The 121,896-nt window shown below is 30.5% G+C and overlaps 2 protein-coding genes and 3 long non-coding RNA genes across 21 annotated transcripts; 4 read left to right on the top strand and 1 right to left on the bottom strand.

Moving 5' to 3' along the window:
* The first annotated feature begins 993 nt into the window (after positions 1–993).
* LOC121127100 (uncharacterized) lies at positions 994–10,661 on the top strand. Of its 2 annotated transcripts, XR_011782728.1 has the most exons (4): positions 994–7,637; positions 7,702–9,102; positions 9,162–10,070; positions 10,134–10,661. It is a non-coding gene; the product is annotated as an uncharacterized lncRNA (long non-coding RNA). The 2 variants fall into 2 exon arrangements; XR_005867526.2 differs by having other exon boundaries at positions 994–9,102.
* A 1,170-nt stretch (positions 10,662–11,831) lies between these two features.
* Positions 11,832–113,766, bottom strand: LOC121127193 (uncharacterized). 14 transcript variants are annotated; one of them, XR_011782719.1, is made up of 8 exons: positions 113,504–113,766; positions 85,479–85,696; positions 56,229–56,563; positions 49,259–49,469; positions 48,918–49,190; positions 38,326–38,570; positions 12,900–13,021; positions 11,832–12,843 (listed from the first exon to the last, which is right to left on the bottom strand). XR_011782719.1 is itself a non-coding variant. In XM_040722534.2 (7 exons), the coding sequence occupies exons 3-7, from the start codon at positions 56,514–56,516 to the stop codon at positions 18,393–18,395; spliced, it is 1,038 nt and encodes a 345-aa protein (XP_040578468.1). In that variant the 5' UTR covers positions 56,517–56,563; positions 85,479–85,696; positions 113,504–113,766; the 3' UTR covers positions 17,593–18,392. The 14 variants fall into 14 exon arrangements, 6 of the variants coding, with proteins under 6 accessions (XP_040578468.1, XP_071748252.1, XP_071748251.1 ...); XR_011782720.1 differs by having other exon boundaries at positions 12,903–13,021; XR_011782723.1 differs by lacking the exon at positions 11,832–12,843 and adding an exon at positions 37,888–37,964 and having other exon boundaries at positions 12,904–13,021.
* On the top strand, positions 38,462–45,624 carry LOC121127195 (uncharacterized). 3 transcript variants are annotated; one of them, XM_071892152.1, is made up of 5 exons: positions 38,463–38,595; positions 40,759–42,864; positions 42,966–44,687; positions 44,755–44,880; positions 44,943–45,624. In XM_071892152.1, the coding sequence occupies exons 2-3, from the start codon at positions 42,075–42,077 to the stop codon at positions 43,145–43,147; spliced, it is 972 nt and encodes a 323-aa protein (XP_071748253.1). In that variant the 5' UTR covers positions 38,463–38,595; positions 40,759–42,074; the 3' UTR covers positions 43,148–44,687; positions 44,755–44,880; positions 44,943–45,624. The 3 variants fall into 3 exon arrangements, 2 of the variants coding, with proteins under 2 accessions (XP_071748253.1, XP_040578471.2); XM_040722537.2 differs by having other exon boundaries at positions 44,741–44,880; XR_005867632.2 differs by lacking the exon at positions 40,759–42,864 and having other exon boundaries at positions 38,462–38,595; positions 44,741–44,880.
* LOC121127196 (uncharacterized) lies at positions 69,658–72,257 on the top strand. The gene is made up of 3 exons (XR_011782727.1): positions 69,658–69,748; positions 69,799–71,208; positions 71,271–72,257. It is a non-coding gene; the product is annotated as an uncharacterized lncRNA (long non-coding RNA).
* LOC139906784 (uncharacterized) lies at positions 85,933–106,769 on the top strand. Its single transcript, XR_011782729.1, has 3 exons — positions 85,933–101,863; positions 101,929–102,054; positions 102,118–106,769. It is a non-coding gene; the product is annotated as an uncharacterized lncRNA (long non-coding RNA).
* Positions 113,767–121,896: the final 8,130 nt, after the last annotated feature.

Genomic DNA, 121,896 nt, shown 5'->3' with positions numbered 1-121,896 from the left:
AAAAATAACCCTTTGGGGACGTAAAAAATGTTTAAAGAGAGAAATACACTTGTTGCTTTTTTCAAGGAATTGATAGAAAAAGAGCGTAAAATGAAAATATTAAAAAAAAAACAACAACTTAGTTTTTACTTGGAAACTCGTTTTTATGTTTTAATCTTTAAATATACCACTTTGAGGACGTATGAAGGCGCATGAGCAAAGAATTACCACATTTGAGGATTTTTTTCAAGAAATTGTACCAACAAAAGGCTTAAAATGTCCATATTTGTTCCTAAAAGTTTAGAAACCGTGTTTTTAATTGGAAATTCTAAATGTAATAATAAAATATGGAACTTTTTGACATAGAAAGGTATTTCAGCATAAGAATGCACTTGAAGTTTTTCTCGAGGAATTAGATCTAAAAAGGACTGAAAATGAGCTGTTTTGCAATTTAGTGTTTTAAACATTTAATATAGCACATTGAATACTTATGAAGTTGTTTCAGGAAAGGAATACCGTTGAAGTTTTTTCGAAGAAAAAAAGGACTAAAAATAAGCATATCTTAATAAAGTGCAAACACCTGTTATTAGTTATAAATTCGCGTTTCATCATTAAAAATAGTACATTGGGGACATAAAAGATGTTTAAACAGAGAAATACAGCATTTGTTTTTTTTTATCGTGGAATTTCCAGAAAAAGAGCTTAAAAATATTTTCTTTTTAAATCCAAAAACTTTTTTTAGTTGTAAACTCGAGTTTATATAAATGAATTTTGCATTTTGAGGATGTACAAATGTGTTTCAGAAAAGAAATATTGCATTAAAAGCTTTTTTCGGGAAATTAGAACGAAAAAAAGGTTCAAACGACCAAATGTTAACAAAACATCTAGAAACTGTGTTTTTAATTGGAAATTTTAAATGTAATCATAAAAGATGCAACTTTCAGGACGTAGCAAGGTGTTTCAGCACTTTTCTCAAAGAATAGATCTAAAAGGACTAAAAATGAGTTATTTTTTTTGTTTTGTTTTTTAATGTTCCTTTAATTGGTTAGATGGAGTTGCACTGATAATATAAGTAAACATTATAATATTACATTTATTCCATCTTCCCTAGGAATCTTTTCGTTATTTTCGTTTCAATCATTAAAAATAGCATTTTGGGGACGTAAAACGATGTTTAAACTGAGAAATATAGTTGTGCCTTCTTCGATGAATTTGACAAAAAAAAGAGAGAGCTTAAAATGAGCATATTTTAATAATATATATATAAACTTTGTTTTTACTTCGAAACTCGTGTTTCCATAATTAAATTTCACACTTTGAGGATGTTTCAAGGTGTATGAGAAAAGAAATATTGCATTTATACTTTTCTTTGAGGAATTAGAATGAAATAAGGCTTATAATGCTCTAAAAATCTACAAATTGTGTTTTCAATGGTAAATTCGTTTTTGTATCATAAAATATTGTAATTTTAGGACACATAAAGGTGCTTGAACTAAAAAACATATTTGCAACTTTTTTTTGAGGAATTAAACCGAAACAGGTGTAAAAATGAGGATATTTTTTTCATAAAATCCAAAATACCTTGTTTTTATTTGTATTTTACGTTAGAAATTCGCATTTTAATCATAAATCCCAATTATTATTTTTATATTCCATGATGACTTAGATGGCTATAGGTTTCTTTAAAAAATTATGAACTTTCTTCATTTGGACCATAAATGTTTACTACAATATTTTTTCCTTCATGGAGTAAAGCCTCTATGATGTCAAATGGATCATATGCAATACATTTACAATAAAGTATTCTCGTTTGTATGCCAGATAATTAACTAATCATAGTCCATGCCCCTATGTCATTAGTCTATGGTGAATAAATTCTTTTAGGTCGCATTTGGTACAGCCTTCAAAACATATAAAATTTACAAAATCTATTTTTTGATCCTGAAGACAAAAAATATCTTCGTTTCTCCATGTTCAGGGTCCAGGAGGAATTACAGAATCTAAAAAAAAGAGACTGTCAACTAGACCGGCTCGCTTTTTTTTAGGTCAAGTCGAGGGGCGTTATTTACGACAAAGGGGATTATATTGAATAATAAGAATAAAAATTTATTCAGATTTCATTTGGCATTGTTTTTTTAAATCGATAATTAGTTTAGGAAAATATCTATCCAAAAAAAACGTATTGGTTATTAAATATAGGTCCCAACCTGTATATATATATATATTTATAAATATATCCAATGTGTGTCAGCAAATCGATGAAATAAAAATTAGCCAAATCCAATGCCTCACGGAGCTGTTATAAAATTTTTTTAATAATGTAATTAATGATTTACATCTTCAACTTTCATTACTCAAAATGTATATCTTCTGCCTCAACCGTGGCCTCAATTCTGCCCAGAATACACTGCAGACTCTCACTATATAGTAGTCCTCATAGCAACCCTTGCTTCTCAACAACAGCTTTAAAGGTGTTGACAGACGAGTTGGGGGTTGGCTCAAGCAATGTTATAAGAGACTCAAAATTAATAAGGAAATCGAAGGGGAGCCTTAAAGTTTCCAGAATTACAGTTAGAGTTCAATCTTATGAAAAGTTTCAGTGTGGTAGAAATGAGTTATTTGTTTCTTATGTACATGAAAGGCACTGAAGGAATCAAATCAATGAAAGATTTATTATAGAGTAGTAGACGAAATGTAGTATACTTTGGAAGAAACAGTCTCTAGAGTTTTAATTAAATACTTGTTAATTGTTGTTGATAACTCTGTTTCTGCTCCTCAATAGATATTTTTTTTTATCATTGTTTCTCTATATATTAACTGTTAAGTTCTTGTGGGAGTGTGCAATGATTCCATAAAAGACCTGGAGCGAATAATTTATTTTTGAGTAAATTCACAAAGTTAAAAGTCACCAATCTTCATGTTTAAAGGTACAATGAATTGTAGATCCTTAAAAGAGATCCTTCGAGTGAAGGACACAAAAACTCTTCCAAAAGATGATATTTCTGAACGCAAAGCTTAAGACAAGTGTTGGGTTATAATATCAAAATGTCATGAAAATATATGAATTTTCAGGAAGGATAGGAGGATGACATCCATATCTCCAGATAGTTTGTTAAACTTATCCTAACAAATCATCCTTATGTTTATTAAACATTCTTTGCTTTATCATTCATTTATTCCTCTTGTACCTCTTCCTGTAATTTAAATATCACAGGTTTAAAAACGTTTTATTTTATCCTGGCTAAAATATTATTCACTTAACATAATACAAAATAAATTTTTACTTCACTAAGTGTGAGGGAGGTGATTGATTATGAAATAGTTCTAAAATATTTTTTAATTATAATATAAGACTTGTGAGAGAAAAGAAAATACAATTCTTTAAGAGTTTGATAGCATCAAGGTAGTGGAAAATATAGCTGTGTCGGTTAGTGTCAGCATTCTGATTGGCTGAGCTGAGTGACGTCCCATATTCACTCAAAAATTAAAACAATAATATTAATATAACAACGTGAATTGAGAATTTTGTGAGTGAAAAATAATTCCATAAAGCTTAACCTAAGTAGCTCTGCGTTGGGGCTTGAATATGTGGAGATAGATATTCTCCTGGAGACCTATGTTCAACATCCAAACCGACAACTTACTCAAAGGCCGCCGTATAATAGTTAATATTCCGGATTTTAAAATTGGCTCCCTTCTATAATATTATTACGTATTTAGTGACGTAAAAACTAACTTAATAAGATATATAAACAGGAATCAGGTAAAATTTTGATTTCTTTGGAAGAGAATGATTGCAGTCCCTCCAGACAAGCCACTTGATAGCCAAAATGAATATAAAAGAGAGGGATACTGAAAGATTGAAGAAAGAATAGATAATGGGATAGGTAAAGTTGATAATAATGTAAAAAAAAAACGCGTCAAGGAGAAGGGGGGAAAATACATATGGTATCATTGTTTAAAATACTGATGTGATTATCCTCTAATGAAAGTATTTATTACCAAAATGTTTAATGAAGATATACCACGTATAATTGACTTATACGATTCTTATCCGTTACAGTAGATTTGAAAACGTCACACTACATGAAATTGTAATTCATTATTAACCTTATTCTCAAAATAATAGCTAATGAAACGACAAAGTAGAGTATTTCGAAATATATTTGAAGCTCCAAGTTTAAAAAGAAGGCTTTAATTAAATATATTCTACATAATAAAAAATATACCATCATACATTTATATTAAATATACAAAATTAAACAATTGGAATCATAAAACTCATAACAATAATTTATATATACAAAATATTGAAATAATAGATTGATCCAAATAATATTTTCTTGTTCTGACACCGGAATCCAGTTAAATATATCATAACTTTAGGGTACAAAACACAAACGAGACGGGGAGTTTAATCAAAATTCATGTGGAAGTTGCTATATACAATTGTGCACAGGATAGATATATCTCTACCGATGAGATCTAACTAATTATTAATAATAAAGTAAATGTCAAAATCATAAAATTAGACAATAAATATATTAATAAAAAAATGTTAGAAATAAATCCATCTTAAAGATTTAGAGCAAAAGCTAATTATGTAGTAATGTCTGGCGATATTACTCCGTATTAAAAGCATCAAAAAAAGATATTTCCCCCGTTATTTATGATTATACAACAACATACTATTATCATAAAGGTTATACACAATTGCTAATTATAATGCTACACCCAATGTAACTACCCCCTTTGTTGTGACCATTTAAGCAGTTGTTTTTGCCTTTTAAGAGTCTTCTAAAAACCATTTCTTGGAGCCTATCAACCATAGCTAAGCCTTAAGTGATAAAAAAAAGTAATATTCATTGACAATGTAATATTGGAAAACCTAATTATCATATCCAAGTCTTTAAGTGAAGAAACTAATCTCAGACAAACTAGTTGCGAACCATCCAAAGCTACTACCTCCGTTATTGTGACTATTTAGCAGTTGTTTTTTCTATTTAATGAGTTGTGTATCATAATTCTTGATATGTTTAGCTAAAATAGAATCATATTTTAGGGTTAGATTTAAAAAAAATTGAATACTTACTGTTAGATAGTACAAAATTCAGAGTTCCATTTCGAAATTAGTAAATATTTTATACTTTTTACTGAAAACTTGATCGTCATTTGGTGTGGATGACTCAAAACATTTTTATATGTATTTCTATAAATGACATCAGTACCAACATCCTCCATTAATTTAATGATGGTTCATTGGGAAGGGATAGGTTTACCTGTGTATTTCTCCATAATTTTTTTTTAACGTAGATGATTAGCAATGGATAAGGTTAAATTACATACAATAAGCATCTTTGTGAGATCAGAGTTAAAGTTTGACTTGATGTATTCATCATTAACTTGATTTTTTAGATGAATATCCATGCTCTTCATATAAGATGAGGATAATGAGTGGCGTGTAATTCTAGACAGGGGACTAAAGGGACATTTGTATCTACAAATTCAACAAACCATCTGTTTCTCATCCGGTAAGTATTTTCCAAATTCCTGGGCCTCCATTTTCCGAAATCCAAACAGAAGGCGACGTTATTTTAGGTATTTTTTTCAGTTTTCTATCGACTATCAGCATCTAATATTATATTAATATTGAATTATAAAGGCGGGAATGATAACGTTCTTGATTGATAGAAGAAGATGTATATTATTTAATCAATGATGCCATAAGTATTTCTTCTCTTCTCCTCGCACGCTTTTCTATTCTTATCAAAATGATCACGCTTAGAGAAAGGAAACTCATATCCAACGGTAACTTCTTACTCAAACAAAATCAAATTAAATAATAAAAAAATGAAATCCAAATTGACCCCATTTAGGAAAAAATTTACCTAGAATAGAAAAACAAAGAAAATAAAAATCTCAAGGGATTTATCCCAAAAAGTCAGGCATTACAAAAAAAATATGTTATGAATTACCTATAGGCGAGGACGAAGTTTTTAGAGCTAATTATTGTAAGAGTGGAGCTGGTTTTATTGTAATTACCTTCAGAAACCGTTAAAAAATATTATCACCAAATTTAATAGTGTTGTAGTGAAGTTTGATTTTGAAGATGGAGTTATGTGTAACGTGAGAGGTTTATAAAATCTAAGAGCTGTACAAAAACCTATTGAAGTGGTTATTAAAAAGGGCACAGAAACTTATTTACCTTATTTGAAAGAGATAATGTCAGAATATGGAGAAATCGTTACCCAAATAGAAGATATTCCTCTCTCACTGGAACCTGAGCGTGAAGAGGAAGCTAAATATTTGGAGAAATTAAGGAAAATGGTGTTAGGCAACCTTAAATTTAAAATAAAGCCAAAGAATAGGCTTCCAGCAATAATTCCGGTTATGGGCAAGAAAGTAGACCTACATTCTGAAATACACAATGTTTTAAGTGCTTGAAATGTGATCATACAAAGTCAAAGTGCCCACCTCTTAACAAAACAAAATATGCTGAATTTGAAACCTATTTTCGCACGGAACGGGGTCTACAATTGCGCATAAAAGAAAAGAAAGAAAACAGAAGAGGGTGTTCTTCATGAAGAATGAGAAAACGATGAGGCCAAAATATTTGCGATGCCTATACCTGGAAAGATTATAGGAGAAAATGAGGTCGAAATAATCATCGTAGATTAGTAAACTACTAATGGAACAGATAATAATACAATGCCAAGGAAATTGAAAAACTAAAGGACGGTCATGAAATAGAGGGTTGGAAAATGGTACTTAGGAAAATAACAAATTCCACCCTAAAAGCTAAGAAAATTACAAGTCCAGAAGAAGAAATTAAAAAAAGGTGAAGGGAGAATAGTCTTCATACGTTGGAGGAAACGAATGCTTAACTTTGAAAACAAAAAAATTAACCTAGTGATCTCAATTTTCAGTTCAAATTTTATCATAATCCATTATTTATATCAATAGCAATTTGTAAATATTTTTTTTTATTTATGTGTAATTTTCATATAGTTTTTTTATATTGCCATGTCCCTATATTTACTTCTCAGCCCTCTAGTTTTTAGAGCTTTTATTGATATCATATGTCAACGATCAAAGGTTCATAGTATTTAAAAGTTATAATGGGTATTCAATTGAAAATTATTACTGCTAACGTAAATTCATTTTTTGACATTAAAAAACGTATGAGTGTGATGGACCATTTCATGACATATGATCTGGATTTTCTATTGTTTTTGTGACACTAGGCTAGCTAAAATGTATTTGAACTATTTTTTTTCAAAACGACTATGATATAATCAGGCTCCAGCAAAAAGAAATACGGGAAATTATCCTTCAAGAGGAGTTTTGATTGCAATTAAAAATAAATTTAATTCCAAAATAATAGGAACGGATAGAGAAGGGAAATACGTTATCATGACCTTAAATCTTGGTGTAAAAATAAAAAGAATTATATCAATGTATGTACCTAACAATGAAGATCCGCAATTTTTGAATCACTCGATTCAAAACACATGTCAGATGGAAATAGGGAAAATGAGGGATTTATTGGTCGGGAGATATGAATTTTGTCATGGATCAGAGGAGAGATACAGCGAGTTATGTGAAGGAAAATAATAGAAAATCTGCAAATAAAATCAAGGAAATAATATAAAAAAGAGGTGTGATAGATTCTGCAGCAAGACTTACGAAGGTTCTTAACATACATTTTTTAATTAACAATAGGAATGGAGTAGTCAAAAGCTCTAGAATAGACTACATATTTTTATCACCACATTTTGGCTTCGAATATTAATCTGTGTAAGATAATACCACCGAAACAATCGTACCATAAACTCGATTTGGTTACCATTAATTATCCACCAAAGCACGTGAAGAAGACATGGAAGCTCCCTATTAGAAAATGAACAAACAGATGCAAAGTCTCGGGAAATCATTATGGATATATCATCAAAACTACAATTTAAAATAGTCAAAACGGCTTCTCATGCCCTTAAATTAATTTTAGACTACACTAGGAGAGAATACATTAAACTAAGAGTTAGTAAAAGTGAAGAAAGGAAGAGGAAGAAACTAGAACTAGAGGAGCTGAATAGAGGTGTACATAATACTACTCTTAGCGAAAACCTGAGCAATTTACTTTATACGTCCAGTAGATGCTGTTTGTTCCGAACTGACCTTAATAATATTACAAAAGAGCATGTAATATTTGAGCTTATAATGAAACTGGGGAAAAAATCAGATGTCAAAGACGGGTATTAACTTGTTGATCGATGAAAATGGTAAAAACATTGAAAATCAGGTATATATTAACCAAGTAATAACTAATTACTAACGAGAATTATTTGAATGTAAAGCGTTAAATGATATTTGTGATCAATGTAGAAATGTAAGAGTAGATTATCCTTGTGAAAATAATACCTTCAAATGCAATATCCAAAGCCTTCCTCAATTATTTTCACCAATGACGAAAGCTTTAGAAGTAGAGACAACTGAAAGGAAGTTGGAAGATTATATAAAGCTTTACAACAAGAAGAACTTGACCTGCAGGACCAGATGGTTTCTCATTTGAATTTTATAAAAATATTGTTTTTTATGAAGTCCGTTGTTAAAACAAGTTTATAGTGAAGCACTCTCACTATATTTTTTCAATAAGCATATCACATTAGGAACGCTTACATTAATTCCAAATAACGGAAAAGACCCCCAATATGTCCAAAACCTAAGGACAATTTTAAACACCTACCATATAATATATAGTAGTGTACTTAATAAGAGAATTAGAAATGTCATTCCTCAAATAATTCACTATGCTCAAAAAGGATTTGTTGGAGGGAGATTCATGGAGGATGTAAATAGGGGAATAATATATTCAATAAAAGTGGGAAAAGAAATAATGTGACTTTTTTTTTATTTACGTGGTACAGAAGATTGATGAATGAAGAATGCACATTGTCTAAACAATTAAGAAAAATATTGAGGTTGAGAGTCACCTTCATTTGGACACATTTCGAGGTACGGGACCAAAAGAAATAATCTGGTTTTTAAAATCAGAAGGGGCTTTTTGGAACGAAGTTGCAAAAATAAGCAATTACATTTGTGCAAAAATCCTTCCCTTAATGACATGTAAGAAACTCATATTAAATAATCAACGTTTTAATCTTTTATCTGGTATGTCCACCAAGAAAAATCTTGACTTCGCTGGAGAAATTTTTAATAACGAACACAAAATGTCCTTTGTTGAGGAAATGGAACGGAAAATAATTTTAAAGACAAATTGGCCCAAGGGATTTCTTGTTCAACTTTATAAGAGGAATGCCCAACAAATTGATTCGACTTATACAAATTGATGATAACGTCAAAATTCAATACGTAAACAAATAAATAGAAAGAGGGATTCATTCAAAGAGAAGGCTCACATTTACGAGATTTTTGGGGCTATGTCTAATAATTTCTTCGAGTTTTCAGCATATTGGTTCTGATATAGGGTAATAAAAAACACAGTATCTATGGGGAATATTCATGGAAGTACTCCGGAAGATAAGGTTTGGTTCTTATGTAAACCGGTAAGGGAAACTGCAAATAATTTCTTGTCTGAATACTGTGCCACAGAAAAACACAGAGATAAAATAGTGCAAATAGTAAGCGAAAAATATATAATAATTTTAAGAAGTAGCCATTTTGCTTCTCTTTATATTGGCCCATACCCAAACAAAATCAACTATTTTATTTCAAACGTTTTTATGGTTTTTTATAAATTTAAATGAGCGAAAACCCCCTTACCGCTTGACATGCTAAAATATATAGAAAACATCGGTTTGATTTGTTAACTTTGGAGGTGTTTTAACATGTTTTTTTTTTTTGTATCAATGTTTATGTTGTATTTACAGAAATTTAGTTAATTAGAATAAAGTTGTACTTCTGTACAATAAAAGAAAAAAAGTGGTGGATGATATAACTCTCTTCAATGTAATGGTTTCGTCAAGGGATCTCAATTATTAAGGCGAGATCCAATGAACAAGTATTTTACTCGGTGGATCTCATCTCCATTAATGGAAAGATCGTTCATTGAGTAGGTACCTCTTCATATCAATGTGAGTTGTGACTAGTGACTTCTGATCTCGTTAATAATTGTCCTTTTACATAAATTCTTTCAGATCTTCCACATAATTAAGATATACTTCTACATATAAGAATTAAGAAGTTCCATAAAGCGGCAGAATAATCGACTGAGATATCTAGTGAGGAGTAGAGAGAGTTCTCATCCTCCACCAAAAGCTCCTTCTTTGAAATTATTGAAAGTCAACTCTACTTCGTCTTCTACTCTGAGAAAGATATTCCATTAATAAGAGTCTTTCAGTTTCCTAGATGTATTAACGCAGAAATCACTCATCCCTATCACATTTATATATTTTAAGTACAAAATATGTGTACTACAAAATATATAACAAACAATTAAACTTCTGTAGACTTATGTCGAAATATCTGAATGTCATTAAAATTTCCCAATTTATTGAGTCGGGAATCCTTCTCTAAACAGCCAAATTGCTTGTCACTATATTGGAATATTACTCAGATTGCAAAGATCTAGGATTTCATCAGGAATAAATAAAATACTAAATGTTTTCTATGCTACATAATTATAAGTTGTTTTACTAAAAATAATTGTTAAAATGTAACAATATAATAATACGATTGCTTTATTATTGATAGAAAAAATAATAAAGTGTCAATGATATTCTTCAAAATTTACATTCCATATTTTTGAGTTCTCTGTTATTTTATTTTTTTTATCTTAGTAATTAATTCTGTTTTATTTTGGATATGCAAATGCTATTTTGTTATTATGATTGTTGTCAGGCGAGTAGAAATTTCAAAATCTTTCCTATTATTAGTCTGTATTAGCAATAAAATAATATAAATATAATATAAAAGTGGAAAAACTATAGAAAATTTGATTTCCCCGAGTATTATTCAAATTTTTACTATAATTAAATATATATTTCTTTCTGGAGCGAGAAGTAAAAATCACAAGGCAACAGAAACTTATTCAATGCATCATCTTAAGTACTGTTAGTAAGATAAACTGTATAACACATAATTAACAAATTGAGATCTAATTGTAATTTTTTTTTTCCCATGAGCGTTTTATGTTAAGAAAAAATAATATCAACTATTTTTAATTTATAATTGATTTCTTCGATATAATGACTGTTTTTTTATTATTATAAAACTATAAGTAATATTAAGATAATGGTATATATCCCCTATCCCAAGAAAATTGAAAAAATATTTACAAATGATTAGATGCAATTTTTCACCCTTACAACTGCAAGGTTACTATTAGTAATAGTGGTCTACCATATTATTTTCATAAAAGGAAATAAATATTTACCTTTTTTTTTTTTTTTAATACCCACAAGGCTATATTATGAAAATAAAATGCAATTTCCCCTTTATATAGTGCCAGGCCCTGTTTGCAAGTAGAAAATCATAGATTTTTATAATTTTAGAGCAAAATACAAGTACGTGCTGGCGTTTTCCACACATAAGTGACGTCATTAAAATGGGATACTTACTTTTGTCAAATTATAAAAGTCATGAACTACACACCTATTTAATACAATACCTTGGATAGAATGAAGTCCATAAAAATACAAACAACAAAACGGAGAAAAAAATCGCAAATTGCAGTGGGAAGGAACGTATCTACCTTTTAAAACTTTTTTTTATGATTCATAATGAATTTATTCTCAAACCAATGAGCTTTAAATTAATAATCCCACAAAAAAAACTGAATAAATTAATTTAAGTTAGTAATACATAATAAAACGCAAGTTAATATTCATTAATTATTTAATTGAAATTTGAATATATATTCTAATTTTATTTCAAAACAATTATTAGTTTTAAAAAATGTATCAAACTCTGATATTTATTTATATATATTAACATTTTGTTTATATCTTGATTAACTTGAAAAAATCAATAATTATTTAAAAACTTTTGTATATTGAATGGCAGTAAGAATAACATTAGTAAATAAATCTTTGATTATAACGTTAAATTTATTATAAATATGACAATGTAGTATGGAAAACTAAATCTAAATTGAGTTATATTCTATAAATAGCCACGAATTATATCTAAAATGTTGAAAAAAAAAAAAAAAAAATTAAGTCAGACCAGCAAACTTTAATAATAAACATATTTAGATTTTGAACTTTTGAAAACAATTATGCAGCCTTGAAAATAAAAAATATATACAAAAATCCTTTGATATAATAATATTACGAGAAAAACTTAACTTAATAAAAATATAGCCATCAATTTCATTTCTATCCAGTCTTAATATTTAGTTGATATTTTTATATAATTTTAAAATAGTTAGAAAAATAATAATGCGTATGAATTTTTCTACAAAATTAACAACCTATTCTAACGACTAGTAATATAGGTAAAATATATATGAGCTTTCTCATAATTAAATAAATCTGAGAGGGTTTAATTGCATTAAAATATAGTTATTTTTACTAAATATGATAGTACCCTCCCCATGATTGTTAGCTATAATTACAATATAATCAGTAACTTTCGCTTAAAAAATAGTGAACAGTTAATAAAAAAAGTAAAATCTTTCACTATAATCAATAAATAGCAAACAAATATAATTTAATGAACACGTTAAAATTGAATTGTGAAAACTTATGACTGTTAATAGAACATGGATTATAATATATATTGGCAGTATCATTGCGGTAAAAATAAATCAGAAGATAGAAGGTGTTAGACTGGTTCATATTTGCTAAGTCTTTTTTTTAAATCTTCATTTTGTCGCAAACATTTTTCAAGTTTTTGTTGTAAATTCTGTAAAATTTAAAGATAAAAATATGTTAACTGTATTTATGTACGCATGAGCTTACTGCATTTTCACTTTCTAAAAATTTGGTCTGAAATGATATTTGGGCTTCCCTTTCTCTTCGAGAATCTCTTGATCGTTTTGCAGCTAGATTGTTTTTTCTCTTTTTTTCCAATAGTTAGCATCCTGAGGGAAAAAAATTGTAATAAAAGAGAATATGATTTATTACTATAAAAAGTTACTATCAAATATAGGTTTATAATAGAAACTGTACTAAACAAGCAAAACTAGGACACTTATGATTTTATTAGCTTATTATCAATAAAATAAAACATATAGTCATCAAAGAGTAATTATTATTTAGCTTATAAATATCTTTTAATTTAGCTAACAAAGAATAGCTACTTAACCATGTCTCCACTTTTTTTTTTCTACGGAAAAGTGAGAGAAGTGAGAAGTATGATATTCGGTGGTTCGTATATCGATGGTATTGGAACTACCGATTGTCAACGATCAGATCGTAACAAAGACAATGAAACGGTCAAGGGCATTGAGCATCTACCCATGATCATTTTATGAAAATCATCTTATTACAAATTATTTATTACATTAATTGGGTATTAAGCAAGAAAAATTATTTGTTTATTTTAAAATTAAATACATTTTCTTTATAAGCTTATCATTTTTTTAAATTTCTGATGTGTCATTTAAGTTCATTATTTTTATATTATTATGTTATGTAAACATGATCTTTTTTTAATATATGGTAGTGGAGTGTATATATTTATTATAATATGAATACTTATGATACATTTTAGATCTAGTATACATAGTATTGGATCGGTCTAAAAAAACTAAAAACTTAAAATACTGCGGTCCTATCATTCCGGTATTAATAACACTTTTCAGTCCTAAAACCGGTCCTTATCAGTATTTTATGGCTTAAAATGACGTAACTACTAGCTGCATCATTTCAGTAGGGATATTTTATCATAACCTTTTTCAAGGTGACATGATAGGTGAAGTTTGAAGTATGTTAGACTTGAACTTATTATTAATTATTTACTTTGTTTTTATGTTCTTCAATCCTAACTAAGAGTGAAGAAAAAAAAACCACAGCTAGGACCGTAGGACCGTCTAATTGGTCTTTAGAACCGTTGAATGGTAAAATAAATCAGACCCATAGTAGAAAATAAATGAAAGGGAGGGGGAGTCTGATTAGTAAATCAGTCCTAAGACCGATCCAACACTAAGTATATATAATTCAATACAATAAATTTGTTGTCAAATAAATAAACGGGTGAGGACATATACTGAGTTTAAAATACTTAGAATAAGTAATCTAATTTTTTATATTCATAATAAGTATTAGTTATATTTTTATAAGATGTGTTAAATAATGTGTTTATAAAATTTTAAATCTTCCAAAATTTATCTACATTTAGATAAAGAAACGCCAAAGATCAACTTCCAAAGCAAAACAGTATTCTACAATATCAAGTGAAAATGAAGCTATCATTCAAGTAGAGCAAGGAGAATTAAATTCTTTCTTCAGTTTTACTATATGTTAGAACTGTCTTTAGTATCCATTGAAATCGAGATCACTATTACTATTAAGAAAGATATGTTGTTCTGTGTGATAAGAAATTCAAGGAAGCTCTAACCTTATCCAATACATTATAAAAGAAAAAAAAATATTCGACACTACTAATAAATTTTATCCATCAAAAAGGGGAGGAAGAGTTGCAATTAAACACTGAACTGCAACTTGTGATATGCCCAGCTTGTATATTTGAAAGATTTTTCCTCTTCTAGTCAAAAGAAAAAAAATTAAAGACTAAAATACTCGACCAAATTGATATATTTCAATTTACGGTACTTTTTCTATGGGTGTGTAAATATAACTTTGTAATAACCTCATCATGAATAACAGAGTCAATGCATTGTGGAGGAATAATCATCACACTTTTGTTTATTATTACATATATTATTTTGTTCAATTGAAAATATTATGAGTATAACTTAATGGGATTTATTAAAATTTATTTAAAAGTGGTCCAATAAAAAAATCCTGTTTTAAGTACATTTCTATAAATTAAGTTTTATTTATATAAGCTTGAGCCTCTTAAGATCAAATATGAAATAGACAAATTTTGAAATTCAAGCCTTGAATTTGAATGAAAATGAAGTAATAAGAGTTTCAGTACAATTAAATACCTTATTTACTTCAACACAGATATGAATATAACTTTTTGATTCCTATATCGTGATTATCTCTTCATTATTTTTACCATAATTAAATATTCGTATTTTCATCTTTAATCTCAGTGATAAGGTTCTTATACTAGATACTTTTTGACACAATTTATGTATTTATGTACATATGGTTCATAGCATTAATGTTACTTTGAGTGTATCTTGAATAATAATAAATACAATTTGCTTCATCCATGTGAAGACTCTATCAGAAATAAAATAATAATGAAAATGTGATTTTCATTTTTTTAATAAGAAAAAGAGTCCTACTTTTCATCCATTTGCTTAGGAATAATCGCAAGAGTCTAATATTGTCGTTCTTTTTTTCAACAATAGAAGAGACTCACAAATCGAAGTCATAATTATTAGTGACTTAGAAGTAAGGATTGAAGTGACTATGTGTAACTGTCCGTAAGGATTGTATATCACTAATTCAGCCTTATATAACGAATAGCAGCACTACCCCCCTCTTCACTACCAAATTCTGACTATTGTTTTGTCATAAGGGTAAAAAGATAAAAAAAAAAAAATGTTTCTGCATTCTAAGCTAAGTTATGTTGTTAATTGTTGATGCCCGTTGGCTAACCGTTGGACAGTAATGTTTTTTGTTGACCTTTTTTTTTTACAGTCTCTTGAAGCATTACGACTGTTGACACCTAATATATAATTGAATAAGCACTTAAATAGTACTATGTAAAAAATTGAAACTTTTTTGTGTCTGCGCTTTAATGGTTATTAAATATTTGCATTATGTCAACAAAAAAAACAAAAAAAAACCCGGAAATATTACTTTTAAGGTGATTCGAATTTTTGTTTTTGAGAAATATTTAAAAACATATAATAAATATCTTATATCTTAAGTTTATTCTAAAAAAAACCAGGGTAAATACCTTTATTAAAAAAAAATAATGATGAAGTAACGAGATGTTTTGAAATTATTTATTGAAATATATTTTGATAGTTACCCATAATTATAATTACTTTTTTGATTTTTAATTATCCGAAGTAACATGTAAATCTTTGAATAAAGAATGGGTGTCTATGAATTTAACGGAGAAAAAAAGTGAAATACTACTGGAGCGAAGGACTTGAAAAAAAGTTATTTATTCTACACATACGATTATATTAATTTAATTTTACTTAAATAAGCCCAACATGACCCAATGTTAGAAAAATTGATATTTTGGGATACCTAATTAAGGTAGGAAAAAAATTACTATATATCCTGAAACTGTATTATTTACAGTATTGAATGAGCCTAAATAAAAAAAAAAAAATTACCTCATATTTTTTTTTTCTTTGAGTTTAAGAAAGTTAAATTTGGGTGATTTTTTCACTTTATTATTTTTACAGCTGTTATTGTCCCACAAAACTTACTATCAATTATATAACTTTAATGATACTTATACAGTTTCATAGTCAATAGTATGGGCTTCATTTGAGTATTTAGTTAAAAGTTGTATCATTTTTGCAAGTAAAGAGTTATGAACAGAAAACTAAAATACACTCATTTGACCCCACTCTACCAACATATAAGTAGGACATCAAATTTTGTTAAGGTGAGTGAACAGTTCTAAAATTGAAGAGTATAGTTTAATTTTATTTGTAAGAACTCTACATATTACAATCGTAAAAATAATCAGTTATATTTTTTCTAATGACGATGTTCAGGGAATTTAAGCTGTTTTTTTTTGTAGGAGAGAAAATACCACGTAAAGACAAATATAGCACAGAACATTTTCCTTTTAAAAAAAGGTTTATTGTTGATGTTAAAAGATAATAATATGAAGATTTCTTAGAAAGAAATTGTGTTTCAGTCAGTTCGAAAGTTATACACGTCGTAACGTGTACATGTCTGATATATGTGGAAACTTACCTAAAATGTTGATCATGATAATTTGCGTAAAACATGATATTAAAACATTTTTACACCAAACGTTAAAATTCCAATTAGTTAATTTTAAAAACTATCTTTCAAATGCATTTGATACTCGAAACAAACTTCCCACGCAGTGTAGTTTCTAGCAGTGAACTTCCCTTACGATGAAAGCTCCTCACGTTGAAGATAGAACTGAGAACTTTACAAAGATAAAAGTACGCGTTGACGTGAGAATGTGAACTCTCCACATATAAAAGAACTTGTTGAATTTTCAGCATACAAAAACGCATTGAGTGGGGAAAAAAAGAACACCTTCAAAGAGATCTAACTTTTTGATAGAGATGTGAAAAAAAATGCCGTAATAAGAGAGCGTTGATCCCATTAGTTCTACTAATATCTGAAGTAAACTAAGGGTCAATCATTTAACCTCATGTTGGGGGATTGTATATTTTATGGTGAAAAATTAAAAGGCAAAACCTAATTGACTTAGTACAATATTACTCAATTTATATTTCAACAGCATTAGAAAATCTATGGGAAGTCACTTGCTACAATTAATATAGCTTTCACCAAGACAACTTTTTGAACTGAAATAAAAATGTTTTTGATTAAAAAACTTGCATAGAGTACATTTTTCAGCCTGGAATTGCAACTGATATTACCTTTATTATTCTTCTACAAGAAAATAAAAAATACCAAAAGTAAAGTTTAGATGGAACATTTTACCCGTTAAAGTTAGGGGTTATCTTTTTGTCTAATTATGTACAATATATATAACATAAATCTTTAGTGGAGAATTAAGAAAGAAAGAGAGGATAGAAGAATTGAATGATTATTACTTGATTAATAATATTAATATTAAATTAGACAGTATTGTATCCGTGCCGTTGTCATTTTTTCACAGAATATTATGAATTAATTTTGCCTTATAGCATCTTTACCAAGTATTCTTGAAGGTCTTATTTATAATATTTTATTTTAAATTATGAATTGTACACATCAAAGTATATTTTATATTTTTAGAATATATGACAAATCAAAAATACAATTAAACCACTAAATAATAACTCTGCAACTATTTATTGCATACACATCCTCAAAAATGTATGGTTTTGTATAGGCCTAACTATATTTTACCTATGATTTAATATATGAAATTATTTTATAAGTATTATTACATAAACTATAATTTAAAAAGTTTCGAAACATAAACAAGTAAATCTGTCATTATGTGTGTGTAATGTGTACACTTGTCGAGTCATGGTGTTGTATTCCATCGGTTGTAAATAGTTAATGTTATTACACATTTATTATTAGCAAATAGATTTTAGTCATTATTAGTAGCCAACCCTATTCTTTCATCCGTCATCATATTCATCATTAAAATTTGGTAGCAGAGGTACGTAGTTCCAAAATCCAAGATCAAGAATCACGACGTGTTATCTGGAAAGGAGACAAAAATGTTTGATAAAACGATTCTTATATTGAATATCGATGGGCGGGGATATAAGATATGGAAGAAGGACATAAGATTATGACGTTAATTCACCGACATAGATGGAAGAACCCGTCAATTGAAATGCATTTGTCGCTAAATGAGAAGGCAAGAGAGGCTCCTACGGAATTAAAAGATTAAGAAATATACTGTGACACTGGTGTTGAAAATATATTCGTCAAACTGGACAAGTTATTGTTGCTTGAGGAAGGCAATTGTCAGTACTTGGCATTCCAAGAACTGTATGACATAAGAAGAAGCCATCTTACTAATATCAATGATTTTATCGGTCAATTTGAAACTGTCAATTATAAATTAATTGAAGAGAAAATCAAGCTTCCAGATATTGGACTTGCGTTTATGCTTCTTATAGCATGCAATTTAGATTTCAATCAAAAGTATCTAGTAATTTCTGGAGTGAAGGAAGTGAAGTTTGAGGGAATGATATCGATGCGAAGAATAATTTCAATGAAAATCTTGCAAAGAAGAATGATCTTTGAGATTCTAGTAACACTGATCTAGATGAGAACCCAATAATATTTACGACGATGTGGAAGAATCCAGTCAATGAACAAGGCGATGCCACAAGATGTAACATTTGCAAGAACGAGTTTCACAGGGGAAAGAAGTTGCAAGAAAAGAACGCCATAGAAACGTGGCGGCAATAGAAGAAGACGGAAGAATGATTTTACCTCATTTTTAACCACATACGCTGAAGAAGATACTGATAATAAGTTAGAAGAATTGGTACAAAATTCGAAGAACAAAGCTTTATTAGATTCTGGTTGTAAATCTACTGTTTGTGGCCAAAAATGGTGGGACGGCTACATTAAAAATATGAGCAAATCTGATCGTATGAAGATAGAAGAGTTCTTGACAAAATCAATTTATACTTTTGGTAATCATCAGAAGACAAATTCAAAAATGAAGATCAAGCTGTGTGTCAAATTGGGGCAATGCATACCTATATAACCACTGATCTTATAGATAAGGATATACTGTTACTGTGGAGCAAAGAATCAATGCTAAAGGCGGAAGTGGTACTCAATTTTTGAAATGATACTTTATTTTTTCGTGGCAAGAATAGAAAACTTGGTAATTCACAATCGGGCACTATACTATCATCATAAGCAACAGCACCACATGACTAGATCAAGATAGATGGGTATATTAGGATCTAAAATTGGCAATGTTTAGGGAACTGAAAAACAGAAAAATGGACAATCATTTTTAGAAAAATGGCTATAAAGCTAAACAGACAATTTAGTCACCCACCGGCTAGGAGAATATTCAAATTTATCAAAAAGTATAAATTCTAAAGTAAAAAGTTGGGACAAGAAATAATTCAAATAACCAATAAATGTGAGATATGCATGAAAACGAAGAAATAAGAACCAACCCCAGTTGTTGCTTTACCGATGGCCAAAAGCTTTAATGATGCTGTATCTATGGATCTTAAGTAATTGGAGAAAAATTGTTATTTTATGGTTATGGTCGATGCAGGTACAAGATTTTGTGCTGCATGTACTATCAGTAACAAAATACAATCCACCATAACTCAAGGCACTTTCAGAACATGGATATCAAAATTTGGGCCAACTAAGAAGTTCGTTATGGACAATGGCCGGGAATTTTGCTATAATGAGATGATTGAACTGTGAGAAAAATGTAACATTAGAATAATGAAAACAGCTGCATATTCTCCATTTTCGAATGGTCTATGTGAGGGGACAAATGACATTTTGAGTATTATAGTCTGAAGGTTGGTTGAAGATGATATCACAGATGCATGGCATTTGATTGAGCTGTTACAGCATGGTATTCTTTGCAGAATTTTGAAGGATTTTCTCCTAACCAGTTAGTTTTTGGTTTACACTCGAATGATCCATCATTGGATGTTAATATGCTGCCTGCAATGGAAACAACAACTCAATCAGAAAGAAAACAAAGTTTTTGTAGAAGTGAAAGATCATGGTCAAAGAACTATTTCAATGAGATGGGTTGTGACAGAAAAGATTTTAAAAGAGATATCAATCATAAAATCAAGACTGGTAGCAAGAGGATTTGAAGAATAGGACAATGAAATCTGAAAAAGATTCACATACCTATAGCAAAGAAGCATTAGGAATGGCAATGCTGTTGATGAACTCAAATAGTTGAATTTAGAACTCTATGGATATAAAAACTGTTTTTTTGATGTCTTTAGGAAACTCCCTGAGGATGATTATATTGGAAAATTATGAAAACTCAATCAAGTAGTATATGGTCTGATGGATGTAGCAAGAGCTTGGTATAATCGTTTTAAATGTTTCTTTTTGGATAAACTGTGTTAAAGTTAGCCAATGGTATTTTTTATTGGAAAGAAGATGGAAAATGCAATGGAATTATCTATATTCATGTTGATGATTTGTTTTGGGCTTGATTTAGTGTATATAAAGAAAAAATTGGACAGATTCGAAAATAATTTCAAACAAAAGTGAAAAAGATTGGAAATTTCAAATATCTTGGAGTCAATGTCTGAAGCCAAAAGGATGGAAATATTCAAATGGATCAATTTCAGTATAATTCGTCTCTAAATGCCATCAGTTTGAGTGACAACAGAAGGATTAAAAATGGCAACTTTAGAGAAAAGATGAAATCAAAGAATACAGCTCTATAATTGCCCAGCTTAACTGGGCTGCGACACAAACTCGACCGGATATTTCTTTTGGAGTCAGTATGGGAGTATCAAGAATGATGGAACCAGCGGTACAAGATATTATTGAATCAAATAAAATGGTCCAGGATGTCAAAACAAGCAATGTCTAATTAACTTTAACAAGGTTTGAAGATTTGAAAACGTGCAGCATTACATGTTATAGCGATGCATCCTTTGCAAACGTCGAAAATAGTGGATCACACATGGAAATTTTCGTCATGATAGAAGACAAAAATGCAAATACATGTCCAACTGCATGGGTGTCTAAAATAATTAAAGGAATGGTGAAGTCATCCTTGGCAGCTGAAACTCTGGCACTGTTGAAAGGAGCTGTACTGTGTTTCTACATCAATAGTCAAGTGTATGAAATTTGTGGATTTAAATTATAGTGAGTTTAAAAACAGATTACAAATCCTTAAGAGAATGCCTTCAAACAATTAAGCAAGTAGATGAAAAAAAATTTAAGATTGAGATTCCAATGCTGAAGAAGATAGTGGAAAGATCGGAAATAAAGAAAGTTGTTTTGGTCGAAACGAAAGATCTATTGGCGAATTGTTTTACCAAACATGGGAGTTCAAAACTCGATCTCATGGAGATGCTCCAAACTGGACGAATTCCGACAAACAGAAAAGATGGGGAGAATGTGGAAACATAAACAAGTAAATTGGTCAATATGTGTGTGTACTGTGTACAATTCTCGAATCATGGTGTTTTGTTCAGTCGGTTGTAAATAGTCAATTTATTATTGGCAAATATATCTTCGTAATTATTAGTAGTCAAACCTATTCTTTCATCTGTCATCATATTCATTATTAACAAAAAGATTTTATCAAGTGTTTCATAAATTGTTTGTTGTTTTTACATGTACAATTCAATTACTACTTACAAAATGATGGCGAATATCTTATAACAAAAATAATTTCCAGGATTTACTTCTTAAAATTTAATTTTCAATTAAAACATTTCGATGTTTATAACATAAAATAATTATAAGTGTATTCATAAATTTCTAAATAGTTGAGAAATTCATCCTATATTATAAGAAAATATTGAATTAATAATGTAAGAACCAAGGTTCATAATTTATATTAACCTCAGCAAGATAAACGGTTGTGAAGCCATTGAACTAGCTACCTGTTAGTGTGAAGGCGAAGAGGTAATTGATATATTACCTTTTCACTTTTATCACTGATAGCATGTATTTTTATAACTAAACTACTAATGACGGTGATATTTAAGGGTGATAATTTTGGTAAGAATAGAAAAGCGTGCAAGGAGAAGAGAAGAAATACTTATGGCATCATTGATTAAATAATATACATCTTTTTCTATAAATCAAGAACGTTATCATTCCCGCCTTTATTATTCGATATTAATATTATATTAGGTGCTAATAGTCGATAGAGAACTGAATAAAATGCCTAAAATAACATTGCCTTCTGTCTGGATTTCTAACAATGGAGGCCCAGGAATTGGTTTGTTGGATTTGTTGATATAAATGTGCCTTTAGTACCCTGTCTAGAATTAAACGCCACTCATTATCCTCATCTCATATCATGAGTATCGATATTCATCTAAAAAAATCAAGTTAATAATGAATACATAAAGTGAGACTTTAAATCTGATCTCACAAAGACGCTTATTGCATGTATATACCCTCATCCATTGCTAATCATCTACATTGGAAAAATTTATGGAGAAATACACGGGTAAAATAATTCCTTCCCGAGGAATCCTCATTAAATTAATGGAGGATGTGGGTACTGATGTCATTTATATAAATACATATAAAAATGTTTTGAGTAATCCACACCAAATGACGATCAAGTTATCAGTAAAAAGTATAAAGTATTTACTAATTTCGAAATGGAACTCTGAATTTTGTATTATCTAACAGTAAGTATTCAATTTTTTTTAAATCTAACCCTAAAATATGATTCAATTTTAGCCAAAATTATCAAGAATTATGATACACAACACATTCAATGGCAAAAAAAAGTGCATAAATGGTAAAAACAACAGGAGAGTAGCTTTGGATGGTTCGCAACTAGTTTGTCTGAGACTACTTTCTTCATTTAAAGACTTGGATATGATAATTAGGTTTTCCAATATTACATAGTCAATAAATAATACTTTTTTTTATCACTTAAGACTTCGATATGGTTGATAGGCTCCAAGAAATGGTATTTAGAAAACTCATAAAAGACAAAAACAACTGTTTAAATGGTCACAACAAAGGGGGTAGTTGCATTTGTAGCATTATAATTAGCAATTGTGTATATCCTTCATGATATTAGTATGTTGTTATATAAGCATAAATAACGGGGGGAATCTCTTTTGATGCTCTAAATAAGGAGTAATATCGCCAGACATTACTACATAATTAGCTTTTGCTCTAAATCTTTAAGATGGTTTTATTTCTAACATTTTTTTTTATTAGTATATTTATTGTCTAATTTTATTATTTTGACATTTACTTTATTATTAATAATTAGTTAGATCTCATCGGTAGAGATATATCTATCCTGTGCACAATTGTATATAGCAACTTCCACATGAAGAAGAGGGGTGATTATCTTTTTGATTAAACTCCACGTCTCGCTTGTGTTTTGCAACCTGAAGTTATGAGATATTTAACTGGATTCCGGTGTCAGAACAAGAAAATATTATTTAAATATTCTGTATATATAATTTATTGTTATTAGTTATATGATTCCAATTGTTTAATTTTGTATATTTAACATAAATGTATGATGGTATATTTTATATTATGTAGATTATATTTAATTAAAGCCTTCTTTTTTAAACTTGGAACTTCAAATATATTTCGAAATACTCTACTTTGTCGTTTCATTCGCTATCATTCTGAGAATAAGGTTCATAATCACATCAGTATTTTAAACAATGATACCATATGTATCCCCCCCCCCTTCTCCTTGCACGCGTTTTTCTCTACAATATTATCAACTTTAGTAATATTATACAAAACAAAATTAGTAATAATTTTCAGTGATGAAATGAAAATGTCACGAACACAATACTGTCTAATATGATATTAATATTATTAATCAATTCATCCTCTTTGATCCTCTCTCCTCTTTCTTAATACTCTACTAAAGATTTACGATATATATTTTGTACATACTTAGCCAAAAAGATAAATCCTAACTTGAATGGATAAATTGTTCGATCTAAGCTTTACTTTTGGTAATTTTTTTATAATTGCCATGTAAAAAAAAATGTTACAGGTAATATATGTAACTTCAAGCTGAAAATATACTCTAAGCAAGTTTTATTTAAAAAAAAAACTTTTTTTTTTCATTTCAAAAATGTTGTCTTAGTGGTAGGTATATTAATTTTAGCACCTGACTTCCTATAAATTTTCTGTTGTAAATTGTACTAAGTCAATTAGGTTTTGCCTTTTGATTTTTAAACATAAAAAATACACATCCACATACATGAGGTTAAGTGATTGACCCTTGGTTCACTCCAGATATTAGTAGAACTCATTGGTCGATAACTTCAAAACATTTTTATTGGTTAGTGATATAATTATACTTGCGAGAAATGTTGATGTAGAGTCGAGTTTTAAGAAAGAAAGAAAACTAGATAAGTTCTTTTAGTATTGTTTATTATTTATTGTCAATAACAAGTTACTCAAAGAATAAAAACAGAGTCTCCATATAAGAATGGAAGAATGTAGTAAAAGAAGTTACTATATGACATGATACTAGTTTTTAGATAGATGGTTTTGAAGTTTTTGAAAATGTCCACAAATTGTATATGATCTACTTTGAAGTTCAGTTTTTGAATGTTCACTCCATGCCCACAATAGAAATATATAATCATAAATTTTTGAATAAATTACTAATTGATTTTATCTACCGAATTTAGCCTTTCAATTCCTTTGTTTTAGTAATTTCAAGAAGCGAATGACGATACTTTGGATCTCGTAGGGCAATATTTTTTCTCTAATTATCCCTATGATGTGATGCGTTCTTTACAATAAACATCTCTCATTTACAGGGTGCGTGGGGGTATTCGTAGCACCACTTAAAACTTTTTTTATTAGGTTCCTCCTCTTTAATACATCAAGTGTATATATATAGGTTGAAAAGAAAAGTAAAATCAGTTCACTCAGAATGAATGGGCTGGTTGTAGAGGCACAAAGGGGAGTCATAGTCTCCGGAATCCGTGCGGAAAGGTCCAATGTTGAAGTAGCAAAATTTCACAATATTCCAAGCTCCCCCCGTAAGAAAGGTGGCAAGGCTTTACCACGACTTTCAGGCCAGTGGGGGAAAGATGAGGACTTTGATGTCAAGAGGAAATCCGACAAGCGCCACAGTGACTCCAAGACGGAAAACATTGTGGAGGTCATCCAAGACATTCTTGATGCATTGAAGAACTTAAATCTTTCTATGTCGATGAAGCAACATCCTATAGTATTATGAAAAACTGGTTTAAGGGATTCAATCGTGGCGGACGCTCACTCAAAGACAAATGCCGTGAAGGTCATCCAAAAACGGCCGTTGTACCAGAGTATATTGATGCCGTGCGTGAATTTATAATGCACGATCATCATGTGACATAACGTTAGATAGAGACATCCTTGGGCATTTCTTCCACTAGCATACGTTCGATATTGCAAGTACACCTGGTCATAAAAAAGGTTTGTATTGTTGGATCTCACACAATTTGACAATCGCTCAAAAAAAAGCTCGTGCCTATTGATGGAAAGCAATGTTCAAAATATACGCTAACCACAAAAGTTGTTCGTGGAAGAATCACTTCAAAGTAAATGGTCCCCTCTTTCTTCAGCAAAACTGCTCATGTGGCGAATGTTCCACTTGAGCATCGTAGGACGGTCAATTCTGAGTGATACATCACAATCTGTTGGCCTGAAGTCATCAGAGAAATTCGAAAAAGAACAAGAGAACATGAATCATTGTTCACCATGACAATGCGAGCTCTCACACATTAGCTCAAACCAGCACCTTTTTGACAGACAGACGTCGAATAGATGGATCATCCATTGTACCGGCCTGACTTGGCCCACAATAACTTATTTTTATTCATGCACATTAAGAAAAAAATGCGTGGTCAACGATTTTTGTTGCTAGAAGATGCTGTTGAAGCGTTTAAAAACCATGTTTTGGAAGTGTCTCAATGGGAGTGGAAAAAGAGCTTCGACAATTGGTTTGAGCGATTGCAAAAGTGTAAAAATCATGCCGGAGAATACTTTGAAAAACAATAAAACCATTTTTGATGATGAATATTTGCATAGAACAGAAATATATATAGCAGCCTACGTATAATTAAATAGAGATTATAGAGTGATAGAATATAGAATATACGTGAGGACTTCCAGCAAAACCCAATAAAGTCACCAATAAATTCAATGTTAGTAATATTCATTTTTCAGGAGATTTATCCTTCGACTACTAAATATGCCCCCAAAAAGAGAATGTTAATTTACTGGTGCTCTTCAATTACCCAGGGAAGAAAGAGGTCAGGAGACAGAAGAACCAAGTGATACAAAGCATAAAATAAATCATGCTTCCACATCCGCTTCAAGAGTTCTTGAGGACACCCTCACAAAGGAGATAAGAAGAGAGAAGAACTATACTTCTATCTTGGTAGCCCGTGCTCCAGAAGACGCCCCCGGCCAGGGGAGGAAGAAGAACAAACTGCACTTCCACCTCAGTAGCCCAAGCCCTGCATGACACCCCCCGACAGAAGAAGCAAGAAGGGCAAGTAATCGCTAGAACGCCTCTTCCTGTGGCAAGGTGGCCACCTTTATGGATGGCCAGGAGTTTGACAAGCGGGACATCGTGCTTCAGTAAAATAACATGACCCTCACACGCATCTGAAATATTCACAGGTGGTATGACACCCTCCGATAACGGCTCATTTTTTGGGCCGAGCAAGACAGCTACAACCTGGACGTTAAGTACACAAACGGCAAAACCATCTCAGCAAAATACTTTTACGCATTCTGCACGATGTTGAGGATTGGTTATACCAATCACCTACTCATGTTCAAGCAGCTCTTCAACCAATTCTTGGTGGGCATGTACTCAAACTTCGAGACAGAGCCCCTCAACTACATAAAGTTCCACGATAAGGAGCTGAGGGTCTACACTTACTCCCACCTAAAGGACGACCTAAACAGTGATACTCCGGCAACCTCTTGGACTTTGGTCGGCTCACCATCTTGCCGTCGTCCTTCATTGGCGGTCCCCGATACATGCACAAGTACACCCAGGACCCCCTGAGCTACGTACGCAGCTAGGGTCAGCCTGACTTCTTCACCACAATGACTTGCAACCTTTCCTGGCAGGAGATCCAGAGAGAGCTGATACCAGGGTAACAAGCCTACAAACCCTACGACATCATCAGTAGGATCTTTAGGTTGAAGGTGATCAAGCTGATGTCCCTGATCAAGAAGGGGGTGCTCTTTGGAAAGCTGTAATGCTTCATGTATTCCATTGAATGACATACGCGCAGTATGCCCCACATCCACCTCCTCATCTGGATGAAAAAACAGATTAGGCCAGAGCAGGTTGACGACGTCTTTTCAGCAGAGTTCCCTGACCTAGATGAAGAGCCGGTGCTGTACAAGATGGTACAGAATCACATGCTCCATGGATCCTGCTGCGCTGAACTGGGAGTTCATGTGCATAAAGAATGGGACTTGCTCTAAGCGATACCCTGACAGCTGGTTAGCGAGACTCAAACAGAAATGACGATTACCCCATCTATAAAAGAAGAGCCCCAGGTGTCGGCGGCCAAACTGCGACCCTAAAGTAAGGGATTATGCAATAGGAGATCGACAACAAGTGAGTAGTTCCCTACAACAAGCTCCTATTACGAATTTTCAAAAGCCACACTAACATCGAATGGTGTAAGTTGGTTAATTCTTTTAAGTAAGTCTTAAAGTACAACAACAAGGGCAACGCCAAGGGTGTCTTCACTCTGGAGAAACAGGGACAGTATCAGGAGCCGGATCTGCAATTTGATTAAGTTACCACCTACTTGACGGGTCAGTGCATCAGCACAAGTGAAGCAGTCTGGATGATTCTTAGCTTTCCAATACACGAACGATTCTCGTCTGTCATGCACTTTCACGTCCACATGGAGAACTGTGAGCATGTATACTTCAGTCCAGGGACGGCCAAGCAGAGAGGCCAGCTGGGGAGATCAGGAACAACTCTCACAGCGTTCTTTTACTCTGCCTCCAAGACAAATTTGCCAATACGTTCTTCTACTACGATGTGGAAAGGTACTACATCTGGAACACGAGCCAAAAAGCCTTCCAGAGGTGAAAACAGAAAATAACAGTTGAAGGATATCCTGGATTATTGCCTGGCGAGACGCTAGGCAGAGTTTATGGGGTGCACCCGAACCAGGACAAATGCTTCTATCTATTCTATCTTACATCAGCCCTGGAGGACAGTGCTGCCACTTGTAGGGAATTTAATCTGTCGTAGAGATAAGTTATTTTATTGAAGGAAAATAATTCCCTATGCTTAGAGTTCTTCGAATTGTTGAAAAAGAACCAATTTTATTGGTTGGAAGAGATTATATAAAAAAAAGGAATAAAATACATTGGTACCCTAGCCTCTTCCAAACAAATTATCCTCAGTATTGTACTCATCATCAGCAAAGCAACTTCCCCTTACTGCTCTCTCACGTGCATCATCATCATCATGTCGAAGAAAACCTGCCTTTTTCATGGATTTCTAACAACAGAGGTACTAATTTGTTCAAATATGATTTTGGAAATAAATGTATATCTTACCGTTTTTGCGGTTTCTCATGCCCATGTCGTTCTTTATGGCAAGTAATCCGCCATTCCAAAACCTCCCATCACATCAACAACTTAAAAGTCTTCAAGAAACACAAGATTCAAGGAGACAAAGGAGAATTAAACGGTTCATCAATCAATTTGGACGTAGCAAAGTTATTGTGTCGTGCAACATCCCTTTAAATGTTCTGGATCATCCTAAATTTCTCCAAGGTTATTGAAAATATACTACAAAAACTTCTCCAAATCGATGGGTCGTTAGCAACTGTGTTGGGAAGTATGTCAAGGAGTTTTGAATAGAATAAAAGAAAAAGTGGAAGAAAATGATGTTTTCGTTGCACTAGATGAGACAAGAGATCATCAAGGGAGGTCAATGATGTCAATTTTGATTGGACCTTAGGACGGACATTTCTGTTGGAGACCTTACCTCATTGAGTTGATTAATTTTGAGATTGCAAACGCACCCAATGTGAAGAACATCGTCATAAGCTCAGTTTATAAGTTATTGGGAGAACTGATGCCGCCTCGTATTGTCTCAAAGCAGGAGAAGATCTTCGAGAAAAAAAAATTCCTGGAATTGATTGACATTACATAGAGTTGCAGATATGGTTCAACAAAGGTTTTCTCTAACGAACGAACTTACTTCCAATGTGAAGAAGATGTTTTTGAATTCTGGAAGAAGAAAGAGAGTATTTACTTCTTCGTACGAAATTTCCCTCCCTCCATCACCAATTATAACAAGATAGGGAACTTGGTTAAAAGCAGTGGAGTACTACTAACATCACTTTGACGTCTGTAGATAACATTTAAACAGCCTTGATGAAGTTTTGGCAGCAACCAGAAGAGCAAAAGAAGTAATTAATAATGATTCCTTAAAAGAAGAAGTCGTATTTATACAGGAAATTTTTTTGTCAAATACCTTTGGCAATAACTGCGCTTAAGGAAAAATTGCCTCTTCTTAGCAGCCTAACCATAGTAGAAAATCTGACTTAAGATTGGAAGGAAGGGTCATTCAAGACCAAGTTAAAAGAAGTGCTTCAAAGAATCCATTCTACACAAAACTAAAGGAACTCTCAACAATTGAAAAACCTTATATACAAAAATACTTCAATTGTCAATTGTGATACCGAGAGAGTCTTTAGCATACAATATCATCAATACGAAAAGGAGGTCCAAACTAAGTACTAAGAAATTGAGAGAATTGTTGACCACCAAATGGAATGAATGGTTTGTGATATTTTAATTGTCAATACGTAATTATTAACAATATTTTTCTAATAATTTGTAACTTTATTGCCTCATTTCTATTCTTTAGATTTCGTTCCAAAGTTATCTATTCATCCTTTATGGTCAGTAGTAACTAAGAAGTTACCAGTACACTTCCTGTAATGATGGGGTTGATGTTTTCTAACTAAAAATATATTTTGTCTTGCATAAATTTACAGAATATGATATACATTTATAAAGTTGTTTATAGGCAAGTTATATATGAATAATATACAACAATCCCTATTCCTTTATGTGTAAATAAATAAATAATTTAAGTTAAAGATATATTGTAAACGATACTCTTTTAATTGGGTTGGAATCGATATTCACTTTGAACTCTTGATCCAGCGACAGATACCATTTCACCACCGTCATATGTAGGTATTATATTTTGAAGTAATTTCCATGCACATTCAAAGCATTGATGGATAATTTATTCAGTTCAAATTTCTAAATAGAGTTGATGATCAAAATAGAGTTTTCGTTTAGACACCTGCATACTCTTGCATAGTGACCTCTCTTATCACATTTTGTGAATATGACCCTTTTTGCAAGGCAAACTTTCCTATTCTTATGAGGAAATTGGAAACCACACTGTCTACACAATCTTTCTTGCCATTTGTCCACGATCTCCTACAGCTTTCACTTCTTCGATATATATTGAATCCACATGACTTTCTATTTGCGTACTATTTTGATTATTCTTTGCCGTTTCTACTATTCTCCATCAATATATACTTAACAAATTGTATTTGCATCATCAAAAAAAATTAATTGTACTTCTCTATAATTCCGAACTCCGGTCAATTTGTTAGAAGTCATGCTTTAATGTTTTTTCAAATAGAAGGTATATACTTGTATCTCAGTCCAACGATGATTAAAGATACTTTTTAAGCACTAACAAATGCGTGGTGAAATGATGGGTCTGATGTTCTTTATTTATATTTGGTCTTACGAGTAATAAGAAATTAGGAGTGAGGCTTGAAGTATTTAAGATGTATCATTGTCCATATTTGCAGTACAACACAAAATCAAACTTGGAATGGAATTGATATTTGTGATAGAAACTATAGATTATAGTGATTTTTGCGTTATAGGCATTAAGGACACTAAAGGTCTCCAATCAAGGAAAGGGTTTTTGGGTGGATAATATATTTTTCAAACAATATATTTTGTCTGACATAATTTTACAGAATATAATATGAATTTATATATAGTTATTTATACGGAAATTATACATTGATAATATACAAGACGTCCTTAGGATTATTTCTTTTCTACGGGCTTACACATTAGCATTGCGTCACTGCATAATAGGATCCTCAACTTCTTCCTCGCGAAGTACAAGTATTTGGACCAAATTTAAGAATATTTCTCCCTTAGACTTAGATTGTCGTGACAGACTTTTCTTTTTCTAAATGGTTTTACGTCCCCATGTAAGGAATTAACATCTACAGCCTCATGCAAAAATTATTATAGTTTGCAATGAATTTGCACACATGCTATTTACGATTTGTTATATTCACCTTGTATATTGATATTCGTAATCAAAGTTTTACATTATGACAATTAATATTTAATACTATTTGTATCATAAAATAAATTATAACTAACATTAAGACATTTTCTTGATAATATTATTTTGATTAAATAGTATCATGTAAAGCTATATTTTGGTGAAGGAAAGTTTGTATATTTAGTAAATGTTCAGATACGTTGTAATGTTAAACAAATCATAATTGGATATATTATAAGTATGTTCGAAATTACCCATCGGCCATCAAGTATGATTTATGAATGAAGGTTTGTTTATGTCCGAAGGAAAACAGTGGAACGAGATGATAAAAGTTGTATTTTCGGGTGCCCTAGCGCAAAACAGGATTTCCACAGCCCTGGGTATACTGTATAGCAAGGAATACTATAAACAACTGGAAGTGCATCTTAAAATCTAACTCAATTTTTTTACACGAGGAGGCTGACACATTCTTCCTTTGTTTTGTAAATGTTAATAAAAGAAAACGTGGTTCCCAAAGTTAATTAATTTTTTTTTGTTATTACCTATAACTTAATTAATAATGGTGTAAAAGTGTTCTGCTCCTGGATGCAAGCAGGGCTATGACGGCATTACTGAGGATCCAGATGTTAGCTTTCACAAATTCCCCATGAAGGACTCAAAAATTTTAATCAAATGGCTTAGGGCCCTCCCAAGAGATGCGATTTACTTGACATCAACAGTGAATTCAAGACTATACAGTCTGCATTTTCAAGTGACTGATTTTGTTACTGAATCTTTAGATCAATTTCGTGATAAAGGAGAACCACTAGAGGTAAGCAATACTCCCCAATATTACGAATATTGCATGTGAATATCTGATACGGCACTTTTTTTTTTCTCGCTAAATTTCCTTTCAAATATTTTTAGAAGCATTGTACAATACTTTTCAAATGTCTGGACAACGAAATTATAGCATAATTCAGAAGCATTCCCTTCAAATTCTAAATAGTGCACGTTATTATATTGAGCTCCTTATTAGTAACAATATAAGAATAGTCTAGTAAAATATTAAATATGTGCATAAAATTTATGTATGTTTTAATGTTACTCATTATTCATGCATACACGTCATAATTCAATTTTTCGTTAGTAATATTGTAATGCTTCATTTAATAATAGTTAACACAAAAACCCAAATAGTATAAGATGTGTCATTGGCAGTATATATTTTTTCGAACTCTTCTTATGTTAATCATTCGTCACTACGTATTAAGGAGTAATTCATGAATGAACTTTATACTCATTTACTGGAAACATCATCCAATACGAAAAAATCTCTTTTTTAGTCACTAAAGAAACCTATTCTGAGGTTTACACTTCTTTTATATTAGCATGTAAGTGAAGGTGATGAGAGTCACTTAAAAAAACACCTTGGAACTCTTTCCGAAGACATAGGAAAACTGATACTAGGAGATGAGTAGAGAGATTCTTCTTGGCAAACAAACGTTTCTCTTGAATACATGAGAAAAATTCCCAAATATGATGTCATTTAGTCAAATAATTAATCAAACCACTGCCCATGGGCATAATTCTTTTAAAATAAAAGAGTTTTTTTAGCCACGTAGAAATATCAAAGAGGATTGTTAATGTCAACCTACGTGTTTCCAGAAAATGCGTGAACTCTCCATGTATATAGTGCTCGCTGGATGGATGTAAGGAGGAGCGACGAAAAGCTTCCTTTAAGTCCCGTCCAAGAATCATAATTAACCTTCCATTGATAGGAGTAATCAGTTATGAATTTTTTTTTCTATGAGGTAACATTGTTAATAGCCTTATAACGATATGGTTCGAATTTGTGAGTAAATATTGAACATTAAACCGATGAAACCGTTCCAATTTCATCCGTATCTTCCCTTTTATATAAAATCCTTACGTTTTACTTTTTTTTTCTTGAAGAAGAAGAAAATACTTATAATTATTTAAAAAAAAGGAGAAGTTTTGTCAAAAGGTCCTCAAAACATAGAATGAGCTCTTCAACTACCGTTAGTTATCATAATTCATTCAACTACAAATGCACGTCTTAGAAGCTTATGTAGAAGTGAGATACGCTCAATTCTTTAAGTAATGATCAGAGATTCCTATTATTTCTACAATTTTGTTTCACTACATATGTGTAGTCATATTTTAGAATCACTTTACTTTTAGTTGAGGGTATTATTATAGTTGTTAATAGGTAATAGTAATTGAGTATTTACCATGTATTTTACCTAATATCCTATGAAATACCATCAACAAATTGCAAATCTGGTCACTGTTTTTCTACCTGTATTCCTAAAATATCGATAAACTTTTCAACGTTGTGGTGAAGAATTTTTCGTTGCTTACTGAAGATAAAATATTTGCCATCATCAATACAACAACAAAAACATTGCCAAACTGCATTCGAACTAATAGGTGATTGTACTTCACATATTATATTTTTATTATTATATACAAAATAAAAACTATTTTTATACTTATGTAGAAAAATATATGCTAAATTAATGTCGAAAGTATTAAAAATTAAATTTTAATTTGTCTGGCCATAAAATGAAATGATTAAGTTAAAGGATATATATAATTTAGGATAAATTAAGAAATTGATTAATTTAAGATTATGATAAATTGTTACGAGTCGGATAAATTTATCAATATTCATAAATCATACTATTCATTTCTCCTTTTTTTAGATACAGGAGAAAAGAGAGTCAGGCTTCTTGTGTGAGCGTGATATTTTTGTTTCCTTTCAAATAGTTATAGTATTCCTTGTGTATAGCCATTAATTACTAGATATATGGATGAGCGTAATTTTAAAAGGAAACATAACCTTATAAACTCACCTTTTTTATTAATAATAACGTAGGACAACTATGTAACACGGCGTTACCTCGCTAACACAAAAATACCTAAACATTTTGCTGTAAGCTGCCAATTCCCTCTTCTCCCTTGATGTATCATGACTATTTCATAATTTATTCTTTTTCATGAATATACAAAATAATAAGTAATTATATACTTAAGCTCCGTTTCCAAAAAAAAACAGTAATACAATTTCTTTTTGATCCGCCGTCGTTTATATAATCTATATATATATTAACAATTTTATTATTTTTATCAAGAAATTTTGTCTATTTCTTCATATAAATAATATAATAACTTATCATAACTACACTTTTAATCAAATATTACGAAGCAAAATTATAATACAGTATCAAATAAAATACTATGTAGATTTTAATCATATGTAATTTATTTGATAAATGGTGAAGAAATAATAAGACTGATAGTCTATGAGCATATAAGATATAATATTAGCGGTTGGTATGATTTATTTATTTGGCAAACTATCAGATGATTTTGGGCCTTTTTTCTGTTTTTTTTAAAGCAAAGGTTGCTTGATACAATAAAGATAAAGACGTGGGAAACTTTTTAGTAGTCCTTCATAAAAACATTGATGAATTATATAAAAATATAGTTGTATTTGAATTTTTAGAGAGGGAGTGAGCTCCAATTCTAACATTGACATATTTTGGATTGAAAAAAAAATGTAAATATTATTACATTAATATAAATATAACCAAGCCCATCGCAATTATGGGTAGGACAAATAAAATAAATCCCCCCTAAGGCTAAGCTCTGGCATAAGAGTCTCACTTTAATTATCAGTATAGATATTCTAAATATATTATTATAATTTTTTATAATAAATAATAAGGAAACAGCTTATTTGATTTAAAAAACTATATTTTACAAATATTTTTTTTAAATAAATTTTAAAAAAACTCGCCCATCAATTTGTTGTAACATTTTTTAAATGGAAAATTATTTCATTCGCAAAAAAGAAACTTATATGATCCCTTCATTTCAAAGACAAAGATTTTTGGACAGAATATATACTCTCAAACAAACCTATAAAACACATTTTGTTGAAGAAAAATATATTTCGCTCATTCAAAATACTATTATAATGAAGCTCAACACCGGAAGACATTAAAAGTTGTTATTTATATCTGAACTAAAAGAAAAACTGGATTTCAACAGTGTTCCAAAAGATATTTGGCTTTGTTATGAAGTTTCATTTTTGTTCATAACTAAATACTATGTAGGTATAATAAAATTTCAATAACATTTGGAAAGCATTAATTATGTTGTTTTAACTATACAACACAACCAACAAGAAGTTTCAAATATATATTTTAGCTTTTAAAAATTGTATTATCAAAGTGAAAGTATAAAAAGAATCAGAAGCTATCAAGTTCATTTATGAATTCCATAGAATTAAATAAAGTTACACTATCATTTTAAATAGTATCTAGCTTATTATGAACTGTTGATAAATTTTTACAGGATCTGCAATCATTGGACTAATTTGATTATATCAGTACAAAGAAAATTTGTTGTTCTAATTGGAAGGTTCTTATAAAAGATGTTATCTTTTTGTAATAAGTTCATGTGCTTCAGGCAAAAAATTTCTTGCTTTTTCGTAGTGAATATATGACAACAAAATAAATCTAAATATGTTATTAAGTAATCAATGTTATTATACATGGGTTGGCGCAAAAAATACATGATTTTTTATAATGGAATAATTTAACTATCCAAATCATCTTCGATTTCTATTATGATATCAGAGTATTTTCTTTAACAAACAATTTCAACTTCTATATGACATCAGTAAGTAATGATAACTCTCCCTCAAAAACTTCATTGTGGTTGATGTATAAGATATAGTAGATATATGTTGTAGTGACTAGTGTACTCTATGGCCCATTCCTCATATTATGTTAATTTAATAAATCTAAAAATTAATCTTGGAGTCAAAAAGGCCTATTCCAAATAATGAAGAATCAGTTTGGTGTTTTTCATCTTCCTCTCATTAAAGTCCTTCCAAAAGACAGGGATGTTCTCCACCACACTAAAGGAAATACATATGCTATTTCATACCAAATTTTTATATCTCGAATCACATATGATGACAATGAATGAGATACTTATCCGCCTCGTGATTTGGGGAAGAAACAAGGACTCTTGAAGACTTGTTACTATTCAAAAACATTCTTCTTTAATTTTACAAATGTTATGTATTTCATATTTCCTTTCATGTTCTTATCTTCTTGTATATTCGTTTATGTATTATAAGTACTGTATTTTACGTAGTATAAATAGTCTCGTATTTTTTAAATAAATAGAGTATGGTTTTGTATTATATATAATACACATGATCTTATAAATAAGTGTAGTCTTATTCTTCCACGCCATTTCTTCTTCTCATTTGTCTCTCGGTCATCCTGGATCTCTCCACCTTATAAATAAGTTTGTGTCCCTCTCTCGTCAAGACACAACAACAAATCACAAACATGTAATTAATAACATTATTAGAATTCCAAAGCATCACAACAGTAGTAAACGATAACCCTTGAGTAATCAAATAATAAAAGGCGAGCATTAGAGGTTTCGTAGGTTGTGATCATCCATATACTTTAGTAATTTATGGCATAGTATATAATAGTAGAATAAATTCTTCTATACAACTTTTACTTAGTACATAAAATTCTATCTTCACACGCTTAAAAATTCTCGCATTTACACTTCTTTACTGATAATATCTCTTAGATGGAAAATTTATAATATGTTAATGAAAGGGACATATACTTCTGATGATTTACTAGAGAGTGCTACGTTATTTTTTCTTCTAAAATTTTTAAAATATTGTATTTAATACTTAATTTTGAGAGATAATCATCGTGTTAAGTGAAAATCCCTTTAAAAGTAGTAAAATGACCTTTTGGAAGTAAACAGTAATTTTCATTGAAGTTTTTATTACTATAAATGTTTATATTTTTTGATTCATCAAAGCTTGTCTGAACAAACTAATGATGATTTTTGGTCCATGTAAGATCATAACTTTTAAGGAATAATTAAAACTCTTAATGTCAGATAAATAGATGAAATATGTAAATAAACATTTCAAATATCTATTTATATATAATTAAAAATTGCATCTGATTTAAGTACATAAAATCCAATAAATAAAGCACACATCGCTTATATTCATTTATGGTATTTATATACTATATATATGAGTGTGTGTCTGCGAATGATAAAGTTTATTACCAAAACTTCCATCGACATTCAGTTTTTTTGCATATTTGTGTTGGCCAACCATTCTTCTAGATACTTCAGCTCGACATCTTGAAAAATGAGATTGTAAAAGCCAAATTTTTTATATTAGTCTATATCGACTATACATTCGTGATACGTTTTTTGTATTAGATACAGGGGCAATTATTTGGAAAAAGGAAGGACTATATGATTACAAATCGAAATATATAGGAAATAAGTGAAAAACAATGTTGTCAAAAATGTTAGCTAAAAAAAAACTATTGGAAGTAACTAGTAATTACACCGCATGTATGTAATTCACACGCATCTCAAAGATATACCCTTTTAAACTTGCAAGATTTTAACTTTTTTTTTTCTCTCAATAATTTAAAAATGATGGTAATATCACTTATTTTTAATAAAAATTCATTTATATACTAAAATATTAACCTTTTTAACATCGGGAACCATTTCTTTCTTGCTTCTCTTAACAACTCGTGGCTCAATGCAGTTATTGGAATTTACTGAATCAGATGCATTGATATTAGTATTGGTTGTTGGAGACATACTCCGATTTGAATCAATTGATTTAGTTGAGGAGCGACGTCGGCCACGTACACATATCCCGATGTTTTGATCTAATGAACATGCTGATGAAGGACTAGCAAGAGAGTTGGACGAACCAGGAGAACACTCTAAAGATAGGAAATAACATTATATGTAAGTATTTTAGTAGATGCATTTAAATATATTTAGATTTTGATTGAAATCAATTCACCGATAAGAATCTCATCAAAATAAGAACTTAAGCATTCCATAATAAATTTTAAATAGCTAAAAAAAATATATGAGCTTGCCTACTTTAAATGTGTCATTAAAAAAACTTAATGTTATCCATTAATATTTTATGAAAAGTGAAAATGAAACCACACAAAACATCTCATACTCAAAATTATGAGATATTGAAATCATAAACATTAAGATAAATGCATACGATGTCGACTGTGCTATGAATATACCACTCATATCTCATAATTTAATAATTTTTAGAATGGATCTTAAATTGAAAATAAGAAAAGTAAAGTTTCAGGTCTGTATGATGGCTTAGACACGTTTTATTGACACGGAAATTTGTCAGAACTTGCCATATTATTTTATTATACTTGTACAATAAATGAGAGAGAGAAAATAGAATTGGACTACAATGGGGATAGTTACATATCCAACCCCGGTTTCACTGTCAAAAGTGTAAAAAAATATATAGGGTAGAAAATAAACATTCATAATTTTTTAATAAGTCTTTTATGGTTAAAAATGTCTGTAGATTATGATTTTTTAAGTTTCAATCCTGAATTTTGTGTTGTTTAGCCAAGAAATTTGAATTTGTGACCAATTTTTCCCAAAAAATGATAGTTTTTGTGTAACAAAAATTTTGAAATCCTAATTTTGTAGGCTTATAGAATCTACTATGTACATTAAAATAACCAGTATTTATGTTCAAATGATAGATAATGGCCAGGAGACTTTATAATAAAACTGTTTTTTTAGTTGTTTCGTCCATAACTTTTGTACAATGGCCGTTTAAAAAATGTATATCAAATGACAAACGAAATCGAAAATTCACACTTTTGGATAAATTCCTGACTTTAGGATTGAATAAAAATACACTTATAGTCAACGATCTCTCAGATATTAATTATTAGTACATAAAATACTTCGCATAGAAGAAGCATGAAGTAAAAATCCGAATAAAGTAAAAAAAAAATTCGTTTCTTTTTTTGGTATCAACTTTATAGTAATTCATAACTCTGATTAGATAAATTAGAACGAAGAATTCACATGTTGATTTTTCCTTTAATATTGGTATATATCCGAAGCTGACGCATTTGGCGTCTATGTTTATTTCTAAATTCATTTCCCATTGTTTTTCAATCAATACAGAGACATGTCACGAGCGGCCCTCAAAAAACATTTTCACGGAAAGGTAAGCAAAAAATCCTTGATAATGCGCGAAAATTAATTTTTTAATAAGTCTTTTATGGTTAAAAATGTCTGTAGATTATGATTTTTTAAGTTTCAATCCTGAATTTTGTGTTGTTTAGCCAAGAAATTGGAATTTGTGCCCATTTTTTCCCAAAAAATGATAGTTTTTGTGTAACAAAAATTTTGAAATCCTAATTTTGTAGGCCTATAGAATCTACTATGTACATTAAAATAACCAGTATTTATGTTCAAATGATAGATAATGGCCAGGAGACTTTATAATAAAACTGTTTTTTTAGTTGTTTCGTCCATAACTTTTGTACAATGGCCGTTTAAAAAATGTATATCAAATGACAAACGAAATCGAAAATTCACACTTTTGGATAAATTCCTGACTTTAGGATTGAATAAAAATACACTTATAGTCAACGATCTCTCAGATATTAATTATTAGTACATAAAATACTTCGCATAGAAGAAGCATGAAGTAAAAATCCGAATAAAGTAAAAAAAAAAAATTCGTTTCTTTTTTTTGGTATCAACTTTATAGTAATTCATAACTCTGATTAGATAAATTAGAACGAAGAATTCACATGTTGATTTTTCCTTTAATATTGGTATATATCCGAAGCTGACGCATTTGGCGTCTATGTTTATTTCTAAATTCATTTCCCATTGTTTTTCAATCAATACAGAGACATGTCACGAGCGGCCCTCAAAAAACATTTTCACGGAAAGGTAAGCAAAAAATCCTTGATAATGCGCGAAAAATAGGATTTATTGTTGCCTTGAAAGAAAATATATTTTTTTAATAGGTCTTTTTTTAAATAAAACATAGAATATCATAAAAGCTATGACATTCCTTATCACTATGAATGATGAATCTATTTTTATTGCCAGCAAGTGATGATCGCTCAGGATATTGTTCAAAATTGCCTTCTTTTCCTCTTCCACCTACCAGCAGTACTTCCACAATTAATAAAATCGGGGACTTCTTCATCAGTTTTTCCACTCATATATAATTTATTTCTCAAATATCAAATGTTTACGTCCTTCAATTCAGATGAGGAGAGTAAATTTTTCGAACCGAATAAGAGTAGTTTAAATTTAAGTGTGTTTCTTAAATAAGTCCATGGAACTTTTTCTTTTAAAATTCTTACAATAATTTTTCCAAAAAGTTTGGCAATAAAGTTCTCCGACAAGGTCAACCTAAAGCATTAAACCAAGTAGCGCATGGATCACTGTTAGCCTGAGAAAATAGTATGGTCAATATTTGTCATACTATTTTCGCAAGATGTCGCTTTTCTATGACGTCACTCATTTATTTATTGTACGCTGGGATATAACAGGGACTTCTGTAAGCAGGACCGGGCACCTGCAAGCATGAATTCAAATACGCGTGCAATATGGGTCTATTAAAAAAAAACAATGCAACGTTTTTGGTAAGATAATGACTAATAGCTATTAGTTACTTTGTGGACACCATCTTTATTGTGTTTTGTAATTCCAATCATGCCCACTAAGTGTTGTGCTCCAGGGTGTAGAACGGGCTATGGCAACAATCCACAACAGTCTAGTGTTAAGATCCATCTGTGGCCAAACAAAGAGATAACCGCGGACTTGATACCACTTGGCTGAGAGCCATTCCAAGAGAAACAGATCTGAAGAAGATAGATTAGGCATTAGAAATGACCCTCTTCGTCACCAAGCCAACAGCCAGAAAATATTTACCTTGTCTTCTTTCAACTGCACTCATGTGGCAGAATGTGAGCTCAGGACTTTATCTGTAGATCTGCTAATCTAATTTGGTGTCCTTGCCATCCCAAAGACACCTGAAAAGAGTTGCTGCTCCAGTCAGTGTTGAGTCTGGTCTACCACTCATCCAAAAGACAGAATCAAAGGCCTCAGCATAAGAATATTACCCTGATGATAGATTAAGTGTACTCAGCTCAGAAAGTGGAATTCGTCAAGGGAAAGTTCATGGGTTGTGAGAACAATCCAGCCACCATAACAGTTTTTACCATCAGGATGAAGTCAGCTGGAGGCAAGTACATGGATGTTGTTGTGCTTGTGCCTGAGTTCAATTTGACAGCTGAGTTTATCTATGCCCCTTATGAAGTTGTCATGAAAACACTCGGAAGTGGGCTTCCCGGTAGTGGCACTCTCAGTAGACAACCATACCGCCAACTGCAAGTTCTACGAAAAACAGCTTTGCAATGCGCAAACTGATGACTTCCATCCCTTATCCTCAGGAAGAAACAAAGAAAATTCACCTGCTGTTTGACCCAGTGCACAACTTCAAAAACATCTACAACTGCCTCCAACAGGTGAAGGTGCTCGAGTGCCCATCAACACTTGGAAGATCTGAGACTTTCAGACCAAATTTTGCCCACCTCAGGGAGATTCCCTTCAAGGAGTCTCACTTCAAAGTCAAACAGGCCCACAAATTGACACTCAAAGCATTGAATCCTACAAACCTGGAGAAGACCATTGTGAAATTGGTTGATGCTGTGTTTCACGAATCATCCATTGGAGCACCTAAGTACTACTCCAAAGAAGACAACACACAGGAATTTAAAGACACAGCCGAATTTTCAGAGTTTGTCAGAACTATGTGGAATATCCTCAACGTCAAGACACCTGAAGTTGGCTACGAAAAGAGAAATGAGCTTCGGGAACCAATCTCTGAGAAAAACAAACTTAGCCTCTCTTTCTTTAGAGATTTTGTCAACTTTCTCATCGAGTGGCAAGACAGTAAAGCACCTGGCCTCACAGCAGAAACCTTCCTAACAAAGCAGACGTTCCTTGCCGCAGCATATCTGGCAGAGTATCTTCTCCTGGATGAAGACTTCTCCTCTGTACTCCTTGGCATGTTCCAGTCAGATCCAATCAAAAAAAGGTTCGGCTGGGTCAGACAACTTAGAGGAGGTATCTACTACATCAGCGTGAGACAGATCCTGGAAGCAGAGAACAAGATTCGTATTCTGAGTCTTGTCAAATTCTCGGGTAAATAAGATATATGTTAATATAAAGCTTCTTTATTTAGGTATTACTTATTTTACAATATAATAAAATCATTACAATATTTTACTTTTTTAAATTTTCAGGTATGACTACTTCAGAAATTAAAGTTCTGCTGGATGAAGACCTGGCAAAAGCTGAGCTCACTTTGATTAACTGGCAACCATATGACCTTCAGGAACTAGTTTCCAAGGGAAAGCGTAATGCTTTCTACTTTGTTGCCGGGTATATTGGGTTTTCTTTGAAGAAGATCAGCTGTACAGCATGACAAGAGTTAATGGTTATCAAAGACACACCTCCGGACTCAATAACCCTCGTTAGCCCAACCAATCAGTATATAGACCTGAAAAAGTTCATCGACTTAATGAGCAGAGGGGGTTGTTGACTAAATTCGACCATCCTTACCTCTCCTGTCTTTATGCTCAATCCATGTTCTCTTACATCACAGCAACTCCTGAAGAGAAAGACTGTTTACTTAGCACACCGAATCCTAGAGCTTCATTTGTTGCCACATTCATTCACAGGATGCAGGATAGTTTTAACTCTTACATTATCTCCGTTGTGGTAGTAAAGTGCGAGGAAGGACAGTCCTGGTCAGCTTTTCTTCAAAGAATTTCATTGGCTTTGTTTTATGTCACGGGTAAAAATTTAAGTGCTAAACTGAATGATGACATCTGATTATTAACAAAAAGAAAATGACAGCAAAGAATTCTGAAGCTAATAGAAAAAAAGCTAAATTTAAATCACAATCTTCTGACTTGTAGACTTGGACCAACTTTGTAATTTTAGATAGTGCCTTTTCTTTTTATATGTTTTTAATGTTTATTTTGATTAAAGTACTAATAAAATACCACTTTTTTAAGAAATATATAGCCTCATTTTTGTTATTTTGATGATTTTTTAAAAAAATTTATTTTGAAGCAAAACATTTTAAGAGAGACATTCTATATAGAATAAACTAAGACCCATATTGGAAATGTGTGAGCGCAGTGTCCTATCCTGCTTACAGGAGTCCTTGGAGAGGGATGAAACATGCCTCACACCCTTTTGCTGTGGGTAAAAAGAAGAAATTATTTTGTTCTTTTTTTTTTTAATAACCAAAGGAGAAGAAGTGTTATCAATAATTAAGGGTGATAATTCTGGTAAGAATAGAAAAGCGTGCGAGGAGAAAAGAAGAATTACTTATGGCATCATTGATTAAATAATATACATCTTCTTCTATCAATCATGAACGTTATCATTCCCGCCTTTATTTTTCAATATTAATATAATATGAGATGTTGATAGTCGATAGAGAACTGAATAAAATCCCCAAAATGACGTCGCCTTCTGTCTGGATTTATGAAAATGGAGGCCCAGGAATTTGGAAAATGCTTACCGGATGAGAAACAGATGGTTTGTCGGATTTGTCGATATAAATGTGCCTTTAGTCCCCTGTCTAGAATTACACGCCACTCATTATCCTCATCTCATAATAAGAGTATCGATATTCATCTATAAAATCAATTTAACGATGAATACATCAAGTCAGACTTTAACTCTGATCTCACAACGATACTTATTGCATGTAATATAACCTTATCCATTGCTAATCCTCTACGTTCAAAAATTTATGGAGAAATACAAGGGTAAACATATCCCTTCCCGAGGAACCATCATTAAATTAATGGAGGATGTTGGTACTGATGTCATATATAGAAATACATATAAAAATGTTTTGAGTCATCCAAACCAAATGACGATATAGTTATCAGTAAAAAGTATTTACGAATATCGAAATGGAACTCTGAATTTTGTACTATCTCACAGTAAGTATTCAATTTTTTTTTAAATTTAACCATAAAATATGATTCTATTTTAGCTAAACATATCAAGAATTATGATACACAACTCAGTAAAGGGCAAAAACAACTGCTTAAATGGTCACAACAACGGGGGTAGTAGCTTTGGATGGTTTGCAACTAGTTTGTCAGAGACTACTTACTTCGCTTTAAGACTTGGGTATGCTAATTAGGTTTTCCAATATTACATAGTCAATAAATATTACTTTTTTATCACTAAAGGCTTAGCTATGGTTGATGGGCTCCAAGAAATGGTGTTCAGAAAACTCATAAAAGGCAAAAACAACTGTTTAAATGGTCACAACAACGAGGGTAGTTACATTGGGTGTTGCATTATAATTAACAATTGTGTATATCCATCATGATAATAGTATGTTGTTATATAAGCATACCTAAATAACGGGGGAAAATCTTTTTTGATGCTATTAATAGGGAGTAATATCGCCGGACATTACTACATAATTAGCTTTTGCTCTAAATCTTTACGATGAATTTATTTATAACATTTTTTTATTAGTATATTTATTGTCTAATTTTATGATTTTGACATTTACTTTATTATTAATAATTAGTTAGATCTCATCGGTAGAGATATATCTATCCTGTGCACAATTGTATATAGCAACTTCCACATGAAGAAGAGGGGTGATTATCTTTTTGATTAAACTCCACGTCTTGCTTGTGTATTGCAACCTAAAGTTATGACATATTTAACTGAATTCCGATGTTAGAACAAGAAAAAATTATCTGGATCAATCTATTATTTCAATATTCTGTATTTATAATTTTTTATTATTAATAGTTATATGATTTTAATTGTTTAATTTTGAATATTTAACTTAAATGTTTTATGGTTTATTTTTTAGTATGTAGATTATATTTAATTAAAGCCTTCTTTTTTAAACTTTGAGCTTCAAATATATTTCAAATACTCTACTTTGTCGTTTCATTAGCTATTATTCTGAGAATAAGGTTCATAATGAATTACAATTTCATGGAGTGTGACATTTTCAAATCTACTGTAACGGATAAAAAACGTCGAAGTCAATTATACGTAGTATATCTTCATTAAACATTTTGCTAATAAATACATTCGTTATACCCTCAAAAATCATAATAATGCAGGCAGATGATAATCACATCAGTATTTTAAACAATGATACCATATGTCTTTTTTCCCCCCCCCCTTTCTCCTTGCACGCGTTTTTCTCTACAATATTATAAACTATATCAATAATACATTATTATACAACCCGAATGAACAAGTTTTATTATTGGTATTCTAGGTTCTTTTGATATAGGAAATATATTCAGCCTCCAATCAGAAATCATCTTGTGTAGCCCTTTTGTACATATTGATATATGATTTATAATTTTTATTATTTATTATAATAATAAATGTATAATTTAAGATACAATGGTGAATTATTGCCAGAGGGGGGAACTTGGACTCGAGACTCGAGTTGGACTGGAGTCCATATTTTGAAGACAATCTCACAATCAAGACTTGACTTGAACTCCATAGCTATGTCTTGTTACCCCACTTGGACTCCAAAGCTATTATATTATAAAAGAAAAGCTTTAACAATATGGACACTATATTACTCGTATAGTTATGGACTTGAAATGAGCATGAATGACATCTGAGGACTCCATGGAAATATTCAAGGACTTTGGAGTTACTTGAGATTCGACGAAGATATAATATGAATAGCAATTAGGAATAACATGATTTAACTCAACCTAATAAAGTAATTACTTAGTCATTTTATTTTATTAACAGCAACAATGGCCCATTAGATTTGAAGTAATTTGTTTCAAATTTGCTTTATAGGAATATGTAAATATAAAATATTAAAGACTATATTAAAATAGACCTGCATTATTACGTATTCAAACTTATTAATACTATGTAATAAGTAGAATAAATAAATCTGTGACGTCATGGAAAAGCAACATTTTATTGACCATACTATTTCCTCAGACTAAAGCAAAGAATAGTGCTCGATGCATTACTTGGTTTAATGCTTTAGAACCCAAAGCCAACCATACTCCTAGGAACTTCCAAACGTTTAATATTTTCTTATGTACTGAAATCTTTTCCGGATACTTCAAACTCCCTTCTAGTTACTCGTCCCGGTAATAAATGAACTTTGAGTACACATAGAAATTTCACCAACATACCCTTTTGGTGTAGTTCATATATGAAGCTTTGATTATTCTTCCATGTTTCTCAATTTTGTTCATCTTTTCTTGAAAAAGTGTCGTGCCCGTGCGTGATTTTGTAAATATTATTCCCAGCTGATTTACAGAGTCCACGACTGCACAGCCTGCCATTGATTTAAAACTAAACCGTCCCTCTTATATTGAAATTGGCTAATCTTCGTTAAAGAAAATATTCATTATTTCGATCCTGGAATCTTTCATTATGTCTGCAAGTTTTCCTTGGAGGAATTTTCATCCTATAGTCCCTCGTAGAATACAAGATTCTAATTTAGTAAATCGATTGAGATGGAGGATCAAGTTAAAAGTATCTTCCTTCAATTTCTCCTATCTTCCGTTGGTCCTAACTTCTACAGATGATAGAAGTTTACTTTTAAAGTCTTAATGAATGAATAATTATCTACATTCTTATAAATTGATAAATTAAAAGAACATCTGAATACTAAATTTGTCTCAGTTAGAATGATTAAATTATTCATATATATTTTAGTTTTATTGTGATAATTTCATGTTGTTGTAGTAACACTACAAACATATCTTCATTCTATATTTCACATCCAGACCCTTTTATCTGAATTGGAAAGTGAATTGATCCCTTCGTAGTATCAACGATTGAATATATTCATTGTTATATATGGATACATGAAGATATCCAACTCAAGGAAGGAGTGAACACTACTCCTTTATGAAACTTTGTTTGTTTTTTCTTCTTCGTATGAGTTTCCATCTTATTATCATCCCGTAATAGAATGAGTGAGGCATATAAACATAGTTGATAATTTATTTATTTGAATTTATACGAATCACAGTATTATGAGATTAATTATTATTATTTATTACGGGTTATGCCGTTATGATAAGACATGGAAATCCTAAAGAAATTAAGATAATATTGTTTTTTTTTTCTAGTACACCCCATAAAAAATAGAATGACTCAACCAATAAAAGAATCGAACAAAAATCAATAGATACGTATATTATTAAATAGATTATTTTTGAATTAAACATTAATATTTTTCTACAATATAAGCTGATAATATTCCTTGCCACGTTGAATTATGAATAAATTGTAAGGTTCTAAAGAAGAGTGTCGTTTTTCATCAGTTTTTGGACTAAAAATGGAAATATCTTGAGTTCAGAACAAGATATAAAATCAATAATAACACTTTTACGTTAGTTTTATTAATCCTATTCATAATTTGGTGATTGTCTTAATGGTGAAAAATGACTCAGAATAATAATTGGTCCGAATTACTATACTCTCAAAAATTTCTGAGACCTGATGCGTAAAAAAAACAAAACTGAGATCAGTTTTGGATAATGCGCTCAAAGATAAATGCCGCCCTTAGCTTCAATTCATTGGAAGAATTTATTTTCCTCATTGTAATCAACAATACCAATATAACTGATCAAATCAATAGAACCAAAGTTTATTTTCCTTTCTTTCTGTCTTTCCTTAAATTCAACATTTATCAAACCCCTATATGTTAGTAAGAAAATTACTTTTATAAATATTTTTTTGAATACGTAGTAAAGAAAAACAATTGTCTCTAGACTTATTTTTATTCTATATAAGATCATTATGGCGGAAGCATCTCCAACTAAAAAAAGAATTAAATATTTCCCATCTACTGTTACTTAAGAAAACATATGCATAAGTGCTTATTGATTCCAAGAATGTTTTTCCAACTTCTGTATCTTATTCAGAACTCAAGATATTTTCTTTTTCAATGCTGACTTTTTGTTAGTGTAATGTCCTCACTTACACTTGCATGATTAAAAAATGCATTACAACTTAATTTTCAAATTTTCTGGAAGCAATGTTAATTTTTTTAATAATGAACGCTCTCTTTAATGTCTTATAGGTTCGAGGGTGATTGATTTTATGTACAATACAAATATTATAAATTTCTTTTAAAAAAAACTTTGAAATTTTTCGATTGACTTAAAAATAAGTAATATCTAATTACTTACGTTTATTATTTTCTTGGTATATGTCCAGTCCACAAACGCGGTTATGATGTGATAATAAATTACTAGAGGAACCACATATCGAAGGTATAATACATGTTAAGGATGACGTTTGGTGAGAAACAGAGTTATTCTCATTATTTACCCTTTCATTTATCAAAAGTTCTTGAGAAACAGTGAGAGACGATGTCATTTGATCATTTGATTCAGGAACACCAATTCCTCGATGTTGTAGATTGATAGGATAATGTCTCTCTACATGGGTATGTTGTGGGTCTATCTCATTCATACATTATAAAATTGCATATATTTTTGTAAAAACCACCAAAGATATATAACCTTACCTTCACCCTTGCAAACATTGGAAAGACCATTTTCATGAAGAAACTCATCCAAGTCCATGTATTCAAGAGTAACGTCGTTCTGACCTTCAGATACAATTATATCATTATTCAAAATTTCTCTTTCTTGCTTTAGCTTTGTAATTGTTTTGATATTATTTACATCGTTGGCAGATAAGTTTGTATTGTATCCAAACTTCTCATCAAAATCATCCTTAATCAATAAAACAATGAAGAAAATAATAATCGATTTAATCATTGAAGATATTTAATGAATACTTTTAAATTTTTCCCTTAAGATTTTACGATGTTATTTTTTATACTAAAGTGTTTGAACAGCAAAAATTATATTATTATGACGATGCAGCTACATACACAGTTAAATTATAGGTTTTAAAAGGATTTTATGCAATAATTTATTTGTCAAGAGAAAAAAAGTTTTATATTATAACTTTCTACACTTGTCCCTGACAAGGGATGTTATTTTAAAGCTGGTAAGCTAAATATGAAAAAGAAACTATGTGATAAAGAATATTTAGTATATGATATAAAAAGATAATAAATCATAATAGCAAAATATATCTTGTGCAAAATGAGTCACTTTGCCATAAAATGTAAGAATATATCGGTAAAAAAAGATATGCTAATGTTGAGATTATTATAAATAAAAGCATCAATTAAGTTTAATTCAGAAGACAACGTCAATCAAAATAGTAAATACTCAAGAGAAAGATAGGAACAATAAAGGTATTTTTATGCGTCCTATACATTAGTAGTGATAACATTTTCACGTTTTTTTTTCTATAACTTAATGTATATACTTACTTCCTTGAATTTACTATGAATGGACAAGATATTATATTAATTTAAAGTGTTTTTTCACTCTTAAAACTGATCAATCTTTATTTTTTAAGAAAATATCTCTCATATATGTCGTTAACTTGACCGCAATGCCCTTGTTATTCATCTTGCTGGAATCAACCTTTTTCCGTATTTGTCTTTTAGACCCTGTATTCATTAATTATTATCTGAATAATAATTAAAAAATTAAAAGATGGCAAAAATTAAAATACAAAAGGTTAGATACCTCATGTGTTTTGACCCAATGAGTGATGGATGATAACTTGGTCGTTCAACTCAATGATAACATTAGACAAGAGAGCCGAAAGATAAGGTCAACTTTAAGCAATGCCAATCAAGAAAGATTGTTAAGCTTAAATTAAATTCAATATAAACTTGTAGGCATGTGTTTCCATTCTAATAATTATTGTACAGCATCATGCTATTTTTAGTCTTGAATCCTCACTTATTGTAATACTACCATTCTTGAACTCTTTTTGATTTTATATGGCGAGAAAGAATAAATTAAGTTTATGTATATCAATATGCTCTATCAGCCATACTTTCGAGCGCTTGTCCCGCTGCCCATGTATAGAAACCTTTGAAAACTAGGTTCTTTTAGACATAACTCTCTGTCAAATCTCTTTATGTGATTTGTAACGTGCTACATTCCTGAAGTAATAATCTTCTTCTTTAATTTTTTTTTAATTATAGCGACACAATTATTTTCATTTTTGTATGGAAATGAGTTTTTAACAAAGTCATTCACTGCATTGAAATAACTCATTATGATTAAATAGTACCAATTACCATGTGCAGTTTCGCTCCTGCCTTTGGGCTCTAAAATATGACTAAAGTAGGTTTGGAACTTTTGTTTTAAAAAAATTGCTTAATAAAAATTGTTAATTTATGAAAACTGTGATTATCAAAGAAAATAGAAAGTAATAAAGTAAATTAAAGAAATTACTATTAAAGTAATTATTCCCATTGTTTATAATAATTAATCGTGTATTTTACCTCAATAAAATTATTTTTTTGATATTAATTTATTGTATTCATGTTCTTTTTGGTCCATTTGATATCTGTCACAAAGGAATCTAAAATCTCGTGACGTAACTCTTCTTATAGGGCTCTGCTCATAATAATCTCCTTTTAAAAAACGTTTGCAAAGATGCAGCGAGGAAAATTCTTACAATTTTACAGTCCTTATTTTTTTTTCATATGAAGTAATCATTTGTTAATCAAAAAAATGGCTAATAGAAAAATGCTATTTTATGATCGCCATGGCCTTGAAGGCCTAAAAAAAATGTAATTAAAGGAATCTCTCGAGTATTAAGAAGCTAAATCAAAAATTTCAGAAAATCAATTCATGGATTTGGCCCTGATTTCCGGACACACACACCCATTTTTGATTTATAGATTGTACTATGAAGAAAAAAAAAGGATAGCTAGTATACGGTCAAAATTTACTTATTTAAAAGTTTTTTTGTTTTTTTTTCAGAAGAGATTTATGTTTGAGTCAATACAAACTACTTCAACGAAGAAGTATACTTTGGGTTTCATCCATTCCTTACAATTATATATTTTGATAGTCGCTGAATAATTATTTGGACTGAGATAATATTTTCTAAATGATTTTTTTCACTTTCATGAGAGGTCTTTAATTTATTCTTTTTTGGACCTGAAAATAGTTTACCAATTAACCCTAGGACATGAAGCTGGTTGATAACTTCTGGACTACAGAATTCATTTGCAATAAATTTCTTTAAGCCTAAACAAGATGTTCTCGTTTTAAATGTACTTACATTTTTTTAAAATAATTTGCAAATTAATTCTTCAGCTATTTTAAATTTTATATGTAGGTATTTGTTCAAATCGATTAATGTAATTTTCTTCTGTCTTCTATGACTTAATATATTTACGAGGAGTTAGAATTTGTATAACAAACAATATTATTAATATAAAATGTTAACACGAATTAGAATAAACAATGCTTTATTAAATCGTATTAATAAGTATTCTATTTGACAATAAAGTTAATTTTTCGCATCTCAAAAATGATATAATGTTTCCTCGTTATCATTGATTCAAAATTAGAGATATATTCTTTAAGTTTAGAAATTGAATATTTCTTAATTTTATATCCTTCAACTCTATTCTATTAATTACAAAGTTCATAAAAATGATAAAAACTTCTCAAGATAGGTAAATTTTTTGAATACCTGGTAAGTAAGATTTATTTGTTAAATTGATTCCTTATTTACTAATGTTATACCTAGATATTTAAATCATTCACTGTGTTATATTCCTATATTTTGGGTCCCAATGACGTCATCTGTTATGCTATAAAAATTTTCGGTGAGAACTAAAACCTGACTAACCTAGTTATAATAACATAGAGTATCTTAAAATTTAAATGTTATCGATGAATTAAAGGATGAACAAAAGGAGACATAATCAGGAGATATGATAACTTCTTATACAGAATAGATCCCTTATTGGGAAATCCGACTAGACCGAACTTTAAATAAGTCTTAACACCTATCCCATTGTATTTTTGAAGAATTTAGAGATTTTCTACGAGATTATTGATTAAAAAAATAAATAATATAGGACCTGTTTATATATATACAAAACTGGAGCTTAAGTATATTTGTATTTCTCTAAATAATAAACAATAGTTTCGAAAAACCCCAACCTTCAATAATTAGAATCCATTGCGGAATATCCTCCCCGGTTTTATTTTACAACTCCGCTACTGATTTAGATTCCTCAGAATCTTTAGCATCTCTCGGATTCAATCTTCTTTGAAGTACTGCGTGACAAATGAATAATAAAATTATTGGATCGAAGATGTTTATATCAACTACTAAATAATTTTCCGGAGGGTCCGTGACACTCAGTTTGATTTAAGGACTTTTCTATGACAAGTTACTATGATTAGACTTTTTCAATTACCTTATTTAACTAGATTGATATAGTGTGAAGACTTCAAGATAATTAGAATTATCAGAATCTTATTAGACAACAGCAACAAATTGATATTATAATATAATTATTAGTATATAGAAGTAGTTTCTGAATATTTTCCGAATTAATTTGAACATTTTCAATGTGATTTCCCTCTACCTCCTTATCCCGAGCAACGCCGGATAATTCTTAGCTAGTTTATTTATAAAGAACGTAGAAAGAAAAACAAATATTATTTCTAGGCGAGTAAAACTATGTCATATCAGTTCGTTTTATTCTTATTTCAACTCCAATTTAATAAATTTCTTAGCTTATGAATAGAATAAATTATATTTAAAAGGTATTTGTTGGGCCAATTAAAGTTACATTAATCAATTGATGATAGATGAAGTATAGCTAATAGTCTGACGTGCATGGTAGGGCAGCAAAATGTGGCCCCGAGAGATGGATTTAGAAATACTGATTTTCTGTCCATCCTTGAAAAAGGTCGGAGGCATCTTCTTCCCAAAGGAGGCCACAACGCCGAGGACCAGTGTTTGGTCCAGATATTTGGTGTGGTAAATCCCTTGGACAGTTTCTTTTGTTTTCGCAATACAGCGGTCGTTCCTGCGGCTGTGTAATTAATCAACTGTGAAAATCTTCTTCTCCAAGAAATGTTTCACAATTAAATCATTTGGTTTGATCCATGTGATCTTCTCTAGCCTCCTGGCTTTCATGCCCTCTGTCAGAAGGTGGCGTGGGTCTTTGTGAAAGAAACTAATCACAAGTTGTGCTTTATAACCTCCTGTTGTTCCTAGGAGCCACAGAAAAGCCGTTGGCGTGGCGATTCATCAACTTAGTAGGATCCTCCTTTATATTCTTCTCCAAACTTTAAAAGAATTTCGTATCCCTCTTTAAATTATCCCCTCCACCTCCTGACATTCCTGAGAAGTCTTCTCAATTTTTTTTTCTTCTTGGCCAACTTAAAACCAGGTTTCTAGAACACTTAACAATGTCCTTCATCTTCATCACATCAACTCTAGCAGCTAGGAGATCTGTGATACGCTGCATTTTTGCCTGCTGTTCGGTCATAATGATGAAATGACTAAGTGATTAGTATAGTTTGTTTAAGAAAAAAGGACGGCAGAAACAGAATATCAAAAAATAATCACTTAACCTTTTCATAGTAATGATACAATAAACATTAATTAACATTTTATGTATTGCTGCCCTACTCTGTATATCTTCCTATGCCCCAAATTTGAACGTAATTCCGATAATTAACCTAAGTATTTCATTAAATTATTTAGATCTTAAATATTTGCATATTAAACAAAAAAGTATTTCAAAATTTCTCTATGTTATGATTTTTGTTTAAGATTACTATTTAGTTGAACAACCACAAATCTAAAAGTAAATTATTATTCATGGAGAGAAATGATGAATCTCAAATAGTTAATTTTGATTTTCAAAACTTTTTTTTCTAGGAAAGAATATTATTTTTTAAAAATTAAATTTAGCTTCACAAAATGCTGTACATTACATCACCATGGTCCCTTGGACGATCCGTATTTTTTAAAATAATTATTTATCTATGGTACACTAGATATGATAGACAGTTGATCAAAGTTTGTTATAATATTTTTAACTTGACTACATCAAAACTCAGGAAAGAGCATTTGTAAATGTAATTTTTCTATTTAGAAGTATATATATGAATCATGGGTATAGATATCATATACAGTCAAACCTGATTAAACGACCTAGTATTTTAAACATTTCACTGCACTAAACGGTGATAGCCAGTTTATAAGGAAATAGGAACCCTTACTCAGAAGGTCACCACCACTAAGCGGTTGCATTTTCAATTTCCTTGCCTCTCTGATTAATATATGTTTGATTGTATATCTATCTATCTATCTATATATCATATTTCATTTCATAATTATATTTAAATAAACTATTTAAATAGAGATTGATTTTCTTATGTTATAAATTTTGTTTGAGATTTGAATTAATAATTATCATCGATGGGAACGACCCCAAAATATCCATATTTAATATAACTACTTATTATCACTTCACTTGCGTAACAAACAACAGGAACGAAAAGCACTTCTGTCGCATCAGAATCCCCAGTTCGGAAATTACTATAAAATAAAATAAAGTTACTTTTAAAAAATTGTGCTTTTTATGCGTAATCCTGAATTAGTTAATATGTAGAGTTGCATAAATATACCTTTACTAGCGTGTAAATTCTTTAAGGTGGCAATCTGAGCTTTGATTGTTACTTTGTATATATTAGCGCTAATCTTTCATTCATGAGAAGAGAAAATCTCATTCTAAAGTGATCACTAGTTGTACATAAATGACGGAAAGTAACATTAATGTTTTGTTTTTCATATAAATTTAAGTCCTTGATGGACTCAGAGTAGAATTCACGTGGACATCGGAGTAATTCCTACCTATGTCCTTGCTTGACAAGGAGTAAGATTTGTGTTCATTTATTTCCTCTCATAGCTGCAGGTAGGTAATCTAATAAGACGTCATGTCAGTCAAACTGCTCTCGTCCCAGACATTATTTAAACTGTCAAGGTTACCATGTCATTTTTCGTGGGTTTTCAAGTAATTTGCCCGGTATATATTTTGCAACTTTGTTAATATCCGTATTTGCTTATATTTTTAAGATCAAATTAGTTTTTCAGCTTTGATAATTGTTTGAAATTAATATTATAATAATGTATGAAAATTTGTTTTAAAATTCGCAAGATTTATACACAACCCTTCTTTTGTTAAATTTGAGCGCCCTCCGGAAAAGACAATAGGTGCCTATGAAACTAGATTTTCTAAAATATATTATTTAACATCTTAAATATTTAGGAATCAATCTACTTATATAGGTTAATATAATTATATATTTACAAAATAGGACTTTAGCCTTTTTAATGTGTTAGACCTCTGAGAAATATTATGAAAATTGTTATAAATATCTCAAGTGCTGATGTTTAAGATTACTGTATGCCATTCATAACTTTTAGAATATTAATACCATACGAATTACAAAATATTATATATTGCTTAATACTAACTATCTTTCCGACAATTATGCCTGAAGGAAATAATATATCAATTAAACACTATATAACCAAAATTTTAGATGTATACACTTTTAATATAAGTTTACCTTATTTAGATTAATTACATTTGCAGATTGTTGTTGAAATCCCATATTTGAAGATTGTAAACATAACATTTTTCGATTTTCTAGTCCATAATCCGTAACATTAGTTGGAATTGAGCTTAATAAACTATGATGGGATGTGTCAACTGTCATAAGTGGATTATTAGATCCATTATTAGAGTGTGAATCACTAAGCAATTCATTTTCATTTAAAATTGTTGGTGAAATATGAATATTTCCTGATGATGTCAATGAAGTACCAATACGAACACTTAAGGAAGAGGTAGCCATCACTTGTTTCTAAAGTTGACAAATGTAAAATACCAAATAATTTTTGTCTGAAATATTAATGAAAATTTGGATTATTGAGAAGTAGCAATACAGTATTTCAAAAGTCTTATACTTTATCAATAAGTCAAACACAGTCCCTCTTGACATAAATTATTTTGGCCCTTGACATAATAAGGAAAAATAAAAATACGATAGATACTATTGCTGAAAATCGGCATGAAAGAAGTAGCCGTCTAAGCGATTATAAGTAGGTGCATTAGGGCCGACTAAATCAAAATATTTTTTGTAATAATTTTAAATGAGAGCTTTGAGTATGATGAACAAAAATATTATGTAATTTTCTTACAAATATGTTTCACGAATTATTTTTAAACATGATAAATTATAAATGTAAAATTTGTGAGTAAAATAAACTAAATTATAAAAATTATCTTCAGAACTCTTATATAAAATATCTGTATATATATAAAAGAGAGATTTTGTGTGTGTCCTTTATGCATGCCCACACCGTTGGAACTAGGAAGCTGAAATTTTGCATGGGTTCCTCTTTTGAACCTGGTCAGGCTAAAATGGGGGTGTCAATTTTTTTTTGTGGGGGAGGGGGTCATAAAAGGGGCCCTATGCTTTAACCAAAATCAGGCTTGGACATTGAACGGAAAAATGAACGGTACAAAAAATATTAAAGGCGTTCATTTGCTTATTGTCTATAAGGGGTCGCTTTTTAACTATTTTATCTGAAGATTATTACAATTTTTTTTCTTGATTATGGGTATAATTATAATTATTATCTTTAATGCTAGCTACACTATAGTTTTATATTTACATTCAAAAATACTAGAACTAATTTTGTCTATACAAGTTTTAATTACTCTGTATATTGATTACTTTCTATGAAATGTTTTAACACACAATTTGTAGTTTATTGCCCAGTCGTACTAGCAGGATCATTGTTATTGTCCAAATTGGACGGTGAGGCTTTTATTTGGCTGAAGATATCATTTGTAGACATCACAAGATGAATAAACAAAATAAACGAAATTTTCGAGATAATACCTTATTTTTATATTTTGTAGACATAAAGTAATTTCAATATTAACATTTTTAGCTATATTCATTATTCATAAGAAAAAGTTCAGAAATGGCGCGCTTCACATTTTGAAAGTAGTGTAACAACATTTTTTACTTGTTTTTTTAGATATACTTTTATTTTATTTTATATGATACTAAATAGATTAGAAAAAAAAAACAACAAGGGGATATATGTAGGTATGTCACAAAATACCGATTAACGAAGAGGGAAAATAAGTTATAATGGACTTATAAAAAAATAATTTATCAAGTATCTTGTAAAGTTTAAAAAAAAAAAAAAATTGTTCATGCGACGTACATCAAATTCAAACCAACATTAGCACCTTCAATCTTTTTTTCTGCGCAATATAAAATTAATTGTACTTAATTTTTAACCCTGTTGTTTTTCAGTAACTATCCTTAATTGTATGGAGAGCGTGCAAAGATATATTCTAATTTCATATTATACAATTCAATTCCTGGTATTTAAAATCTAATAAAATATGATATTTCAATAAAATAACACAACTTTCTTAAACACCAAAAGAATTGAATGTAATTTTCATGAATTATAGAAACCGTATCGTGAAAAAAAGATGAAATTTTTAAATACCTGCAATTAACCTGTATAATATGAAATTCAACTAAATGAATATCTTCCCACGCTCTTCAGTTAATTAAGGATAGTTATTGAAAAAAAAAAAAAAAAAAGTAGAGGCTAAAAATTAAGACAGCAGTACGTTCATATAACGCATAAATAAAGATTGAGGTTGCTAATGTTTGTTTGAAATTGATGTACGTCGCATGAACAAATTTTAACAGATACTTAATAATGTATTAACGTCCATTCTACCTTTTATTTCTATTATTTATACACCTTATCCGTGATTTTGAAGACTATCTTGAGATGACTTATTTTCCAGGAAGGTGGTGCTATTAAATGAAAAACCTGATTGAAAATGTTTTTAGAGTAGGTGAAAGATTAAGAATGTATCTACATTAAATATAAATAACATGAATTTGATTTCCTACATTTAAGTAATGAAAATCCAGTATTTCTATGGGGATCCCCAAACACTTCTAGACTTCCGCGCACGCATCCTGCACGATTTTCCCTCTCCTTAAATCTGCATTTTGTGAAATACCTAAATAATAAATCGCAATAGAGGTACCAGGGCCATCTATATGGTTAAATATAAATATATATACATCTTTGTTTTTGGTACTAAACTTTCCCATGGGGTTTGATTAGTAGTGTACACGAAGTTTCCAACGCAGAATACATACAAAGAATTTTTCCAAGTAAAATGGACCTGAAATGCTTTCTTATACCAGGAGAACAAAAGAAGTTTCCAATGAAGCATCACATCTATCATACCCAAACCGCCTACCCATTTCTCCATTTGTAATCTCATTTTTTTAAAACATTTTATAGAATGCCGTTATCCAAATACTCTCAACCAAACAAAGATATACGAAATATCGAATATCCTCGGATCTCTACTTCACACCAAGAATATTTCAAGATGAATAAAAATTAATTACTGATGTGTGATTGCTTTTATTATTATTCATGTATTCATAGTACCTTTGATGTATTACAAACGAGTAAATGAATATAGATTCATTCTTATATATGCTATCAAAGTAACCAGTCATTTTTTATTTCATAATCTTTAAGGATTATTTAGTGCAACGTATTTGTAATTATAATTATTAACCGTGGTGCAGTCGGCAATTAACCAATCAAGTAATTAAGTCAAAGTTAATCAAGTACATAATATCTTGAAAACGACGAATAAGGAAGATTGATAAAATTGAGATAATACATATTAAACGTGGATGGTGAGAGGTTGCATATATTTGGAAAAGTTCCGTGAGCAAGTAGGTATATTAATATAAGTACATTGTTTGTCGTGTATATATTTATGCGACGTGATTCAAAATGATTGTTGTTGTTAGTGCATTTGACTTTTTCATTAATTAAAGATGGCTACCAAAACAAAGAACAGCTATTCAGGAATTAAAGGTGTTCTCACTATTTCAATTATTACAATTCATAGAACTAATATAATTCAATCAAATTTTGAGGAACAATTTCAAAGGTATCACGAAGTTTTTGGCGAGGGAAGAGTGTTTCTTATAAAAGCTACGGAAGTTATTCGTTCCAATTCTTTTCGGTCTACTTGTCTATCTACTCCAGCCGTTGATGGGTACATGATTTGTATACCAAACGATTATCTCAAGCCCAAACCCTTGCACATATGTAACACAGTAGAGCAAATGAAGAATTGGTTCAGTAGATTCAAGTCATACTATTCTACTAGTAATATGAAAATTATTCCAATTCAAGATCAACTACTTCCGTAGTTGTTTCTCTATTGAATAGGAAAAAGCTATTGCCTCGAAAACTATATCAGATACACCTATATTTGGCGAAGATAACAACAGTTGCAAGTAATAAATTTTAGAAGAATTTCTTGAAATATATGCATTGTTTTCAAGAAGATCAAAATACTTCAGGGCCACTCAAAAAGAAGATGAAGATATTTCTGATTTCGATAGAAGATGAGACATTTTAGAAGACGAAGGAGACGTAAAGAATATGTCTATTGAACATTTGTATATTTTTCGATGCATTTTTGTAACGATTAACTACGAATTGAGACAAGAATATCTCAAGGCAGGTGGAAATTTAATAAGAGAGACATTGAATAAAATTACAAAATCTTACGAAACAAGGGGAGTTAATAAAAGGGAAGTGAAATCACAAGGTGTTCAAGACTCTATTAATGCTGTTCGAAGAGGAAGAAAATTTGAAAATAAGTCATTGACCCCAAAAGGTAACATTAATAGATTTGGTTATTTAAAAGGAAATCGACGATATATCAATAGCCGAAAGAATACAAGTAGCATTTCTATGTCAAAAGGTTGTACTCGTCGTGGAGTGTTGGACCACATGATTGAGGATTACTATTATAGTTTTAATGCTATTTTTTCGAGTTGCAACAAAAAGGGGCATATTATGAAAGTGTGTCGTATACCTAAAAGCGACAAGAAGATTAGTTCAACCTTTATTGGGAATGAGTTGAATGCATACGACAAACATACTCCAAAAGCCAATTTTATCGAGAATAATATGTAGTCACAACAAATAATTTCAATTTAAAGCTTTAGCTGATACTGGATCACCAATCACCATTATTTCTAAGAATGTTGTCTATAAAAATAGTACTAAATGGAATTAATCTTATTATCCCAATATCTGCAATACAAGTGGAAATTTAATGAAATTTGTCAGGCATTGTCAATTAACTATAAAATTTAATGGTAACATAATTAAAGCTACAACCCTTACAAGTATAGAGAGAAGAGCTGAATTGCTCCTCAGATAGAAAACTTGTCAAAGACTCTGCATAATTTCGAAAGACTAATGTGAAATAGTTCCCTCTTCATAAAAAGGATCAATCAGAAGAATTATTAACTAAAATACAAAACTGAGGTATTATTAAGCCAGAACCAGGTGTTACGGAATGGTGTTCACCTTCAATGATGGTTCCAAAACCGAATGGTAGAGAAATGAGACTTGTAACTGGTTTTAGACGTTTAAACCGATATGTCAGGCGTCTAATTCACCCTTTTCCATCTCTTAAAGAGCAGTTCCTAATAAAAATAAAGTGTTCTGTACATTAGATTGTAAAATTGGTTATTTTCAGATACCTTTGGACGAATAAAGTAGAGCAACATTTAACAAACCCCCGAGGAAAATTCCAATATTGTCTAGCTCCGATGGGTCTTTATAGTTCTAACAATGAACTTTCTGCAAGGGCATACTCTGTTTTAATTGGAATGAAGATTGTAAAGAAGATTGTGGATGATATTTTGATATCTGGAGAAAATGAAGATGATGTTTTACAAAAGGTGGAAGAAGTACTCAGACGCTGTGAGATGAACAATATTACCTCATAAAAAGATAAAATTCAATATGGAAGAAAAGCTAAATTTGCAGGTATGCTCATATGTGGTAAAGGTATTGAGACAGACCCTGAAAAAATTGATGGAATTGTGAAGTTTCTAGACCCAAAAAAATCTTACTGAATAAAGATAATTTATAGGAATAGCCAATCAATTAAGGTCAATTTCATCCATACTTTACAAAAGTTACAGCACCATTGAGAGAACTATTAAAGAAGAATGTTGAATATCAATGGCAAAAAGAACAACAAAAAGCTTTCGACGAATCAAATGGAAATTATGAGCTCAGCATCCGTTTAAGCTCATTTCGATGTTAAAAAAATTACGAAGTTGGTTACTTACACGAGTAAACTTAATGGTATGGGTTTTGCTCTCATCCAACAGGATAAAAGTGGGGAATGTGATAGAAAATATTTAATTAAATGTGGTTCTCGAACATTAACTCCAGCCGAAACGCGATATTCAGCAATGGAACTTGAATGTTTAGCAATTGCCTGGAGCATAGAAAAATGTTTGCATTATTCAAAAAGTGCCACTTTCTGTGTCAAAACAGATCATAAACCATTGGAAGGTATATTTAACCGAGTTGATACATTAAATCCATGAATAATAAGATTTTTAAAGAACACTACACCTTATAACTTCAAAGTTATGTGGATTTCAGGGGAAAAGAATATTTTAGTAGATGCGTTATCACGATCTCCCGTTTCCGAGTCAGATCGATCTGACAATAAAATTTACAACGTTTATTTGATCAAGTCTGATCCTAAACTAAAAGAACTTGAGAAATTTGCAAGTGAAGATATAAATTATTAAGAAATTAAAATAGCTTTTTTGGAAGGCAACAGATTAATGTTTGTATCGAAGACTCATCCAATACGTTCTTACAAGTCAATTAGGAAGAATATTTCACTGGAAAGCAAACTACTAATCACGAATGGAAAAATAACTATCCCAAGTAGTGCCATTTTGTTACATTTTGAAGAAATTACATATATGTTGGAGCCTGAAAGTTAGCCCGAGATAGATACTTTTAGCCCGGTATGATGAATTCTATTAAAACAAGTAACAAAACCGACAGAACCTAATAAAAAGATAGCAAATCTACCTATGGAATAAGTATCCCTAGACTTATTCCACAAAAGATCAGAAGTATTTTTTATTGATGGTCGATAGATTTACTGGATTTCCTTGGGTTGAACCATTGAAAAGGACTACGACAGCAGAGGCAACTAATATTCTACTAGATTGGTTTTATGACTTTGGGTTCCCAAAACATGTAAGAAGTGATTGTGGCCCTCTATTTAAGAGTAAAGAATTCTCTAATTTTAATGGCATCATCTACGAAATTTAATCACTTTACTACGCTCAGTCAAATGGACATGCCGAATTTCAGAATACACCAAAGGGAGACTGAAATTATCCAGCTGAGATTGTATAAAAAAAAGAAAACTAAGAGGAGAATTACCGATGTACGAGAATGATCAATATAAACAGCAAATTACTTTCCAAAAGGGGGAGAGAGTATGTTTGCAAGATTAGAAATCAAAGAGATAGAATTGAAAGGCCGTCATTATATCGAAGCATAGGTATGAAAATTCTTATGAGTTCAAAATGGAAGACTGTCCAGAAAGCGAAGAAATGCAATTCGTATAAAGCGAGATTATACACAAATGGAACCAATTTCAGATATATCTAAATCTCCGACCAAGCTGAGACGAAGTCCTCGTTTCAATGTATTGAAATAATTATAGGAGGTTAATTCTCTTTAAAAGGAGAGGATGTGTAATTGTTCTTATTATTATTTATGTATTCATAGTATGTATTACAAATGAGTAAATAAATATAGAATCATATATATACAATCAAAGTAAGAAGTCGTATTTCATTTTATAATCTTTAAGGATTATTATGTGTAACGTATTTGTAATTATAATTACCAATGACTTATTTCCTATAATTAGACAAATAATCGACAAAATTTAGCCCGAGATAAACATATAAGTGATGTCGTACAAATTAAGGATCAACATCAGCATTTACACTCCCTAAGATTTTGGATTTATTTTTTGGTATATTCACATTTAGATAACCCCGTAGAATCTCTAACATTCATTAAATACTGTTTGAAAGAAAATGAAACATTTCTGATTTGGGCCATACTAATATATTTAAAAAAAATTGACAACTGAACTAAAACCATAAAGTACGGCAATCGCTTATTGTTAAGACATATTTCATTAGTATAGTATTAAAAATATTTAAGTGCAATCAACGGTGCATGTTGAAGATAGAGGATTAATATCTAGGTTATACCATAACGCGTGTACGACTGATGTTTGACTTCCACCACGCTTTTAATATTGACTTAATAGTAAATGAGTGATTGCGTGTTTTGTCAGAATCTGTTTTTCTTTCCCAGCAGTCCGTACAATATATCAGATTGGAAATTCTAGCAAGTCCCATTACATGATCTAAACTTGTATTTCTATTAACCTTGGTAGATACTAAATGTTCGGTTTCTGAAAGATTAAACCTTTCATTAGAGCATGATGGGATCTTCTACTTTTCCCTCCACATATAATCTTGCGAATCACAAAATTACTTAAAAAATAAATAGAAACATTTTGCTAAAAAAATCGTCAATGTCAGTTTGTTTCTTTTAAATATATTGTTTTTAAGATCAAAAATAAGTTTTTTGTTACCTGGATATTAAATAATTTTAGGAGGATAGTCGTCGGAGACAGACCTATAAACCACTTTCTATTTTTTTGAGTTTGTGAAGAGATTTTGTAGAATACATCCCCATAATTTAAAATAGGCTGGTTGAGGTGGATAACGAACTGAGCCAAACGTCATTTTATTAAATATCTCAGGTTTTGTCCGAAGGACTTTTTCGGCAACGGCTCTCCTAACTCTACTGATGCTCTAAGTGGACTAAGCAAGAATACCCATAGTATAAAGCTCCAATATCAGGTAGTACCGATGTGAGTCACGTCGTTGCTTAATAATGACCTCTCACCAAGAAGATGTGGGAGGTCAGAGAAGACGTCCTATCCTCTTGATGTGAGGTGAGTTAATTCAATTTCTTAAGTTCTTATTTAATATGTAACCTAATATTATAATTTATGGGCTCGTGTTGACCTAATAAAGGAAGGAACAACGAGAAAACTGAATCCCATGTGCGCACTATTTTTGCCCAGAAGGAGTTAAAAGTTTCTATTGTTTTTGTTAGTTATTCTGGACTCATATGAATTCTTTTGTTGAGTTTCAGAGGAAAGAAGTTATTTTTTATCCTTAAAGCCCAAAGGTTCTTCCATTCCAACAGCCTTGAAAACCACAAGCAGTTAAAGGATATCCATAGGGGTTCAGTGTCAAAACATCCTATACTCCAATAGTGAATGGAGGCCTCATTTCAGCATTTGGATATGGACGGTCTAATTTTACTCTAGAAGAAGTAATCACGAATACCATTTATTTTTTCGACAGACGTCATCGTAATACGGAATGAATCTCAGCAGATGTATAACCTGTAGAATAATACCTGGGTCTAAGGGAATCAACCGGAAGGATGAACAAAAATTCTTCAGATTTTCTAATAACGATATGAAAAGTGTCTCGTTTCTTTCTATAGCGGCCTACTTCCCTGATACGTCAATCCTTAACCCCTAAAGAGAGGAGAATTGCGAAACCTAAAGATGTGAAAATCTAGTACTGTATACTTGCTCATTGGACGTAGTACCTCCGTTTTGTCCAAATTCATCTTTAAACTCATCAAGTGTTTGGAAAGTAATAATTAGAGACTAGGCTCTTTAGAGTATCGTCCAGGATCAGTGTGAGGTCATCGGCGAACTAAAATGGCATATTAGTCTTTTTAAATATCTGAGCCTAATATCTGGTCATTAAACATTAATTCCTTGTGTAGGCTATTGGCTACAAGTAAGAATAAGGAAGGGTACAAAGCCATTTTCTTGTCTACATACCCTTACAATATATTTTGCAGGGAGGTCGACTATGGACAGTGGCAATCATATAGACAAACTTGGGAGGAAATTAATCTCGGATTATTTACCAAAGTATATATCTTTTAGAGACCGAGTCAAACGCTTTCATCAAATCTATCAAAGCTACAGCAATGCCTTTTTTTCTCATTTTTTTTATTCGTTGATGGAATCCTGGATAATGCGAGAAATATCTTCTTTATGTTAGATGAAAAGTTAAATAAACTAATTGTTCTGTAGTTACTTGTGTCTATTTTCCTACAAGGACCAGAATTTAGTTAGAAGGAAAAGTCTTACATAATTCGATAAGGATTCCTGACAAACTAGACGACTTAAAAATGTTTTTTTTTTTTTTTTTTTTTTCAGGAGATGGATATTATAAAGTTTCACTGCACTTAATTGGTTTATCCATTGCCTAAAATTTTTTTTTTAACTGGTTCCTCGAAGTAGAGTATCTATTCTTCGACAGAACTTGCCACCAAATGTTGGAGTTACTGTGTAACCAACTATCGTAAAAATTGCACTTGGTGTTTCCATCCATATAAATTCGAAAAAAAATGGGTCGTCCATTTTGAGATCGTTGGATACGGAGGCGTCCGTCCTTTTAAAATTGAATTTACCTGAGATGTTGCTTTTAACCAGCTCAGCCTTTGCTCTTATCAAATCTCCATTGTGTTTTTATTCCAATATTTCCTTCAATTTGTAATTATTTTCCTCTTCTTATGCCCCGAGCGCCTCTATTTCTTCTATGATTGAATATATCTTCCTACCATTTTCATTTCATAATAAGATCATAAAAGTTTTGGCTGAGATGAGGAAACGATTGGATAAATACAAAGGGAGCACTTTTAATTTAATCATAATTTTTGCAATAATTGAAGCTAACATATAATCAAGTTGGCCTCTTCTTGGATTAATTGATGATGTCCGTAGGAAGAAAGTCATGCCTGGATTTTGAGAACGTAGTTTCAGTCTTGAAATTGATTGATACATTCTTTTCTAGATCTTGTGTATTTTTTATATTTCTAGAGCCATTGTAATTGAATACATCTCTTACTGGGTTCTGTGTGATACTAAGATCCTCAACATTATTCTCTCATGCTCTCCTGGCATCTAATTGCTTATTATTTTGCTAAAATAGGATCTCGGGTTCCTGTCTGGAGCACAGAGGGCCAAAAATCTAGTTCTAGCTCCCATAAAATCTATGTCGATAATTACTCCTTGGGTCTGGGTAAACTAAATTTGGATTTCATAAGTCCTTGGCGAACAACCAGACTCATCTGGAAAGATGAGACGTTTTATTTTAAGTTTTAGACTAAAATAAAAAGCGAGTAGGTCAAGTATAGGAATATCTTATTAGCAAGGGACGGGTTGGCTAAGGACTTAACGTATTAAGATATTATTGTTATAAATTATTTTAAATCTAAATACGAATAACACTTAAATTTGAATATTTCAAGGACTAACGAATCTATTGGAGATTTTTTATTTTTTTTATTATCTTAGCTTTTCCTTTCATCGATTTCGAGCTTCATTTATTTGAAGAGGACGTCTGTATATCCAGTGCATTTGGAGCACTAGCCCCCAGAGGACTATTCGCATGTATTGAAATACCTGGGAGAAAACCTTTCTCTATACGAATCTGCAGTTCAATTACTCGTGTCTACCCTGTTACAATTTAAAAAAAATTTCAAACCATCCTGAGCCACAAGCCTTCTTGCATTGCAATTACTCATGGCATGTCCATAGCTAAAATATTGGTGGTATTTTTATTTTAATCAAGACACCTTTAACATTACAAGTTGAATTATTTAGGGCATAGGATAGGATCTACCTTAACTAAATAGGTTGATCCTTCTATTTTCTCATAAATTTTAAAAGAGCAACTTTCTTCGAATGTGTATTTCGATGGGTTACTATAGAGTTACTTCCAAAATTGAAAAAGTCAGTCATCAATCTTAACTAAATTATTTATTTTCTCAATTTCTTTAAATACAGTAATTCTAAATTTATTTTTATGTGCATTTATAAGAGTTTTGCCGAGATTAGATGCGACATTTTTTCCTTTGTTGATGTAACCTCAAATATAGTGAAAAATATAACCTAAAACGAGTTTGACATTTTTCTATTGGAAACCTGAACAGTATATTTTACTTCCTCAACCTTTTATCATTATGCTTTAATTCTTCAGAAGGGAACATCTAAGTATAAAGTGGATGGGTTTATGATTAACAAAGAGGTACATTTATAATTTGTTATCGTACTAAGTGCATGTACAACTCAGACTAAAACTGAGGAGCAATTACAAAGTAATTTCCGCCTATGCCCTTGTTAGATATGGAGTGGAACATGTATCAAATTTAATTTTTGAGAATTTTTGACTAAACTTTTGTAGTATTTTTACACTTTTTATATGTTTAAGAAAGCTTTATTTTCATCAAATTGTATATTACGTAGTTTTTCTGTATAAAAATGATGTGATCAACTGCCAGAAATATGAAGAAGCAGTATGATGATGCAAAGGCCATTCTAGATACTAGAAGCTTTTAATATTTTCTGCTAATCTCTGCTGGCAATAGACTTTCAGAAAAAATCTAAGTACTGTATTAAGGTTGATTGTACTTTTGCGCCTCCAGTAGTCTCAGACTACTCTCTGTTTAGACATACGACAATCGAGTCATAGGATGGGGTATGGTTATTAGTGAAGACGACAAAACCAAGGAAATAAATAACATATTTTTCCATCCTTATTTTCTTCCTCATTTTTGTCATTTGCCTCTTAGATATTATGTTTGTTGGGTTCCCAATACCCATCTTATATATGTAATCAAGAGCGATGATATCTTTCATAATTGTTAAAATGGGGAGAAGAGGGGTTTAGTTGGGGATTATTTTTTATTCTTGATCAATTCTTTCCAGATTATTTCAGATTTATTTTTTGAATCAAAATTGATGTAACGAAACATTTAAATATTCCATTTTTGACTTCATTTTTGTAATCCTCACACTTAAAAATTATGGGGGTACCAAATTTCAATCTTTTTTGTATAAAAAATTTACAAGAAACTGTTGAGTTTCATAATAAGACATAATAACCATAATGAAAACTTTAGTTAACAAAGGGAAAGAGTCGAGTATATATATCTCATGAACGACTAAATATTATGTGATGCAATTTGTGCATACTTGATTGACTTATGAATTTGAGCTTGTACGCAAAAAATCATTCGAATTTGAGCGGGTCATGTTACATGCTAAGATCGATTTGACACGAGCCATGTATGTCCTTGGCAGGATTGTAATAGTCATGTCAAAATAATAGGCAATTAATGAATTTTAAACGTTTTTTTATCATTTCATGAATACATAAGCATGAGTCATTGCTCTCACCAAGTTGTAGGATAAACGGTGACACGTCTCCTCAGGATTAGCTACTAACACAAAATCATCAGCATATTGTTGTATATAAGGTAAATAATATGATTGGAAGATTTGTCTTTTGTGTCAATATTCGATAATTTTATCAAAACTATTTGTGCTAAAGAATCTCAAAAGAACAAACACAATGATTAGGCATTTTTAATTATCACCCAAAATTGCAAGAGGCTGAGTGTTGTTTATTTACAATAGTTTGTAAATAATACGACAGGGAGTGCAGCAAATAATAAAACTCCTTGAATGATAATACTATTTAATAAAAATAAAAATAGGAGTATATTTTTATACTAACATAGAAAGCATGAAAATTTTCCTCAGCATTGTAATTTTTTTTAAATAACAAGATAGAGACTGTCACACCACCTTGCAGATAATATGCCATATAATAAGACGCTAATGATTTAAAATGTCCAAAAATGATGTTGAAGTTTTGGTCCTACATCAAATAATCTTTCAAAAATTTACTTTCAGCAGATCCCGCTAATATACAAAATTATACCCTTAGTTTGGTTGTACTCTAAGATTTTTTAAAGGGTTAAATATATTTATCCATTTTAAACAATACATTTATAAAAAAATGGAAACATTATTATCTTGTTCTGATTTTTTTTAGAAGCATAAAAAGAATAAAGGAGAACTGCATGTTTAATTAATATTAGGTCAACGACACATGGATAAAAAACAAAAAAGAAAAACCGGCAAATCCAGATATCTGATAAATAAATCATCGCATGAAGAGAGGATCTTGAGGTAGTTCTGACAAATAATTATTAATAAACATTCTAAAACATTATGTTTAGTATTTCCCATCGATAGAGAGGGAATAGAGGAAGGAGTATTATAGCCTTAGAGACGTAATCAAAGAGCTACGAAGGTTATAGTGCTACATTGAGTATATTATACATTGTATTTTGGAGATGAACCACTTAATCTTCCGCCTATCTATGAATCGTGATGATGTTACAATTGAGCCGAGGTACTCAATCTCACATTAATGTTTCTCTGGACATCTTCTTCCCCCATACCAAGGATCGGGGTAATTTTTAAACATTGTTAGAATAAATGAAAACAGGTATCCAATTCTTCTTAGCAAAAATAATAACATATCTCCTTAGGATCTTCCAGGGACTTGATTGTAAAAATACAGGGCGCCCCCAGTATGTACCCCAGTCATTTTTGACGTGTCTAGTAAATGACGTTTGGGTCCGCATGTTCCATGCCATTCCTAATACCAAGCCTTTCAAACATTCGCCTTGTTATTGATGAAGAGTCCATTTCTTCACAACCAATATTAACAAACAAAGCTTGCACTATCATTTTGTTAGGAATGACTTCTGCTGCAATGAAGCCCAGGATTGGAACACTGAGATAATTACTTTTGAAATCTCATCCTGAGTACATCCCCTTGTTCTATGGGATAGAAGGAGTTATTCAACACTGGGCTTCTATCTGATATATATTGGACTGCAGAAGTAATCCCTCCTCTACTAAGGAACACACTCCTCCTGTTCAGTCAATGATTATAATTAAGCGGTTCGTATGAACCTGGTAAAGGGAGGACATTCTTAATTATGGAACTCCATACTCAACACATGTTGCTCCAATGATTACCCGATCTTCTCACCTGTTCATACATTTCAGATGGACCCATACATATCCGTTCACCCAATTGAATACCAATCCGTCGGTAGAATTTTGTTTTGATTTTAATTGCCCTAAAATCAATAGAGCTTCTGAGTCGTTTTAACCACGAGAGATTCAGCGCCTTCCACATACCTTTTATTTGTCAAGAACTAAGAGGCCAGCGAATTGTTGGAGCATTAATCCTCGACCTTGAAAAGTATGCTCTTGCATGCCCCCATACTAAATCTTCTCTTAGTTAATATATGCTCTCACATATCCTATTTGAAAAAGGCACAGATCCAAGGCCTTCAATTTTTCATATCTAGTGAGGGTGGTATTACGGAAATATCTGACACTTTTCTGTAAAGTAGACAAAAAACGTAATTAATTTTTTCTCACAGCATTGGTACTGCAGCTAGAAGTGAGAAACAGTTAACAAAACATAACTCGCTAAGACCATCATATGTCTTAAGATAGTCGACACAGTTGGATAAGAGACACCCGAAATATTTTCGAAATCCTGAATGACTTCAATGGCTTAGGAAATGGAATATGCCAGTTTTTCTATTGGTCCTATTAGAAATAAGGTAAGATAGTCCGCATATAATAAGTACTTAAATGACTTTTCATTTATTATCAAACCTTCAAGGTGGAAGTTGTAGATCTGGTTCGATACATTCATTGCGATCAAAAAGAGGTATTGTGATAGCAAACAATCCTTGCCAAGCTCCACGCTGAATGCAAAACATAGAATGGGCACCGGGAATGTCAATGCTCGATGATGACTTCCTAAGGAAGGCAAACCCATGTTAACAAACCCATCAGCAGTTCCTACCTAAATAGCTGTTCAACAATGATCTTGTGTGAGACAGTATCGAATGCCCTTTTTGAAGTCGACAAAAATTGTAGCCTACTTGCATGATGAATATAAGTCTTTACATCTTGTATTGAGTGCAGTATATCCTCTAGCAACCGTGAAGCCATAAATCCTTTTACATCCGTCTGTAATTTTTAATGCCATACTTTGACTTGTTCTTAAGGGCTAATGTTAAGGATCCAGTGCCCAGGAAGTCAGGAACAAAACCATTCTTGAATATTTCTTGAAACACTTCCTCGAGGATTGGAGAAAGTCAATTTGTAAACCTTTTGAAAAATTCAAAAGGGAACCTTGATTAACAACTATATAATGTGGAATAAAATCTGCATGCTTCTTTAGATATTTTCTAAGGATCCTCCGATATTTTGCCCGAGGAAAGTTTTATGAAGTCATTTTTTCTTTGGGTAACAATTTTTTTAAGATGTTAGAAGGAAGACTTCCCTTTCACATTCAATTTCACCATTTTATTCCTTATTCTTATTAGTGTTCCCATATTTTCATATTCTAGAATCTACTCCATTTTTGCATTCGTGGTATAGTTATCATCATTCGATACTTAAAAGACACTTTTTAGTTTTTCTTCTTTCGAAGCCAGCCAGTTTACGTTTCTGAATGAATATTTTCCTTACTTAATTTTCGATATTCCTTATGCAATCACATGAAGAGATTTTACCATCATTACAAGCTTTTAATGTTTTCGGATATCTCGTTACAAGTTCCTTCCACTTCTATGAGAGACACATTCAATTTAAAGAAGGACCTTCGAGGCTTTTGATGGATTATTGATTGATGCAAAAACTGGACAATGGTCAGAAATACACAGAGAGAACACCATAAACTCTGCCAATAGATTTACCAATCTACTTGAAGAAAGAAAATAATCATGTCGACTCCGTATTTTGTTAGAAGATCTTGTGATCCTGTAAAAGTCATTTTTGGTGCAAACTAATCAAACACAAGCCACAATTTTTTTCTTCAATAATAACCTTTTCTATATCTTTGGCATTGTTCTTGTTAAAGGAACCCCTATAGCCCAGAAGAGTCACGGGATCCGGGAAAGATTTTTTGTAATACTCAAATAAATATTGAAGACAACATAAGTCCTCGGAAGTATTTATTTTTAATTGGAAGTACTATCTCAATAAAGGGGTCGACAATATTATCTTCCATTGACTTTATATACAAATTCCGATAGTGTTATTTAGCTTCATGTAAGGGGCATTATTATTATTACGTCATATTTTATATAACTAATAGGGTTAGTGACCATCAATGCTTATGGTAATGTTCCGTATGTATAATATATACAGATTATATTCATTCAGACATTCTCCGGTGTATATATAATAAATAGATATTAAAAAAATATCATCACACATAACATGGCACATTTGGTATCTAGAGAACCAACCTAAATAAGAATAATGGAGGATCTTAAAAGTAAAACTTTGCCTTTATGAAATCGAAAGTAAATGCATGCTAAGTTCATATCCCTTAGAGTATTTAATGATAAATGCAGAAAAAAGGTATGTTCGGACGGAAAAATCAATATCAAGTTTATAGTCTGGCTACGGGATAGAAAAACGAGGAAAAAGCTAATAAATATTGAAGAATAATAGTATACCCTTAATAAAGTTATTGATGGGTGTCGGTTTCCGGACTATATGGAAATAGCAGATTATTTAAATAGAAAAACTAGTTCCAACTAATCGTCCTATTAACTTACTAGATGAATTTATGTAACGTGTTTGCCCTCAGACTATATAAGGGGGGACTTACAGCAAAAGGAGGGACATGAGAGAAGTGAGGAGTTGGATCTACGCGGAAAGACATATCATTCATGGTCATTTGGGTGATGTCTCCTCCGGAGCAATCGGATATATGGATCTGCATCCATCCACAATTCTTGTTCCTATGACTATCCTATTCACACGTCTTCTGGTACTCTCTTAAAGGGATCTCACTTCACTCGGTCGGTGGTATCCTTTAATGGAAGGATCGTTGATTGTGCAAGTGCCTCTTCATGTCAAGGTCCGTGATAGTGGCTTAGTTCTCGTTATTGTCATATACATAAATTCTTCCAGATCTCTACAGAATCATCGTATACTTATTTATTACTACTGAGTCTCTTTTGTCATTGGAAAACAAGTGCAAGATAATTCTAGACTCGTCAAGATCATGTGCTTCTCTTTTCTCGATATTTTGGTCTACAATGCATATTCTATTCTGATGTTACATATAAATATTCATTTAGAGTTTGAAGGTTCCACAATAAGAAATACTTCCCGAATGAATTACCCAGTGAAGAACAAAGAGTTTCATTTCTCATGCATAGCTCCTTCTTTGAATTCTGTTCCTTCCAAAGTTGCCTTTTTTTTCGTCTCTTATTCTGAGAAAAATATTTCATTGTTAAGAATCCTTCAGTTCCCTTGATATATATATATAATATAGAAATCCCTTGGGAAAAAATTAGAAGTCAATCTCAGACTCTCAATGAGTATGCACCCCTTTTTCTCTATACTTTTGTCTGCAATACATATAATATTTTGCTGCTATCTTCATATATAGAGTTTGATAATTATTGAGTCCTAAGTGATTATGTGATAACAAATTGTAAGTGACCTCTTAACTTCTGTAAACTTGCAATTTTGAAACTTAGTTAGTCTTAATCATCTTCACAAAAAAAATATAATAATAATTGTTTATCACCATATTGGAATATTACCCCATGAAAATTTAGTATCTCCACAATAATAAAAATTATTAAGAAATGTTTGCCATAATAGTTCTTATATTTAATTATTATTTATTTTAAAAATATTCATTAATGACATTAATACAGATAATATAATAATCATTAATACAGACGTTCAAAAATAAAAACTAACTATTTATATTTTATCCTGCATTTCTTTGATTTAAACCTATAGTACTATGAAAATGTAATATTATTTTAAGCTCTGAATAAAACAATTTTTTTATGTTAAATCCTTTATTTAACGAAACAAAGTCAAATTTCAAAATTTAGAAGATAATTGTTACGGAGCTTGCACCATGAAAATTCCACCTTTTTTTACCAGAGTGTACACAACTATTAGCCTTATTTATGAGATTTTTGCTAGATATTTTAAAATATTTAAATTCAACATGAGTAATATAATTCGCAAAATGATATTGGTTTTTTAGACTTCAACCCAATAGGATGAACGGAATCTCTCGCTTCTAATAAATTGACAAATAACTTTGTAAAGCATCGTCTTGGATTTGTCGATGTCAATAAAATTTGTCAAGTTTGTTCGCTGAGAATATCATATTGTGAACGTGACTAGTATGTAACGTAGTTAAATATAATAATAAATTAATAAATCTGAAGCCCTTTTAAAACAACCCCTATTTACACTATCAAGATAAATTTCTAGGAGATCTTGATCTTCGCCAGAAAATTCACAACTATTTCTCAAGAATCAAAAAGGTTCACAATCTTTAATTTTGAAAAACTTAATGATGGAAGAGGCTATGTATCCAAATATATAAAAAATAAATAGGCTTGATTTTCTATTCTTCCATAGTAAAATTAAAATTGGAAGAACTGAAAATAAATATATGAATTTGGAACAATTGTACCTGTCCTTTTTAGTTTTTAGTTTCACATTAATGCTTATTTTTTGATTTTCATATAATATTCTTAAGTTTCTAATTTTTTCTCTTAACGTATGTACTAGGGTGTAACCGTTTTTCAGTAATCTCATTTTCTGTTATGTATTGATGAAAAAGATATATTTGAAAAGGTTTTGTCTTCCAATGCCATTTTTGTAACCTCTAGTCATTTGACAAACATATTTTTAAAAGAAATTATATATTTGCAAAGGGATTGAGAAGTTTTAATTTTAAAGTTATGCTGCTTAATTTCAAAAGTTTCATAAATCTTTCTTTGTATAATATAATAAATTCTGGCATATTTGAAATTAACTTATCTTTTAAAAGAAGTTGTATTTATCATAAAAAGTAAATGGCTCAATATTAACAAAAATGCTCATGGCAAATTATCCTACATAGAATAATTTTATGATTCATGGATACAATAACAACAACTAGTTTAGTTGTTGAAACAATTGTTTAATTATAAGTACGAAAAACACTCGTATATAATATATAAAACTCATAATGTCCTTCCACAAAGATTCCCTCAATACAATTGATTTAGTAACTCTTCCTCCACCGCAATTTTGTGACCCTCCTCTCCTAGAAGCACCTACAGCTCCTGTTCTTCATGATATTACTACACCTATAGTGTTCAAGACTGGGAAGAAAGAATCCATGAACGTATGAAATATACATATATATTTATTTACATTATAATTTGTATTGTGTTACTACTAGATTTAATCTATATTCATAATTCTTAATCATAAAAAAAAGATGCCATTTAAAAATCTGGGTAAGATAAATCAATTTTAACAAAAAAAAAAAAAAAACTAAATATATATCATTGTCAGAAGTCACCTCGACGGATAAACTTTGGGAATTTACTCTCACGAGGAAATTTGGGGGAACCTTGTGGACACTTGAGACAGTGTGAAGGTCCTTATGATACAGTTCAAGAGTTCTTATTGCTATAATTGTTATGTTCATTTTGCAGTTTGACATGAGGGCGTCTGAAATGTATGAACAAAATAAATTACATCATATTAACTCCCCTCTAGTTGGTATTCATTAAAAGGAACTCTACTTGACAGCAATCCATAGCAAAGCATCTTCAGACGGAGACGAATCCTATTGGAGTAGGAGACACGGGACAGAAATTCACTCGCGGGTAACTTGCTTTTCAACTGTTCTATTTGATCAGAAAACTTACTAACGTGTTCATAACTTAGCTTTTGGCAATGCATGCTACTTGCATAGGTAGGCAGTAAACATGATCATTCATCCATCCATCTAGGGAACTCTTGACGAGTTGATCTCGATCTAGGGATTGGTGAAGTGACTGAGCGAATTAAGTGGACTTTTCTTCTATCTGCTCCATTTACCAAAACTAATCCGTCAGAATCTTTGATTTGAATCGAACAATTACAATGCGATTTCAAATTATTGTATTATTGTTTTCCCTCTTTTCTCTTACTTTCTTCCTGCAGCTAGATTAGCCCAATTCTTCCTTCTTTTTTAAATTTCGGTTCGAGCTACCAATTTTATAAAAAAAAATTAGGATCAATATAAATTATTAGATTGGTTGTCTCCATAAAGTCCGGCTACTATGGGTCTCGAGCCGAAAAAATGTCAAAGAGGAATTTTTTGTGGAGTAAAAAATAGTGTTTGGAAAAATCCACTTGAAGGAAAGATAATGGATTTCATATTTTGTTCAAAAGACCACATTATCAACAAATTTCTCGCTGGGAAACAGAAATGTAAAAAATACAAAGAAATTGGTCATTTCAAAGAGTCAAGTTCTATAAGAATGCAATTGAAAGTAACCGAAGGGTCATATTGAGAAAGATAGACTACTTTAGTCACTCACCTCCTGTACAAGTCCAAGTAAAATCTCTGAACGGAAAATATAGCTCTGCAATTCTAGATGCCGGGAGTGAGCCATCAATTGCAGATAAAAATGTATTAAAATATATCAAAATGCCTGTTAAAAATTTGGATAGGCCTTCACAGACACATTTCAATTGAGCTACTAGAGCTACTTTCAATCCACAAGAATTCATCGTTTTAAAAATATGTCTGTAAAAGGAGGAGATTGAAGAAGACGCTATAATTGTGTACGAAAATTTCAAATTTCTATTTGTCGTAGGTGTTAAGTAAAAACTAAAGGTTTTTACTTGAGTTTTATCCTAACCAAATTGATTGGTAGATGGAAACAACCGTGTGCCCGTATAATAATAGGTAGAAAATTACCTTCGGATAAAGAAGTTAAAGGCATGAGAGCTAACTTTGTGGAGGAGTCTTCTGGTATGTTAATAGATGGAAATCAACATTAACAGAGATGAAATGTTCTCCAAATTAAAATATATTTGATGAAAAAAGTGGAACATTAGAGAATATGCACATCAAGGATGATTTACTTTGCTTATAGAAAAGTTACGAAGAAGGAGTTAGAAGAATTTGTGACAAACGGAATAATTAAGTCATTTAGAAATAAACCTAATAGTTACTTATTTAGTATGTTTTCAAATGCAAAATTACACTAAAATATCCTCACACTTACCAACAAGGTTGTTTCAGATGTTAAAAAAGTTCCAATTTGACAGATTTTAGTTAAATATGATATAAAATGTGTTTTTGGTATGTTGCAGATATGGAAAGTGGAAAGTCTCACATGTTTTTCCCTTATATATTTAAATAAAAATAATTAATAAACTACTATTTATTGGAAATGAAAGTCGTACATTCAAAAATCACTGGTACGGAGTACAAAAGATAAAGAGTTTACAACAGCAGATAATTATAGTACGTCTTTGAAAAGATAATTAGCTAGAGTGCTTTAAACTAGGACAGACTCCAAAAAGCCGTGGCTGGAATTAGAATCCGGAGATAAACAGTGGATTAGGTATTGAAGGAATCATAGGAATGTTATGTCATATTGACACCAGATTCAATCTGTTCCTAATTAAGGTTGAGTTAATTATAGTACGGATGACTGATAAATATAGCGAGATTTGATTTCCCATCTTATTTCACTCATCTTTCCATCCGAATTAATTTCAAAAAAATGAATTTGTATTGTTCCCAACGAAAACATTTGTTAGAAATACGCGGATATTTTTTCATAACATCCCAAGGAAATCTCGGAAGTGGATCTTCCCAGCTTTGTAACCCAATACTACTAGCCAGAAGCAGTTATCATAGTACAAGAGAGTTGAATTTTCATATGCAGACACGTCCATTGATGAACAATGTTCTCAGATTCGGGATAACACTCTGAAGAGGGATTCATTCTGACACTTTTTGACTTCCTCTTTCCGACCTACTCTTTTCTTTTTCTTCTTTCCTTCCAATTGCCCTTTCATGGCACAAGGGAACAATTAAGAGGGTAAAATTTGTAATCCATTATTGAAGTAAATATTGGTATTTATTTTTGAGTGCAGAATCCATAACTGATCTCGTTTATACTCTCAGTGGTCTGAATTCTGATATATTTGGGATTATACTTATTCGATTTCGCATTTTTGTAGTGATTTTTTTAAGGGTTAACTAGCAAAAGGCAAAGTTACGTTAATATTATTAACGATTTCCATATCAATTTCATGACGTCATGCCCTTTAATAAATGATAATAACTAATAAGATAAAATAACCCAGTACTTTGTATTAATTAATAAAATATTAAATAATAGTTCTTAGTTATAATTGAAGTATTAAAATTATCTAATCATAGCAAATGTATTTCTTCATTTTTTCTATCCTGGTTTCTCATTCCCAAAGAAGGAGTTCATTCTACTGCTTTATGACGTCTGGTGGTAATGCATTTATTCTAAATGATCGATAAATATTTATGTAGATTGTCATAACATAAATGTATAAGAAAAGTCTGTTAGAGTTGATCCAATTTATTGAATCAAGAGCAAGAGACATAATTGCTAACCCAATATCGAGTACATTTTGTAATTTTAAACGTTATTCGAGGATTAATCAAAAAATTGGGGAAGATATAAGTATGGGAAAAAGTCCAAATTTCAGGAAGCTATTTGAACCACTCAGTGATGGCTATAAATATTATAAAAACTCATAAAGAATGCGAAAAAGGTCCGCTTAAAAATAGAAACCAAAATTGTATTTAGAAACGTAACATGGATTAAAGAAAAATCTATGGAGCAACAGAGAGTACAATTGAAAGTATCTTCCCAAAAAGATGGATTACCAAGATATATCACAAACTTCTCAAATAACTTCAGTGATTACCCATGAAATAGCTTATACGGGCGTTCAACTTTGTGTCGTGTAACATCCCTTTAAATGTTCTAGATCATCCTAATTTATCCAAGTTAATTGAAAAATATACTGGAAAGTTCTCCAGGTCGATGGGTGGTTAACAACTTGGTTGGGGAAGTATGTCAAGGAGTTTTGAATAGAATAAAAGAAGAGGTGAAGTAAAAGGATATTTTCGTTGCAATAGATTATATAAGAGATCATCAAGGAAGGTCAATGATGGCCATTTTGATTTGTCCATTGGACGGACATTTCTGTGGGAGACCTTACCGTATTGACTTGATTGATATTGAGATTGCAAACGCTAACAATGTAAAGAAAATCATCATCAACTCAGTTTATAAGTTATTGGGAGAAGATTTGATCTCGTGTGGACTTTAAGTCTTCAGCACTGATGCCACCTCGTATTGTCTCAAAGCAGGAAAAGATTTTTGAAAAAAGTTCTCAGAATTTATCACATTACATGTATTGCTCATGGATTACATAGAGTTCCAGATATGGTTCAACAAAAGTTTCCTCTAACGAACGAACTTATTTCCAATGTGAAGAATATGTTTTTGATTTATGGAAGAAGAGAGTATTTACTGCTTCGTACGAAATTCCCCTCGCTCTATCACCAATAATAACAAGATAGGGAACTTAGTTTAAAGCAGTGGAGTACTACTACCATATCTTCAACGTCTTCAGAGAATATTCAAATAGCCTTGATGAAGATTTGGCAGCAACCAGAAGAGCACAAGCAGTAATTAAAACTGATCCCTCAAGAGAAGAAGTTGTATTTATACAGGAAATTTTTCGTCAAATACCTTTGCCAATAACTGCGCTTGAGGAAAGATTGCATCTTCTTACCAGCCTAACCATAGTAGAAAATATCACTAAAAATTTAAAGGAAGAGCCATTCAAGACCAAGTTAAAAGAAGTATATACCTACAAGAAAGATAATAAGTTCAATTTCAATAAAGTGCATACCCTAAAACAATGCAGAATTTACATGGTAATGTTTTAGTGGCGGAAAAGACAATCGCCATCGTTCCAAGTCCATATTTCTTTGGTTTGTGTATATGGCCGGAAAGGACATCCGAATATAATGCAAGAGGAATAACAATTTCTAATTCTATAGGAACGACCTCGATCATTATTAATAATGCATCATCAATTAATGATTCCACTCTTCCCATAAAAGTAAATCCTAGAGAAGGTAAACCTTTTTATAAAAGAGCACTCCCAGATACAGGTGCAAGCAAAGCGTTAATTTAGGAGGATCTAATTGATATGTATGGTATCAAAGTAGACAATTCAACCAAGTAGATATACAAGCAGCAAATAAGATGGGACCCGCTTGCTCAAGCTCCACCGGTTTAAAAATTTCCCTGAAATGTGCAATGGAGGAATATATAGCAGTTACTAAATTCGCCACTCCAGACTTACAAGACGAACTATTACATTCTTGCCATCACTTGGCGTCACTAAATATTATTCCTAAGGATTTTCAAAGATTGTAAATATGTGTGGAAATAGACGTTCCTACTTGGTGATTAACGATAAAATTCATATGCGATAGGAAATTAATATGTTTCCACTCCTAACTACACCATTACAATTCACTAAACACCCTTTAATCTATCGCCCATTCGTTCAACATTCTACACTCAGCACCAACACTACAATACAACTTACAAGAACTAAATAACAAGAAGAAGAGTCTATTATATTTCTTCTTCTTTTATTATTTCATTTGAATAGGGTAAAAGTAAAATATAAAATATCCTTACGTTAGTGGGACTCATTGGTGATTGGAGACCTCTCACAATCTTCAATTAATACATTTTAGCAAGTTTCTTGGAGAGAGCCAATCTTTCTAAGGCAAGTGGGATCTGAGAAAATAGGTTTTCAGAAAAATATAAATATTGCAGATATTACGACAAATATACAGTCTGTTTTGGGAAACATTTGGTGCAAGCATTGTTATTGATTTTGGTATGGCTTTCGATTCAATATATCATATTTTTGTCCTAAGTGCTCTTTAGAAATTGCGAACACTTTTTAACACTATTAGTGCTCTTTTCTATTATGACACGTCAAATATTTCGATCCGCAATGTTCACTGTAAGTTTATTGTTCTAGACAAAAGTGGTCGACAATGTTGTGTTTCCTTTACTTTTTGTTGTTGCCTTGAAATTTTTAAACTGTATTGCGCTGAGTAAATATAAGGGGTTTGGAAATTACCTTGGAATAAAATGTCATTTGGTAGATTTTTACGAAAATGACTTCAATTTTATGTAGGCTTAACATTCTGAAAAGCAACGAGTGAATATAACAGATGTATCACTGTCCTTCAGAAGCAAATTTTCACAGAAACTGGGATTAAAAATCAATGATGACAAGACTTTCACTGTCCCATGGGATCAGTGTCCCCTTTGTCTTTGTTGAACAGTAGAGGATGCTTGTTGAATATATATTGTTGAGTATATGTAGTGGATTAATTAATTATTAAATGGCGTATGAAAGGACATTGCCCTCTTAGTTGGTCACTGTTCCATTGGAAGGATCACTAATTGTACAATGAATGGTGTTAATGTAACTTGCAAAAAAAGAATAGATCTCCATATTTACAAACTGATCTTAGGAATTATCGATGTAGTAACATCTCTTACCTCTGTTCATGAAAGTACTATGAAAGAGGAATAAGTATGGTCAAGAACACTCTTCAATAATGGATACATTTCTGCATTCAAGAGATTATGTACACAATTAGGAGGAGGCTACCCAAAATTTGTGCAAATATACTTGCTTATGCCACAAGAACACCCCACTAAGAGTAATGGAACTTTTTCAAGGAACTTACGGGTTTCCGTCTTCTTAGGGTTGCATCCAATCTCTTCAATTAGTCAATCAATGACATTTTCAATGAATTGGCTACTGCTCAAATATTTTTTGGTATGAAACCACAAAATTTGATTCAAACTGTACGGTTGATTTAATTCGGTATTAAATTTAAACGAGCCTTTTTCAAAGCTTACATGGAAACTAAGGACCTTGAAAATATTGCCCTTAGTGACAAAATATTTTCAGGTCATGATCTAGAGCTCAATAGAGTTTAATGTAATGAAAGGTTATCCTATTCATTTCCGAAAAATGGTAAATATGAACCTAACCATCTACTTCCTAGATATCTGAAATGTTAGTAGTGTTTTGGAGGCAACTAAATGCAAGAAGTTTTTAGCAGTTCAAAACTTATCCTCTTTGTGTGAGAAGAAGTTTTTGCGATCTCTGAAGGGAGTTCATGATGGGAGCAAATTCTGATCTTAATTTCAAATCTCAACGGACACGCCAATTTTGTATTTAATTTGCAAAAACTACATTAAGTTATATAATGACGAACAGCATGTCCATTTTGGTTGTCCTTCTCTTCGTAACTTAAATAAGTTTTTATCCATTAATTTAGAAGAAACTCAGCAAAATCCATGGAAAGCTGTGAGGTTATTTGAGTTTAATGTCACTTACGAGCAAATTAATGAGAGAATGAAGGCAGTATATGTTGCTATTAGCAATATAAAGGATTATGTAGCTCAAAAGTTGTTAAAAGATAGTAAAATTGTTACTTTAGATCTGAGATGCATCATGATTTGCTTGGTAATCTATTTTTTACATAAAAATTCAGTGGATACGTGGTACTCCTCGGAATTTTGGAGCTGATATGATTAACTTCTACCATTCAAACTCTACAAGACATTATAAAATCCCTTAGATTGTAATAAAAAAACAAAAAACATTATGAAAAATAAAGTAATTGTTGATCTTCCACCGTAAATTATCTACATAACTTTAATCTTTATATAATCTGTTTCCTCTCGGAATTGTCTTTCAAGTAAGCATATTTTGACATAAAACGCAACCACTTATAATCTGTAACGTCACTATTGTTAGAATTTTCAATTGGATATATAAATCCGACGGCTGGGGAAAAAAACAGATTTTGACAAAATACGCAACCACTCATCTATTATGACCTCAATATTAAAAAATGGTGGAAATCAAACATAAGCCATACACGCAGTATGGTAAAACCTTGTATTCCTATTAACCTTGAAGTTATCCTATAAACGTACTGAATTAGATAACTGAAGATTCTAACTCAAGGTTGCAAAATTTGTTGGTATATCAATGATGAGCTCTATGTAAAGATACAAAAATGTTATAGTTTAGATTATTATAAACAGGAAAACTTCATTCGAGTATATAGTTGAATCATGCAAAGTAAAAAGGAGGCATCCTAAAAATGATCTAGTGGTGAAGTTACAGGAGACACTGTAAAAGTCACTACGGAGACATGAAACTTTTACTACAAATTATGCAATTTGCAGAGTACCTTCTGATTCTTTGTGTGGTTTTTAATATCACTGGTAACTCACCAAGAATCTGTCAAAATAGGTGCTAACTTTGTATGGCATATAGGGGCTAGAAAATAGAAAAAAGAAGGAATAACTGCACGTCCAGACATGAATAACTATAATTGTTTAGAGAAAAGATGAGCAACTGGCGGTCCGGGGGCCACACATGACTTTCTTCCTCATTGTGGCCCGAAAATAAATTAATATTAATCTTTAAAAATGTCATGTGCCTCTCCAATGATAATAAGGGGAAAAAATTGCCCTCTTTATCATGAAAGTTGTTATCCATGGATTAGACGTACCAATAAAGCATTGTTAAAGTCTTGATTTAATCTGTTGTTATGACAAAAATATAAGTCTGTAGGTACCTCAGAATAATCCAAAAATTCTATGACATACAGCTGACCTCTATACTGGAAGCTATTTTCATCAATATAAATAAAAGAAATTTCGTTCCAGACTTCATAATCATTAGTTCAGTAACATTGATTCTCAAGTAAAATAGACCTAAATGCAATATCATAACCTACCGCCCCATATATGTTTTATGTACCTCCTATAAAATACAAACAGGTATATTGAATTGAATAATAATAAAATTTCTTCCGTTCTAGAAGCCAAGCCAATTACGATTCAAGATTTTAATTGTCATTTTCTTATTCTACAACAAAAATAAAAATAATATATGGAGGTTTTAGCCAGTTGGTCTTCCACTACATGAATTTTGTTACATAGTGTAATTGATGAATTTATAGTTAATTTTGACATATAGATTATAGGCTATATTAATTTTTTTGTATAATAAAATGTAATTCATCAAAAAGAGTACGTACTATTTTCTCCAAGAGTAACGTTTCTTAACCTTTTCAAAGCCTAAATTTGCCCCCAGAACATGCCAAGTTCCCTCCTTGCCGGTTAAGAATGACTATTCTAAATATATGGATTATTATAGATAGTTTTTTACAGAGAAAAAAACGCTTTTAGGATAAAAAAGAAAACGGCTGCAACTTATTTTATGCTTTAAATTATGTTAATTCTTTATTAGATCTTTGTTATCAAGATTACTTAATTATCTTAAAAATTTGTTGTACATCTATAACTTTTAGTTATTAAGAAATTTTTATTCTTAATTATTGAGCATTATTTTTTAACAAAATGTCAAATATTTTAACATGAAATTTATTTTCAAAGATTGGAACAACAACAACAAGTTTCATTATTAAGATCAAATATAAAAAAAAATAGATTATATGGTAAGATACACTTTTTGTATCAATTATAATTCCAAACATTTAGAATTTGTTTTTCCAACAATAATTTATTCTAAGTACATTAAGCAAAAGAAAGACTCCACAATTTTTATATAATTGTTTTTTTAATTAAGACCCAAATTTTGCAAACCTCATTTTTCTTTCAAAATATTAACGCATCCAACGGCATAAGATAATTGAGCAACTTTTGTGTTTTTCACTGTAAATATTATTGGTAGGGTATGTATTTACAGGCTTTATGTCTCTAAAATGATATATATTTATAATACTAGTATTTTTAAACATTACAAATATATTTCTCCAACTTTATATTAAAAAATCTGCATTAATAAATATATTCTAAAGAAAAGTAAAACAAATATTTCTTAACAGTACAAAATAAAATAAACTTACCACTATATTCCTTCCATAAATTTGTTCTCCAGTCGTTATATTGTTTTTTCTTTTTTCTTTATCATATTTCTTAATGTGAGTTTGAACTTGCAGCATATAAAAAACATAATTACCACATTTAATTTAAAATTTATTTTTGTAAATTTCAAGATGTATCCTCCTTTTTAAAGATAATTCTTCTTCTGATTTTATTTTGATGGCTAATCCCAATTACTTTTCTGTAATGTAAGAAGGTTATTGTTATGAATTTAGTACACTTCCTTTTGAAAAAAAATATAATCATTCAATTTTCTTTTAAATCCTTTTTGCTTTAAGCTTTATAAAATTAGAAATAAGAGAAAAATCGTTTTTGAACATTTATAGTACATAACACACACTATTTTTTGTTTTGTTTTTCACAACGAACTTTATAATATTATAGAAAAATGGATGGATTTAGTGGATATTTTCTATCTGATTACACATTAAGATTACTCTAATTATCGTTGGTGTAATATAAATAATACATCAGTTTTTTCCTAAAAATATATCTCAAAATTGTAATAAATTAAATTAAGAAATTGTATATTGGTAAGGTGTAAAGACATTAATGCTTTTATCTGTATATATATTTAAGAGTGATTGTGAATTTATGTACAAATGTCCTGTATGCGTTTCCTTACTTTTGATCCTATGAGGTTCAAATTTTCCATGGGACCCTCTTTTGAGCTTGGATAGGGTAAGATGGGGGGGTGTCAATTTTTGGGGAGGTGATATAAGTGGGGCTTATGATATACCCAAAATTAAAAACCGTTTTTGGCACCCCAAGGAGACTAGATAGGAGGTTGAGTTATTTATCAATAAGTGACAGACGTTTCAAAAAAGAAATATACTAATAAATACGTTTTCTAAATTTTTTACAAAATTAAAAAGTTAAAGGCAAAAAAAAAAAAAAAAAAGCAATTTCGTTTATCTCAGGTACGAAAAAAGGAATTCCAAGAAAAATGGGATTAGTGAATTGAATAAGGTTTGTAAAAATTTGTCTGGAGATTTGATTGCACGTAAATTTTCCCAATAAAAATTGATTTTTAAAATATCTGTAATTTTTTCTCTCTTCTTTTTCCATTTTTTCACCAAACGTCAATTTTCAGTTTTTTAAGAAGAAATGCCACAAGATAATGCTTTTTGAAAAAAAAAAAAAACATTGACGAAGCAATGTTGACAGAGTAATTTTAATTTCCAGAACATTTTATTACAAATATTTATAAAATGAACAAGTTATCGAGTGTTATTTTTTCGACAAGAATATTTTTCATAACTTTTTTGTTTTTGCAAGTACGAAAAAAATATTGGTAAGTTATTGTTTCTTTTACAATTCCAATAAATGGTATTAACTATTTTTTTGCAAAATTTTCTTCGTGAATTTCGATTTGGGAATTTTTTCAACTAAATAAAAAATGGACTTCTCATCTATACAATTTTTTAGATGCATATATGTTGGTATGTTATTTGAAGTTCACAATAATTTTTTTTTCTATATTCATAATAATACTTCTAAGATTACAAGAGAGATTATAAGAGTTTGTTTTTTTAGGGGGGGGGGTGACATGATTGATATAGAATCCAAGAGAATTAGAATTCGAGTAACCAGGATCTTTTTCGACCATAACGAACATTCATATTACAATTATTATTATGTAGAATTATTTTCTTAATATTTTTTAATTTTCTCAATTACTTTGACCATTTTCAATGTGATTTCCCTCTCCCTCCTTAGCCTGAGCAACTCCTGGTAGCCTTTAGCTAGTTAATTATAATTAATAGTGATCTTTGTAAGCAGATATATCGTTAAATATAGTTACTATATCTTGATGACCAAATATGAAAATCCAGCGTAGAATGGGCATATTAAAATCAAGAAACCGAAAATCTACAAGGTAACCCAGATAATTTGAAGAATGTTCTAGAGAAGAGAAAAAATAATGCTCATGACGTTTCATCAGATCCGCTATTATCAGCTGTGACAAAAGAGGAAGGAGAAAATGATATAAAGAAGGACATTTTTGGAAATTTCTCCAATGTCGATCCCAAATTCTACCCTGAGTACAACAAGGCCTTACAACAAATTCTCAGGGTTACACAACGTATTTTACGATTATACACGAACGTTCAGGTTTTGAATATAAATGAATCTCTTTAGGAAAGGATTTTCACTGCTCAGGAATTAAATAATAATGGCAATTGCTAAGGAAAGGAAAAATCATTTTTTAAATATTACCAATAACAAATAAACGGGACAGCTAAAATACAAACCGGATTTTAATAATTATTTATGACATTCTCTGAGTGGACAATTTCCCCATCCCTTTGTATAAACCAAAAGGATCTTGATCAAATAAAATAGAATAATAATAGCGATCGATTATGGCAATTGTATTTCATAATATACTTAATAAATATTTGTTTGTAAGTGGGAAATACAAAAAAAATTATGACAGACATTTTAGACTAAAATCAACTTCTTTGGTAATAATTAAATTGTTCGAAATGCTATCCATCGTATGCTAAGCGAAAAAAATATACGAAAATTAAAATGGTAACCTTGACAATTTAAAGAATGTTTGGAAAAAGAGCAGCTCAACTGCCATAACTTTTTATTAGAGTAACTTTGAGCATCCCTGATAGGGATGGAAAGGAAAAAAAACAAAAAGTCGTGCTCCGTACATAGTGAAAACATTTCAAGTAATTACTTCGAAGTCGATCCTAAACTCTAGTCTTAGTTTAACAAAGACTTTTTATCAAAACCTTAATTATAACATCTCAACCAATGTTGTATAGCGAAGAATGGTTACAATATGAAACCATTATCTTGCTCAGTTGTTATCAAGGTACAATGACTTACCAAATGTTCAAATTTGAAGAAAATGAATAAGTCCTGGATTATTAGCGTCCTAAAATGACATTGATTTGAATAAAGATATGGGAAGAGTTGACGATATGGGCCTTTGATACTACAATATTAAATTGCCATGTCCTCTAAATATTGAAATCATTTTAGCCTCTTAATTACAAAATTTTTATTGCCAAAAATCGCATCCAATAGTGTAAGGACGTCAAAGAACAGCTCCTTTGTCATCAGCAAGACAAAAAAAAAAGAAAAAAAGAAGACAAGCCATATAAAAATATATAATTGTGATGGAAATTTCCGAAGTTTGATTAAAAAAACTGAAGGGAGAAGATGTATTGAATACGAAGTAAAAAAAGGAATTAGGAAGAGGATTAGCGAGTTAGTTTTAATGTGTACGTATCATTATTATGGTTGAAGGAGGAATATATTTCTATTTTTTCTAATTATAATTGGCAAAGTGATGGAAGAACTTGAAATGTTGTTTATTGACAGGTTTTACTAAATTCTGAAGTTATCTAAAGCATTAATATAAAATATATGATATGGGTACTTCATAGTATATATATATTATAATCAGATGCAAGTTATTGAATAATTGCAATAGGCATGGAAGCTTATTTCGAAAACAGTCGAACCTTCAAGGGTAAGGCTTTAAGTGACTCAAAAATATATTACTTATGTTAAATAATGTTACTATTGAACGATTATTGTGTTTTTTTTAGAAAAGTATTGCGACTTTTAGCAAATATTTGTCTGCAAAGACTCTTCCTTAATAACTTGGCAAAAAGCGACAAAATTGAATCAAAGATTAAACTTAATTAATTATACGTCCATTAAAAGGAAATTAGACTTCATGGGTGAGATTTTCAGTTACTAAAAAAATAAAACATTTAACGGATTGCTTAGGGGGACCCCCTACAATAGGTCGGCTCACTGGTACGCAAACTTCTCATAAAACACTTTTTCATTGCTCTTTTTTGTTTTTGCTCTACTTATGGTAAACTGGGGAATACTATAGAGATGGAGAACGTACTGTTTTTGGTTACTACCTTAGTAGATCCACGTTTCTTTTATTTTTATTTTATCATTAAAAGTATACTGAAGTTTTTACTAGAGATGATTCATGTATAAATGAGGGAGAGTGGTAAGATTTGAATTATTATGGCAAGTTATTTCTGCATCCGACATTAGGTGAACTCCAAACTCCAGAGCCGCATTTAAAATGTGCAGGGTCCCCATAGTGTAGGGGTAGAAAGCTGCTGGATGTTTTGCGGAGGTTTGGCGGGCATTGGACCTATTGAGCAGTTTTTGTAGTAAGTGCAGCGCGGGGCTCTAGGGTTTCAGCCCCTTTAGTCATTATAATAAATCCCGCTCTGTCATGGTGTCCTTTTATTTACTATCATCAAATGTTTGTAATTATAACTATTTCTGATGATTGAGTCACACTTTACCAGTTATTACATGTTTGTGGAGTCTTATAATATTTTTTAAACTCCGACTCCACAACTCTAAATATACTATACATGATATACAATAATATCAATTTTTCATTTTTAGATCTCACGAACTGCATTGCTGCTGTCCTGGTTTCATTGAATTTGGACCAGAAGATCAAAATATGAAAAATATTTTATCCTATTTGAGTAGATAAACGGAGTTATTCTTTATTTTAGAGAATATAATAGATGCCCTCGATAACTTCAAGCAAAAAAGTAATCATCTTGAATTTATGCTATTTTTTCTTGCTATTACTTCATTCAAAACTCCATATGCCAGTAGATATTCTCCACTAAATCCAGGAATGTCAGTGTTATGGCAAACAACAAGTTCGACTTTCTATTAACAAATAATTTAGTCTGGCTTAATTGTTTTGCCTTCAGAAAAATATCAAAAGAGTCACCAGCAATTTATCAATGGAAGCAGGAATAGAAAAACTCAACATCTGATTATTTGAGTTTTAAAATAGGTATTGGGGTATCAAAACGGATTGATTAATTCTTAGAATTCGATAACAATTTATATCCTAAACCTTAACTTTTAGTAAGTTAATACAATAGAAATTATTCAAATCGGAATAAGATTTGAAAATAATTTTATTTGGGAACATTGTGGAACATTAAACGATGAATATATTAAGTGAATGTCTACTAGTGTATAAAAAAACATGTAGAAAGAGTGGGGTCTCCCTCTCGATAGTACTCCCGTGGTAAACTCAAAGAGAAGAGAGAGGAATAAAAGGAGGGAAAAGGATTTCCAAGAAGTAAATCGGATAGACATACAAGACCAGCTCTATTGATTCTTTCTAACATAGTTTGGATTATTATCATCAATTCGGACATTGACTTTAGTTAGTACTTGTCGACTAAATGAGAAAAAGAATGGAACGCTCGCAATTGAGGCTTTGTGCTACATTTATGGCAAAATATCCAGTCACATAGGGAAGCTTAAGCGTCCTCTTTGTCAATTGATTGTAATGAATCTTCAGCGATGACTTCAAGAATCTTATTGAATTGGCTTTGCTAAAATATACTACAATATCATCCAAAGCATTATTTTATGTCCTTAAAATCATTAGTGATAACATTGATAATGATTTTAATTTAACAATCTTCTAAGCCCCATAAACTTGCGGGCACTATAGTTTCCTCCTCCCATTTGTCTGTAAGCTCCAACCCTCCGCACTAGTTTGTCTGTGCCAATCTTTTCTAGAATGACATACCTTAAATCATTTTTCTTTGACTAAGTATTCTACGATTTTAGGCAAACAATCGTACACAAAGCATTGTTTGTATAGATAGACATTTGCTTTTGTCCATAGCCTCCCCATCATTGTATCAATTTGAAAAATCATACTTCCATCATCAAGACTTATAGCTGGAAATTTTGAAGAATCTCGCTTTTCAATCGCCACGTGAGGTGAACTAACATTGACAATATTCCAACATGCAGTAATATATAGATCCTCATTAAATTCAAGGCTTAAAGAAAGTTTAGAAACACCCAGTTTTCATCCTGATAAAAAAGAAAAACTATAATATTAATGTATTCAAAGAATTCTTGATTCTTATTATCCATTTTCTTGATTTGACTTTGATGCCTAGCTGAAGCAATTGCTCTTTTATACGATATAATATATATCTTCAACGATATAATTTCAATGGCATCTGTATTATATATTTTTCAGCAATAATTCAATACTTGTTTGGGGAATCCAGTTAATTTTTTAATTATTTAATCGTATGAAGACAGGGATCCCGAATCCTGTCGCTGTCTCTACAAAATAAATGACTGAATGAGGGATACATTTGATGAATGGGGAGTCTTGACTATAATGCCACCATATGAAAATAAGAGGGGCTTCCCTCTTGAATTAGATCTTCTACTCATCAAATGAATTGTTTTTCATGTAAAAGACTTGGACGTTAAATTTGACTTATTGAATCCCTCCGTTGTATGAGGACTCTGAAGAAGAATCCATCCTCATTTCAAGGTGAAATTAAGATACAGGACTCGCCTATACTTTCCAGTCTTCCTACGGGTAATTTTCTCCAGCATTTTAGGGTAAGAACAACAATATAAGAGTTTCCAATGCCCAAAGGAAAAACACAATTATATCGGTAAAATATAACTTCACAAGAATAAAATGGGATTGCACCTGTCTGATTATTATTATTTTTTGTCTCTTGTCATTTTCTTCTGGTATTGCTTGGGTACATCCATGGTTAATAGAAATAACTTCTTTTTTTTTTGTTAAACGTGTCAAGTGTTCTTATTATTTAAAATAACATATCTAAGGACATAGCCCGTTTTGAAACTAGTTTTTTTTTTTGTGTGTGTCTTTTTAGTCGTTAAACAAATCTTGTTTTGGAAAATCCTTTAATATCTGGAAGACGTAGGATCTTGGACTGTAAAATCTGCATTTCTGGACCTGTTGTCTCTCTTCTTCCACTTATTCATCTTAACTGCCTCTGGGTAAGGTTGAATGAACATTTTATTCACAATTAGTTCCGCGTTCCCTATGCTATGGTTTTGGCTAGGCATCTTTTTCTACACAAAAACTGCATGGACGTGTGTCTCCGTTTGCAAGCACTTAAAAATAACTTTGCCACAAAAATTGAAGGTCGCAATGGTCAAATGGAATCTGTATGCATGAGGATAAAAGATATTGCAAACTTTGACCTTGATATCAGGAAAAAATTCAAAATTACTGGAGTAAACACGTTTAAGAGGGTTGATGATAAAAAAAACACTTGAGGATTAGATAGGAAGATTTTCTGAACTTATTAATTCGTACCCAGAATCTAACCCAGATGATAGTGAAGCTGAAAAAAAGTTCAGAAACTACCAGTCTCTTTGGAAATTATCCAACTACATCTTTGAGTTTATTGGAGACCCGTCGAATATAACTCAAATTATTCCTGTTAATGGCAACTTGGTTAACTTAAGGTTTAATGGAGTCCGCTAGCAGTGTCAAAAATGCTTCAATTTTGGTCATTTTAGGATTAATTGCTACGGCAAAAGGAGTTAGATTTTGGAATATATACCTGTTTTCATTCAAACGTCTACTAGCCTCCGGGAAAGAGCCAATAAGGAAATTACTACAACTACTAGTAAAAATGCTAATAATCCAAATGAAAGTGTCCTTATATCTTTAGAAACACTCACGGAGGTTGACAGCAACTGTGTTAATGCAATTGATGAAGAAACTGAGGCTCAAGTATCCTACTATTCAGATATTCACACTGAATTACCTGATAAAGCAGCTGAATTAATGATTACGTAAGTGTGACTCAAGATGAGTACGAAGGGGAATTATTATCTCAAGGTAGGATCAAGGAGATAGAACAACTTATTCCAATTAATAAGTACCAAAGTAAAAATTTGGATTCTCCACGCTTAGAGAAATTCAGTACGAGTTCGCCAGAGGAATTAGAAATTAATAAAGAAATTGAAGTTGCAATATTGAAAGACCAACCAAAAGGAATATTTCATCAAGAAAATCAAGAAAACCAACTTGATATTTCTGAAGAAAATATTATTTTGTGTAGATCAAGATTTGCCTCCAATACAAAAAGACTTGCTTCAAAATCTCAAATGGCAACAGAAGGTAATGAGCAACCTCAAAAGCTATTTAGAAAATTATGATCTCTTTTTTATCTTTAAATTACAATTCCTTTCAGAGTTTGGGGAGAAAAAACATTGATTAGATTATTAAATTTGTTAGTAACTCCTAATATTATTATATTATTTGAAATGATGTGCAGTTTAGAGAATCACTTTGCTTGCCAGAATATTACTCTTCATTTTCTGCGTTTCATAGGTCTCTCTTACATCCAAAAAGAGGTGTTTCACTATTGATTAAAAAAACTACACCCAAAAATCGAATACCCTTGTTCTATTGGAAATCTAATCAAAGTTTAACTTATTAATCATACTTAAGAATGATATGGAATCAAATTATCCTAAATTAGATTGCAAGGAGATGTTGTCTTTTTACTCCAATATGTATCGACTGCTAACATACATCAATATGTGTGAGATACAATTTAAGAAATGCTACTTTCTGTTAAGACTTCCAATGTAGGTCTGATTAAGAACTTTCACTATCAAATGAAGATAACAAAATAGTTAAGGGTCATCTTTCAATAGAAGAAATTATAAGTGCTATTGATAAAAATGCAAAATTAAATAAAGCTCCTGGTCCATCCAGTTTTACCTTTGAATTTAATAAGAAATATATTGCTCCGATTTTGTTCTTCTATTATGAAAAGGTTCTTAGTGTAGGTATTTTCCCTGACTTCGTTTCAGAGGGCATTGCTTCGAAACAAAAAAAGTACTCTTGTTATGCAAAATTACTTGTACAAAAAATTTTCATTTGTCGTCTCTAATCACATAAAAACGTTATAAGTAAAATTATACATGGATTATACATAACAAGATCATGGATAGTATACCTTTTACACTACAGACTCTTGTGAAGTCTAACAGTGACTTAACAGTGATGGCAGTGGGTTTAGCCAAGGCCTTTGATACTTTATCTCATAAGTACATAATAAAAACACTATACCGAAAAGGGTTTAGTGATTAAATAAAACGAATGGTTGCAGTTATCTTAGCACATACATGTACAATGATTAAATACAAAAACGAATACGAATATTTTTCGAACAACAGGGATGTTGTCAGGGAGATACTCTGTAGCCAATTCTTTTTGTTATATGCCTTGATGGGTTAATACAAGAAATAGATCACAGAGAGTGAATAAAAGGCTTTCATTTGCCAGACACCAATTTAAAGTGTTTATGTTACGCATACGATTTAAAACGTTTGAGGTATTTATTCATTCTCTAAATTATCTGGTCTGTGGTTAAATGAAGAGAAAGCTTAAATTATTAGCCCTTATAACGGGTTACTTGGAAATACTCGGCCTCATTTGAAATAAAAACCAAATTTACAACATTTGGGATCTTGGATAGGTGAAGGAAATTGAGAAATTAATAGGAAAGAGGTTCGTAAGAGAATTAGGAAAACAACTTCTTACTTCTCTTCATTCAAATTAAAAGTATGGGATAAGATCATTGGGCATAGAATATTAATGTTATTCCTAAAGTAACACACTTCCTCCGTGTTATACCTTTCAACAACAGTAACGATAGGGAAATATTATGTCTAGAGAATATTCTTATTTAAAAATAGTAAGAAAAAAAAAACATAAACCACCAAAGAGTCCATAGCACATAGAAAAACGAAATCCATCACATCCATTTCCCTGAAGTTCAAAGGAAATCTCTGAATTTAAATTGGTTTAAAAGTTATGGGAATATGCCTACTAATGGAAAATAAAATTAAATGAATTTTTTTAAAGCTAAACCACGTGGAATTGCAGCAAAGCCCACATTTAGGACTTTTGGATATTTTTATAGTACAATCATTTTACTCAAATCGTTTTAAAAAATATTTGTGAAGGTGCTAATGAAGTAGTAAAAAGTTTGAATTATCTTTACAATGGAAGATGCTAACTAGAGGTTACATTAACAAAAATCTGATGTCGACCATAAACTCCGATATTGCTGCGGATGTTAGCTTGACAGATTATTTAATAAATAAAATGCCTTGTGCCTTTTATTCATCTATTTTTGGAACAAAATATTCAGTAAAATGTCCTCTCGTCCCTTTTAGACTGAAATCATGTTATACAAGTAGTTCTTACTTGAGAAAACGTACCTACACATAAACTTTAATACCATTTAACACATATTTGGAGATACACAGCGTTAAAAAACGTAGACAAGAAAGCCTTAAGATTACCAATAGGTTTTTTTACGTCGTGCGAAATATGGTTTAAATACAGAATACTATCCCGGACTCTCAAATTGCTTCCAGGTATCTTAATGACGAACGGGGAATTTGATTCTTCTGTCAATGTTCAAAATAAATAACCGATCATATTTTGTGGGAATGGCAATCTTTATCTAAAATTTATGGGGACGCTATTAAAATGGTTATTATATTATTCAATATACAACTGGATGAAGAAGATTTCCTATCTACATCAAATATAGAAAAAAGGAGTTGACGCAATTATTATTAAAACGCAATATATAGTCAATAAATTACGTACAGTAAAAGAAAACAACCTCGATGGAATTTTACATATTGTTAATTTTTATACGAATGTTTTATTGAAGATTTAAACTCTCTTTTTTTTAGTTCATATTATAAGATTGTATATGTTTAAATGAATGTCAATAAAGGCTAATAATAAAAAAGGTAAACAGAAATTCAAGGTTATACCATAACGCGTGTACGACTGATGTTTAACATCGACCACACTTTTCAACATTGACGTGAATGTGTAGAAGGGGTAACGTCATAGACTATGATTAGTTGCGGGTTTCGTCAAAATCAGCCTGTCTTGCCCAGGAGTCGGTACAATACATCAAATTGAAAATTCTAGCTAGCCCGATTACATGATGGTCTAACCTAGTATTTCTATTAGCCTTGGGCATACCTATATGATCCTATAGTCTAAATCCAGGGAGGGACAGAGGGTGTGTATATAATAGGGAGAGGAAGGAAATTGAAAAGAGTGAATGACTATTAGAGTGAAGGCCTTGAAATAATTTTTGAAGGAACCAGCGTATATTGTTGACATAGCGGTATACATATTTATTTCATTTTCTTTTTTTTTAGTAGCCCTGATTGAACTCACATAAGAAAAAATGACTTTATTGGTAACCTAATGTAAATAAGAAGGATATGTAGCTCCTAAAATTTTAATAATTTATACTTATTATTGCTAAAATTTGAGTGATTTTTCCATCAATATTTTTGAAAGGAAATTTTTCCCAAAAAAAACATAAAATTGTAGTAAAATTATAGTGTGTAGTATGGGCTACAATTTAATATTGAAATGCAAATTTCCGATATTGTATTAGAAACATAAAAGTTGAGAACGGAAAACTACAATACACTTGTTTGACCCTTCCCAACCCAATATCTTATTTTATTATATTTAATAAATGGAAAAAATGATAATTTTTCTCTATGATAATTAAATAATAATACTTTAACTAATGATTACTTATTGCGATATTACCAGCTCAAAATTAAAATTAATTAATAAACAATAAATTCCTTAGAGTTTTGAAAAACATTCCTCATTTGAACAGATTAATTAGTTAGCAATAACTACCAATTGAGTTACATGTATTTTATTGTTCTAGGTAATTTTGTCCCTAACATTTTCGCCAACTACATTTTTTCCGCTTGTAATTTTTCCTTGAGGAGATATTGTCGCATGACATCTTTGCCGCCTTTTTATGTTTTTCTACTATCGGTTCGAACTTTACTATTGTATATCGATCAGATTAATTATATACCTAGACGAAGAAGAAAAAAGGAATAATAATAAATAAGTAATCTGTAATCTTGTGCGGTTTATATATTTAATATTATTAGGAGAAAGAGTAAGGAATCACGGATCTGGGATGTTGAGTCTATTTCGAAAAGACTCATTGACTTGTGGTATGTTAATTAATCTAAGTCGTGGCCTTAGTTGAGGCTTGAAGAAATGGAAAAACTCCATCGATAAAAAGAAAGGAATATTTATTGATGAATCATAGCCGTTGTCCTAAGATATTTCATGAAGGTGCATCTCTTTTCTTGGATTAATCTCACTTGACCTTAGTCTTATCCCGTTGTGTAATTTATTCTATTAAAACTAGTTCAGACTCCAGCTCGATTTCACTCTCCAACTAGAAATCACCAAAAAATATTTTTTCTATCTAATAATCACGTTACATACAAAAAAAAGTAGTTATTATGTGTAATTCAGAAAACTAATAACTTCAATACCTAAATTATTATTATATATTTTTGTTTTACCATATTAATTTATATCTTTTATTACTTTTTACAAAGTAGACCATTTTTCCCTTTTTAACTTCACTATCCTAATGACAGGTTAATGAATCATAGTAGTGGCCTTAGTTGAGGCTTGAAGAAATGGAAGAAACTCTATCGATAGAAAGAAAGGATTATTTATTGATGAATCATGAAAGATGGTAGGTAGCCTCATATTTCTCTATCGTATCTACTGTTACTGTCAATGGAAATTAAATAGCTCACGAAGGTGCATCTCTTTGCTTGAATCCCTCTCACATAGCCCCAGTATTATCCCATTGTGTAATATATATTTTATTTATATTAGTTATTACGATATTACTACTGATTCGTTCATTCTTTGTATACTCCGCCTTGACTTTCTTCTCAAGCTGGAAATAACCAAAGAATCTTATCAGGACAAACTACTTTAAAATATTTCTATCCCAGATGGTCGGTAAAATTATCATGCTCGACTATATCTTAATCAGTGAACTCCTTTTATATTTCCTGAATTTTCTATATCACTCTTCAGAAGCATTTTTTCCCATCTTGGAACTCAGTATCCTTCGATCATGCTGAATCAAGGGGGTTATTTTGTCAACTTTATTTGGATCATTGTTTATTTGAAAAGAAATACAACATTTTATCTCTTTTTTATTTATGTATCATCTACATAGTTTATATTGTCTTAAGTTTTGTTATGTTTTTATTCTCAAGTCATTAATTATCACTCATATAAATTAAATATTTAAATAAAAGGATTTTATATCCTTCATTTTCTCAAATAACGATTACATATATATACTGTTTTAATGATTAAAATAAAAAAACACATAACGTACATAAACATAACTGATACTAAAATTTGTTAAGATTTAAGGCAATGTTTTTCTCTATTTTTTCCATTGTATTGTAATTTAATACATGGTGTTGGAGGCTTCCACTTATGTCTTTGCACATTTCCTATCATCAAGTACTATCACCTGTTTCTATATCTACTTTTTAGCAATTAATTCTTCTTTTCTTAAATAATTAATTAATTTCCACAAATTTGAGTGAATACATGTAATTGTAATGCCCCATTTTTTAAATAATAAATAATATATGAGAGCAGATTATGTGTATTTCTACAAAAGTTGCTTTTTTCAAAAAAGTCTATTTGATTTTATTGTATTTTTTTTTTTTTTTTATATGTTATTAAAGAAACTAATTTCACCTAGAAAAATCATTTAGTAATTATGCAATTCTACACTTTTAATTTTATGCTCTTTAAATTTTGAGTTATGTCGACTTTTTTTGTAGCTCAAAATGATTTGTTATAAGTGTTACCTATATGTAACATAAGTGCAAGTTCAAGCCTAAAGTTTATGAAACTAAAGTAGAACGGATGTCTTGTGCCTCCAAATTCCTTGCTAGGTGGATTTTTGGTGGATGTTTTCTGCTACAGTAGATTATCAAAGAGCAAGATAATAACGTGAAATATTGAAATCAAAATGTGAAAACGGTCACTATTTCAGCAACTTCTTGGATATTATTCGTACAAATGTTTAATTTGTTCGTCAAAAGTCAACCCTTGGAAATTAATAGGTAAAGTACATTGGTCAAAGAAAAGAGCCTTTTAAAAAATATAAGCCACAAAATTAATAGTTTTACTCAAATTAAAAGTGAATATTTATTTAGTTTCTTACAGTTACATATATATATATAAATAATATGGTCAAATATAATAATAATTTAAGTAAGTTCTTAAATTGGTCAGTATTCTGAAATACACATAATAAGTACAATTTTTTGTATGTAGCATGATAATTATTCTCAAATAAAATAGGCCTGTAAAAATTATAAAATCTAATGTTTTTTGAATAATAATAAAAACATAATCCTAACACAAATCCATAAATGGAGGAAACAATTATTATTTAGTTAAGACTTTATCGAACACTCCTTTAGTCAATCATCCATCAGTATCACTCTTAGGTCAAGAAATAATTCATAAATTGATAAAAGTATATATTATCATTTGAGACTTGAAAGATCACGATATAAAATAATATGACCTCTTCCATTTCTTTGTGTCAGTCCTTGGTCACTAAAAAGCATACTCTAAGGATTGAACTTTTTTACTATCATCATGTAAAATATTAAATAAGGATGAGAGCCAGTCGAACCTCGTTTAGGAGTCCTTAACGAATAAAGAGGCAAGGAGACAAATATATGGATTCCTTTTGGCAAAAGAACGTTGTTCATGAATACATGAGTTAGATTCACAAATACACAAATCTTTTATCAAATCAGGCAGTTTTTAATTCTATGTAGATATACTAAAGATTGTTTATGTCACCCTATGTATTTTCTGAAAAGACGTGCACTTTCTATGTATATAGTGCTCCAGACTACATTCCTTTAATTCTATGGATGGATTTTTTCCCATTTCTTCAAACCTCAACTAAGGCCTTAACTATGGTTCATTAACGTGCTACAAGTCAATGAGTCCTTTCGAAATAGACTCAATTTCCCAGGTCCATGATTCCTTATTCCTTCTCCTTATAATATTAAATTAATAAACAGCATAAGATTACGGATTACTTCTTTATTATTATTCCTTTAATCTTCTTCTAATCTATTTAATTAATCTGATCGAAATAAAACTGTAAAGTTCGAACCAATAATACAAAACACAAAACGGCGGCGATGATGTCATGCAACAAAATCTCCTCGAGGAAAAATTATCAGCGTAAAAAATGTAAAGGGGGGAGGAATGTTAGCGACAAAAATACCGGTCACAGTATTTATATTATAACTTAATTCATTTTTGGTAAATAAACCTTGTACTATGTTAATCAGAATAGAGAAAGTTAATTTTTTTTATATTTAAGAAAAAAAAATGATCATAATGAATTTGTTTCAAAAAATAAAATTCCAAAATATATCCTTTCCACGTTGAGTTTTACTCAAGGATGACAATACTCATTCTTATGGAAAGATAATATGAGATGGAGTTGGTTTTAATAATTATTTCCTCCGACACCCGAATAATATTTGCTTTTTAACCTTTATATGAAGTTTTCTCAAGATTGGATGATCGTATATAAAATGAAGCACATTTATCAAATCACCATAAAGTTTTTGTTCAGAGTCTACAACTTTTATTGCAGTTAATAATTTTTTTCTTACTCAAAAGTTTTTCTCAAACCTAAAAAAGGTTTAAAATATATTTAACAGTTTGTTTAGGGGAACTGCTGACTCCGGAGAAAAGTTAAATTTATCCACTGCTGCTTCCCCGAGCATCAAACAACCCTTATAATATCTCATAATACACCCCAGCCCCATAATGTAATAATATTTACATTAATTTTTTAAATTGAAAGTATTCCAATGTAAGACTTTGAGCTCACTCCAGTGTTTAAAAATTGTTTTTCATTTCATTTATCAATGTTTTTATATATGACAACAAAAGAGTATACAAACTTTTCCTTTGTTTTTATTAAAACGTTAAAGATGAAAATATCAAACAGATTTCTTGTTTCACAACCCGTGGTTGGGGCCAATTATAGTAAAAGGTGATAATTTTAGTAAGAATAGAAAAGCGTGCGAGGAGGAAGGAATAAATACGCAAGGCATCATTGTTTTAATAGTATTCATATTCTTCTATCAAAAACGTTATCATTCCCGCCTTTATTATTCAATATTAATATAATATTAGATGCTGATAGTTGATAGAGAACTGAATAAAATGCCTAAAATAACGTCGCCTTCTGTCTAGATTTATGAAAATGGAGGCACAGGAATTTGGAATATACTTACCGGATGAGAAACAGATGGCTTGTCAGATTTATCGATATAAATGTGCCTTTAGTACCCTGTCTAGAATTGCACGCCTCTCATTATCCTCATCTCATATCAAGAGCATGGATATTCATCTAAAAAAATCAAGTTAATGATGAATACATCAAGTCAGACTTTAACTCTGATCTCACAAAGATGCTTATACCCTTATACATTGGTAATCATCTACGTTCAAAAAACTTATGGAGAAATACACGGGTATATCCGTCTCTTCCCGATGAACCATCATTCAATTAATGGAGGATGTTGGTACTGATGTCTAACAGTAAGTATTCAATTTTTTTTAATCTAACCATAAAATATGATTCTACTTTAGCTAAATATATCTAGAATTATGATACACATCTCATTAAATGGCAAAAACAACTGCTTAAATGGGCACAACAACGGGGGTAGTAGCTTTGGATGGTTCGCAATTAGTTTGTCTGGGACTAGTTTCCTCACTTAAAGACTTGGGTATGATAATTAGGTTTTCCAATATTACATAGTCAATAAATATTACTTTTTTTATCACTTAAGGATTAGCTATGGTTGATAGGCTCCAAGAAATTGTGTTCAGAAAACTCATAAAAGCCAAAAAGAACTGCTTAAATATCACAACAACGGGGGTAGTTGCATATTAATTAGCAATTGTGTATATCCTTCATGATAATAGTATGTTGTTATATAAGCATAAATAACGGAGAAAATATCTTTTTTTGATGCTCTTAATAGGGAGTAATATTGCCGGACATTACTACATAATTAGCTTTTGCTCTAAATCTTTAAGATGGATTTATTTCTAACATTTTTTTATTAGTATATTTATTGTCTAATTTTATTATTTTGACATTTACTTTATTATTAATACTTAGTTAGATCTCATCGGTAGAGATATATCTATCCTGTGCACAATTTTTATATCAACTTCCACATGAAGAAGAGGTGTGATTATCTTTTTAATTAAACTCCACGTCTCGCTTGTGTTTTGCAACCTAAAGTTATGATATATTTAACTGGATTCCGATGTCAGAACAAGAAAATATAATTTGGATCAATCTATTATTTCAATATTCTGTATATATAATTTATTGTTATTAGTTATATGATTCCAATTGTTTAATTTTGTATATTTAACATAAATGTATGATGGTATGTTTTTTAGTATATAGATTATATTTAATTAAAGTCTTCTTTTTTTAAACTTGGAACTTCAAACATATTTCGAAATACTCTACTTTGTCGTTTCATTAACTATTATTCCGAGAATAAGGTTAATAATGAATTACAATTTCATGTAGTGTGACGTATTCAAATCTACTGTAACGGATAAGAATCGTTTAAGTCAATTATACGTGGTATATCTACATTAAACATTTTGCTAATAAATACTTTCGTTAGATGATAATCAAATCAGTATTTTAAACAATGATACCATATTTCTTTTTCCAGCCTTCTCCTTGCACGCGTTTTTCTCTACAATATTATCAACTTTAATTATAGTATATTAGAAGGGTTCTTCGACCTTAGAAACATGGCAGTGGTGGAGCTTAAACTACCTTGGGGCCATCTCTTCACTTGTACAAATTGAGAGCTGGGGTGTATTTTGGGACAATATAATACCTGCATATTATAATGTTATTCAGTTAAATAATTTATTATATTATATAACAGAATAATTTAAAAAAAAGGAAAAACACCCTCATTAACGTCAAGAGGTACCTATTTAGCCTTCTTTAAGGACTGAAAAATGGGATTGAATTGCACAACGGTCCTCGATCCTAGATAAGAACCGATACAACACTACCCACAATCATATTGCTTACAACGATAATGCTTCACGATGATATTACTCTTAACGTTACTGTCTAACAATCATCATGTACAGAATGATATTACTCCAAAGATTTTTTCCGCAACCTTTTTTAATAAAATCATTTTACGGTGAACCAGTGGTAGGTTATATTTTGTACAATCCTAGTTATTTACCACTTCTACTAAGTCTATAGGATGGATATATTTTGATTTACAAGTGATTTGAAAATAATATCCTATGATCCTCAACAGAAGCATTTTGGACATATTAAAAACCTAACAATTGGAGGGATGCAGCTTAGCTGTCAAGACGTTTAATTATATCAGCTACAAGCATCTGTCACAATGGGATAGGGGCAAATGGAAATAAACTGGAATATAATTGATTATCATCAATGATGCATTTAACATGTTCCACCGGTATTTAAAAATAAAAGAAACCGAAAATGAACATGGTATTCCTGACAATTTAAGGAATAATTATAAAATTAATTAGCTGCAAGAAGCTATGAGATTAAGGAAATAAACGAAAACCCCACTCCGTATCTAGAAATGATATAGGCAGGAATTACTGCGGTGTCGATCCTCAATTCTACTCTGAGTCTAAAAAGACTTACATTTATAACTCATACAGGTTACTCTACGTCATTCCTGAGCAAACGCATTCGTGTTTACACTATATAGTTTATCAATACCTATGTTCCCTATTCCAGAATGAAATAATAAAAAGAACAACTTTAGAAAATAAAAACAAATATATATTCAGTTTGCAACTTGCAAAAAGCCGGCCCCTTTTCAATAATAGTATTATTTTCATCTAAAGAATTAAACAAGTAGCAAAACACGACTTTTAGCCTGAGAAGATAGTATTCCCAGTATTTTTCATATTTTTTTGGTAGATACTGTTTTTCCTATTAATTCATTCATTTATTAATACTGTATACGGTAACACGTATTTTTTCGTTTATCAATATCTTATATTATATCATATTCTAGTCTTTAAAAAGTTAAATATTTAGTTAATTATAATACTAAAATTATTTTCAAAAAATAAGGAGACTGGTTGTTAATTTCATTAAGTCTGAACTTCATATAAGTGGTAGCATATATCATGATGATCTGTTATTCCGGCCCTATACTCGCAAGTTAGCCTCCTTAAACTTATGTGCCTTGGTTAACAAGCCAGACAATAGAATGCTTAGTTATGTTGTGGAAATTGTGAGCTTTGCAATTTGATCTTAATAAAGTGGAATAGAATTGTAATATATTCTGAATTCAATATCGGCCTCTTCTATAGCTTCGTCTCTCAGGTTCCATCATTATCTGTCACATGTAGTCCCTGGATCTATTTGCCATCTTTTCCGGCTAAAGAAACGAGCATTAACTATGCAGACCAGTATTGAGCTGTACTAACTTCCAATTTAACTCCGAATGAATTTCCATCAATTTCTCCATCTCCACAGAGACACCAACAAATTATTGCATGAAGGATTTAGAGATGGAGCCTTGAATTTTGAAGCCATGTCAGAGAAGAAAAAAAACAGTTCATCCTCTTCAAGTACCTCCTCGTGAGTTTTAGAATTGAACTACTCCATAACATGAAAATCATGTAGACTAATATTACAGTAGGTATCATTCGACAGTTGGAAAGCAAAGCCATAAAGTACTTGTTCGGGTCAATTTACTAGCAGTCATTCTCTAAAATTACTCTTGATATGGTCAAAAAGTTCATCCGCTCCCTTAAAGGACAAGTTGTAGAGCTCTCAAAGGCGACCATTCTCGGAAGACTCCCATACATTCATCTTATCATCTAATATAATTTATTACTAAAATAACTAAACTATACTTAATAGTTACTTATTAATACTAGAATTAGAATATATTCAGTATTCTACTTTCTACACTAGTTACGCAAATCTATTAATACACGAGTGCATTCTAGTTTATAGCTAGAGTAATTATTATGGGAGTAATAACCAGATAATGCCCCGGCAGGAAAAAAATCCAAACAAGACAGTTTTCACCTGTTTATTATTTTCGAGCTCGTTTTGTTACTTACTTTAAAGCTTTAATGATGACAACAGTGTCAATAGAATTCGCCTCAGGACGTGTCTGCCCTGTATGTATTCTGCCTTATGAAGTTTTCGCCTTGTCATGCTTTTACCTTCTGCTGTTTTTGCCTTGTACAGTTTTACTTTGACATTTTTTTGCCTTCTATAATAATAAAGGGAATGCTACTTCTTCTTAGTTATATAGGTATGGTAGTGGAATTTTAACGTTGTATCCGGCTTTGAGAAATTAGAAATAAAAGAGTAAACAAGCTAGACAATCACAATTATTCAAACCATAATACGTAGGTTTCAAGGTATTTGGAAGTAATCACAGAAAGTACTAGTACATGGGTCCATTGCGAATAATCATTGGCAGTCATATGCATTCATTTTCTTCTGCAAAAGGCAATGAAGATATTTGGTAATCTCAACTTACATCAAGGATTTACTAGATTTATAAATGAAGATGGGGACCTCGTCCATGAAAGTATATATTATTTTATGAATATGATATATCTACATACTTTATTAATTTATCATAATTATAGACTGTATTGTGCTCGCCTCGAACCTTTACTAGTGCTTCCCTCTGTGTCTCGGTAGTAAATTAATTTTCAATCTTTTTTGTTCATATCTTATGCACACTGTGTGACTCTACGTGTGAACTAATTCATTTATATGTGGTAATTAACTATATTCCTATGGAAAAAAAAAATAGTTATAAAGTTTTTATCTTCAATGGACGTATTTGTGATCTTTCAAACCATTTGAAAATTACATATTTAAATTGAATTAATTTATTTGTATTGTTTTATCTACTGCTAAATCAATGTAGAAAAATGGACACTCTCAAATGAACTGACAATATCAACAAGACTTTTTGTGTCACACTCATATTTTGAGTGAAATGATAAAATATAAAGACAAACGTACAGAACGCTAAACCCCAACACTAAATTAATATGAATTGATTCCACGATTTATAGTTAATATCAGGATTAAAATATTGGTGATACAATATATAAACTGTTTTGTTATGTTATACTGTTGGCTTGTGTCAGTTATCAGGAACTAAATATTTTTTTGTTTTTTTGAGCCTATGTCTGACCCAGATTCAAATTTATGTATTACTATTAGCTATTTCCAAAAGAAATATAATTACTATATACATTGAAAAGAAGTTTGTGGTCATACCTCCCTATGGCCCCACTGTTGGCGAGGACCCTGTAGTACAAATTACTTCAGGAGTCATCTAATATATATAATTTATTAATGTATAGGTAAATGTCAAAAAAAAAAAACGGGCAGAAAATGAAAATAAATTTTTATAATAAAAATCCTCCCTAATGCTATTTTCACGATGCAGATGAAAAGTTTAAAGAGTGTATAGTTTTGATAATTATAATTAGAACATCACATCACTATATTAATTGTGTCACTACATATGTAAATAATAGCAGTGATATTCATACATTATACTACAAGGCACAGTCGGAAAAGAAGAAAATTATTTATAAGAATAAAAATTCCGAGATTTTGTGGGATTGTTTAATTAGGAATTAAATAACAATAATAATGGTTAGAAAAGACGAGAAGAATGCAAATCTGGGCGAACAAATATACAAACCTATCTAGACTATTGATTGGAAGATTGGACAAGGATGCAATCACCTAGCAATGTATATAGCAAGTGTTAGTGAAATGAATAATAAGGTTACAGGTATCCCAATTAAAGCTCACACTATCATAGCTAAATTAGCTTTTTATGAGCATGGACTCAGTGAGGCTGACTCTCAATTAAATAAATGCAAGTACCTTGTAAAATGGAAATTTAAGGAATTCTTGAATCAGTTGAGAAACCTATAGAATGGATAAGAACCATGCATATCGTTCCTAAGAAGACTCCGGGTGAGATGAGAATTGAAAGATTTATAGACAATTTAACATATGTGTAGATAGAATATTTCACCCTTTTCATATACCAAACCAAAGACCAAATGCTATTTTTTCAAGGGCACACTCATCCCTCTGGATGTATCAAAAGCTACTGGTGAGTTCCTTTGGATGAAAAGAGCAAGCTTTAACCACATTTCTAACTTCTTGTGGAAGAAACCAATTTACAAGAGATCCACGGGTTTAAACGCTTCAAGAGACGAATATTGGCCCATAGGTGACTCTGCAATGAGTGGTATGAAAATATTCATATAATAGTTGATGATATTTTGGGATATGGAGAGACATGGGAATAATTCAAGGACATCTTGGACAAAGTTATAAAGAGATGTAAAGAAAATAGGATGAGGTTGAATCCAAATGAGATATAAATTTGAGAAGAAGTCAAATTTACGGGTCTCATACTAGGAAAAAACGGCGTTAAAGCGGATCCTTGTAAAATTGAAGCAATAATTAAATTCCCTGAACCTATGAATATTTCACAGCTTCGAACTTTTTTGGCTACCAACCCAATTAACTCCGTTTTCGAAGGATGTTGTACTTCCTGAGTTAATTACGGAGATTATGGAGTTCCATAAATGTATTCCAATAGTTATCTGATCACTCAAAGGTATTCCAAGGAGAAAAAATATGTTATGTACATCACTAACCCTCACTCACTATGATACAAAGAACAAAGTATCATAGCGGCCGATGCATCAAGACTACATGGATTAGGATATGCACTTATGCAAGGAAAATAAGGATATCAAAAATTGATATTGTGCAGTTAAATATTTATAAGTGAGACTGTATCAAGATGCGCAACTCATGAGTTGAAACTACCTTCCTATACTTTTTGCCATCGACAAGGCAAAATCTATCTTTTAGGAAGATAATTTAAAATCAAGAGATTAATAGAAAAATTGCCCCCATACGCCTTTAACAAAGGATGGACCAGAGGAAAGACTCATTGTATCGCAGATGTATAAAGCAGAGCTACAATTGAGAAACCTGTTGAAGAAGAAAAAGGGGGAGCCAAAATATGCGAAGACATTTGTTATAAAATTTTGAAAGAAGACAAAGCTTTGGATGAAATGTTTGCCCCAGCAGAAGAAGACCTAGACTATATAATTGTATGTCAGACCTTACAAGAAAGAAAAACATAAAACCATGCATCGTATTGTTACAAGAAAATGCGTAACCGTCTATCTGTTTAGAAAGAGGTTAGGGGAAGATTGATAATAATGGACAATTGTAGAATTACAGTACCAAAGAAAATCCGTTCCTAAGTACTCTAAGGACTTCATGAAACCCTTTGTGTATTCAAAAGCGAAGGAAAGTGCAAGAACACTTTGATATTGGTCCAATTTTCAGAATGACATCAGTCCAAAAATTCCGATTTGTGAAAAATGTTAACGATTTCGAAATAGTCAGCCTGCTGTACAATTATTGAGGAATGTGTAATAATATATGTAAAAAATATGAGGTTACGTCAGCGGATTTTCGAATATGGAGGAAAATATTTCCAAGTTTATGTAAATCAATATAGCGTATGGCCTTCCGTGATCCAATATCAAAAGGCTCCAAATTCATAAAATGTGTGGTCGGTTTGTTAAGAGGTCACATTATGATATTTGGAATTCCAAATCGCTTGGGAACCGATGGGGGGACCTCAATACAAATCTGTATTATTCAGATAATTCTGAAATAATTTTAAAATTCAACATGAAAAATTAAGTTCACACTATCCCCAAAGCAATGGACCTGCTGAAGCAACTATTAAAGGAATGAAAGATCTCGTAAAAATGCAAGAGAAGTACAAATTTGAAATCATATTAAGGGAGACTGTGGATTTGACTGTCATCATCGGTTATAATTCTGAAGATAATAGGTGATATATTGCCAAAGGTGAAAGTGGACGGATGTATTTGAAAATTGAAGGTTACCCAAGGCCAAATACTGACCAAGCTTGAAAGGAAGTTGTTATAGGTTTGAACATCATTCATATATAAATAGAATAAAACATCCCTATATTAATTATGTGAATACTTATGTAAATAATAACAGTGATATTCAATGGTGAAAATCCAGTGTAGAATGAGAATGTCAAAAAACAGAAATCGATAATCAACATGTTAACCCTAACAATAGGCAAAATGTTTTCAAGGAGATAAAAAATTATGCTGATGACGTTTCATTAGATCAGCTATATTCTACTAGAATTCTACTCTGAGTCCAACAAGGACTTACAATTATAACTCAGCAACAAATCCTCAGGGTTACGCTCCGTTTTTTATGAGCACACGCTAACGTTCACACAGGTTTTGAATATAATTAAATCTGTTTAAGAAAGGATTTTCACTCCTCAGGAATTAAATAATAATGACAACTGCTAAGGATAAGAAAATTCATTTTTGATATAACCAATTACAAATTAACGGTCCAGCAAAAAAAAACCCTGGATTTACATCATTTGTGATATTAATATAGTATATATTTTAATATCAATATTTATATATTCATATTCTTTCCAATAAATATAAAGATATGTATACTTAGTATTTTAACTAGAACTTTACACAGCCTTACATTTCAAACGACCCCGATGGGGGTTCAAATTTAAACGATGCTTCTATGAGTAATAATGGATATTATTTTAATTACATTTACATATTATGGTAACTCTGATAAGTAAGATATATAATTAAATTATGTAAAGACTAATCCTTACATCCCGTAAGGAGTATAAATGACTAAAACAATCCTAAATTAAATATATTTGGATTTAATTTATTACAATTTATTTTTAAAAAATGAATAAAACTTTTAAAAACCTTAACAGAATATATATTTGTTTATAATAAAAAAAAAAACTTGCATTTCAGCCATTGTCCCCAACAGTCTTCATTACACTACATAATCTTAAAGAACTTACACCAAAATGAAAAAGTTAATCATGCATGTGATTTATTATTTAATTTATGATAACTAAAGATTGGCATGAAAACCCGTGATATGAAAAACCGTGTCCTTTTGATAATTTTAAAGATGCTAAATATAATTTTGTAGAACCCACAAAAATAGACTTCTATACCTTAAAAAATATAAATTCTAGAAAAAATCTCAAGTTTGTGAACTTTTTAATAACTTTATCGACTCGACACTAAATTAACAAATACTGAAGGGAAATATAATTATTTCAATAATTATAAATATACTGAACAATGATTTAATGAAGAAAAATGATTAGAAAATGAATGATTAAATACTAGATTCGAGTACATTAACGCAAAAAAAAACATCTAACTAAATGCATGAATCATTAATTAGGTTTTCAGTGATAAATTATCTACCAACCTATCTAAAAAAATCAAAAACTAAAGACCCAATGAGAGATCTACAGATATAATGATAAATATAATTATTTTTATTTGACTACAGATCCCTCATAACGTCTTTAGTTTAGTATGACACCATTGTCTCTATTTGGAGAAACTTAGTGAGACGCCTGGAAAAATTGAGGTGCCAAATGATATTTTCTGGCACAAGTTTATAAATTCTTGCCCATCAGAGATATCTCCGGTTCAAGCATCAATATCAAAATAAACCTACTTTGTTCAGCAAAGGAGAAGACCTTAATCCTTCCCTTTCATATACGACACTTGAAGAGATGAGGAAAGAAATAATATTTTAAAATTGTTGCTGAATGTTGTTGACAATGGTACAGGGCTTGATATGTAAAAAAAACTGTAAATAAGGACTTAATTTATAGTTGGCTCCTTATATTCAACTAGAAAATCCATGTTATTATTCTCTAAAGGATACCACATTGAAATAATGTCGACTAAAAATAAGTTCCTTAATTTTTATGACGAAGTAATTTACTTTTTTTATTTACTGTGATAATTAAAAGAATCACCCATCGTTGTTGAAAACTATGAAACATATTCATGCGAAATATTTTTTGTATGTAATTCAGGATAGATCTTAGATACAGTTTTACTATATAAATGAAGCTATTTTTATTTACATTTGGAGTTGTAAATTTTAATTACTTTAGGTTCCTAAAAAACTTGAAATTGACATGATAACCTTGACAGTTTGAATAATGTTTGAATGGAGAACAGCTAAGCTGTCTTGACGTTTTATTAGATTAACTACAAGAAGCAATAAAGATAGAGAAATAGAAACAAATCCCATTCTGTATCTAGCAAAGATTAAGGCGGAAGATACTGCAAATTCGATCTTCAATTCTACTCTCAGTCTAACAAAGACTGTCTATAATAACTCCGCATTAAGATACAATACTAACAATTCCCTAAGACACTTTTTAAAGTTATCCTTAGATATTTTTAGCAATTGCTTTTTGATATGAATCCTTGAATAAAGACCAATTGTTTAATGTCTCTTGTAACAAATGAACTCCAAAATATAATGATGTTTTACGATAGTGATGATATTTGTAGGATAATATATACTTATTTTTATGGCGAAACATGTTGCAAGTTAATTTACACAAAAAGGAATTAATAAAAATCTTTTTTTTTAATGACTTATTCCTTAAAACATCCAAGATATCAAAAAAAGTAATAGCGTGTAATCTCGTCATGAGCTACTTCTCCTTAACAAGAATGATTGTATTATAAAACTTTTCTGTATACAATTCTTAAAACACAACATTATGGTAGATTCATCATACATAAAGAGTTAATTAGATACAAAATTTGAAAACTATTCAACTGATAAAAAAAAAAAAAAAAAAAAAAAAAGAGTCATGCTAGATAATTTATGTCAAATCTGTAGATGATCAACTTTTTCTCAGAAACAAATGATATACTACATGAAGGACTTTGTATAAACCCACCTTTATAAATTCACTGAATACAAGCAGCTTTGAATATTATTGTTTAGTAATTCCATAAAATATATAAAACGAATATTTATCAAATTCACAAATAATATTAATTCAAAAATAAGTTTTTCTATCATATTATTGTCAACTGTCTCTATTTACAACACAAAGCAAGTGTGTTACATAGTTCAATTTTCATTTGACCGATATTTTATTTTTAGTATGAATCAGTTAATGTTCATAAGTAAATTACATATCGATGTTTAAGGATGGACTGTGTAGTTTTTTTTTACAACCATACGGGAATTATGATAGGTGTTTGTTTAATTAATAGATAAACCTCTCATTTATCTCTTTCTTTAAAATTCTTTGTGATGACATAATTAGAAATACCTCTATACTTATGAAGCTAGACATTGATTATTCATTTTAATAAATATAAACAAGAAATCTATTAATTATTTATAAAGATATACATTGAATAAGTATACAATCATCACAGTATTCAAATACAAAAATATAATTTTGCCTTCTATTATTACAAACTAACTTGAATTATTTTAATATGTTCATTTTTTTTTTATATTTATGATTGTTAGTCATTAGAAATATTTGTTATTAATTGTTAAACATTATTAATTAAGCAAATGCAGAACGGGCTTCATTTATTATTTATTGAATTCATAGGTTCCTTCCCAAAAAGAGGTGTTGCCTAAAATTCACCCTTAATTCAATTATTCAAATAAATTCAAAATATAAGTTATTTCTAATAAATCTGAAAAAACATCTTATGGCAATCTATAATAACTTAATTCATTAAAAATAATTAAAACGACAGAGTTTAATCCTAATTTACACAAAATAAAAATTATAATTCAAATCATAAATTAATATCTGTGTATAATCAGAATATATTTTTTATAGTATGTGTAATATGTAAAACTATAATGTTTACTCCTGAATATCGTCAAATAATAGTCGACTATTTTTTTATCAATTCATAAAATTCAAAAAAATATAATCACATTTGAAGTTGTTTTTATAGTAAAAAATTAACCCTAAAGTAAATTTATACAATTATTACGATCATGTCCTACGACATGATAAGAATGACCTTGAATTTGATTTTTTACTATTGCGGGAGCTTCAAGGTTAAACATTTATTGTCGTTTCTAGGAAAACAAAAGAATATAATAAAGCGCCCCCTTCTACAAAAAAAATTGCCCTTGGCAATATAACATAAGTTCTTAATTATGAAATTAAATGCTCTTACATTTTGATCGATGAAAATATTTAACTCTTAGAATTTAATTCCGCACAATATCACTTTACGTAGGTAAAAACTCTCGGAGTTATATGTAAACCGAGCTATTCAAAGTAAATAATCTTGCGGAACACTCAGGAACAACACCGACATATAACTGATTCCTCTAGAAAACATGCGTGTTTTTATGTTTGTTTGTTTTTTTGCGAATCCTGTGCGCGCCTTTTGATGAGTGTAACACACTCTTTTCGCGCATATTCAACTATTTATGTAAATCCTAATATATATATTTTATTTATCCTTTTATGTAAAAATTTATGTTGTACTCTGATGTCAATTTTCAATTCTTATTAAATATCAAGGATCATTTGAATTTAAAAACAAAATATTTTGTGGTGGATATAACTTTAAAATATTTTTTTGCAGGAGTCCCCTCCCTGCAAATACCCCTCATAATGTTATCAATATACAATATAACTATATAGAAATGAAAATCCTAACACTTTATATTGGTTTCTGGGTTTTTAAAAATTATTTAAGAAATTTACAGTTACAAAATATACAATTTCATATATAAGGAAGATGTAAAATATTGTGGCAAATTCATTAGACTAATGTGAAACTTTTTTATCGTAAAGTAGGTGTTAAGGATTTATTTTTTAAATAAAGTGATTGATTATCGAAACAAGAAGCAAAACAGTAAACTTTATATAGATAAATAGTGAACTTTACAATAATTTTTGTGTAATTACATCCTTTCTTGTTTTTATTTTTTAAAGAAAGTAATAGAATTTTCTGAACTTTTATAAATGTAAGAAAATTGACTTAACCAATGTCATTTTTATTTAAAAAAAATAAAAATAAACTTTTACTTATACCATATAATTAAAAATTAGTATTATATACTTGATCAAATTGGAAAGTATAAAACAGTATAGTCAAATACTGTGAAAACTAAACTAAAGTAATTCTTACAAGACGAAAATACTGATAAGATCAAGATTTTGTAGGAAGCAAATTATTAACTATATAAAGGGCCTTGTATAAGAACAAGAAGACCTTTATAAATTCACCGAACACAAGCAACTTTGAATGTTATGTTTATTAATTCCAAAAAATATATCAACAAAAAAATCATCAAATTTACAGATAGTATTTATTAAAAAAATAAATTTCAATAACATTCCTGCCATAAATATATCTTCTGCACTTCATTGGGTAAAATGAAAAGATAAATCTTATATTAAACTAAATTAGCAAAAACAAAGAAAATTAAATAATTTTATATAGTAAAAATACCTTTTATTTAACCAAGAACTAAGGAAATACATAAATATTTACTATGAGTGTAATTTGTACCAAGGCATATGAAGCATTTTTTTTCTTCAAAATTTCAGCTACATAAATATGATTTTTTTTTCTTCAAAATCCTAGCTACATTATTACTATTTTTATTTTTTTTGGGCGCTCTACCGAGTGCCCATTGTAGTTTTATTAATTATCACTTATCAGATGGTACTCGTATACTCGCATTTCAAAGAGTCGTCAATTTGAAAAACTGCATAATATTGGAACATTCAAATGTTAGGAAGATTGGTAATGAGTCTTTCATACAGACATGGGTGGTTTATCAATTAATAAATTATCTTATTTGAAAGAAAGAATTGTTGCAACTTATTTCTACTAGTTTTATTATAATTTCGAAAATACTTTTTAAAAACAATTTGTGCAATCAATTCACTTAAAATTACTATTATAAAATATAGTAATATTATGCAACAAAGATTTGCCAATTGTTACTCCAAATTACATATGGAGACAAACGACAACTTATTTTTATTTGGAAGTTGGACATTTCAATAGGAAAAGAATAGTCATGAGCTGTTGAGAAGACAATTTTTGAGTCAAATCCCCAAAATTAATGTTCAAGTACGATATTTTTAACATTGGTTCAAATAATGGAACTGTAATCTGTTACACAGCTTCAAAAACATGATGAAGACATGCAATTATTAGTATTTCTCATTTAAATATTTTCAAGGTGTGTAACAATTGTATTAATTCAACCAATATTTAAAGCTATGGTACTGTTGCATTAATTTAGAGCTCTCATTCTGAAATTGTCTTTCAAAGTACAAACTGATATTATTTTCCTACACAACTTTCCAACTTCGAAGCATAAATAAGCTCTTGTTTTTCATTGTTAATCACAATAGATAAGTCTTTAAATAAAATAATATAAACTCTTACAATTTTTGCAACATAAAGTTTGCAAATTAAAATCAAAGAAGTAGCGATCAGTTCGAAAATGTCTCTCTTTAAAAGATTAATTAATTAATAAAATATTAATGTATACTAATTCCAATTTTTTCCCCACTGTATTCGAACAGTTTTTAAAATTGAAAACTTGTTGAAATGTGAACTACTAAACATCTACATAGACAGTAGATACGCAACCTTCATATCATATCTATGTAAGTATAATAAAATAATTCAATAACTATTATCCCATAAAATTGAAAAGAGGAATTAAATTTCATTCTAAATTTTTAAAAGAGACCAATTTGTATAATTGAAGATTGAAAAAATTCCTAATTCGAATGTAAGATTTCCTTCAAATCCTTTCGAATAAATATTTTAATCTGAGATGTTCTATATTATTGAGCCTCAATAAATGAATTTTATTCAACATCATACAAGAAAAGTTTTCATGAAGAAACTAAAAGGATTTTATAAATTATCTGTGTTATAAACTGTGAGTACCTTCATAACAATGCATATTTTCCCTTTTATTAGAGAAGAGTGTCTCTTGATTAACTTATTATCATCACGAAAAAAAACTGATTAAATGAACAATAATTGGCTAAAGTGTTATAAAATTGTGTTTCGGATTTGACTTCTAAAATTTGTTTTTATTTATGGTACATGCCTTTATTATCACGAATGTAAATTTAATATGTATATATATATTATTTATACTTGATTCTGTTGCATTAATCTCAAGAAATTTAAAATAAAATGATCGATTAAAATCCTAAATATAATTAGAACATATTTTATATAGTTTAATTCAACAAGTCATTATCATTGCCAAAGTTATAACTGAAGACTTGCTAAATTTTGAAGTTTGGTTGATATTTCTTTAGTGTTAAATTGATTTTAATGATATGTACTATAACAACAACGGTTGCTTTTAAGAGACACAAAATATGATATTTGTATAAAATTATCAGGAACTGACAAGACATCTCACGCTTTAAATCCCTTGAAGGGTGATACTACTGATCTTATGGTCCACCTTGATTTCTTATGAAGATTGGTTCGATTTGACAAGTATTGAGCTCGCAACTCTAAATAAATCTAAGTAATTTCTATCAATTTGTCCACCTACGGAGCGATCTCTAAAAATTCTTCAATGAAGGATATAAATCTTAGCTTTGAAGTTTCTTCTTATCAGAGGATCTTTCTCAATTATCTCCCGATTCTCTTACAAGAAAGTAACACCTGATCCTAGACACCAATAAAATAGAAATATTCAAAAACCTGATTGCAAGGCCTTTGTTTCTAAGCAGGAAGAGAACGCCCCATAATTCAAAAAGCTCATCTGCTCCCTTGGAGAACAAGTTAAAGAGCCTACAAACCAGACCATTCTCGGATATTCCAATACGTGAATCTTCTCACTGGACATCATTTCTCACTAAAACAGCAAAATATGTTTATTCATTTACAATAGAATATATTCTACACTTGTTATTCTCTCGAAGGTAGGAAGAGGATATACCTCGAAATAGTAACAAAATAGTGCCCTTAGTGGACAAAAAAAGGGAATGTGCACCAGGAAATTTTCAGCTATTGATCAAATGGGACCTCGTTATGCGACTTGGTTTTACGCGACAAGATTTCATCGTAGCAAAGAAGAAGAAAAAAGAGAAAAATATCCAAAAACATAGGCTTCATAACTCAATGGAGATATATACATCAGAGAAATACATTACTGATTTCTCCAATCGATTGAAATTTAATTATGATTCATCGCCGAAACTTAACGGAAGCTTTTCGTCGCTCTTCGTTACTTCCATCCAGCGAGTACCAAATACATGGAGAGTTCATGCATTTTCTGGAAACACATTAACAATCCTCTTTATTATTTCTACGTAGTTAAAAACTCTTTGGTTTTATCAGATTATGGCCATGGGTAGTGATTTGATTAATTATTCGACCAAACGACATTATATTTGAGAATCTATCTCATGTATTCAAGAGAAACGTTCGTTTGCCAAGAGACAATATTTTTGAAATAATTAATAGTTATACCTCAATTATTTTTTGGCTCAGACATGGGTTCAAAAATATATATAGAGTTCATGATGACCACCATGAGTCAACACAATAGCAGACAAAAACATTTTGACTATTACATCACCAATATTTTAGTCCTGTTTTTAACTTTAAATCATGAATTAATTTATATGAATTTGAGCAGAATTTAGTGTTACATAACAGTAATTTCTATTAATTTAAACACTTGCAGCAATATTTAGTCCTAATACTTTTTTATTCGTGTTTGAAGTCAATTCAGTATTTTTGATCGTTTGAGTATCTGAAGTAGTTGGTTGGGCTTCAGTTTTTTTTCCCTCTTCAAAATGAAAAATATTGATTATATTCCCTATGTAGAAAAGGAAATTTAATGAAACTTTTGAAATAATTTTAAAAATGAAACTCGAACAGAATGAATTTTTTTTGAAAAAAAAATTCATTCTGTTCGAGTGAAATGACAGGTCACCCTAAATATAAGACTCCCTAGAATACACGTTAAAATAAAAAAATATAAAAAGTTTACTTTTTCTATAACCTGTGACATTAAAACTATACTTTATTAACTTAAAATATTATATGACTATTGCTTTAAGCATTAAAGGGCTTTCATGATAACGACATTTGCGAGTTTCTTCTTATTTTATTATAATAAAAAAATTGATTGAAAAACCGCTTTCATGACTGAAAAAATAATTTTCAGGGTAGAAAGTAAGTTTTAGCGGCCGTTTTTTTTTTTTTTAACAAACATAGTCACTAGAAAAGTTTGACTGAAATTAAATTTGCTCATTTTCATTAATTAACAACCCCCTTCCCATTCTTCACAATTTCTTAAATAATCAAATATAAACTCTATAAAAATCATTTTGACAACATAACTGTAAGTAAAGAACTTAATGTAAGAAATTAAATAGAAAAGTATTTAAAGTACTTATTGAGCTCCTTATAAGTGTGAATATTACAATAAATTAGTAAAATAATAAATAATTGCAAAATATTTAAGTATGTATTAAAATTGCCCATTATTCAGGCATACACGTCATAATTCCATTTTTCATAAGGAATATTGTAAGTTTTCATTTAATAATAATTAAAACAAAATACCAAAAAGTATAAAATGTATCATTGTCAATTAGTACTCTTTCGAACTTTCTTTATGTTATTCATTCGTCACTACGTGTCAAGGAGTATTTCATTAATGAACTTTATACTCATTCACTTGAAAAATCATCCAAAACGATAAAAATCTCCTCCCCTTCTTCATTAATCGTTCTTTAGTCACTGAGTAAACCTATTCCGAGGCTTGCACTTCTTTTACATTAGCTACAAAGTTAACATGATGAGAGTCACTCGAAACTCAACTTGGAACTATTCCCGAAGAAATAGGAAAACTTAGACTAGGAGACGAATAGAGGGCTTCTTTTTGGCAAACGAATGTTCCTCATGAGTATATGAGATAGATTCCAAATATAATGTCGTTTGGTCGAATAATTAATGAAATCCCACTACCCATGGCCATAATCTGATAAAACCAAAGAGTTTTTTAGCCACAAAGAAATATTTAGGATGATTGTTAATGTCAACTTGCGTGTTTCAAGAAAATGCGTGAACCCTCCATGTATATGATGCTCGCTAGATGGAAGTAACGAACAGTGACGAAAAGCTTCCTTTAAGTTCCGGCGAAGAATCATAATTTAATTTCCATCAATCGGAGTAATCAGTAATGTATTTCTAAGACGTAACGGTGGAAATAACCTTATAAAGATATCGTTCGAACTTGTTAGTATACCACACTGATTCGAACATTAAAACGATGAAACCGTTTCAATTTCATCTATATCTTCTTTTTTTTTTTTTTTTTTTTTTGTGAATTAGAAGAAAATACTTGAAATTATTTTAAAAAAAGGAGAGGTTTGTCAAAAGGTCCTCAACATATAGAAGGAGCTATTGCAATAAAAATAGCCTCAAGGAATAAAAAAAAGGGAGAAATTATGCGATGTAAATGAGTGCTTAAACACTTCTGTGAACTTAGCTTTAATTTTTTCAACCACGCCAGGTAAATCTTACGTAAAAACGATAAATAAAGGCGCTCCTTGTATAAAATAAGATAAAAATGTATCATAATATAGTCAGCTGTTTTTGTTTAGAAGTTCATCAATTATATAGTTATGAATAATAGCCAATAGATGTAATAGAAACATAATAATATGTGAAATAGTTGGGTAAATTTTGATATTGACCCCTGGTAAAGGGCCTGAAGAGTGTTCCTAAGAATACCAGGAAGCTTTGGAAGCCTCTTCCTTTTTTTCAGCGAAATTAATGGATAGATGTAGCTTTATAGTCATCAATCAAGGGAGTGATAAAGATGATAAATGTTACTCCTTGTTCTCAACTCATGATAACTACTCACAAATATATTTCTTGATTGAAGACGTAATGGTTCATTTGGATTTGAAGATACCTATACTTTTTTAATGAAATGGAATCCAGTTTGTTATGAAATCCAGAAGCATATTATGACAATAATAATACATTTTAAAAATGTTAATATTTTTTTTATATTTGGAAGAGTTCTATGAACTAGCTTTTTTTTTACTTTCTTGGGTATTGACTTGCCATGGAATTTTGTTTCGTTGTTTAAAAAATTACGCCTGTTCAATATACAAGAAGTTGTACATTTGAAATGGGTAAATATTATTGATAATTATTTAAAAATTGTTATGATTTAAAATTTTCTATATAATGAAATAGTGTATAAATCAAAAATAACGACAATGTCATTTTCCCTCATTTTAAAAATATTTTAATATTCAAACAAATAATGGAATATACTTAAATAAACAAATTAGAAATTAATCACAGCCCATATGGATTCTAGAATAATGAACTGTAATTCTAACTTTACGGAGGGGAAAAAATAGGCCTACAAAATAAATTGAAATGGACTTCAATATACGAAAATAAATTTAAAAGGACTATCTGGATGTATTATATGTATGAAATATTCACATTCTATGAATAAAAATAATAATAGTCAGGTTCATAAGAAGTTTGGGTTAAGAGTGTCTAATTCAATACAGCTTTGAGATATACAACTAATGATTGAAACGTCGATATTTCCTTCCATGGCTCAAGAAATCCAAAGTATCCGATAGACATAGTAGGTATTTGGATTTATATAAATTGTATGAAGAAAAAGTCTTGATAGATGTTGTCTGTTGTTGTTGCTTTTATTTAGTAGCAAGAATGTAATCATTCCTTAATAAATAGAAATTATCTTGACTTTCGATAGAAGAAATGTTAGTAACTTTCCTCAAAGCCCCTCGAAATGAATGTCATACAAAGACTTCAAGTTGCTTGGATTTACGTTAACAAACAACAAAAATGTAGGAAATCTATCATTGCGCAGTTAAGAATTTTTTAACACCCATTCATGGAGTAATTCATGAATGCTCTACTGTTCCCTTGAAAAATCTTGATCCAAAACGGTATGAAGTCTTCCTTATCTTTTTGAATCAGGACTTTTTCAGTAAAGGCACAAATTCTGAGGGGGTCAATTCTTTGATATTACCATCTAAGTGAGGATGAGAGCGAGTAGACACTCATCAATCAACTTTTCTATGGGAAAAAGAAAGCAGATACAATAAGACTAAATAAGTGCAAATACAACGTTTCTCATGAACACATAGGATATTGTCCTAAATAAAAACACATTTGGTTGAATAATAAATTAAAACCTATAAGGCGTAATATGATCAAAACGAAGAATGATCTTTGCCACGTAGTAATAATAAAGATGACTTATGTTTATAAGATTTATTTAAATTATGTCACATAATAGGGGTTTTTATCAATAAAATTTTCATGGAAATAGTGTCTCTGATATACCTTGACTCTACGTATCTTGATTCTTCGAAATCAATTTGTATTCAATGTATAATAAAATATTGTCATTTGCCATCTTTTGAGAGGATATTCCTGCATTGACAGATACATTAACTTTTATTAAGAATCCATTCAAATTAAACTAGAAATTCTGACTAATAATTATTTCTGTTATTTTATTTTTGATAGAAGAACTGCCTTGT

Source organism: Lepeophtheirus salmonis, chromosome 12, assembly GCF_016086655.4.
Source record: "Lepeophtheirus salmonis chromosome 12, UVic_Lsal_1.4, whole genome shotgun sequence".
In the NCBI taxonomy this organism is placed as follows: domain Eukaryota; kingdom Metazoa; phylum Arthropoda; class Copepoda; order Siphonostomatoida; family Caligidae; genus Lepeophtheirus; species Lepeophtheirus salmonis.
This window is presented reverse-complemented; position numbering and strand designations above follow the sequence as displayed.

What these genes read in the sequence shown, in the direction of transcription:
- LOC121127195 (XM_071892152.1), top strand. Translation starts at nt 42,075, where the DNA reads ATGCGCAAACTGATGACTTCCATCCCTTATCCTCAGGAAGAAACAAAG. An exon ending in GAGTCTTGTCAAATTCTCGG is followed by an intron (nt 42,865 to 42,965) that starts GTAAATAAGATA and finishes TTAAATTTTCAG; the next exon opens with GTATGACTACTTCAGAAATT.
- LOC121127193 (XM_071892146.1), bottom strand. Translation starts at nt 56,516, where the DNA reads ATGGCTACCTCTTCCTTAAGTGTTCGTATTGGTACTTCATTGACATCA. An exon ending in ATACCAAGAAAATAATAAAC is followed by an intron (nt 38,571 to 48,917) that starts GTAAGTAATTAG and finishes TCCTATCTTTAG; the next exon opens with AGTGTTCTCCTGGTTCGTCC. An exon ending in TGGTTCCCGATGTTAAAAAG is followed by an intron (nt 23,780 to 38,325) that starts GTTAATATTTTA and finishes TCATAACTTCAG; the next exon opens with GTTGCAAAACACAAGCGAGA.